At 31.8% G+C, this 142,584-nt stretch overlaps 1 protein-coding gene across 1 annotated transcript; it reads left to right on the top strand.

Moving 5' to 3' along the window:
- The first annotated feature begins 35,100 nt into the window (after positions 1-35,100).
- Positions 35,101-90,681, top strand: LOC143912068 (paired box protein Pax-6-like). Its single transcript, XM_077431237.1, has 6 exons — positions 35,101-35,369; positions 53,167-53,394; positions 71,218-71,358; positions 85,062-85,331; positions 85,409-85,593; positions 90,268-90,681. The coding sequence occupies exons 1-6, from the start codon at positions 35,243-35,245 to the stop codon at positions 90,679-90,681; spliced, it is 1,365 nt and encodes a 454-aa protein (XP_077287363.1). The 5' UTR covers positions 35,101-35,242.
- The last annotated feature ends 51,903 nt before the right edge of the window (positions 90,682-142,584 follow it).

Genomic DNA, 142,584 nt, shown 5'->3' with positions numbered 1-142,584 from the left:
GTGGTGACATAGTAGGTAGGAAGGATTTTTAGCCAATTTTTTTTTTCCGGGAACCGTTTCAACAATGAAATCAGAGAAAATTGGCAAACTCTGATAGGAAACGATCAACCTGGAGTCACAAATCCAGGTCTGACCAACAGCATACTCTGAAAAATTCATTTTCATTCAGGGATAGAACCCGGCACCTTCTTGACGGTAAGCAGAAGCTTAACGTCCGAGCTATGCTGCTGGCTATATACATGTAATCTAATAAGTGTTCCATATAAGATTATTTCAATGTTTTTCATAATATAACTAATTAAATGGTCAGAATTTAATTTAAATTTTGGTGAGAATAATAATCGAATCTTGGTCAGAATTTTATTATTCAGGGTCAGAATAAGAAACATAAAGAAATAATAAATGGTCGGAATGGTCGAAATAAACGGCTAGAATGGTTATAAGTTATAACTAGAGTACGGTGCCTCAGTGCGCTAAATGGGTTCCCTATTATTCATTTCTATTGCTAACCTTTTTTTTAGCTCTCTAGAGAGCAAAAAAAAGGTTCTCTAACAGTAGTTTGCCCTCTTTGCTGGAAAATAGCCCCAAAACTCCCATTTTTTGTTCCAAAAGCACGCTCCACCACCGAAGACTAGTTATAACTAAAGCCCGGACCCAGAAGGTGCCGCGTATTGTTCAAATGTTGTAAATGCATTGTTAAAGGTTTGCCGAACCTTTTTTACAAAGGATTTACAACAATGGAACAATGAGCGGGCCCTTGGCTGTCCTACCTCTAGTTATAACAAATAGTCAGAATGGTAAAAAATAATGAGATGTCGGTATTAAATCATTTTTTTCATAGACTGAATAATAATTTACAACGAAGCATCCGAAACTGCCAAATCTTGACAGTTACGTTTGAAAATATATTCTCGGTGACGTCTATTTGCTGTATTTATCCACGTTGCCGGATTTATCCACACTGTTCCGACAGTTTTTTCCCTTTTCGCCATTCTCTCGCTATGTCAGATTTTAATTGTTTGAGCGCCTATAACTTTTTCTTTTTTCATAATGATGAATATATGTATGTACATATGTAGTCCAGAAGCATAAAATACATCTGTCTATAATACTATACCTATGGAAATCTTATGCATCGACTCTGAGTTTGTGTCAATGCGAACTAGTCTCAGTCAAACATGATAAATTGCAATAAAAAGCCTTTGGTATGTAGTTTTATTTAAAAAATTCAAACTATTCCGTGCATTGTCATGAAAATAAAAAAAAAGTTCGCTGAATAGACTGCGCCACTGATGGACTAACTGAGCGCTCTTTTGAAAATCAAGCTCGCGTACGAAAAAATAAAAGAGTGGATTCCGCTGACGGATGAGTGAAGATCGGTGCTTAAATATTGATAGTAATAAATTAAATAGGCTTTTGCTTCGTCGGTCAAAGGAGATGCTGGGCTGGTCAGCTCGTGCGATCTTTGTTCGGGCTGATTGTGCCGCCTTGTGCAAGCCAGGGTGAAGCGTGCGCTCAATTTGAGCGTGCACAACAAGAGGTGTTAAATTTTGATTAATTCCCACTGCCAGAGGTGCCACATTTGTATCCGACGAAGCCAAAGCCTCCTCGAGAACATGCTTCATAATCCACGGCATCGACGATAAGACACGGTGATTAGTATGGATCGACTCAAATTCGTCAATGATGTTGCTATTCAGACACTCGTAGCTCCAACGAGATGCATCTGCTTATGATCTGTATCAGTTGAAACTTCTGTTGAATTAAGCAGGGTAACATCTAATATGATGATTAACTAGGTGAAAGTTCTTTGTAAGATTATGTATTGTATTTTTGGTTGGGAAGTTCGTAAATAATACAAAATTTCTAAGAAGAGAATTCAATCGGTTGAATATTACATTTTTTTCGACTCAAATAAATTTAATAAAAAAACAAATGAATATTTACAAATGAAGATTCGCCAAGTTTACGCTGTTTATATTATAAATACTGAGTGAAGCCGGGTAAAACAACTAGTGCACTAAATTTGAAAGTCCAATTTTCAGTTCCAAAAACATTATTTATGTTTGAATTTATTCACAAATTTTTATTACTCCTTTTAATTCGATATATCCAGAATCTCATAAAAGCAGAATAGACGTATTACATGCCACCGATATTTTTAAATATCTATTGTCGAACGCAAATCATTATATTCCATGTTTTGCGAGACATTTCTTGAAATGAATAAAAGTGGACTTGCCGCTTATGCCACAATATAACCGCTCATATGTATACTTTTTAATATACAAAAATGTGTTATTTACATAATTAATTATAAACATATAATTTGGATAAAGTAAAATACACAATTCACACTTTTTTTGTTTTATTTAGACCTCTCAATAAATGAGTTTTTAGTTATTTATTTTGTTTCTGAGTTTGATTAAAAGATTGTTTACTAAATTAGGTATAATTAATTCGAGTAACTGTTTTCCGTACAGATTTATAAATTTAAGGATGACTTATTTGCAATTAGAGACACTTCGCGTTATTTTGTTGATAACTATTATATACATATGTACATAGATTAGTATTTTGAATGACTTTATTAATTAATTGTTCTATTGGCTATTGGAATTTATTTATCGTGGATTATCAGAAGGTTGTAAAAGGAGAATAATTCATTGAGATTTTTTTTTAATTTTAGGTGGTACTATGATTTATAGTATTCTTAAATGTATTTAGTAATGTATGCTAGATTAAAAATCTTATGGTAGATTCAGCTTGATTTAGATTTCTGATTATTTATCTCGATGATTCAGCAGATAAATCTGAAATTGCACGCATTTCGGAGTTTGAAAAATTTGATAATAATAAAAGAAACGTTACCGATCTTGCTAGAAAAGTCAATACTACTAAATGATCATGGATTATTGTTCTCAAGCTATCAGATAATTGTACAATGTCGAATAGCACAATGCTATAATCTGTTAATTTTTCATTAGCTTAATTGATTGTTTGCCTTTATTGATTTTTAAAGCAATTTTGTTTTTGTCCAGGAGTGCGGTTTGATGATGGTTGATTTTGTACAATTCCTGGCTAATATAAGGCGAGGGGTCCTATGATTTATTGGATTCCATGGATCAAATCAGCGGTTGGCCATTGTGAGTCCGGTCCAAGATTGATTACTGAACCGCTCTTGGTCCCATTCACAATACAGAGTTGAGCACTTCTCGCACACAAAAGCGTGGTCGTTCAAGTACACGCGATTCGTCATACGATGCGGGTAAAGAGGAGTGACGATGACGGTTTCGACAGCTCGATGACGCCTGATTGTGCAAATCGACTGAACGATGTTGTTTACTGCTAATTCTGCTGAGCCAATTGTGCGAAACGACAGACGATTTGATTTGGGTGCAATTCTTATCCAGTTAATTTTTGATATGTATACATATGTCTAAAGAGCTCACTCAATCTTTTTCAAGAAGGTATAGATGGATTTTAATGATTTTCGAAATTTAATAAGATGGCCAAGCCAAATATAAGCAATAGAGATCAGTTGGTTAGGGCACATTCTACGTATAACTGGAAAAAAAATCAGCCAGCTATATCAAAAAGGTAAAGAAAACATAACTGATTTAAAGACATGATTGTGAATACCACTGATGATTTTTCTCCAGTAGCTCAACCTCTCTATAAGATAATTCTTATAATATTTGAGTTTTATAATAAGAATATATATATCTTTATATTCGGCTCCTCTGAAGCATATCCTTTTGTTTGAAAGACTTGATTGTGATATATCTTATAATCTTCATTCTCATTTCTTCATCGTCATAATTTTCAAATAATCGCTGGACTATCAGAATGTTTAAACTTGACCTTATGTTATTTCATATATGCCATATACCATTAAAAATCTTTAATTAATGCTTTGCTCTCTTTCCCGGCATATTACAAAGAATATTTTCTTTCCTCTTCAATAATTCTCAAAAAACACCGAAAATTAATCTTAACCCAAAAAATTAATCTTAACCCAAAAAATTAATCTTTACTAAATTTGATTCACTTAATTCGAATATGATAATGATTTTTGTTTATGAGCGTTTAAAAACACACGCAATTATTACAGATTTTTGGTTTTGCAGTATTTATCTCAAAATCTAGTATTGCTGTGCCAAAAGTGAGAATTTGGATCAATATTCGGGTGTAATTTATATTAATTGCGATTTTTTTATTTCTATGAAATACGTATAATTAATTATCTAGCGAATTTATTTTTACAATTTTTTTATGTATTATTTTTCGAATTGAATCGGTTAAATTTAGTAATGATTGAATAGTCTCCGCTCCATTTATTTTATTTTTGTTCCTCAGTATAATTATAATCTAAGTATATCGTCTATATACCGTAGTAGTCAATGAAAGGTTTTCAGCGTGAAAATATCAATATTTCCTTGTTTTAAGATGTTATATATGTTTTTTATATATTTTTTTGTTTATTTAAATGAAGTTTATAATGTTTAACATAATATCAAGTAGCAATATAATGAAATTTATATGAAACTACCATGTTTTTCAAATTATTAGGAATCAGTAATATATGAGAAGATTTGGAAGTGTGATGAAAAATCAATCAATTCTAATGGAAACCTTTCATTGACCACTACTGTATATATTTTTTTCTGGGCAGTATCCACTAGATTATAAGCTAAAATCCTATTAAGTTTATATTCTAATCATGCTGAAATATCTATTACTAATACCGCAGAGGTAATTTTCATGATTTATCTACTACTCTGATTCTATATGCTTACGCTGACTGAAACCAACACAACCACAAGGCAACCAATAAGACAAAGCAGTCACAAATTAAAATAAAATAGGGGAAAATCTACCAATGAATGAGCATTACGGAAAGCCCCTCAGAATTGACCAATGGCAAGTTTAAACACTACGAGTGGGGTCAGTCTCATGTTAAATATGCATGAGCTTTATAATTGCACCGCACGTACGCAACTGGCTTGCATTACAGCGTATCGAGTTTTATAAATTGAAATCGAAGCACTATCTGGTTTCATCTGCAAAATATACCGAGATATATTATACTTATGTAGATCGAAGAACGGGGAGTGTTTCGCTAATTTGTTAATTGCATCGACCGAGACGAGATGCTATTGCGTAACGTTGATTAATGGTGGCGTAACCGGTCGAGGACATTAATAATTCATAAGTAAGACTTGACGATGACGCCAGGATGATTTGACGACCCCTGCAGTAAAGGGTTCGTCACACCTGAAGACTTTTCTTAACGATTTTTTAATTGTCCCTCGTCGCAGTAAAATGATTATGAATTCTATCATAAAACGATCACAACATTGCTGACACCATACACTGTACATACTATTAAAGATAAATTCATTTTTAGCACATAAAATTAAACAGTATTAAGTATACAAAAATGACTAAAACGATATTTCCGATATGGAAAATCAATTTATACCGACTGGAAATAATTTCAGAATATAGAAATTACGATATTAATAAGCATACAAAGTTGAATGCGGCTATTAAACGACAATTAGAGTTAACGGTATCGCAATCGCTAATTTGTTCCAATTTTGCTATTAGAATTATACTCACATGAAGATTATACATAATAAGTGAAGGGGGAATATAATCGAATATGCCCCCCTCCTTTCTTTCATCCAAAGAACAGATTATATATGTATAATTTAACGGCTGGCACTCGCTAATTAGAACATTTTATTGTTTTGTGTTGAGGAATCAGTTTGTTTTTTTTTTATACTCAAAGCGTTTATTATTATTGTCTCGCTACAAAACGGCTCAGTTTGTATGTAATGCATGCAAATGAATTCAGTTGGTTTTTTTCTGTTAAATATCTATATATATAAATTATTTCGGTGAGCGTGGGTGAATGTGTTAAGACGGGAACATATTAAGCTCCGTTAGAGACAATTGGAGCGTTTGCTCGCTTGGGAAAATTGACGAAAATTTTTGAATCAATTTGCACACAAAGAGATGTGATGAATCATTACAGGTGTGAAAATTTTTCGTCAGAGGTTTGCCAATCACAATTAAATTGTTTAATTATAAAGTGCATTTATTTTACGATGGTAAATATAAGGAGTTGTAAATTGATAATATGTATCAGAAAGATAACAGCATTTGAAATATTCAATATGACTTTTAATGATTAAGTTTATTTTCTATTATATAATAAATAATTTTATAGTATTTATATAATAATCATAAATACATATTTCGGAATGAAACGTGCTATAAAGCCATTATTTCAAGATGTAAATTTAATATAAAAAAACCACAAAAATAAAATTAAAATTGAGTCATGAAAAAGAACAAGTTAAACAATGGTACAATTGATACTCAATTACATATTTTTTTTTATAAAGAGTTTGATTAAAACTGATCGTGATAGCTGAAAGTTGATTACTAAAAAAAAAAAATATGAAGTTTATGCATTTTGCCTGAATTTCTTAAATATAAAAAAATGAGTTCACTTATTTTACAACGCTCTTTTTATGAAACTAAAATAAAATCTACCGATCTTTCAATTACGACATTTAACGAATTCAATTTTAATATACAGAAGAATCACACATTTTCCATATAAGAGAATAAACTTTGACAATCACCCTACTTGTTGAAATGACGCTTAAATAAATTCACACCGCACAATAAATATTTATAACACAAAATACGTGAAAAAAAAGCAAAGATATAAACACATAACCGACCACCTTGACGGCTTGCAACTAATGAACGTGCGGCAAGAACTGACAATGGCAAAAAAATAAGTCATCAAAACGGGGGGATGTATTTGTATAAATAAATTTGCCACTCAATTCACTCCTTCCCCATTTTCTTTCGAGTTGTCTTATCAAGTGGAGGATCGCGGTCTTCCCCTATCGGACATATCAAGTCTGTTACGGGTCTTGCAACCCCTCGAAATACCTTCCCTTCCCTCGAATCGAACTAATTACGTGGCGTAAGATACGACATTTTAAACTTGAGGGTCTTTATCATGAAAGACGCATCTCTTACGGCACCGACGTCGCTCTGCCATCTGGCCGATAAATAATTTAATGCCATACAATCATTTTTAACGTGTATTACACAACAGACTGTGTTGGGGAAAAAATCAAAATTTAAGGCAACAACACTCGAGTGGAACAGCCCTGGCCATGCGAGACGCGTTTTATTTAAATTTTTTGCGTAACGGATCTTTTTATCAGAAATGATATTTTTTATTGTATTGATGTGTGAATTTATGAATACATATATGAAGAACTACAGTTTTTAATGGGGTATAAATAGGTTTGATATTTGCTCGTGGGTGGATGATTCATTTAGTTACAATTTGTATCATTTGGTCAATAAAAGTTGGTTATTTAATCATGGGTTAGCTTATCAAAGATAATCATCAAAAATGATGAGAAATATATGTTTGTAAATACATACATACATATATGTATTATATACTATGTGGATAAATTTATTACTTTATCAGCTGAATGCTTATCAAGCTGAAAATTGATATTTGTATTTATATATGTTTTAACTTAGAGTTCATAAGGTTCTGGCCAGAAAATAATAAACCAGAAGTAGTAATTTTGTTAAAAACAATATTTCATCATTTTATTTTGACCTTTTATATTAATTCTATCTATTTGATATTTTATATTTATAATATTTATGTCAATTTTAAGTAAAAAAAAAATTTGAACAAAATCATACAACCGGAAGTGGAACTTTTCTTTTGTGTAAGTTTCCCTACATTTGAGCTCAATTTGTATCGAAAATGCTCTCAAAGTACATACATATGTCTTAACGTGTATGTGTAATTATCGAATTTTCTTAATTTCTCCTTCTTATATTCCTCAAATACATAGATAAAGTCGTGGGTTGATCACATCCGAGTTTTTTATTTATTTTATTATACAAAATTAATATTTGCATGTATATGAATATGTATGTTTCACTTAAATATTATTAATTAAAAATACGTATTCAAAAGCTATTACGTACTTACCTTTAAATATTTAAATATATATACATACAACATTCATGTTAATTAAAATATCAAATTTAATTGAAAAAGAGAGATTTTGTCATGGAGTTCTTTACGCTAGTTATATTTTTTACTGACCCAATCATTGAATTTAAATCTCATCTCATTTCTCAATGTGATTGTTATCTTCATAACACTGCTATAAAAATCTCAGCTATGTATATACATACATTATGTGTAATAGGCATATCATAAAATATATATTTGTGGAAAAAATCAAAAAACAATTTACCTTCAAATGTAATTATTGTATTGATTAAAAAGAAAAAGTGTCCTACATATATGTATACAGGACCATTGACTTATATGTGAATAAGGTGAGCCACATGATATCAGGATGTTTTAATTAAATCTCTTCCAATCATTAATCTTTTAATAGATTTTAAGCGTTCAAATGAAATGCTATAAACATATGTATGTATATGTATCTATCTCAGCTTCAATAAATGTTGACATACGAAAGACCATCAGTCTCAGGTACAGATATTATACCTCGATTTTTCTAAAGTGAGGCTTTTAAAGTCACATATATTATTTATTAATTTTTTCTTTAGTACAATTGAATGAAATCGACGATAATGAAAGGCCTCCAAACGCCGAACATCTTTAGAAAATCTCTATAAGGGTCGACACACACGCAAGTCGGTAGCCGTTTAATTTTTTATCAAACGTGTAATCGTACAGGTGCGTGGAATACGTGTCTGACATTTTCAATTCGAGCGTGAATTTCGCAATCTAATTTAATTTGCCGATTACTTGTGACACAAAAAATCACCGGCAGGGGATGAGTTCGAAACTGGAAGCGACATTGGCCAAAAAAAAGCCTTTTGTTGTTGAAAAACGACACGGAAAAACAACACGCTCGCTATCATTATCGACGTTTAAGTTAACAAACATGAACAAGTCACGATATGGCCAAGTTCACGTCGTCGTTACACCGCGTATGTTTAGTTTTGTCATAAGTACTTACGAATCCACAATAGAGCGATATGTAAACGAGGTAAAATTACCGTCAGGTCAAAATTTGACGTAATGACAACTCTCAGACCGGAAACCCGACGACGAAAAAAAAGTGTGTCGTTCATTTCTTTCTTTTTTCCGAACAATTTCGACATTTGGTGTCTGTAATTTGTCCGCACTACTTCCCATAGGTTGCTGAGGTGAAATATACCGCTTTTCGCGTAGATAAGCTTAATTTGAGGCAATCGAGCGCACTAGATCTCTGTAGAAAAGTCTTTCTTAATTTTCGCCGTTTTGAATTGCACGATACCCTTTTCGTTGCATGATTGGGACTCGTAAAGTAGCGTGAATTGGAGCTGATTCAAATCTTCGCACATTCAATGCTGTTCGAAATATCTCTAAAGGTTTGCTTGGATTCAAATATAGCTAGGTTGCTAGGCATATAGCCCAATCATGGAAATTATCTGCTTATTATTTATATACACTAGGATTTATTTTCCATTTAATTTTAGATATCATTTGAAACTCTTTGATTAAATGAACATGTACCAATACTTGGTCGATTTCCTCACAAAATTGTGGTAATTTATCTAGTTAGTCCAAATAGTGACACCACATCTTTCTGTCATTCTTAAGATATCTATACATATCTCAAGAATTTGATTTTGATTTTTAAATGCTTTTTATTATTACGAAATTATGTTCACAATACATCTTATATCTATTTTAATAGCTACTGATCTACTGATCATTTTCTATTTTACAATTTTAATTTAATTTGGTTAGTAATCACAGTATTATATTATTCTAATGTTAATCTAAAGCATAATAGGAAAAAGAGCTCAAAAACCTATTTACAATCCTTACAAATGTTCATAATACATCTAATACATAATATTAATTAAAGATTATCTAAAGTCGATGACCTAAAGCAGATTGTGTTTAGGTAATCTGTGTTTATACCTGAAGGGTATAGACATTTTGTTGTAATCACCGAGACTTCACAAGTGTGTTAGTATGGTTATTAGTGATTCTTTCATAGAATCTACTGGTTAGTTTGTTAGTAATGTCTGTAACAAACGGAATATTATATATAGCATGCAGTTTTTTCAGGTTAGTATATATGGGTGTATTATAAATTATTTTAAGGGATTTATTTTGTATTACTTGGAGCTTGGAAAGGTTAGTATTCGAGGCGTTATTCCATACAGGTGAAGCATAGGTTAATAATGGTAATATGAGCGCGCGATATAATTTTATTTTATTTAGCGTTGATAAAGAACTATGGCGATTAAATATTGGATATATTGAGGATATACCCCGCATCGCCTTGCATTTCGCTGCCTCAATGTGAGGTGCCCATCTCATTCTTTTATCAAACGTTACTCCTAAATATTTTATTACTGACTGCCATTTCAGACTTTCTCCAGAGGGGATTTTCAGATCTGAACTATATCTCAAGAATGACATAAATCGTTTGAAGGCAAATATAATCAAATGCTTAAAGGTTTATTGCTATTTAAAAACCTTGCTATTTTAAATTGATAGGACTTTATTATAAAGATGTATCTTTCTATAAATTCAAATTTCGTCTAATAAATGCGACTTTATAGACGCAATAAGAAAAAGTTATTACGATTATAGATTGTCTTATACATATATATGATTGAGAAAAAAATATGCTTAATAGTTACATTATATTAAAAATTTTACTAAAATTTACACTGATACCTTTGGAGTCATAAGTAAATTAAGTAAAAAGTCAACCTAATAAAAAGCTTGTAAAAATCAATAATTTGGATGAATTTTTCATGCCGATTCACAATAACGACGTTCATAAAAGTGCATGCAAACCTCACCCTATGTCAACGGCTGAGTATATCCATCGGTAATGCATTTTAATAAGTATCATAGTATAAAATGGAATCCATTTCCATTGAAAATTTATATAAACGTATAGGTGTGTTTATGCATTGCATTTCCAGTGCAATTTACGTAACGATAAACTTCACAACAACCACCTATACAATTGCACACCATTCTCTGTGACTACATTTAATCTATATTGTACATATGTACATTGAATGCAAATAATGTTTTATTAAAACGAAAGTCAATTTAACAACGAGTATATAGAAAGTTCATGATTAAAACACACCAATTTGTACGTATTTATGTTAATATGTATGTACATAGTTCTTACGTCTCTGTGCAGTGTCATTATCTTTGGTCTAATAGATTATGTTATTATCTCGGCTTCTGTACATATGTATATGTAAGCATAACTAAAAACAAACGCCTACGTGATCGATGATAAAATGCATCCGTTGGCTCGCTCTGCACTACCATTTCAAATGCAACCTGTAATTTTCGTGTGTTTGCTTTGTGCAACCGTACAACAATTCGTTTGCGTGGTGCACTTTTATAGTTGCACTTTCTTCATTCATTTTTTAAAACTCAAACATGGCTGACCGTACAGTTGAACGAGTCTTTGTTCGAAAATTAATGCAACTCGTACGTGTTCGTGCCAATCGATTTAATTTATTATTCTTTCGCTTTCAAAATTTTTGATGCATTAAAATTTGATTATTTTATTTATTTTTATTTTTTTACATACATATATACCAGGGAGGCCTTACAGGTAAACCCTAATGCGCCTTCCTGGCCAATTACAAATTACAATTACAATTACAATGCAGCATTTTTATTACAATTCGTTGAATTACGAGACACTGAAAAACTTGCAAGTTAACGAGACATCTATGAATTGTACATAAATTTGTAGGTAGGAAGGATTTTTAGCCAATTTTCCCGGGAACCTTTCAACAATGAAATCAAAGATAATTGGCAAACTCTGATAGGACACGATCAACCTGGAGTCACAAATCCAGGTCTGACCAACAGCATACTCTGAAAAATTTATTTTCACTCGAGGCCCAGCCCTGCGATCGAACCCGGCGCCTCTTTTAGAAGCTTAACGACCGAGCTACGCTGCTGGCTATGTGATCCATTGTAATTATTATTAGGAACATACTTATGAATATGCCATTTAGAACATTTAACAGTTAAAACTGATTATTTTATGAGCATATTGTATGTATAATCTGAATAAGCTTAAGAATCGATGCTAACTAGCAATTCGTATTTGAAGACTGGTTCTTTATCAAAAAAAAAAATGAATTCCTTAGTTTATTTTTTTCAAGCAAAGTTAAGACTGCTGAATACGCACTAAATCAATAAAAAAATGTATATAATAATTGGAAATATCCCTATCAATAATTTTAATCAATGTCTGTCTCATGTAGCATAATTTGAAATACTTCTTTCAAAATGGATGGAATTCTATGTTACTATATTCTCAAGGGACTTATCAGATCTATATACATTTATATACTGATATTTCCGACAAATAATTTTCGATATGAGGTATTTTAATTGGCGCATTTGATGAGCCGCAATCGAACATCACTAACTACACTATATCTATTCACGGAATCCGATCAAATCGGTCCGCTAACGACTCTATAACCCATGAATAAAACAATAGACTCGTGCCGATCGATGAAAGAACCCTTCACATAAGTATAAGGTTGATTTTTTCGTTTTGAAATATTCAAATTTGATACAATGCGACGTGGTTTCACCTGCCTTGTCGCGAGCGCGCGGCCCCTGTGATTATTTTCGAATCAACGTTGACGGAACAATTCGTATGAGATTTTTACGCATTTCACATTTTTCGAAATGCAATTCAAATCGTGACATTACCAGCGTGTATTCCAAGTTTAAAATTTATGGTAAAATTATTTTTTTTGCCGGTAAAATGAATTGATTTTAATTGATTCGGAGCATTGTATTGTTTCACCTGTCGCTAGACGGTTCGCCATTGTTAAGATTACACCTGAACGCTCTAAAAATGTTTCGAATTCCCAATGCTACCGGATATCGAATAAATTTATAGGTTGGGAAAAAATTGAATCGACTTCCGCAATGATCTCACATTAAAATTTCAACACTTGCAAAAAATATGGACACGAGTTTCACATTTTGTATCGCTTTGATTAAATTAAAGTTCATCGCTGTTATTAAAAAAATACAATAGCTTTAATGGCCTTACATATATTCTGTTAATTAAAATAGACATTTTGTATTTGAATTTTAGAAACTAGCAGTACAATAGCGTATTAAAACTATTTTCTTTTTTATTACTTATTAATTTAATAAGTATAACGAATTTGTATAAAAATGAAATATTAAACATATATAACGTTTTATATATAAACTTTCGGACTAAAGCTTGGGAGCTTATTAATATATGTTTAATATTTGTTATAAATTATAATACATCGACTTACAATTCATTTTCAATACAAAGAGTCGTTTAATTAATTAAAAAACTTGTGATTTCATCCCATTTGAAAAGTGAGATAAAAAGATTCCAAGTGAACTAACTACAAAGTCATCAAAAAGACTTTGATTCATTATCATTCATTACTATACATATATTCATATGAATTATAACCCATAAAATTGTAATAAAAATCTTTTGTAATGCAATACAAAAGCGTTTCTATTAAATTTGGTAAGTGAAACTATTGGTTTTTGAAATTGAACGTATCGTATGTATATAGTACTTCCAAGAATTTGACCGGCAGTATATATCTTATTGGTTTATTAAATTCGTTTTATTTACCTATAATTAACTTGGCCATTGAGGTTATTTGACTTGAAATTACTTATTGTATTACAGTGTTCAATTCATCTAATTTTTTTTCAAAAAGATTGAATCACAACCTGTTTAACAGAAAAATAAATTCATTATCAATAACATAACTGTTCGTGTGTGTAAAATTTTCATTTAACCGTTACTTCTTTATTACCTCTTAAGCAAAGCAGTTCCTTTTGACTCACATTTTCAAATATTATATAACAGAACCGTTTCTCAAAGAACTCAATTACAATAAATATATAATACCCTTATATTGATATAATGAACCAGTGTTTTCATTTTTTTGTGTAAAATTATCGAACAGGTTGTTTTTTAAACCTTTTCACTCCGAATACCGTTTACCGATGCGTTTTGCGGTTTGGCCGTTTTACAAGAAATGCGATATATTATATGAACAAGCGTTGAATTGCACAATGGAGACGAGGGTTAGATCTTTTGGAACCCATTTCACAAATTGAGGTGATGCCGCCTATAAATCATAGGGTCGCGAGTTGAGTCCTTTTGACAGTGGGTGTCCTTTTGTTTATTGGGGGTTTCTCGCCTCGGGGTCGAGGACTGTTGTGATAGGTGGCGGCAACTGTCACATCATCATCATCACAAAGACCACACCAACATCTCGGTAAGATGGTTTTCATACGCGCCATATGGGGCGACATTGTTAATTGTAAGCGGTGTGTTTGCACCCGGCATTCCACGGGATAGAAAAGCGTCGAGAAACAATGTATGCATGTACCTATGTACAGGTAGGTTCGGTTTTATAGACTATATATGTATCTACGAAGGTCAGAGGTGGTCAAACTTTTAGGCTGAAATGATGAACAATCACTTACATATATTGTTCGTCCTATTGATGCTATGTAGGTATGGTGGAGTAGAAAATTGGTGATTTGAGTTGTTGGGCTGATGGGGGTGTGTTGTATATTTTGACAGCTTTTGAATCGATCTCAAAAAAATCAAAACAGTTTTGGTATTAAAGAAATATTTTATACTGATTTCAAGTAACGGGTTGCCCGTTTCAGACAATAGCTATTCTTGTATACAAATCATCACGCGAATATCCGTTATCGGCCTTAGGGTTCAAGTCGACAGGACACGCACGAAAGAGTTAATTCTCCTGCGAGGTAAAAAGCTTCGAATATTTGACTTAGTATCAAAAAGCACCGACACATTGAAATTAAGATCGTTATTATCCTTTCAAACACGCGTTCAGAATTGATGCGAACTATTGAATCGAATCTGTTTCAGGGAACAATGGCGAATTTTCACAGTTGGCCCTTTTCATAAAGTTGTGATGATAAGTGCTCGTGTCAGCTGCAACACGTAAGTGCAATTTTCACGTCTAGTAACGTTCGATTTGATCGCTTGATCAATATTTTCAATTTGACTCAAATTTAGAACATTTCAATTATTTGATTGAATATTGTTTTGTCATAAAATTATAATGAAGGGATGTGCGTTTATTTGTTTAAAAAGGGGAGAAATTCTATTGCTGGTTCCAATGACCGTATCTTTTCCGTTCAAATAAAAGGGGTAAAAATTGCACCACATTAGTAAATATTCCTATTATGCATACAATTATTTTTACAATAAATGTAGAAAATAATATGGTTTTTTGTTTGCAAAATTGAGCTGCTATTTACCTGTCCAATCGAACTATTTAAAGCCGAATGGACTAACAAGGCGTCATTGTTCGCAATACAAAGCCTATTGTTTGATTGATTTTTATTTGTAGCATATAGAAGTGGTTTATTTGAAGCAGTTTAAAAATCCACGGTGAATACTCTATGTAAAATGAAAACAAAGAATTGTTATCATATTTTGTAGGTGAGTTTTTCTCTAATGAATTTTAATATTGAGTATTTGTTTTCCAAACAAAGATACGCTCAAAATCAAAAGGTCAATTTCGACAATGATCCACTATTGTTCAATTCGGCATGAGCTGTTTAATTTTGCATATAATGTACCCATACTAGAAAAAGCTTTTAACATTCAGACTGCGCACGCATACTTTGCCGAATCGTCACATTTCATATTTTAATTACGGTTATTACGCCCAATGCGGATTTTTCGGCATAAGTACGTGGAAAAATAGAAAGTCGTGGAATCGACAAGTGCGGATACGAAACGCTATAATAATGACAGGTCCACGGATTCGATTATCCGTAGAAAGCATAACAAAGGAGACGGCGTTTAAATGGAGCTATCCAGTGGAACTAATGCGTCTCGGACACATGTGTGGTGCCAGTGGAAGACCTTAATAGTTTTGAGAACCGACGATTCAAAACGAAAACGGAGATGCGTGAGAAGATTTCGACTCGAAGGCATTTGATTGCCTTGCAAGCGTGTCGTAGGAAAAAATTAGATCTAACAAACAATACACGCGTGTTGATATTTAGTATTGTTTTCGAATCAATTCCACCACACGTAGGTGGAATTCGAACGATTTGTACATTCAGAAACCATTATACGAATATGAATATTTGATGTGTGAGGAAATTTGCAAAGCATGCCAATTAAAGGGTTAACGTGTATCGTATTATATATGTATGTAAAATGGCGGCGCGTGTCCTCTCTTACGGTTTTGGGGCGATACGGCCAGATTAATTTCACATAATAGCACAAATTTAGGGGCATGCAGAAGGAGGGGAGGGGGGCAGGGGCAATTTCGCTGAATTTGCATTTAAAGTATCGTTTGGCTCCGAGTGGAGCGTGGTGCCATATCGCCGTGTGAAAATTATTGCCGCCATTTATCCTGTGGGCGACGTACGTTTTACAATGGAGAGTAACAGATTTTCTTTGCCGGTTGGAAAAAAATATAATTTTATGTGGTAATTTATGGCCGTCCATTGTAAATTTTACGGCAGGTATGAGAAAAAGCATCGCTTTTTACCGAAAAGCAATTATAAAATATTTTTACGCGAAACTGTGGCGGCTGCGTGTGCTTTAATTTATAACCTCAGGTTGAGTATTGTAAGGTCATCTATAAAATATTTGAATTTATTAAATGATAGTAATTTACTAAGCCGTTCGACATTCACTTCTGGACGAAGACCTTTCCAATACACTTCTGTGTATTATCTGAGTACATTCAAATGATTCTCTCTTTGAACTTTCATTCATTTTTTATAGTGCATTGTCACCAGGATCTTCACTCGCTTAATGTAAGCTACTCTAATAATAAGTACTCTATCATTCATCTTAATAAGTTCATTTTGCTTTCTACATCTTCCCCGTATACCAAGCATACAACTTTCAAAAATTTTCTAAAAATAATAGAGTTTATGCAAAATTTTGGCGTTCAATTCCTAAATTTTATACGTCATTGTTGTCATGAAAAATTGATCAACATTTCTCCATCAGACAAAGTAGCATTTTTGATTTGAAAAAAGAATTAATATGTATGTATGTATATGATTTCGTAAATATTAAATGAAATCTAATGTAACATAATCTCGGGTACGTCAAAAATACAGAAATATTACTCTGAAAGCTATAAAATGGTTAATTAATATAACCAGAAATATTACACAGCTTAGTAACATATAATGCTATCAACTGAAGCGTCATGGGCTCAATTCCAAGCCCGCTGTTGTTGGCCAGACCTTGAATATAACATATGTATGTGATTCCAAGTTGAACGTTTCTTATTATAGTTTGCCAATTTATTTGATTTCATTGTTGAAACTTTCCAAACAAATTGGTTCATTTTTCACCATTATTTGAATATAATTTAAAATTAATAATAATAATGTTATAAAGTACTTATATATGTATAAAAATTTGGCAATAGGTGTCGACTTGGGGCAAAACCAATAATGGCACAATGTTAAATATAAATATTTTTAAATATTTCTATAATATTAATTGAATTATATAGCTCTAAAATGATATATTTATTCTAAAATTTTACTTTCAAACAGCTTAGTATGAATAGAACAGAGCATGTACATAGACTTTTATTGAAAATACAGAGTAATTTGAAATCCAAATTTAAGTCTTAATTGAATATACGGAAAACTACATATAAGATCAATATATGGTTATGCTTATGATGTAATTGCTTATTTTAAAATATATAATACGAAACACAAAATGTATTTAAAATATCAAGCAAAGTAAGTACCGGCTCACATTAAAATATAATTTCGGAATGGAATAAGTTTTTTTGACGTATCGATACAATTTCTTTCGCTATGTATAATTTAAGTAATTTTCCTTTTTATCAGAAATAACGATAAAAAAATCCGTGGGTTGGTAATGCGACCCTTCCCCCACCCTCCACCCCTCCCCCCACCTTACCAAAAGAGGGAAAATCGAGGCGTTGTAAAGGAAAAGCGTGGCGGGCGGGTGGGTCGAAAACGACCCGTTCCGGCCGAATTAGCATAACTGCCCACCCGCCTCCCACCCACCGCAACCACCCGTCGAGATAAGGGCGAAACGTAGTGGTCGAGTTACCTGCGGCCACAATAAGAAAATTTGCATAATAATATAAATCGGGGTTAATGTCGTATGCGTGGTCATGCCAGCGGGTCGGGCGCCCACCGGAAAACCCCCAAGAAAATGGCCACAGCGTTTAACAGTTTTCTTGTATATTAAACACGTACACTCACGCACACGATCACAATGCACGAGTACAAGCTTAATGACGATTTATTATTCGAAATAAAATAAATATATATCATATGTATACTACGTATAAAATCTTAATTTATGCTATAGTGGTTACCAAATGCTTTCATACAATTCATAGATATACATACATACATATAAAATGTTTAAATTTTTAGATACAAACTACAGTTACTTCTCAAACATATTGTAATAAAACTTCAGAAATATTTGAAAAATACTGATTGAAATAATCGAATAAGAAAGTATGACATAACAGGTACGATTTCACATGGATGAAATAATCAAATAAGAAAGTAATTATTATGATTTTGTACATATATATAATGTGATGCATAGAAATATATTGAAAAATATTTAATAATTGAAAAAATCTTGATTTTATTTCTCAGACGACAAACTTTTTGTGTTGTCAAAATCTTTAAATATATCTAATTGCTTGCCAGATATGTTTCTTTAAAAGTTAATTAATACATCGAGTCAATAAATGCATTTCGACGAATAAAATTTTAAACTGAAGAAGTTTTACTATATTCGATCGAAATTTATAAGGGTTTTGCGACAAAAGAAATTTGAATTCAATGTTTCTTTCTTCATTTTTTCCATGATTTTTATTTTAAATTATAGACATTAGGAAGCACACAGTATCTTTTTACTCTATTCTTTAAAATAAATAATTTAGAAATGAATAGTATTTTAGCACATAAAAGAGGAAAATTTCTGACCAAATAGAGATGGACTCTCCAAATTAAAAGATCTTGAAATAATCTCAATGTCTAAATCATACAATATCCTAATACAATCAAGTACACTTTTATTTTATAAAATTGATGAACTTTAACAAAGTGCTTCTAATTTTTATTGGAAGAGGTTGCTCAAAAGTCTAGGAGCTCCCGTGGAAATGTATTCGAGGGGGAAAATAGCGTAGGCGAACACTGATCCGCAATTTCGATTAATCACGAAGTAGTTTCGGAGACTAGGTTTCTCCATCGGGGTGAGCTCCACAAATTACCCCCGAACAATTATGAAACGTACCCCCGCGAACTTGATCCATAAATATTCATGGATTTTCATGGAAAGTACTAAGTTAATCATGGCCGAGTGCGTACGCCCACGCATACGTAACACAAAAGTACGTGCGGGCATTAAAAAATCATACAAAGTTATCAAGTAGACCACAGACCGTAATTATAGCCCGGACAAAGCAATGTAACTCAAGACTATATGTACTCATGTATCTACTTACGTATAATGCATATATTGTACTAGTCGTCTCAATATTCATCCACCCATTTCAATGAGCTTGTTAATATTTAAATTTAGCTGAAATCTTAATGAAATTTATTTTTTACATACACACAGCACTTTGAGATATTAGTTGCTTTGTAACTAAGTATAGTTAAGTTCAAATAGTGCATTGCCCATAGTTTTGGATATTTATATATATTTGTGTCAATCAAACCAGTCATCCGTAAACATTAAATTTATATTTTATTTATTTATATAATTTTAGCTATTTAGCTAATTTCAAAAAACATCCTTAACTACTTAACTCTACATTTATATGCACTGCCCTTCACAGAGGTGTCTCCTTGCACCTCGCAAGAATGCATCCACGGTCTTAGAAGACCTGACTCAGGGAGGGTATTGTACATGAGCACATCCCTGTGAAAGACATCACCAGCTGTTTTCTTTTTCCTTACTCTACCTACAACTAAATTGTTCTTATTTCTAGTATAATAACTATGGATATTACTATTTCTTATTGTATAATCCATAAAATACTTAGGTAATAACTTATGATCTAACTTATAAACAAAAGACAACGTACATACTAAGATTTAAACTATTTCTAATACTCATCCATCCCAATTCAACTAACATATTTCTAATAATTTTTAATCTACCAACATTCAAAATACCTCTCTTAACTTTATTTTGTAATTTTTGTATTTTTGTATATCTAATATATAATAATAAATTCCATTTTTTATTTAATTTGGCTTGGTAGTTCTTACTTGCATCGAAAATTTAATAAGAAGACTAAACTTGTCGGGTAATTGAATAAGTTGTTAAACTTTTATAAAAATGTTTATTAGTTACACATAAAGGGATCAATTACTATCTTTCTACTACTACTTCAACAACTTCCATCTTCTACTACCGTTCGGTATTCTTTGTCAATTTCTAGAGGTGTAAAAAAGATAAAGGAAGAAGAAGAATAAAGGAGTGGCTATGATATTGATGAAGAAATCTTAAATGTTTAAATTATGCTTTTTATTTTGGACTTACATTTCTCTATGATTTATAGGAATAGTTCTAGCTCTCTTCTAGAAGATGCAGAGTCCAGATGGGAAATGGATAATGCATTTGCATATTGCTTTTATTGTAAATACATACACGTATTACTCGATAGTACCCCAAGGTTCTCATTTAGGTCCTCTTTATATATTTTTTATATTCATTAATGATATCTAGTCCTGGTTTTTGGATTCATAACTTTTACTATTTGACGACGACAAAAAATAAAAAAAATCTCTTTCATTGAAGATTGTCTAAGCTTACAAAAATACTATTGTCTTAACAGGTTGCCCCTCAATGTTAAGTGTTTCCACATTACATTCCCTATAATGTTTAATTTTCTTATCAATACTAATCAATTACTTAGGGTTGATCGTTTGAGAGACTTTGGCGTTTTATTTGATAGTATGTTATCTGGATTTCATTTGAAGACTCTCCAAGCCCTTTTGGTCCCATAGTCGTCTGAATCAAATTATTTTAAAATTAATTCCAAAATACAAGAGAATCTCACTTTGGGTGCTTTCGGAGCATATTCCCTACATGATATCTAGTCTCTCCCAGATTTGGTTCATCACCACTTTGGTAATTTGGAGAGACATTCTGAGATTGTGTCTTAGCTAGTTTAACAGCCCTTTATACTAAACAATACGAAGAATTTCAAAAATCGCATAATAAATATACTGTCTATTATATATGTACATGTGTATACAAAATAATAATTTTGACAGAAAGGAAGACCTAATATGGGCAAAATTGATATGAATAAATTTTCGTGTAGGCACTCGCATGAGACTCGAGCGACTTGAACAATAAAATCAAGGAAGCGGTAATGGCAATTTATTCTGAAACACCATATCTTTGAAATGGTAGACCGACGCCGAGTGGCCGCACATGGCGGACAAAGTAATATATTTTTAATTAATCTGTATATGAAATAAAACGTAGTCGTGATAAATAATAGTGGGACAAGAGCTTAACTTGCAACGAGTGTCAATTAATAATTTAACTACTCATACATATGTAGACATAATAGTTTATACTAATACAATAAATTCTATATATATATATATATATATATATATATATATATATAATATGAATGTATGTACAATAGATAGCATCGAAAAACCGCGAATATGAGTCAACTTATATAAAGGTTATATATGTAGGTATAAGTTTTCCAAATCAGTAAATATTTACGTGAAAATAAGTATATATTTTATAAGGTAATTATTACAAAAAGTCCATAATTATTACTTATAAGTACAACCAGTTTGAATTGATTAATTGCTCTTAGAAATTTTGAATTATGACATACATATTTATTAATTGTAGCATGATTATACGTTTTTAAATTAAATATATGTATACTCACGTGCGTATATTTTATTAGTGCGTATGTGATTTTTCGTTTCGATATCAAAATATACGATCGCCTCGCTTATTTTGTTGGTCATGACGAGCCGCCGTTTATTTTCACGTATTTAAAATTCAAATTATTATTCCGAAACTCATTGTTGTGTTTTACAAGAGTCTCAGTAACTAAGGTAAAAAAAAAGTAGCGTATATGTGAAGCCAGTGGCGGCACACGAGTCTTCATATAAATTCACGGTGCACCGCATCATGTGTAGGGGTTTTAAATTACCCATATCAAATTTTATAATTTAATTCGATAAATATATTTTCAAGCATATTTCAATATTAATAAATCGTTTTGGTATCGTAAATTTTTAGTGAGTCATTTAGCAGATTTTTCTTCGATTTTTCGTAGGCCAACTGGACTCTAAATTTCATCTAAAATCAAATATATTATCAGATTGTCCTCGAAACTTTAATTTAATTAATAATTTAGACAAATTCATACAAGTTGATTTCCAACGAGAGGATGTGATGTCTAAAAAAATATAGGAAATGAAAATGTTTGCTTTTTATAATAAATACAAATGACATTCGTTTTTAAAGGTGTCACGACAAATCACTGACGGATTTTACACTCAACAGTTTATAGTTTTTGATCGATGCAATGACACATGTATCAATTCATATAGAGTTTAATTAACGTGTAAATTATGATCACTGCAATCGTTTGTAAAAGTCAAATCAATTATTTTGATAAATCTGCGGATTTTCAAAAGCTTTTATTTAGTTTATAGCACCGGTAGTACCAAAAACTTGTTTTCGGTCAAATACCGATACCACCGGTATCGGTACTTTCGGTATTGTAATCCCTAGTGACGACAACAGAGTGTATTACCCATATTCGTTTTTTTGACAATGCTTTATATTGAACATTTTTGACAATGCTTTATATTGAGTGTAAAGTCCGTGAGTGATTTGTCGTGACACCGTTTAATATTATAATGCATATGTATGTATGTACGTAAATACAAGTATATCTAAAGACATGCATATTAGGCCGGATCGAAAAACGTGTAGTACTATAAATATATTCAAAGATTTTAAACAATTTCCTTTGCCCCTAATCAGTCAATTTATCTCGACAAAATTTTCGAAAAAGTGCGTTTTTCTTTCATATATGTATCTTTCTTACTTTAATTTTGGAGGGGTTTAAATTTTTTTGTTATTAAATAAAAACAAATGCTTAATATTCAACAATTGCAGTTTAATTGGGTCAATTATGATCAGTTGTGACTATGCTTGAGAATTCAGTCACTATTTTTCCAGAAACTTCCCTACAACAGCGCATCAGGTTCACAAGCAGTGCTTTCAGAAAATCTTCATTTTATTTGTTATTTGAAAATGAAGATTTGTTATTTAGAGCTTCCTTGGGTATTTATTTAAGTTTATTTCAAAAATTAAAAATAAAATCCAAAATCCGCTTACTTATGTACATATGTACTGCACATATGTAAGTAAGAGTAAGTGGAATGTAATTAGTTCTAGAACTTCATATTCAAATTAGACTTCTGAATTTTTAATGTAATAAAAACCATAGACACGGTTCATCTTATCTATAATATAAACTTTGTAAAGTATACGTCAAGTATACATACATACATATATGAATATAATTGCACCCTCGAATGAAACTTAGTTGGAAATAATTCAAATAAAAACTAGAGCCCATCGATTGGCGATCCCATGCGAGTGGTTGTATAAGTAAAGTAGGTACCAACGTCGGTTGGTAAATAAAATGGTGTGGGTACGTCCGTTGTAGACGGCGTAGCATGAAATAATTCCACATGAATATTTATTAAGGAATAGGGGATTGCCCTTTCTAATCGAAAGAGCAAGGAATTAAGCAAATCACTAGTCTGCTTGAAGCCGGGGAAACAGGAAATCGTAGAGCCACCGTGTGCGAGTAGCTACGCCGTAGACTCGCCGGACGTCCATACCTACTACATACTAAATATAGGTCTACGTATACCCACTTGTGATAATATTCAGACTGCCCCGATCGTGAATAAATGATGAGACTTTCGTAAATCAAAATTACAGTGTCGGTGGATTTATACGACATTTAGTTGAAGTCGACCTTTCCAGAAGCGCGTCCTTTGCTAACTGATGGAATATTGATAAGTGGTCCTGGAACCACTGAGTCTGCTAGGTGCTGATTCGATGAATGATTTAATATCTGTCCAATCGCGTGAAAGGGTTATTAAATTTTGATTAGTAAATTTGCACACTTATTGGTGATATTTTGCATGAAATATCGGCTTGGTTTGGCTATTTGATTAGACTCAATATAAACTATGATTTTAAGGTTAGTCATAGTATTTTCCTCGGTATTAAGAGGGCTGTACATCCGAAACCTTAATTTTGTTGCCGTTCCTTTCTTCGATATATATATATATATTGAGTGAATGCGACAATATATCTATATCAATATATAAATAAGCACGCTGGACTCTTTTCGTGGGTGTAAAAAAGAGGCAATTTTATTGATGTTTGGCGGCTCCTAGCTCCTATAAAAAATAACTAATCAAAAAAATAAAACGATAGATGCAACCCAATGGTGGATATCCATAGCATATTAAAAAATAATTTCTCTAGTGCCATAATTGAGGAAGGGAGAAGTCTAATACGTTTGTATGGACAAGACGCTGGTGTTCAGCCCTTTAAGGCTTTATAAAAATGTTTTACAATTATTGTTATTTTTATAATTGGAATTTTTGCATATTGATTAAAAAAAAGTCCGCATATCCAGATAGTGATCTGGTTATATAGCTGGGCGATTGTATAGGCAAACGGTTGAATCAAATTGATTGTGGTAATTTCCTTGCAATAACCGAGATTTTGCTACAGTTGTGTTCGTATTAAGCAACTTCAGCTGTACGGAAATAATTTTTATTTTCATAAATATTACTCTTATTGGGTTGATTGCAATCTTATACTAATTTACCAGCAATAAACAGTTTTATAAATTGAATCCAACTTCCAGATCAACAGATTCTAATCTGAAAGATTTCAAATTTGATTTAATACTGCTGGAAAATGTGTGATCAAATATTTATGAAATATAAGTCAAGTGTGTTCGTTTGGTTTTCGCTCTTTTAAAGTTCTTAACACAATTTGGTATAATTAGGTGTACGTAATGTGTATTGTAGATGGATTATAATTTAAGTTTGAAATGAAAATTGCCGCGGAAATTCAGCCAACGTGGTTCGTGTGTATAGTTTGTGTGGAAAAAGTGAAGTTTCGGCACCAAATATATGATTATTGCTCTATAACCGACATTGCGGGACTCATTAGTATTCTCAGTGTATTATGAAGCTATTAAAAATGAAATACGAAACATTCTTTTGAAATGGCATGAAAGGATTTTATTTAAATAATTGATTTTCTTCAGGCCGTAGCGTCGCGTGGGCGTGGTCAAGGCGTCTCGTGATTGGTCGATTGGCGTGACGCCGTGCGCGCATTGACCAATCACGTCACCGCAAAATCTCACACAAAGCCCACACAAATCACTCATTAATCGACCCTTTATGCAATACATTAAATATCGCACATGATTCCGACATAATGAGCGCCGTTGATTATCATCACGATTTTATGTTGTAATCGATAAAAAACATTTATATGTATGTACATGCATAGGTATTTAAATAGCATTTTTATTATGAAAAATTTTCAGATATTATTTATTAATGGGTTTTCACACCTTAACACGTTTTGAATAATTAAAATTGATATATGTATGTATTGTTACGTACCTCTCTTATCAATGACAGGAGTGCCGGACTTTGCCCAACCCAGTGTTATGTATGGTGACCGGAAAAATGCACTATATAGTTGCGAGTGCATTTTTCAAAATGCATTTTTCAAAAATGCACTCGCGATAGTTGCGAGTCGCGATAATGCACTCTCGATAAATCCAAACTTTCAAAGATGCTCAAGGCGAACTAACGCAATAGAATTCCGCAAAGAGCGTCAAGGGGTAGTTGTATGTATGTTATCCGAGGGTGCTAACATTTATTTTGTGAAATTCTATTGCCTAAGTTATTTTTGAGCGCTTTTGAAAATTAGGACTTCTCAAAAATGCGCTACTATTCATTGCAATTTAGTGCATCTTTCCGGGAAGCGTTATGTACATACCTCGCTTATCAATGTAGTTGACTAGCCAGTAGCGATAAGACGTACCATTTATTTTGTGACACACCTAAATTAATAAGTAGCACCATTGATAGCTCAAATTCAGTGGCGTAGCGTGAATTCCAGGCGCCCCCCCCGCAAAATATTTTAAGGCACCCCCCCCCCCCCATTAATTCATATTATTTCCTTATAGCAAAATAACTTTCCAAATTAATAATTCATACCTTTTTTACGTAGAAAAACTTTTTTCTGGACTCATTGGCAAACACGACTACTTTGTTAAAATTTAATACGAATCATTGCTAATATTTTAAGACGATGTTGTAACATAGTCGACCTTAAGTAATTTTTAATAAGTTTCAACTAGTGAACGAGCGCTCCGTAGTGGCTACAGTTACCGGAAGCGTGAGGAACAAGATGATTTAAATGACGAATTTAAATTATAAAAATTACAAATGAAGAGCTTTGCCAAAATATGAACACGTTGGTCTTCTTTATTTTTATTTATTTATAAAGGTTTATTTTCTTTTAAGCACGAACGGAAATCAAGTATCTGATCAGGCAATGATTTATCATAATCATTGACATATTAGTTGGATAGAGACATAGCTTCATGATATACATATGTACATAAATGTAAATCGTCATCTGATAATTGTTTTGCAGGAAAGCGAATTTTGAAACAATGTTTAAATAACGTGATAGGAACCTTCATTTGCACTTACATAGGTTACGCTTAGTGCCGCATGAAAAATTGTTCAAAATTTCTTTTAATGGATCCTGGAATCGTATATCATGACTAATTTCATCGAAATGCTTTTAGATTCAATTTTGGCTTCAACCCTAATATTGTTGAAATTGTTACGAATCCTTCAAATTTATTTCCAAAATTACTGATCTCGCAATATGCATCAATGCTCAGTCTAATCATAGACTGAGCACTGATATCATCAGCGTTTTTTGATTGAAGGAACTTTGAAACAAAGTTGAGCAACCGAAGAATTTTTCAAGCACGAGTAGGAGAATAAATTCGAAACATTCCATTTTCTTTTTTAGTCACTTTTCTTTTGATTGTTCATCATTTCTTTTACTTTTAAAATTTATTTCTGTAAGAAATTTTAAAACATCTGTACATATATGTACCTACATATATATCGAAGTGCATTAATAGAGTCTAATCTGGACGACCAACAAGCAGTGCATAATCTGTTTAAAGTAACTGATGATGAATTTTCCTTAAAAACTTCCCACCTGTTAATTTTGACAGCTAAAAATTTATAAATTTATAAATTTTTACGTTTTTACGCCTCATATAATTTTATTTTATTGTTTTAACACGTTGTTTTAATAAAAATATATACAAGAATAAGAGAGAATTGTCAGCTATATTTAAATACAATAAAACGAGATGCAAATAGGTTAAAAAATAACAGAGGTTTTTAAAAAAATGATTGCAAAGAAATTACAGAACAAATTAAAAAATCTGCAAAAAAAGCACGCCGCTTCGCGGCGCCCCCCAAGCCTCAGCGCCCCCCCGCATTGCGGGGTCTGCGGGCGCGGTAGTTACGCCACTGCTCAAATTGGATTTATAAAGTGGAAGGTGCATAGTTCGATTCATGAGCTATGTACCGATGCTTGGAAGATTTATCTGCCATCTGTATGTTATATATGTATATTATATTTTAAATACATATTGTTTTTATATTTTTGCATAAATGGACATATAAGTTCAATTCCTATTCATAAATTCGTGCTATTAAACCAAGTAAGCGGTTGTGTATATTTTAGTCCAAAATGGTATATGTATTATATGTATGTACCGTTATGTACCAATGTAGTTGACTAACCAGTAGGGGTAAGACACACCATTGATTTGTAGGGGTAAGACACACCAATTTAATAAGTAGCACCATTGATTTTTGACACACCTAATTTAATAAGTAGCATCATTGATTTGTGGCACACCTAATTTAATAAGTAAAACCATTGATTTGTGGCACACCTGATTTACTGACTAACCAAAATTGTACGACATGTGTCTTCAACACTTCATTGTTTTAAAGAAGAGTATACATACTCATAATTGTTAGAATTAGTCAGTCATTACCATCGATTATGTATAGTTAGTCAATTATTAAGTATAGTTAGTAAAGTTAAAGTGAAATAGTTCTACGTATTTCATTTACATAAATTCTCCGTTCCATAATTAAATCATTCGTTTTTCGAATTTGGCTAACAATAAGATAAATGTAACGTAATAATAATAATCTTGGTGAGTTAACCAAGTAGTTTTAAAATGTATTAATCTTTCATTGGAACTTGACAGTCCATAGTCTGAAAACAATTTATTTTTAGCACACAACCAACATTTGTATACCCATTCTATGTATTCTCTACATGCCTATTTTCATAAAAACCATATTTGATTTATATTAAGTGACCTGATAGAGTATATTTAATTATTATTTCTTCATTAAATGGTATCAATTTGTTTTTAGTTTAGCCTCCGTAAAATTTTATTACCAAAGGTGATCAATTTTATTACCAAAGGTGTGGGGAAATATCTGCAAGCCGTACCTACTTCATTGAGTGAATTGGATTTGGTGTAGCAACTTGTCGTTCAAGTATCACATCCATACCTCATCACTGGCAAAACACATTGATCAAAGATCTTTTTCTCCAGAAAAACTGGTATTTTTGATTTAAAAACCGCACTCATTTGTCCAAATGCACTCCATCCTAATTTTATACGTCTCTTTATTTCCTCTTCATTACTACCGGACGTGTCAATTATTTGTTCTAAATATAAATAGCTATTGACTACTTCCACTATTTTATCATCTACTGAAATACAATTTAATTTTTAATTCTACTTTCTTACTATATCTGTCCAGCCGTGTTAGTCTATTAAGTAAGTCAGCTAGATCGCGATCTATTAAAAATATATCGTTTGCGAACCGAAGATGACTCAAGAAGCGATCGTTGATTTTTTTACTCCTGTTGTGACCCATTACAAGTTCCTGAAAACTCCTTCAAGTGGCGCTTTGAATAACTTGGACGAGATGGTATCTCCTAGCTTTACTCCTTTCCCTTTGCTAAACTAAATGTATATAAAGCTGAGAAAATCAATTAACTCGATAAAATTCGCTGCAGGTGAATGTTTTTGTTTTAAGTAAGTTCTCTTTTTTATACACAAGGTGGCAAAATACGCAATAAGCAATATGAACTGGAAAAATACGCAGTATGCGATATAACATTTAGATTTGAATTGGAAAAATACGCAATATGAAATATAATATTAAGATTTGAACTAACAAAACATTTTTTATATGTAAATATCATAAGAAAGTAGAGCACTGTTTTTCTTTTAAATTATTATTCATATTGCAATAGTACATATAAATTTTCACGGAAAAGCTGCCATAAGCTGATTAAAACATACACAATATAGACAAATAATTTTTTTTAAATATTACACATGATCGTTGGAAAAATTTGTGATCTAATTTAAGTTAACTTTCTATAATATCCATATTAAATATATCAGGCTCCAACGCATCTTAAAATGAATTTAACTTAATGAGGATCAAGATGTTTATGGACTAGAAGTAAAAATTCCCGATCGATGGTTGATAAAAAAAGACAAATTGTAAAATCTTCACTGAGATATTTCCAGAGGCTAGAGGATATTTATGTAATTCTTTTTTAGTATTTTTAAATAAATTATAAATAAAATTAGAAATAAATTAAACCTACATATTTATAATAGAGATTTCCTCAGTGTGTACTTACATATGTACATATGTACCTACATCAGTGTTCACCAAGTGAGTTATATTCGGGGGTAGTTTATATTTTGGGCGTGAACCTTTTTTTCGACTAATAGAGGACGAATATAAGTCAAGAAACTGTATTTGTTCTCGCATATTTTGAAAATAAATAACTGCAATGAATAATTATAGAATTTTAGTACCTGCTATAACCATTCATTGGGACTATTTTTGAATGCTATAACTATTAAAAAAATACTTTTTTCTCTAAGCAAGACATTATTAAGCTGACAGCAGGGATGTTCATTTTGTTTAAAAATAATACTCTCAAAGGAGCTGAATAGTGAAAAACAAGACATAATGTTTTTTACGGACGGAGAGTGCAAGCCTAAATACAAAAGTATAAACGTCCCCCGATTTATTTTATTAGAATACATATTACATTTTTATACTGAAAACCCCCGTCAACTGCATCAATAGAAAAAAAATGGCCAATAGATAAGACTGGAAAAATGAACTACGCCCAAAAAAAGCTCGCTTGGCGACCAGTGACCTTCATGGCTATGTACTAAATATAGGATCTGTAAAACAGAAGATCATCCCCGTTATTCTAATTAATTTACTTTAAGTGTTATAATTAATTAATGAATAATTGAAAACTTTACCGTTTTATATACAATAGATATAAAGTCGATGGAAGTAAGTGCCTACTTGTGGAAAATGCTTTAATGTTGTCCGCAATCAAGAAACTGGCTACTCGTGTTATTTCGGCTTTCGTGAAACGTATTCAAAGCGTGTAAAGTGTCCATTTGCATAAGCTTAGTTTTCGATGAAAACGAGGTGCTATCCGGTGGCTCCGAAATACATAGTGCGGCTTTGAATTTGAATAGTTTTTCATATGGAAATTCGATTTGAGCGCTTGTGGCCGTTTCCCTTTTGACTCCAACGCCGTGGGTGGCCGTAACTGATGACCAAGGCTTTGGTCTTTCATTGGAAGCCATTCGTTTTTTCTAAACTTGCATTTGAATTATGCAACTTTCATTGTTTACTCACAAGAATTGAACCTTCTACAAGAGCCACCGGTTTTTTTTATATTCATCTTCCTTCACCATATAGAACATACGAAACTACTGTACTACGTTTGACAACACTCATTCAATTGAAAAAAATACCCACCTACATATAAGAAATAATATTTAAAACCTTTTATGAACTATATCTATTTAATAACTGGAACAACAAAAAAAAATTTCTCTCTTCATTTTTTGACTAGCTATTTACTTAAAAGTACATAAATCGAACCAAATACTATTTTAAACAGTATATACTTGTATCAAATATCTGTAAATTTTCTCGTTTATATTATATGTATGTGCAGGCTTATCGTGTTAGCGTTCCAATGCACATATATTAACAAGAGGTCCATATATTTTCGATAACAGAAGCAAGAAGTGGTCGTGACTTGTACTCGGCGAGTGCGAGAAGCTAGTTAGGTTAGTTTTAAAGGACCTAGATAAAGCAAAAAAGGGACCAGTTTAATAGTTAAAGGGATCAATAAGCCAGTGTAGATTCAGAACGCGATAGTCGATTTTCAATAATGGACTATTCGATACGCTACATACATATCTAAGCGAACGGCTGTATGGTTAAATTAAAATACAATATCCGCGTCTATGTATTTGAACTATGTAGCAAATTAACGAAATATTATATAATAGTATCCATATAAGAATGTATAAAAAAATATTTGATTGAAACTTTCGCGTGAGAAAACTCATCATTCGGAAGCATCTCATATTACGAAGAACACCATCAACAAAAGATGCAAATAAAAACTATTGAATGCTCCGTTCAAATATCCCAACGAATTGCATTCATAATGATAATATTCGTTTAGCAAAACTTGATAGGCGTATAATATCATGCTAACCGATATGATCATCTATGCATATCAATTTTTTGTAATCATTTTTGTTACAATGCGATCCTCTCAATATGTATGATTAGAATGCAATACGTATGTATGTATGTATATCTTAAAGTCAATTTCAATGTATGAAAATTTGTAAATATAAATTGAAATACTGAGAAAATATATTAGTAGTAGCTGTAGTATGTAATTAGGCAAATGTGCAAATATTTTTTTGAAATATGACAGTGATCTTAATCGATATAGTAATTAAATTAATTAGTACAATACGCTCAAAGCTATTTGGCGGCGTATCACTCGCGTTGAGTTATTATACGTTGTATGACGACAGGACGTGGCTTTAGGTCCTTAATTATTTTTATACGTTACAAAAATATATCATTTGAAGATGTAGAGGGCAACGAAGCCCCCGCAACAACTGGGCCCTGGGCGAACGCTATCTTGTCACCTGCCACAGGATGATAAATGCTAAAACGCTACCAATTGCATACGAGTGCGAGAAAGGACTGCTTCGCTTTCGACCGGGTCCTGCGATGGAGTATTCACGTTCGTTTTAGTGCTTGGAAGGAGGATCGATCCAGGTATTAAATCAATCGTATTAAATTCCATTTACAATTATGGAAGAGGTGTTTTTGTTGACTTGATGTCAGCGCGACTTAAAAAAACCGGAAATTCCTAACGCTTCGAAAGGTCATTGATACGATAAGTGAATTTTAGATCCAATGAAATTCATAATATATAAAATAAAATATTGCACAAAGAGAGTATCTTCTTATTAAGACTCGAAATAAAAAATAAATTTTTACTTCAGTTGCCAAGCTATGAATTTCAGTTTGAGATTGTAACTATTAATGACATTGAATTTTTAAGCTTGAAAGTAAAATACTATTGAATAATACTTAAAAACGGTGTTGATAGTAAATTTAAAATACCTTTTCTTATATTTACATACAAGCAATATGTGTTTAATAATTTAACTTTTCAGTAAATGGATTAAACTATAATATTAAATTAAGCAAAAGAAAATTTTCAATTCAGATATGTACCTATTATATTATATTAGGTTTGTCAAGTAAAGATTTTTATGCATGAATGTAAGATATTCAATCAAATATCTTTAATTTACAATATTTTGAATTGGATACCTATGTGATTAAAAATTAAAAATATATCCTGTGTAAGTAAAAGTAAGTTGGTAATATTTTCATATGTATTTATGTATTAAAAAGTAGATACACATGTAGGTAATACAATTTTTTATTTGAACACAAAAATAGAAAATTTATAAAGAATTGGTAATTGGTAGAATTGCTAATAAATAAGTATTTAAGATATAACCTTCAGAATATATATTTAATATTATGTACATTGGGTATGTATGTATGTAGATATATAAAATTAAATAATTGACAGATTTATGAAATATTACAATTTTTTAAGTCAGATTTTATGTAAATCTGAAATATTTTGATATGAAAATCATATTTGATCCTAAAAATGATTTACTATCAAATCTCACAGATTACCTAAACACAATCTGCTTTAGATCATCGTCTTTTTTTAATATTATGTATTAGATGTATTATAAGAGAGTTTTTAATTAATATTATGTATTAGATGTATTATAAGAATTGTAAATAGGTTTTTGAGCTCTTTTTCCTATTATGCTGTACATTAACATTAGAATAATATAATACTATGATTACTAACAAAATTAAATTAAAATTGTAAAATAAAATGATCAGTAGCTATTAAAAAGCGGTCTCCGTGATGAGCCAGAATGTTAAATTACAGAAAACGAAAAATATCGAAAGGCAAAGATCGAAAATCGAAAGATCTTAAGTCGAAAGATCAAAATAAGAGAGTGCATGGTAAACGGTACATACTCATTTAATTTGCGCGAGCAGGATACAACAGGAACAAGAGGAACAGGATTTTCCTCCCGTATTAATGTGCGCGCGTAGAATACTTGAGGAAAAGCCTGTTCCTCTCGTTCCTGTTGTATCCTGCTCGCGCAAATTAAGTGAGTGTGTACGAGAGTATGTACCGTTTACCATGCACCCTTTTTTTATCTTTCGACTTAAGATCTTTCGATTTTCGATCTTTGCCTTTCAATATTTGCGTTTTCTGTAATTAACATTCGTGCCTTATACAAAGCTCAGCACTAAATAAAAGATTATAACAAATCAAATTGAATAAAAATTTCCTCACGAAAACGTACATACATACAAAGTATGAAAAGTGCCAATAAGAAATTTTCCACAAATCTAGTAAGAACTTTTCTTATATTCCACTACAAAAAAAGCTTGTAGAAACACTTCCATTAACTTCTCAATTACACCAAGCTTCTTTTAATCGTTGACAGATATATATACGTTCGATTTGGCTCTTATCCTAAGGCAATAAATAGTGTTGGCCGGCTGTATACAATTCTCGGCAAGTCGAGAACTGTAACCACTGGATCGATTCTTATATCAAAACGGCTTCTACAATAGACAAGTTAGGCAGCAAGTAGCCGAGACGGGAGCCAACCAAACTCGCGCTAACTACACCCACCTAACGCGATAAACAATACAGCGGCACTTTTCACACTTGCGCTAAATCATCGCGCAAGACAGAGACGCACATATACATTCATAATGCGATGAATGAGCGACCGTGCTCACTACCGTGACGCCACTACCGTCTATCGCGCGTCTCTCTCTCGCGTATTACATCGTAATGCGTACGAGCGTGAAGCAAGAAAGCTATGGTGTATACGTGTCTCTGTCTGACGCGTTGGATGTGGATCGTGTAAAAGAGTGCGGTGATGTTTTGTCAGCGGGTATTTTTTAAATCGAGTTAAGGCAATCTTTTGTATGGAAGCTACCTGCCTGTGTGCAAACGAAGTCGAGCTTTCATATGAGTTTGTCTCTGTCTGTCGCGTGGTGGTTTGGGCGGCTGGGTACGAGACGGAAGATCAAGATCAGTGATGGGCAGGTCCTCGGAAGCTGGCTGCGATGACCGGCGTGGCCGATGATCACTCGCGCACACACCGCCACCAGGAAGTGGACGTTGTTGCTCGCGAGCGCGCGCGCAGTTATCAATTAATATATTTATATATACATACATATAAATAAAATTAAAAATAAACAAACATCTGTGGTATATTCGAAGTCAGTGTTGAGCGCGATGCGCGGTCGGAGAGTGCGCTGTTGCTGCTGTGTGATTGACTGTTGAAGTTTTTGCGAGGAAGGGAAAAATCGCGGACGACTTTTTGTCGAATTTTGCACGCACGTATGATGTTGATATCGTCGAACTCGAGCGCGGTTAGCGAGTTCTCCCCCGCTTCGTGCTGCGCCCCCTGGAAAATGGAACCCTCAGCACCCCCGGCGCAGCCTACCGCCCTGCCCATCTCGCCCACAGGTAACTCTATTCGGATAATTAATCAATCAAAATTACAGTCTAAATGTGAGCATGATCTTCCAACAAAGTTTCGATTTTCCTCCCTTAAGTTCCGGGCATCGCACAAGTTTGTCTCTTTTGTTTAGCTACTATGTAGATACAACTTTGTTGACAAGTCATCGACATATATCGTATATATATAAAAATTATGCCACTAATTATAACAAAAATTCAACGTATACTTCATAAACTAGGAAACGAATTTAGCCAATTTGATTTTTTTTAATATTAGTAAACAAAATTTAAAAAATATATTTTTCCAGTTTATACAAATTTTAAATGCATTTTATTTTATTGTTTTTATTTCATTTATTTTTTCACTTCGTGTAACTTCATTGTTTATTGTTGTTAAAACTCCTATTTTTTTTTCTCGTATATTAATATTGTTTTTTTTAAATGTTCTATTGTATTATGGTTCAATGATTCTTACGGCCGTATATGTAAAATAAAATAAATTAAATAAATATTCAAAATCAATAATATTAATTTTATGCAATTATTTTTTTATTTTATTTATTGAAAAATCAACAGACAACAGGATGTAGATATGTATAAAAAACAAATAGTAAATATATAATATATGTAACATCCGAGTCCAATAACAGATTTTTACAAAGATTATAAAAAAAATGAAAATTATAAATATAAGGAAAACAAATGAAAAAGAAAAGAATAAAGGCTATAACATGACAAAATAGAACATTGCATAATTAAACTATAGTATTAAAATACTGGAAAAAGGTTATAAAATAGAATGTAAGAAGAAATTGAAATTTACAAATATAAACAAATGAAAAGGAAAAGAATGAAAGCTTTAACATGATTAAATAGCACATTACATAACTAAACTAAAGTATAAAAATATTGGAAATGTTGGAAAAAGGTTATAAAATAGAATGGGAGAATAAATTAATCAATCGGTCAAGATATGAGATATAAGATATCAATTATGTCTTAAATGCTATGCAGTATAGGAATCTAAACAATAATTTATGGGTTATACCCAGTGGTGTCACCCTAATGGTTTCCATGGGTTTCTGGAAACCTTTGATTTTTAACACTTTTAATTTAAACCGTTATTTAATCTAAAAATTCATATAATTTTTGTCAATTATTATACAAATTTAATGAACTTTCATTTAATGGTGCCTTGGACAAAAACAACGTATATATATGTATGTATATAATTCTGTTTCAATAAAAATTTGGAAACCCGTCGTTCCAAAATTGGGGTGACACCACTGGTTATATCCAGTGGTGTAGTGCTAAATAAAAAATAACCAGGGTGGTGTATAATTTTTATGACCCCCCCCCCTATTTTTTCATCACTTAAAAAGTATGTATCCTAATATTAGTAGTTCAAATATTTATAAAAAAAATCAAATGGAAATTAACCAATATTATGATTTTTTTTTTATATTTTCCAAAAACTTCATAATAATAAGTAACATAATAACTAAAATAAAACAAAAATATAGAAAAGTTATTGGAAAAGTAGAATTACAAAAATCTTCGAGTTCAAGAAAGCTCGTTTTTAAAAATATTATGGATTTCAGAATTTACTACATTGTTGGGAAGATTATTTCAAACTTTAACCACTCTGTTTGAAAAGAAGGAATCTCTGATTAATTTATTCGATTTTTCTTTTTGGAGTCTGAGAGTGTGACCTCTAAGATGAGTGTTTTCATTGAACGTAATGAGTTTGGACATAAGACAATTATGATGATTATTTATTATTTTAAAGACTTCGATTAAGTCGCCTCTTATTCTTATCGTCTCAAGACCTGGTCCGACTACATCACTTGTTATACCTAAATGATTGTTTAGATGATTCGAGATCTTGGTGTACTTTTTGACAGTAATTTTACATTTAAAATCATATTTTAAATGTTGTCAATAAGTCTAACCAATCATTAGCATTTGTAATCAGACAATCTTATTTGTTGTCTAATTCCAATTCTATGATTTGCCTCTACAATTCTTTTGTCAGGTCTATTTTGGAGTTTAACTGCATAATTTGGTCACCTAACAAAAAATTGTATCTTAATTTATTAGAAAAAGTTCACAAAAAATTCTGTCGGTTTCTCTATTATAAAATGTATGGATACTACTCTTGGTTATATCCAAGAAAATTTATTTTGGAAATGACGGACTTAGTCAGTCTTGAATCTCGTCATTGTATTTTATTATTACGACACATGTTCCTTGTTCTTCGTGGAAATATTTATAATCCACCAATTCATAGCGAATTCACTTTATATGCACCAGAAAATTATTTTAGAATACGCAAACGTGTTCTGTTTTCGCCAATTATAGCGAAAAATTAACATTCTATATGCATAGCAATATGGCTTTTTAAAAATTTAGCTGATCAGACGGACATTGACATATTTAGTGTTACTTTTGGGCGGTTTATCCATTCTGAATATTGTGTTTCCTTAATTTTTACTATCTTTTCTTTTTTCTTTTATTGTTAATTTTATATTATATGTAAGATTTAATTATATGTTTTTATTATGTAATTTACTTAAATGGGTTTTTACCTGTATAAATAAATAAATAAATAATCAGGGACAGTTAATTTCCTTCTATTTTAATTCAAACTCCTGAACTTTTCAAATTCAATGAAATTTTTCATGCTTTATTTGAATAGTTTTATTTAATTTAAATTTATTTGAATAATCATTTGTTCGATGACGTCACAGATTTTACGAACCAAACAAACATACAAAGTCTCTTTCGAGATTATACATATACATACATATTAAGATATATTGTAAATAAAATGCTTTATGGTAGATAATAAAAAAAATTTACGTGTTATTTCAAATATAACACACTGTTTTTTTACAGTCAAAAATTTTGACCACAAAACAAATAATTAATTGTTTATTATTAAATGTATATACAATACATATGTATGTATGTAGGTATGTCGGCGATTTTTATTTCACTGTGGAATTTGAATTATGATATAATATTTTAAAATAATAATGTAGGTTTGATATCTATCTATGTACATATATCTGAGGCGTAGTGTACAATAAAACATATATTTATATACATATGTACATATGTACATATCGGAATTGATTTATTACTGTATTTTTTATGTCTGTGTAGTATTAGAAATTATTGAATTTAATTATTTTGAGTGGTTGATTTTACATTTACATATGTAGATTCAATATTTTTACGTGTCCGTGAATTATTATTGATTTGTAACAAACACACTTATATGACTTGTCAAAATCATTATGGGCACTCTTAAAATTGATATACCTGCCTAAATATGTATTAGAACGTCTCAATGTTTTTTTACGATATAAATTATTTATATATCTTATGTACTTAGTATAGATAATGAATATGTAAGGTGGGTGTAGACCTACAGACATGATTTAATTTCAGAATAATTTATATTATTTTTTTTTTGTTGTTTGACAAACGGCAGATATTATATTTTAAATCGTTTCAATTATTTTTAAACATAATCCGTCATATATATGTAAAATTATCGTATTTAAGTTATATCTATGGACGATAAAAACATTTTAATGACATTTCGATTAAACAACATTCGAATTTTTCATGTCATTCAAGCTTTTGTAGTAGGCGTTGAAAAAAGTTGTAACGATTTATTTTGCACAATCATGTCATCTTACTTCTTCTTTTATTGACTATTAAGGCGATTTGCGATTCGCACGAAAAGTTTCCTATGAAATTTCCATTGTGATAAAAAAACTTAGGCAGGAAAAACTATTATTTTAACGCAAGAGCGAAATAAATTTCATAGCGAGCATATTTTTTTAAAATATTGTATAATAAATGAAATATTTGCATTAAGGTCATATCAGCGGGGGGGTTAAATTTATATTCAATATTGTAAGTTGAGTTGCCAGTTGACGGACTGACAAAGATATCTGTCAGTTGAGTTAGCAGCGACGTCGACTTGGGTCAGTGATCCGTCAATTTCTACAATTCAAGCTTTTTGCTACAAAAAATAAACCAAAGCTGTTCAATTCAGATTTCTATTCATTTTATTATTTAATTAGTTTGGCGCCAAGCGTTTAAGACATCAATCAAGAATTAGAAATAAAATACTTAATGTAATATTAGTAAATTTGATAGATGACTTGAAATTGAACAACGATTTTAATTGATAATATTATTTACACGTACATATCCATTGCTAAAAATACACAATAGTTGGTAGATCACTGGACAAGCTAAGTCGAGGTTCATGGTTGAAAACACATTGTAATATATATTTTTATTGGATAAGTTTTTATCACACCAAGTTGATACTTACAATCAGACAAGAATTTGCTTGATCTAAATACGATACTCAGTATTAAAAATGTGTCAATTTAATAACGTAATCCGATACTCACTATGTTTATTCACACCACAGCAATATGTATTACAGTTTATCGTAAAAAAACTTACAATTTTTCTGTTATAGCTGTCTCTTAGCGACACAATGCAATCAGTCGGGTGATTTCATTTGTAATGTTTGAATGTGTTTCATTGATTTAAAATATTATTTTACAATCAATACAATTTTGGACCCTCATCCAAAAATTCTCCTCCCTTTACGTGATTTTTAATAATGTGAGATCAAAAAGTTATAGTTATTTGTTGATAAATATGTACATTGGAAATATATACTTATGTAGGTACATACGATAAATTTATAAGAAAATAAATTTAGTTTCTCTCACCCGTTTTAAATAAAATTCGAACTCTATTTAAGGTTTTCAAAATCATTAGTTTTTTCAGCTTTGTTTTCAATTCTTGTTTGTGGAATTTTGGCGAATGGGCTAGCAATGAGAGGTCTGAATTGTACAATTGAGTTTTTCATAATTTTTAAAGATCCTCCACACATTCACTACAGTTATTAGAAGGTTAAAAAAATAAAATAAACACGATATATATATACATACATATACATCTGAATATTCACTTTCAAAGCAATCGTATTTTGTAATAAGTAATTCTGAAAATTTTACAATGGACATATTTTTAGTAAAGTCTTTTTTTAAAAATGACGTTACGAGAATGAACTGATCATCAAATTGTTGACCAGTGGTGTATCCAAAAAAAATTTTGTTTACGACTCGAGTAATTTTTATTTCTTTCGATAGATATTTGCTAAAAGGTAGGTATGCTATTGTTTGGAATAGATCGAACATTTTAATCGCTATAATGTTTCTGGTATTTTTACCCGGCGTCGCTCGGTATTTGTAATATAAACCGTTTAAACATGGCCAATCTAATTTTATTAAATATATTTGAATAGTTTTTAATTTTGTTCGACAAAAGCTTCTCAAAAACGAAGTGGAGACATTCATTTATCTAAGTGTCTCGCGGGGTCTATTACCGTCTTTAGCTATAAATAGTGTTGCCATAATTGTCAAGCATTGATACGGGACATTTAAGTGCTACATAAATAAAATATGGAAAAGTAGGAAGGTAATAGTTTATTTTAAAAAATTAGTCTTTTTTAGACCAATCGTATTTTAACGATGATTTAACTTTTTTAATTAAATCGTTTTCCTCTTTTACATGATGATAAAATTGGGCGCAAGTCATTTTAAAATTATACTGGCAAACCAAAATTGCCTCAACTGTCTCAACTGCCAACTTATTTCTTTCGTCCGACCATTGTGTTGACATCAGGGAAAATATTCTCTCCACATTGGCATTGTGGGCTGAAATGACAAATATATACTCACATAGTTTTATTAAACATGACTTCTGTTCAATATGCTTGGTATCTCTAAAAAACTTCAGCCATTTCTCTTCCATACTCAATTTCAGCGTTGTCTCCCACTTTTCGTTGGTATTATTTTTATTTAAATAATCTTTAAAATATACGAACTGGTTGAAAAGAAGCTCATTGTTTCCAACATCGATGTTCCTTACTTGCAAATATTCAACGGTTCGTTCTATTTCCCCCCATTCAGGAACTTGCTTGAGAGTTATCCAATCGAAAGCATAAAATTTTTTGAATGATTGGGACCATTTATCAATGCAGTGTTAAAGAAATCGACAGTCTGTTTTTGGAGAAAAGTTTAGGGAGAAAATGGGACAAATTGTAATATGGGACTGAGTAGTGAAATACGGGACATGTCCCGTATATACGGGACATATGGCAACCCTAGCTATAAATGTTGTGGTCAGACATCATACGGAAGCTATGTATGTATGTATCTGTCAAAAAATCTCTCCATGAATGTCTATAGAAATATACGAAATCGCGATACATACTCCAAAAATCAATATATCTGAGAAAATCTTGAAAAAATTTAATTTCAGTATGACAGTTTGAGATCCACTGGCACACATCGGTCGTTAATCTGCTGCCGGCATCTGAAACGTCCCGCTGTCAAACAATTGGTCATTTTTGCACCCCATGTGGTCGACATTATCTCGCTACCGTGGTTGAGAGACACGACCACGAAAAGCCTCATGCGACACGATCCCCTCCAATATAAACAATCGCAAACCGAAACACATCAAATACCTCTCCTAATTATAATACGGTAACTTCCTATAAGCGGAATAGCTTAGATGTAATCATTTCTTTATACTTTGATCATGACGAATCCATACCTGGAGAAATGAGTCCAAAGCGACTGAACGTATACACGTGTATTTACATCGTTCGATTTTCTTTGTTGGAAATTATGTGCAGGAAAATATCTGATAGAAGTCTGGTAAAATCTTACGCCATGCAACGTTTGTTGAATTAATTGTTTGATGGAAGATAAACTTATATTAGGTATAGTTTCATTACGTACGTAATTAATTAGAATTAACTAGAGCGCTTTTGTTCCGCTGCATACAGGTACTACAAACTTACGCGGATATATTATATTATTAAATGGCACGAGATCTTTAAAAACAGTTTTTAATATATTTTGTTTATTAGCTGTATATTATAGAAACATATTTTTTTCAGAAAGTGTAATCAAATTGACAGAAGTTTAATATTTTCCAATCTTATAACTATATAAGATACATACATTTAATAATTATATTTATATCTCAAGCATTTTTCTCAATTATGTTAGAATAAATTAATATATAAATAGTAGACAGTTATATACATATGTATATATACAGATAACTGTCTATAAATAAGTTTGTACATACATATGTACATATTACTAGACTAGTACATAGTACTAGACATATGTACATATGTTCATATGTATATGTTTCTAAAAAATATTTAATAGAATATCAGCAGTTCTGTTTAATGAACCGTTAATTTGTTATGTACAGAGTTTAAATTTATCTTAAATGGACCTATACTTAGGAACGATTATGTAGATGTTAAATTAAACGAGTTTTCATTTAAAATATTTCAAATTGCATTTTGATTAAGCCTTGTGATCAAAAGGTCAGTAAAAATGCAATAAAAGTTAATCTTGAATATTACACCTGTCTACATATACATAGATGCATAGATACATATGTAAGTGATTAAAAAATAATTATATCAACTGTTCTGTGCCAACAGGAGATAGATGAATAATTTGTACCTACTTTTTCGGAGAATAAAATTAGTGCCAAATAAAAAAAATGTTATTTTTACCAGAACTTAGCCCTAAATTTGCCTTCTGGAAATGTACAAGCTATATACTAAGCCCATTTTTTAAGCAAGAAGCTGTCATGTAAAATATATATTATATTTAACTAAATTTAATTAAAAGATGGAACAATAATTTCTTACATAAAGAAAACCTTCAAGTTTTCAGCTCGAATTTGAAACTTTATTAAACATAAGCGAACGACAGTACACCACACGTTTAATCATCATTGAATTTAAGCCAATTAAACTATTTCAATTGGGGTATTTCATCCAATTTAATCAAAGTCTAAATGGGATTGTACACTTAGATCTTATTCATATGCAGTCCCGGTTTTAGGGGGGGGGGGGCACAAAATAAGTTAAGGCGCCGCTTGATGCATCAAAAGCGCTATAGAGCGCCAAAAGCGCCTCTTCTTTCTAAACTCAAACATTTGTACTCGGCAAATTCTATTCATTGGATGAAGGCGCATTTCCTTTTGTATTATAATTAATGTTTCCCTGTGGCAGCCACAATTTAAATCTTGTGCTGTCGGACGCTGTAAAATCTTCTGTAACATCGCAAACTTTTTAGATATTCTCCAAAGATTGTTTACACTATTTTCATATTCAATATATCGCTGGAAGATTCTAACTGATTGCGTGCAATTATATTCCTAAAGAGACGATCTTCAAATTAAGCTCACCGCGAATTCAAAATCTGATATTATTAGCTATGATATGAACTTATCAATTTAAAAGTCTTTCTTTCAAATAAAGTTCATAGTAAAAATTAATCCACTCAATTGTATTAAATGTTAAAAAAACAGCATAATTTACAAGAATTATATCCAAAAATTTGGCTTGCTATGCTTTTGCTGACACTGCCTGAAACTGTAGCAAGGTCCCAAGTCCGGAAAAAGGGTAATTTATTTATTTATTTAAATTGGCACACATACAGAATAATATATAAACAAAAAAGCAATATAGTGAGACAAAAAAAATAATAAATACAAATAAAAATATAATATTTCATGTACAGGAAGCACAACATGGTAATATAAGAAAACAAAAAAGAAAAATTACAAAAATATATCAAAATTGAAAAAAACAATAAATGGCAATGAAGGCGAAGAAGGGAATCATCCACAGATTAACTTCTTCACCTTAGCCCTAAAAATACTGAAAGAGTCAGCAAAAAGGTCGGGAAAATCATCTAAACCATCGTAAAGATGGCATACATAAGTATATTTACGTGCGATTGCACAATTAAAAGAAGTGTTGTTACGACAAATTGGTGGATAAAAAAGATTTTTACATCTGGTGAATCGGGCATTAACTTTAAAATTAATTTCGTTCAACACAGATATGTCAAGGATACCATTAGCAATGTTGTATAAACTTAACAAATAAGGAACCCTTCTGCGCTGAGTGAAAACTTGCGATCTTGAAAAAAGAGAGTCTCTCATTATAAGATGGTAAAAATTTAACAAGACCAGTCTTATGAGTAGAGGTAGGATAGTCACAGTGCTATCCATTGTTCCATTGTTGTAAATCCTTTGTAAAAAAGGTTCGGCAAACCTTTAACAATGCATTTACAACCTTTGAACAATACGCGGCACCTTCTGGGTCCGGTGACTACTTATGAAATAAATGGCGCAGAAGACGCTTCTGAATTATCTCTAAATGATCTATGTGAGTTTGGTAATAAGGAGACCATATAACTGAAGCATACTCCATATTACTGCGAACCAAACTGTTATAGAGCAATTTTAGAGTATACGGATTCCTATAGGGCTTCGCAATTCGGCAGATAAATCCCAATAGTTTATATGAATCAGTGACTATACATATGGTTAAAACGCTCATTAAATGACAGTTTGCAATGCATTTTTGGTAATGCATTTTTCATGCTGGTGTTTAGAAAAAATTGCCCGAGGGTGCCATTGGGTGTTAGGCCGGCACTGTTCATATGTTCATACATATGTACGTTTTCAAGACGGAAGCACTCTAGCGGAAATCACCATTAGATAGATAACGCAATCGTTTCATTTCAAGACCACTAACCTGTCGTTACAGCTTCACCATTTCATCTCCATACTTCTCGTATGTCGAACGATCACAGCACGACGACATCCGATACTCGATAGAGCATCTCGTGTGACCGACTATAGGCAATATAACATCTCTGCACGGGCAAAAAGCGGCGTAATCGCGACCGAGCTGTCGCGTCAGAAGCGCACGCAAAAACGCGTGCAATTCGCGTGCGCCGGGAAAAAACATATCAATTATTAGAGCGTTATGGCCGGTGCATTAGTAGGCTTTTAATATTATTGAAATTAGCGATAGTGAATTGAGCGATTACGATCGTAAATCGTCCGCCGTGTGTAGTGCTGACGCGGGTGCGTGTGCGAAAAGTATAATAAAACGTTGCCGATTGCCAATCGCGTATATGGAATTGATACGTGTGATGCATTATTGCCGAGGCACTGCCCTATCGTCTCATGTCATCGTTTCTTCTGATGTCGAATGTATAAATATTAAATTTATGGCATATACTGTTGTTTGTGCGGAAGGACTGCCTGCGTGAAATTGCATGAAGTTTCAAATTAAATTTAGGTATCTTACATATGTATATTTTGGACGAAGTTGAATGATCTAGTCTGGATACGAATTGTATTTGTGAAGCGTTGACTTTTTGGTAGTCAATTTATAAGGTAGTGTTATCTAATTTGGTCAAAATTTGAAAAACAATAGTTTTTTGCATATAAGTAGATATTGTCTACTGATGATGAATATTGTAGGAAATAAAAGGATTGTCAAATTGAAAAACAAATCATTACCGTTAAGAGCATGTAGACGGCTATCTGTTGGTCGTAAACAAAGCTATTTTAGCTATTTGTATCTGGTCATTTTATATATGAAACCACTCAATTTTGCATGGTTAGTTTTAGATAATTTTGTCAAATATGTTTTCAGATCATATTAAAAAATAATAGTATGCATAGATTAACATTCAGAATAGATTAACATTTTATCGTAAGGCTGAAGCACCTAGGCTCATTGTTTAATAATATTTTGAGTTTTAAAAAGTCTTGTTACTACTTAATTAATCCCTCGCTATTGTGGTTGCTGTAAATTGCCTAATTGGTTGAACGATTTAACGTTTATTAAGTAAATTATAAGATTAAGTTATCGAATTTGCTTTATGCGACAATTTAAAATAAAAAAATAGAGGTATTTTTACAAGCAGTTGGTGTTTATTTTTTATTATTATTAATGGTAAATACGCTACAAATAAAAAGGGGTCGCTATTTGAGAAATAAATCATTTGGTAGAAAATTATTAATGAAATTAAAACTGGATTTCATTGCAGCTAAATTTTTCAATGTTTTCAATCAATATATGTATGTATGTACATATGTATATATACCTTTTATATTGCATTTTTTTGTTTGAAATATCTCAGTTTTTATTTATTTTCGTTATATTTATTTAAAAAACTAGTTAATTTTTTTATGTCAAATAAAGGTCATATAATTTTTTTTATTTATTTTTTTATTTGAAAACAAAAACAACCAAATTAGCATTCTTAATGAAAATTGTCTGAAAATAATGAAAAAATTAAATTTTTGTACTCTAGTGTTTGACGAAGTTACTCAAATACTTATCTGTGAAGATAAGGTAAGCAAAAAATTAATCACCACTCATTCAATGAAAACCTGGACTTGGATTAGATTTTGTTTTATACGTTTTTGGATAGAAATATTTTATTTTGTGCCATGACAGGTCACCCTAAATACATACAAACTATGGCCTGTGTGCATATGTATATACATATCCAAATACATTATACATATGTACATGTACATATTTATTACTTGCAATAATCAACAAATTCAGACTGACTAAATTTGCGAGAGACGAGCGGGGGGTAAGCCGACTTTATTGAAACCGTCACATCAATTAAGTTGGATAAATTGCCAAATTCTAAAAGGACACGGTTGATTTGGAATTTAATAACCACCCAGATCTTGTCAGCAATAGATGTGCTCGTACTTATCGAGAAAATCGAATACATTTTTCAAATTCCATCCGGAATTTGAACCAAAGACCTCTCTAGTGGTAAACAATCGCTACGCTAAGCTAGTGAGCGACGTTTTTTGATTTTGTACTGTTGGCTCTTAAGCTTGAGCACCTCTGGCAGTGCATCCGAGCGGGTAAAAAGTGCATCGTTCTCGACGCAGTGCAGTTTCCATGCAGGGGCAGTGGCAAGTGACAGCGATTACATTCTCGGTGTGCGCGCGCGCAACGCGCAAAAACCCAACGACGATTTGTCAAAACGCGCTGGTGGCTTTTTGCAGCCATCGCGAAAATGACAACGCGACATGCATAATGCAGTCGGGAGACAACCGAGAGATGCACCCAGGCGTGTCATAGAATTTCATTTCGGTCGTATACGACCATCTACAGATATTTCATACTTATTCCTTTTGAACGTCATCGAATTCACTTCACATAAATTTACGGCCGACAACACTTTTTGCTTCTATCGAATTTATGATTTTATCTTTCTGGATATGATTTTTAAATTCGGCGCTTTTCATTGACCAAGCCGTACAAATATTTTCATTGCAAATTTCATTCAGGCGTGCATGGATAAATAATCGAATTTTTCATTTGAACAATTTGTACCACAAAAGGTATGTATGTATAATTTACTATTTAAAATTGAATTCATGTATTAATTGATTATTTAAAATTGAATTCATTACAGATTTTCATTGATCATCATCGTCTTTAAAAATTGTTATTATTTATTTCACCTAAATTGCTATAATTAATTTAAAATATAATCGATTTGAACTACGTTGTATAATATTTAGAAAACGATTTCCCTTTTATGTAGTTATCATATGAGTATCAATTTTCAGTTCCAAATACTATTTCGGTTTGACTTAATTCACAAATTGCTATCACTTATTTTAATTCGATATGTCTAGAATTTTGGAAAAGCAGAATAAACGTTTGAATATTGAATAATTGAATATGCCACTAAATCTTTTATATATTGTTAAAAGCAAAATATTATATTTAATGTTTTGCGAAATATTTCTTAAAATGAAGAAAAGTGGACTGTTGCCACTTACATATATATCAAATATAACGGCTTATATATTAAAGAAATGTATGTTTTTTTAAATGAAAATTAATAAAATGTTTCAAATATGTACCTACCTATACATATTATATTAACTATAAATTAAATAATTTAATTGCTAATGCATAAAAGTAATTTGAAGCGTACCATTTTTGAATACATTAAAATAAGTTATATTCATGGAAAACTGTTAAATGATTTAGTTTCTTAAAACCTTCAATTATTTCAGTATGAATTTCAAATTAATATTATATCATACACAATAATAGTAAACGCTTCACTTCAACATGATGTGATTTTGATACAGTGTTTACAAAAAACTTACATATACATATGTACTTTTAAATAAAGATATACACAAACACTAGGGACAATAATAAAATTATATACCTCATAAATAATAATTTCAACGGGGCGTATATGTGGATTTTGCGTCCTAAAATTCCGACAATTGTGATCGAAGTCGTAAATTTTAATTTTAATACACCTATGTAAAGGGAATTTTTTACGATGGCGTTGCATGAGGTTTTTCATGCGCTTATGAATTATATATTTATCGATCTCGAAGCGTTATGATATCGTGCATCGTAAATGTTAAGAAAAAAGGGACGCGCGTAAATGTCAACGAAGTGAACGAGTGTTAAAAGAACCGAAACTGAAAAAATAAATAAAATTCACACAAAATTATATGGCCGAAGGATATTCTCAGTTAAATTTTGATGATTTTATTGTATAACATCGAGCGGTTGCAGATAACGGTTGCATAATAATTTGGGTTACGTGTGGGGATTGCCCTCTTTCAATAATGCATTATTCATAATTCGCTCGATGCATTTTCATATTTTTTTTACATCAGACCGCTCGATGTTTTGATCATTCGCTAAAACGTCAACCGATGTCAAACCACTTGATTCGCAAAAAATACAGGTGTATTTTAAGCGTCGGAAAAAAGGTGAAAATCCATCGGTCTTCCTTAGTTATTTTTCATAATAGACTCAATATATACATTCATATACACGTAGACTTCACAATTTAAAAAAAATAGGTAACACACCACATGTGTATAAATGGAATGATTCATATGAATAGGAAAAAGTGATATAATAATTTGTGTAACGAACAGATTTTGAATTGAACGATACTTACTAATATTGTAATATGATATGTAATACTTATTAATTAATTAATAATATGTGATAGTAATACAGAATTTTTTTCTGAATTTGTATATTGAATGATATTCTTCATAATGAATAAAAAAATGTTCTTAATATGAGTGTTGAGAAACAAATGTTTCAGTTTAAATTCCTATTAACTGATACAATCTTACCCATTTTTTTAAAATGATCGTTTTGTCCGTCAAGTTTCTAAAAATTTCAATTGAAATGTGGGACAAAGTTTAACCGGGATCTTCTTTATACAGTAGCCAGTTTATTTGCATTCGATACAGTGAGTTGCAAGGTGCAAGCAGCTGTATCCGAGAGTAAAAAAAAATTCTTTTTAACATCCCGATGCTTAGCGTTGTCTCTCAATCATCCTACTTTTTATACGAAAAAAAAATTAGACATCCGTCTGGGAATCGAAACGCCATCACCCTTTACAACGAATCAATTGTTAAATGTAATATCTCATATCAATTACACATGCTATTTACATGCGATATCATCGCACGAATTACCCAATGCAAGATACCATCGTTATTAAAAGACAAATGCGGTATAAAAACCTTATCGTCTTCATTAGCGGAAATAAACAGCTCAGATAAACATCACCCAGGGGCCCCTACGATCGTCTTACAGTGTAACCGCAGTTAGCACTTAATCAATTAGCGGCCAACACGGTTTTAAAACATTTTTTTATTGTTTATTTTTATTATTATTCAAACCCCTCGACGCTATTAAAGCTCATCGAGTGAGTGACCCCCCTTCTTTGCCCCATCATCGGCGATTATCTTTCGCGTGGGGTGGCTGATTTACCGCTTTTTAAACGCACACTTTAAAAATGCAAATCGCACGGTTTGTTTGAGCATCGTTAACCTTTAATTTGTACAAGACGAAAAAAATATACCGACAGAAAAAATGTGCTTCTTGTGTTTATTCGGCGAAACGCCAGGTGCTTCGAAAGGCGCTCGATTAAACTTATATCACAGACTTTTGAATTCGAATTTAATTAAATCAACCCTGGGAGTATATTGAATTATAAATTAGACAAAAAACTCACAAATTCGTATGTGTAATACTTCAATATCTTCGAAAGGCAATATCAGAATCGCTTAATACGTCTAGAATTTTTTTAAGTAACAACTAGTACCTTATTATTCTGTGTGACTATCTTTTATAAATATGGGCAGCTGACAAAATTTTCTTCGAAAACCTTTTTTACTTATCTGTGTAATGCAACCCACTTAGTCTGATTCAACCAATGTATTTTTGTCTCATTAACTTCTTTGATAAATCACACATGTACATACACATATATATATATATATATATATATATATATATATATATATATATATATATATATATATATATATATATATATATATATATATATATTTACATTCCTGACATTATTTAATAGTTGAGTGTTTAGTTGATTCTTTAATATAACAGTAAAGACTGATCAAGTCTTTCAAAACATTGTTAAAATAAAATTTTACGTACGAAAATGTATAGCTAGAATTAAAAATATTTGTTTAAATTACTCAAAGAATTTTACCACTCTCTAATTATCCATTTTAATTTATAGTGTTAGTGTAAGTTGATTTTTATCACTGATATTAGTTATTCAATGAGTGCTTAAATAATATGAAATGATTTTTTTTAATAATATCAATAATACATTAAATGTACCCAAAAAAGCTAAAATGTTTATATAAAACATTACAAAGTTAATATGTTTATTGCAGTGATAATATCTTAGAGCTACAAATTCTTGACGATAAAAAATCTATAGCGCAATATGCATATTATATATATTCAGAATATTAAATTTGTATTCAAAATTAAGCAGACGCTTCAATTAAATCAGAAGGAGAAAGTTTTGCATACAGGTATGTTTGAATAATCTTCTTCTTTCGACATCTTGTGCAGAAACTACGTCAGTGACAGTCAGAATCGTCAATAACGACAGGCATTCGAAACATTCCCTTTTTTATTTCCCCATCCACATTCTACAAAGTAACGAGTAAATAAGTATCAGTTATGCCTTTATCATTTGCGTGATTGCCAACCGGAGCAATTTTCCACATACACATGTGTGTTCATATCTTTCGTCTTTGGGTTAATTTCGCTATGAAAAATTGCATGCGGAATCGTCGCATATTAAAGCAGACAACCTGATGAAAAAGCAGACAAATCAAGAATCGTAATGATAGTGTCGATAAACAGCACAAAAGCAAAAGGGCCCCCCGCACTAAAGAAATGCTAAGTCGTACTCTATCATTATTGCTATTGCTTACTGGTAATTTCCAACAGTTTTATGTAAAAACTTCATTTAAAATTTAAAATATAAATCTAGCTTTCATTGGGTCATCCAATTTGACTTGCTTATCGATTTTTCTGGACTTATTTATTGGCAGGTTTTATTTGAGGTGCATTTAAATTAATCGTTCTGAATGTCACTGAGCCTTTACGAGCTTTTAATGACAGTCTACGACCGAAAGGACATAATTCTGGTTGAACCAGGCGAACGTTTCGTTTGGCGCCAGCGTTGATGCGCATTTGAATACAAGTTGGAGACCAAGATGACGCGAAATGAGGGTAATTTAAAATGTAATGAATTATACGACCGGGGTGGGTGCATTGCCCATTGGTTCCGAGAATGTAGCTCATTATTATTATCCTTATTACGAGATGAAGCTAATGTTCTGAGAAGCATTGATAAGAAATTTCTTCACTTGCAAATTTGCTTTATATGCGTAAATTTGGCAGACTTTCTATAACATGTTTTAGTAAATAAAAACACCTCAAACGATTTTTCGCCTTTCATTAGTTGTTATTTTTTTTAGTCGAATGAATTATATTCTCGATTAGTGTGTTATATTCTCGATCATTCGTAGGCCTTATGAATAGCTTAAGAATTTAATTTTTAAAAAGCAGTATTATTGAAGAGAGCCTGTACAATCGACTGAACTGAAGTTTTGGAAATTAAAATAAAATAACTGTGAGTTAATTGAAGGAAATTGTAAGACAAAAGTATGTGCTTAAGTTAGTCATCGTCTTTTTATAAAAACATATAGAATTTTCAACATACTTAAATCGGTTGTTTAAAATTTGTATTATATCAAATTTAAAGTCCCTTGTAGTAACCCATTGAATCTCACTGATGTACATATGTTTGTATTATATATATTTTCGTCATTAAAGATGATGTATATTATATAAAATATTCGCTTATACATATACATAGGTACATACCTACATATGCACTTCTTAAAGTGATCCTCATTTTGCTGAAAAAGTTAGACTGTTTTGGTTTTTCAATAAGTAGGAGATTCATCTCTTAGAGATGAATACCTTGAATGTAGAATGACATAACAAATTTAAAAAATATTTTTCGTCTTTATTTATTTACCCATTTGTTCACCCATTTTTATTTTACACGACATCTTTGGTCAAACATTATACATATGTAAGTATTCAAGGCCAATACAAACATCGATTCAACAACCATAGAGACATCTATGAACAAAATTTTGCAGCATTTTAAATATGAACAAATTTTGTAATGTTGTAAAATAAAATTCTGCAAGAAGTAGGATAGGATTGCCAATTTTTTCAAACATCAATTTAAGTTAAAACTCCAAGCCCATAAAGAAAAACGGGGAAGAATCGCAAAGTGTATCTATTGATACTTCATATATTCATACATAGATGAAGTACAAAAGACTATGACTTTCATTAAGTATTTTTTCGACAAAGCAAAGTCTGATCTATTATACATACATACATATGTGTATACATTTATTTAAAATATATTTTTAATTAATTAATGAATTAATGTTTTTGTTATAGTGGGTGCATCTCCGGGGTCGGTGGCTGCGCCCCCTGGCTCAGGGCTCCGAGAGGGCTTTCCAACAGCAGGTGTGGCTGGGCCCCATGGGGTGGGACCCTCCCCAGGCCTTCCACTAGCAGGGCTTCTTTCCCAGCATCGCCTTTTGGAATTGTCCAGATTTGGATTAAGGCATTACGATCTGGCACAACACATGCTGACGCAGCAGGGTGCTGTCACTAAACTTCTGGGTGAGTACATTTGATTAAGCTTTATTTATTTATTTTTTGATATATAGGTATTGAAAAAAACACTCTGCTACTCATATACAGTAGATCAATGGCTGTTTTCCAAAAATCGCCAGCTTAATTTTGCCTTTTCTCTTAAGCTCACCCTAAAGAACCACAATGATCCAAACTTAAATGAATTTAATTTAATGATGTTTACAGATAATAGGATTCGTATTACAATTATTGCGTTACTTATTGAGACAATTATCCTTCGTAAGCAAATTATATAGAAGATAATAGATATTTTGATAGTAATTATTCGATCAAGTCTTTTGTTAGCTGCAGTTAACTCATTTTGTCTATCTGATTTCAAACTTACATTTCACATAATATTTGATTGTACTGCAACAGATAGTTTGTATCGAGTTAAAACAAATTGAGTAATTTGTCATTTGGTTTGGCGCAGTAATATCTTAACCAAATATATAATAATTTAACCAAATTAGATCATCATATTTGAAATATAATATTGGCTCTATAAAATACGCAATCAATTTGGAATTTGGCCCAATGCTTCTTTAGCTTCATATAATTAACCTAGTTGTTGTTTTCTTTAATAAATCTATTTGCAAATCATTTACTCAATAGAAAATATTGAAAGTCAAGATTTACAATGGTCAAGAGATGGATGGATGAATGAATGATCATTTTTGTGAAGCGTTAACTTTATCATTGAGAATTTCATATACACTGCAGCTGTCTCTCGTAGGTATTGCTATATAAGATATGTTTTTTCTATCGAGTAAAAGATTTGCAAATGGATTTATTAAAGAAAACAACAACTAGGTTAATTATATGAAGCTAAAGAAGCATTGGGCCAAATTCCAAATTGATTGCGTATTTTATAGAGCCAATATTATATTTCAAATATGGTGATCTAATTTGGTTAAAAATATGTACGTTTGCTGCATTTACCTCGATATATCAAAAATTGCTTGCATCATATTATAATGGGTTTGAATATAGTTTTTGGGTATATATTTTTGAATATAGTTTGAATATAGTCAATGGGTTTGAATATAGTTTTTGTCACAGATTGTTACGTTACGTGAGTTTATTAAGCTTATTCTGTAATTTCCTCAACACGTATGTATATTATATTGGACACGTTTGATTTATAATAAATAATTGTCGATTTTTATAAAATCGAAATTAAATATTGTAGAACACGCACCTATATAATTTTATAAAACGTATATTAATCATTGAAATATGCAAAAAAAAACTGGTTTTGATATATGACATATTCTATGACTAATCATTATTATGCCGTATTTGCTCTGCGTTATCGTCTAATCGAAACATTTAAAAGGCAACGCCGTGCAATTTGTCGATTTGTTTTGCAACAAGCACACACGATCTGTGATCGGAAAAAAATCTTTATAATAAATATCACTCGAAAGCGGACCACTGTACGAATCGTCTCACGGGAAAAATGGAACTCTAGAAAACACCCCGAGGCAACCGAGACGAAGTTTATCCGAATGGTTTAATAAATAGCGTAATCGAATTATGGGGGGCTAGAGATGGTGCGATACGCTACCAAAAGCTTCGCTTACGAGGACTTTCCGATGGGTTTTAGTTAGGCTGCTGGGCACGGCAATTATGGAATTATCATTTTAACGTTTCCGTTTATCAGAGGTGTTCATCTGTTGGTCGGTAAATCACGCACGGTGGCCCCGAGGACACATATTGGGCCGGCATTTTCACCTGGTGGGAAACTGCCGCCAAACCGGCAATTAATATTGTTTTCAAGTAGCCACCGACGATTAGCATCGGGAGACTCGTCGCCTTGTTTGCCGCCGAAAAATTATTCGAATTCGACCGTTGCCGGGGGCGCCGCCGATGAAAAAGTTCGACGAGCGCTGCGAATGAAAGAAAACGGTTGCCGGATTTATGTTATTCTGGCGAGATCAAATTTCGATCAAATTTTATTTTTACATAGATATGTATATACCAGGAAAGCCTAACAGGTAAACCCCAATGCGGCTTCCTAGACAATTAATTACAAACATTGCAGAATTTTTATTAAATAAATCGCTGTTTTTCGTGAGGCTGAAGAACACGAAATTAACAATTAATTAATTAATTAATGAATCCGTATATGTACACAATTAAAATAAATCGTTTTGAATTCTGCCGATTCCCACGCCTTATTTATTCTTATCGGAGAGGTTTCTATAATCACCAAAGCAAAGATAACACCGCCGGCTGGGTAGAATAATAGAAATAAATAGTAATAGAAAAAAAGTCAGGTCAAAAATTACGGTAAATGCATTCAGAGGATAATTGAGGTTAGTCAGAAGATATTGTTTGCGTATTTCTAAAGATTGACGCGTTTGCAATGTCCAGGTCAAAATGAGATTAATATCAATTCAGAAAGTAGTTAAAATATACTGTATTTAAAATATAAAATATATATAATAAACAAATTAACTATTAATCAATTAATGAATTAATCCATAGATACATCTATTGATTTAGACTTGTACATACATTTTTACATATTGTACATAAATCAAATTCAGATATTGGTGACATAGCGGGTAGGATAGGATGGTGTTTGCCAATTTGATGGAGGAACCGTTTCAACAATTAGCAAACTATGATAGGAAACGATCGACTCGGAGTCACAAATATCCAATATGTGCAGTATTTCTAACGAAATGTAAGTTCTGTCTATCGGTCAAAATGATTAAGACAGATCTGTATGGGTAAATTTGATACTTTTTTTATTTCGATGTAAATTTTAAAATTACGACAGGGATTAGATATTTTAAGAATTTGATTGATTAATTATGATTGGTCTTAAAAGAGCCTACTAAATATACATAATATTATATATAATAGTTTTAATGAAAGTTTCGTAGTTTAAGCATTCTACGTAACTTATTTTTGATACATATATTTTTTGCATACATATGAACATACATACGACAATAGATATTAAAGTACGGCGTATTTACAAAATTAAAAAAAAATGTACTTATATAATATCTACTGGCCCTTTCAGAAACGAAACATTTACTCTTTCAAAGTAACAACTACCATCGATGATATCAATTTATGAACTGCATAGAAATTAGAATTGAATCCGATCCACTTAAATATTAATCTACGATATGAATTTCGTCAGATCGTAATTAATTTATACGGTAGTCATATTTGAAATACGGCCGTCCGGTATTGAATTCGATAACGATTATAATTGAAAAGTAATTTGCGCTTAGTATTTATATTATGTAAGGCGAATCGATAAATTTATTACACGTCGTTTACGACGTTTGATAATTCGATTGTAAGTGCTATTGAATCCGGAATCGTAACCGTAAAGTCGAACCTTGTTATTATGAGCGGTCGAATTGTTTCCTACTACCAAAAAAAAAAAGAAAAAAGTTGGAACCAAAGAGCATACATATGATTAAATACAATAGACGATATTTCTCCATAGACGGTTCACGTGATATATTTCAAATACCGTCTATCATTAGCTGACCATTCACCATTTTCGACGATCGGAACATAATACGTAATAAGGGATTCAACCAGTGAAATATTCAACAGAAGAAGACAAACGGTTTCGATATGCTTAATATAATTATTCGCTTGCATATGCGTTTTCTGGTACATGCGTTTCCGCGCCGTTAACCGCACGAATTAATTCATACAAAAGTTTGTGTTTCGAATCAGAGGTTGTAAAACGGCAATCGTATATACATACATTCATGTGTGTATATGTATGTCAAAAACATTAAAAAATGTAATACATTTTTATTGGATCATTGATTTGAACCGCATGGAAATACTTTTGATTCGATTGACACATTTTCAGTGTTTGGATGCTTTGACTTTGACTACCCCTGTCGTCGGTAGTCGATTTACAGTCCCATTGTTTCGAATCGAGTGCCCGCCTGTGAGAGCTACCCATGTGGATTGAGACGTCTCGAGATCGAAAAGTCTCTTACGAAATGTAACAGCAAGAAGAAGAGGAACGTCCGCACACTTTTGTTCTTCCTCGGCACATCTGCATAATGAGCGTTTTGCATACGTTATCCGGTTACAAATACACGCGCGCGTTTAAAATACGTAGGTGCGTATTTTTTTTGCACTGGGTAGGCTAATAACGAAACCAGATTGAGAAACGGTCATATAATAGGTTCGATTGTTATATAATTGAATTTGAGCAATGATATGTCGGATGTCTTCACGTATAAGTATATACATACATACATATACGTAAACTGTGCGAAAATCTTAACTTACAGAATGATGAAAGTTTAATCAAATTAATTTTATATTACTTATTATAATATGTAGATGGGGCTTTTAATCTTCACGCGTTTAAAATGAAAATTTAATTCAGTTAAAAATTGACTTTAGTGTGGGTCTGGGTCTTTTAAGTAAAGATATTCAATTATCAAAAATAAAATATTATACACATGTGTCGTTATATGTATAGATATTTGAAAGTGGCGGAAGTCCAATTTCCAGTTCCAAAAATACTATTTCTGTTTGACTTATTCACAAATTGTTATCACTTTTTTTAATTTGATGTCCAGAATATCGAAAAGGCAAAAAAAAAACGTATAGGCGACCAGTATTTTTAAATATTTTTAAACGCAAAACATTATATTTAATGTTTTGCGAGATATCTCTCCAAATAAAGAAAAGAGGATTTATGCCACTTTCAATTATAATAGCTCATATAATAAATATATCAAAAATAGTATAATATCTTATAGTCGGCATATTAGTTGGCTATTAATCATTTGAAACAATATTTTGTATTAATTTAAATCATTGATCAACATTATTTACATAATTAATATATTATAAAATGCTAATTGGCTAATAACTCTTTCTGCATAATTGAAAGTATTTGATTTATTTTGCAGTATTTTTTTAATATTATAAAACGATTCAAGGTGGTTATCAATATGCCATACTATTGTCAATTATAGGTTTCGAAATATATATAATTTGCATTAAATACCACTATGTTTTGACTATTTTTTTATAAAATTCCAAAGCTTTCAATCTTGTCTCGGATATGTTTCCGATTCAAAATTGCAAAGGATATCAAGTTCCTACGATAGTATTTTAATGGCTATAGTTTTACACACTAGTATGTACATTAGATAGTGGATCTAGAATTGTATGAAAGTACTGGGGTTTGAACCGTTTCGCCAACGTACCACTTTACGGTGCGCGTGCCATACAAAAGTATGGCAAATTGATTTCTCTCCGCGATCGAAATCTCGATGCAAATGAGGTTTGTGCGGCAAACAATGAAAACGTATCGATTTAATTATGAAATATTCACATGGCTTTATATGACTCGATTTCCGACGGTAACGGTAACCTCCCGGGTCATTGTTTTTCCGCGGGTCGGATCGCGATTACCCTTCCAACGGGCTCCAGATCCACAATCTTTGATTTCACCAATTAAATCCATCCATCCATCCATCCATTGTTCGGTGGCCGCATACGGGCCGGAACACGTCCGCCGTCTAATTAATATGGTTTTACAGAACCCGACGAACCGTTTTAGAACCACCGAATACCTTACTTGAGATACAACGCCTTGTTCAAAAATATGTATACGCATTTTGTATTTTTTTTTAATTTTTTCACAGTTTTGTATGGTAATTTTTACATTTCAATTAGATATTTTGTTATTTTTCAATTCAATTGAAGTATAAAAACATAAATACAAAAGGTCCCAAAGTCAAAAAATATATGATATTACTTTATAAGTAATACAGATCGTATTATATCACTCTATAAACGTCAAAAGTAATAAATGTACCGTTCCTGTGTATATTTTATGCATAGTCTTGCACTATTGTAGTAAAATGTAGACTATGTAGACGCGGATGAGCGTTTCGTTTAATTAGATCAAACCGGCAATTTGTCATTTTATGTTTTGCCATGAATAGCTTCCAACGACCCTTCTGTTGACTCTTGGATCTTGCCGGTGTTAAAAGGGGCCATCTGAGTCCTACTAGCATTGTCATTCAAATTGAAGACTTCCGACCACTAGCGGCACTAACGGGGTGTAGAGCGACCCCGCGATACTTAACAAGAAAAGGAAAAAAAATTGTGTGTACGATCATTACGCCAAAGGTAATTTGCTTGCGGTCTCGTTTGCTCCAAATTGCTCATACCACCATTCTTGGGGGTGATAGGGTGGGGTTTGCGGGTCGAAAGTCAGTCGCATTCTAGTCGATAAAAATAAACTGTCCAGGAAGCGTATCAAATTCAAAACCTATTCAATTCCGAAGAAAATTTCACAGTTGCGAATAATAAAAACGTGCGTGAGCCGCCTGGGGCAGTTGCCTACGTATGTAAGCGATTATTATTATTGTGTCCCCTACTCACGACGTCTAATTAAATAATTATTAAGTTCGTAATGTATTACATTACGAACATTTTATACATCGAAATTCACAATTCTGAGAAACTGACACGCATCTGAACTTCATAGATACAGGATCATAAGATAATGTTATCAATTATTAACACATCGCATCGTGTAGGTACACTAATTGACGTTGAAATTAATTAGCGAATAAAAAATTAGCATACACTGTCATAATGGTAACCGCCCACAATTTGACAAATATTTTATATATGTATATTCTTTCCATTAATAATTTGTCGAAGGACTTGATCTGATGTAATAGATATATTATTTTTTTGCGTCTTTCATAGTTGCATTAAGAATTTATATCCTTATTGAATCCGATTTAGCATTGATTTGTATTCATAGTTTGACGGCACCTTAAAAATAAAAGAAAAAATAAACCTAACTGATTGGATATGTAGGTTGTTTTGTCGGCTGTTTAATGGGGCTCACCTATAATATTTATTTATTTAAAGTTTGGAAAATTGTAGCATTACAGGAATTCCTAATGCGCCACAATGGTCAAAAATATGTATAACAGAAAAGAAACAAAATAATAACTAAAGAAATTAGATATAACAAAAACAAACCATATAGTATACACAAACAACACATTTAACACAATCATAAAAATAATAAGCTATATAATATCGGATAATAATAATAATATTAAAATCAGCTATGTAATTCACTAGGAATCATTCAATTTAATATATTATACATACGTTGACGAAATCTCAATGCTTATAAAATATTAAGTAGAAAAAAATGAATGAACTCTACTTTCTTCAAATCAAATACTATTAATATAATCGATCGTGTTATAATTCGTAGGTATGGCGTGTAAATATGCGTGTGTGAAAAATAAAATAAAAAAATATATACAATTCGAGGAATGGCCGTTATTGATCGTTCATCTAGATAAAACGGCAGACCGTGCCGCCGCACACATCCATTATTATTACTTTTTTATTTTATTATTTCTATGGATATATGCATATATATTTTTGTTTCGACTTTTGGTGGTGAGCGTGCCGCTGTTGTAGGTGTTTGATCGTTTCTACCGGTCGGACGCACAGTTCTAGGAAATCGGCAAAGTGATTTCGGCATTTGACTCTTTATACGGACCGTATCTCATTTACGAGACAAAAATCAGTGATTGGACAGCCGGTGGACACATCTCTGATAGATGGTAGCTGTGCACGTGAATTTTCAGTCGTGACGAACAGCGTGAGAAGCGCGTGAACAAAAAAGTTTTCATCAGTCGAAAAATACACAGGATTCGAAGCGCAAAAATGTGCATTGAAATAAATTTCAGAATTTTTCTACTTTTTATGATGTTTTAAACTGATGTAATTTGCGGTCAACGCAAACGCATCGGATGACACGAATAGCATTCCTAATATTTTTATGACGATTCCAACACTCAATATGTCGCTAAAAAAAGCTTTTTCATTGAAACATTATAGTTTTTTTAACGCTCGATCTCCAGAGACTTTAACGAGCAGGTAGAACTGGATATTACATTTATATTATATTTTATATTATAATACGACGATGTTTATGTAATAATTGGATATTCGATCGCCCACTTATTATTATCAAATTTACGAATAGTAAATGATAATAATAATGCAATATTTTAAGTGGTATATTATCAAAATTTCGACTGAATTTTTTATCAGTAGTTAAACTAAGGATATCAGATGAAAACGTGTCGTCAATTATCAGAAATTTACATACATACATACATACATATATCAGAATATGTCGACTTCATTCGCAATTTTTTTTCACTTGGTTACAAAGAGGTTTAAGGAAAAAATAACACTATTTTTCAGAAATTAGTTGAATTTACTTATAATTTTAGGTAACATATCCATATTTAATTTATTAACTCGTTTAAACACTAAATTTTTTAATAATAAACAAAGTATGTATATAAATTAATTGAAAACACAATATATCTATTATTATTTTAATAAGAATATTTGAAAAATTTTCACACTATGTTCTTACTCTAGAATAATTTCGATTTATTCGCGAGTCCAGGAACTTCTGATACTACATACTAGACATGTTTCTGTTATAATTGATTTTATTTAAAATAATTTAAATGGAAATCGAATGACTTTAATAGATCTGTAGGTAATGACTTACATATGTATATATCTACATAAAGTAATGACTAAACTTCAGTTACTGGAAACGAGCTGAAATGTATATATGTATGTACATATACAAAAATATTTTTGATAATACAATAGTGTATTGAATCGAATCTATTTTGGATATTTCCTTGTAATATTTTAAACCATGTATGTTTTTGCCAAATATAAATATAAAAATCATGAAAGAAGTGATCGTTCGAAAATTAGAAAAAATCAACAATTAAGATAGAAGCTTGCAATTAAATCGAACGTAGACATAAATTTATATGATTATATTTACTCGAAACTGTTAAGCATCTCCGGCCAATTATGCAAGGTGAGAATTTAGCAATAAACATATTTCAGGCATAATTGGATATCGGGCCTAAAAAATCACCTATCCTCTGGCCGCGATTTAAATAAATTAACATTCGATTAGCTTTATAATGGTGGCGGCACTCAAAACGTTGTTTATATTTGTACAACGGCCTACCGTTGTGCGGTAAATTTAACACTCCACCGACCGGTAAATTCGGAGCTAATTAATAAAATCACACATTCGAAAATGTATAAAAAGTGAAATAAAACACGAAACGCATGTTATTCTGGAAAGCGAAGCTAATAACGGGGTGTCTCGGCCGTATTCAGATTGGGCTTGCGCATTCTTTTAACGTCTGACGGTTTCGGAGAAATTTGTTCATTTTATTTTTATTTTTAGTTATGTTTTTACGTGTGCGCTTGCGTACGCGCTCAGTCTCGTGTGAATGCTCGTGAAAATTGGCTAAAATTGTCGGTGTAATCGGTAACATACGTATGAAAGCCTGTGCACATTTGCACACAGCATTTAACTGCATGAAATACTAATTATAATAAGTTATTCCCCGTTTTGCTCTGAGGCCTCATTTGTGCATGCTGAGTGCCCGACACTCTCAAACATATGCATTTTTATTTTAATATTGACGAAAAAACTCACGAAACTGTTCTTTGACATTAAAAATTTGGCGGCTTTTCCTTTTTCAAGTGGTGTGAGGAAAATATATATCAATCAGTCACAGTAGATATAAAAAGAATTGTATTCTATGAGTATAATATACGAATCTTAAATAATATTCCTTGGTCTATAATTAATTGATGGACGAAGTTTTTACTTTTTAAATTGACTTTTATATGAATGTATTATATCTATTATTTTAAGGTAAGTAAATTCTTTATAAACAAGTCGATTCAATATAAAACATTATATGCAGAGTATTAAATTACTAACGAAATGATAATTATTGTGAATTAAATAATTCTAGTGACTTTTGTAATGAATTCTACATATGTTTATTCGAAGTTACGTCATTGATACTTAAATAGATAGATTTTTGATTGATAATGATTTTCAATAAAACTGCTAAATAGTATTGATACTAAAATATATATTTAAGAGTTTGATAATCATTATATCTATATCGATCCTGATTAATCAAAAATTAAAATTTTAATTAAATATGGAAGAAATTAAGCATTTTAAAACATCAATAAACGACTGTAGAATTTTTTTACTATTTAATTAAGTATATAAATATTTCTTAAAATAGTGGAATCTTAAATACACAATTTTTATTTATTATATTTATTTATCTAATAAAAACAGAATCATACAGTATTGCAATAAAATTGCAGTATTGGCATACATTACCTGTCGGCGACTGGTTAAGGGTAGATTTCACGGGAGAAATCTACTTTTAGTACAACTTCTATTCTTCAGAAAGCTTTCAAGCTATCAATACATGCAATTACATCAAAAAAACATCTGGCTATCAAATTACTTAATTAAAAATTTTATGTCTTAGTTGCCAGTATATCATTTCTTTTTTTATATCACAACACACATCTTATAATATGGTATTAAAATCGACCTTATCAACAGAAATTGAGTAGGCAACGAACCTTATAAGCATACGTACGTATCCAATGCTCCATCGATTTGAGTCAACTACATATATTACATACAAATTGTATGGTCATTGTCAATTGCGTATAAATAGCAATGGATAATAATTGTCGTTCCGCGGCGGAGATTTGCGTGGCAATCTAGATAAGCTTCATTGGACGTTTTAACGCGCACTTAAGTGATTGCATTCAAGGTGCATCGCAATGTATACATTATTTATATGCGTATCCATTGAGTTAATGTTAACAATTGCTCAACCGTCATTAACTGCTGCAGTTTCCCTAGCTGCAATTGCGACATACTGATGATAATGATGAATCTCGACGATTTCATTCGATCAATGAGACCAATTTTTATTGTTTTCAAAATGTACACTTGAACAAATACCCGGTGAACGGTCGCACCGAGTATCGTCGGTGCACGCATTTGTTCAAATATTCAAAGCCGAACGGAATTCCTTTTTGGAATTGTAAACGTTTGAACAGCGGTTTTGGCTAAAGGTTAAAAATGTTAAAGTTATTCAAAGGCGATTGGATTTCCGCATATCTTAACACGTGTTTACATTTGCACAGAGAAGCTGAAATGTTATTGATTCAACGGAAAAAAAATCCAGCGTATTCATTCATCATATCTGTACTGTTATTATTCTAACCATACATAGGTGGGTTTACCATAGAAGATTGTTGCCGCCTCATTGTTTGAAGCAGGGGCTTTAAACATTTTTCAGATAGCCATACTTGCTTCATATTTATAATTTACGTAGCTCATTTCGTAGCTGAAAGCCCCGATTTTTAAAAATCTTATCATTTTAATCCCTGAATTGATACATTGACCTTCCTTAATCCAAATTTTTATTTTATTTTTGTAATGAGATTAAGTTTTTTTTGGGAAAATTGGTGATGTTTATCTCATTAACTGTTTGATAAAGATCAAATAATTCTTTGGGAGGGTTATGATTTTGGATGTGTTTAAAATGCAAGAACAAATACAATATATATTGCCACTCTGGGCTATGGACTTCTCTATATTTTTTATTATATCTTTAAATATATGCTACTGATTCTTTAGTAGTATATTGAAGTTATAATAAGAGTGATTTTCCCATCAAGTCTATGGAATAACTGGACTTGAATTCAAAGCGTTAAGTTTAGTTTCCAAATAACTACGATATTAATTTATTCATCTGAAAATGTAGGTAGCCTTGATTGAATGAATTTACTATCCGATAAATTGACAACTTCATGCCCGATATTGAAGAAAACTGATGAGGAAGGAACCTTTGCCTAGGGAGAACGGTCGATGGTAATTGGCTACTGGCATGCGATTATTTTTATGTCCGATTTAATTATTGGCGGATGATTGCCAAGAGCAATTTAACTATCAATCATGTGCGCGAGTGTTTACAACGAAAAAGCTGAAAAAAAAATACGGCACGATATGCGATGATCCGTTTTGTGATGGGATTCCGCTTTGTTGCTATTATTATTATGTATGTACCTATATAAGCATTTTTTTCAGTCGGCGGCAGTAAGACGAGATTGAAGAGTTGAAAATTCATGTAGAGTGCGTGCGTCAATAATAATACATATAAAATATATGTATAAAAAGAAATAAAAAATAAAGTTTTTCGACGCGTTTGCATATCAGGTTTGTCCGATCGCGAGATCCGAACTGATGATACATTTGTCTCTGCTTGGCTACAAATAACGTGGGCAGTTTATCGAATATTATTGGCCCAGGCTCCTGTTGCCGTATGTTAACCCTAATATGTCCAAAAAATATGCTGTATATAATTCACGTAAATTATTCCATATACTTAATATTATTCCGTAAATTATTCCAATATATGTATACGTTACAGTTCAAGTGTATCTTCCAGTTGTAATAAATTTTTACTAGTTGGAATATACTCCATCTAACCTGGTACCAACTACCGTTATAGTTGAAGTGAATTTTCAGTTGTATTATATTTTGACTAGTTGGTATATATTCCGTATAACCAACGTAAGCTGATTCATATGGCGAATTACATTCCAACTGGTCAAAATATATTACAACTGAAACTATTATATAAGTTGGTACCAAGTTAGATGGAAAGGTGTGTAAAGGTTTCGTGTAAACGTCACTCGACTGGTACAAAATTGAGTTAGATCACATTTTTGTTTTGAACGTTGTTAGAGTTATCGTAATACGATACTTATTTCCTCTTTTCGCAATACCTAGAAAATATTAACGCGTTATTGAATTCTAAAGCATTCGTAAAATTATCGGAGTTGTCAAAACTCAACTGTGATAATACAACTGGCACACATTGTTGAAAGTGTATTTGCGATTGTAGAAATATAATTTACCAGTTGAATTGTATATATTCGAACATTAATGGCCTAAAACACTAGTTGGAATATTTATATCTATTACAATTGAAAATATATTTCGACTGTAACATATACACGAATGTCTGTTTGCAACTTATGCAGATCTATTTACTATGCAGTACTTTATATACATATGTAGAATATAATACAGTACAAAATTATCTGAAAAAAATATATGATTCAATACAAATTTGAGAAATACATTGTTTAAGCTTTTATCCAGCAGAGAAATGTCGGGCAACTCGGCTAGTTATTCAATAAAAAGATTATTAAAATAAAAATTGAAGATAGATATGTATTTTTCACATTTTATAGATCAAAACTACATAAATATTTACATTATATTATGATAATAATACTGAAAACTACTGTTAATAAAATAAGCGCAACATAGTTGTATGTATATTCAGCATACATATAAATTTTATGTTTCAATACCGCATTTACGTTCCTGTTACACCTTCAATGATGCTAAAATCTCGTATAATATAAAATTATGCATTGAGATAGTCAGGTGCTTAGATTAAATTTATAATCTATACAATATGGGTTGGATTCTTTATGAAGCTTTTGTATGAAATATAATATCGAGGAAAATTTGACATTTACATACGCATCAGGGTTAACAATGGACTGTGTCGGCCGACACGAGCGATAAATAAACAATAAATTAAACAATCAGATGCGATGGGGGCCCCCGGCAATCGAGGGGCCCCAGCCTACGTGTCGAGGGGCGCAGCCCCCGCTGCAGGGGCGGCTCTGTGGGCGTGGAGCCTCATCACCTGATTTATCTGAATTTCAGTATAATGAGAATGCTCACTGCCCTGTCATCGCAACACAAGATATATACGGACCATCGCTTAAAACTGGTATTAAAAACACGCTGAATTTAAATATGTATATTTCATTAATTAAATATTGTATGTTAATATCGTAAAAGTCGGCATTACTTCACAAAACATTTTCTTTTTACATATATATATGTATGTATGACTATTTTTTCAATTTTTATTTAAAATATAGCCAGAGCGTTGTTCAAACGATTGCTAAGCAGTTGAGGGGTCGCGGGTTCAAATTTCGGCTGAAATCGAATAAATTTTTCTTGATCGTTGCTGTCAAAATCTGAATGGTTAAATTCGTTTGTTGACGGAATTCGCCGGTTTTTTCGACAAAAATTGTTGAGACGGTTCAACATACATATTTATGTATATAAAATTGGCACCATCAAAAATCCAACCAACTTGCCAAAATCAAAATCAATTCTCACTCTTAAGTTGTCTATTTTAAAAGGCTAACGGAAACCACCGAGCTAAAAATCTTTTCCAAGATGGAAAAGATTTTGACTTCACCAAATGCTAAATAGTAGGTAGATATGTAGAAATGTTTGATATAATAAAGCTCACTAAGTTTGAAATCGAGTACTTATTAAAACAAAATTATATATTCAAATATGAAACGGCTATAATGATTATTATTGTAATATGAATTGATTTTTTTTATGTACCGAAACTATCCCAATTTTCCGGCGTCGCACGGGTGGATAAAAAGAGAAAAAAATACAAATTGAACCTTTTCAGGATGTTTAGTAGTATATGGTCCCTTTGATGGTTCTGAATTGAAAACTGTAGATTTGCGTAGTAGAAATGTAAACGTGCCTGGCGTATCTCGGACATTTTTGCATGAGAGTTATTTAACCTCAGGCTTACTAAATCCTTCCAAAAACAGTCTTTGGTTGAAGTTGAAGTACTATAAATATACTTTGATGGTTTAAAATTGCATTTTTGCATAGTGGAAAAGCAAGCATATTAACAAAAAATATGAATTTTTATGTATAAATAATATGAAACGGGTTCTTACGTTGACATGTCGAAGTCTGACAATGGACGCGTTAGGTTTTCCTGATGAGTGTGTAATATCGAGTTGCCTTGTTGAATTTCAAAGGGTCAAACTTCATGTGATAACACATGTTGTTAGGTTATTTAGTGCGAAGGGTGTAGTAAGACCGGGGGCAGGGGCGTCCAACCGCGAGATGTTGACGCTCCCGCAGACGCTTCTGTTATGGGATAAGGGGCGGTCGCCATAAAAAATTATTTATGGTTTTTTGTTTATTTTCTTAATGAATATTAATGCAAGCGCGTGCACCGTAATTATCGACTGACGCTCCAGTAAATCTCCGAGAGGGATGGGCGTGATATCGACCATTTAAAAAAATGATAAAAAAATACTACGCTGTGTACGAATCGTTTGAATTATACTGTGATCTACATACATGTAATGTTAAAAATGTTTTAAAGGCTTTAAATTTGCAAAAGTGAAGGGAGAGCGGTGGAAATTTCAGCTGGTGGAAAATTATGAAAGGTTATTAAGTGCATCGAAGGTTGTCGGTATAATGCGTATGTACGAAATTATTTTGATATACACGAAATATATATGTTTGAATGTTGTATTTGATATATTGATTTTAAGTTTTGGTTAAAACATGTCGGGGAAATATTCTTGGTGTATTTTAATGTAGTTGTTTTTAAACATTATTTTATACTATTTTAATTTAATTTTTTATGCGTATTTACATATCATACAGTTGTTTTTATTTTTCAAAAATTTAAAACTCGATATTAAATCTATTTTTTTTTATATTTATGTTTTGTATGCAGGCAAAATGACAACCACTTTAATCTATATATCATATGTACAATTTTAAAACTATTTAAGAAACCTTACGCAATTCTAAATTACCAGTCCATATTAAACACTTTGACGATATACATAAATATGTACATATGTATATGCTTAGAAAGGGTCTAACGAAGAATAACAAAGATGCCTTTCGAACTTAAATCCCTTTCATATGATATGTGATTGAAAATAATGAATCTTTACACTTTGGAGACGCGAAGAATGAGAGGCGATCTAATTGAAGTCTATAAAATTATAAATAACCATTACAATTGTCCTATGATAAACCTCCTTACGTTTAACAAAAACACTTATCTGAGAGGTCATACTCTCAGACTCGAAAAAAATATTTATTACAAAATAATTAGAGAAGCCTTCTTTTCAAATAAGAGTGGTTAGAGTTTGGAATAGTCTATCCAATGAATTAATAACTTCGACATAGTAACATAAACCTTTTTAGAAATTAACTTGAAATAATATTCCTTTTTTTTTCTATTATGTTAAGTTTATCTTATGTTTTTCCCTTTTTTCTGTTGTATTTTCATCCATTTTGAGTGGTTTATATATATTTTTTTTGTTTTCTTTGTTGATTTTATTTTATTTTTTTTCATTATCTTATTTAATATTTGTATTCCTGTACTACTGTATACTTTAGATCCCTTGGGTCCGTCGGTTTTCTAACTTTTTCCAATTATTCTTAAAAAAATAAATACATATACATACATACATATTGTCTTGTAAAAAATATTGGAATCACTTATTTGTATGTGGAAGCAAAAACATAAATTAAATTTGTTTATACTGTGAGCATATCTATGTTACACACATATATAATATGTACTATACATAATAGTTGATAAAATGAAAGAAAACTGTAGTTTATAATATATCAGAGAAAAGTAAATTATTCAGTTGAGGGGTGACTCATTATCGGTTTGATCGAATTAGGAAACCTTTCAAAAATTTGGTAATACTACACGTTGATCGAAACAGCAGTTATACATATCTATATATTTTTATGAAACAATCAAAATTTGACTATTGGGAATTGATGCATATGCGTTTATCTTCAGGTTATAATTTAACTATAAAACACATTTATTTATATAATATTATATAGCTAAATATATTTATATTTAGCACTAGTACTTATGAAAATTATAAATATACTCACATATCATATACTTGGATATTAAGTACCGTACATTGATTCAAGTACACGTTATAATACCAAAATTTTTATATATTCGGTTCATTGATTTAATTTAAATTTTCAACACGCGATAGGCACAAGTGCAAGTACATAGATGCGCATGTCAATATGATGATAGCGTATAATATTTTCAGTCATTGTTTCTGTGGCATATTTGACGTCAAGCGTCATTTCGGCACCGCGAATTGATCGGTAGACTTGCGGTTGAGTGTCGTTCGACCACAATCGATAATAATGACTGGTCAGTAATGGCGTCTGTTGCCCATCAGTGTTAAATTCAACGAGCAAATTATTCGCGGTATTCCGCTCATTGTCTTTTGAAGAATCGATTTTTTGGGCATCTACTGTCCGAACACGCAAAAAATAAAACAAAAATGCAGAAAAAAGCGTACACTTCAACGATCCGATTGGTTCGAGATTGCTTTTTATCTATTTCGCCACGATCGATGTTCGCCAATCGAATTGTTTAAGTTTTTTCTAATCGATAATGCGAACGTCTAAAGCTGCGAAACCTTGTTACCGTTGATATGAATTTTTTATCACACTTCTTTATCAGGGGTTGTTAGCTTTTAAAACACCACATATTCATAAATTAGGTTTATGTATCCTTATACCTACCAATTCTTTTCATATCCAAATTTCGGAAAATCCCTCTTATTTCCCTATTTTTCTTCATTGTTTGATTATATTTGGTCTAAGAATCACTTCAATGATTATTTTTTCATATTACACATATTCTTAAGAACTGTTTCTCTTTTCTTATGTTATTTAAAATTGACTGTATGCAATAAATAATACTCATATTTCATCTATTTCTAAGGACTTAATTTCGTGCTAAAAATGCTTCATACTTCATGATGTGCTTTGTCAAACTATTATACTGAATATCAATTCCACAAGTCTGTATCTTAATAATAAATATGTTAGCTGAGTATGTATGCTGAGTTTTGATAGGTCCAAAATGAGTCAGTTCAGGTACTAAATAATTGAAAATCTTATTTAATTTCACGATATTTTGATTTCAGGTACTCTCAGACCGCCTGGTTTGATTGGTGGCAGTAAACCGAAAGTCGCAACCCCCGCAGTAGTATCCAAAATAGAACAATACAAAAGAGAAAATCCGACCATTTTTGCGTGGGAAATTCGCGAGAGACTTATATCCGAAGGTAAGAATCTTTTAATATAAAAATGATTGCGTAAATAACGGATTACCGAGCACGAAATTCGAAAAGTATCCACTGAACATTTACACATAAGCAGATTCCGTGGTTAAGTAGGTCATTAAACACCTTCGTGTGTAAAAAAGGTAACGAGATTAAGTTTTTCGGCTATGTCTAGAGTGCGTATGGAAATTTTTTAAGTTTTCGACGACCTAATCCGCTTATCGTAAAAGAAGTTTACTACTTTATAGTCTCACTCAACAAACCATAGAAAATAATTTGTATCCGATTTCATATTCGTATAATAAAACTACAGTGAAAACTCATACTTATAATACAAAACCTGAATGGGAATACGTGAATATGAAATTAATATATAATAGATACTACACGCCAGACTTGATTCTTAAATAGATGTGATCATAAATGTGAATAATCTAAGCGTTCTAATAAATCCTAACGTAATCAATACTTCAGTTTAATACAATAATATGAATATTAGTAAATCTATAAATTTCATTATATAGTTGGAAACCAAATTAGATCTATGAGACATATTACACTTCATTGTAAGTTTAACACATATATAGAAGCATCAAATGTTTCTATAATATTGTATAAAAAAACATTTATTATTTAAATTTGTCATTCAGTTTTTGGATTCGAGATGTTATAAAGAAAAAATATAACGAGAACATGATAATATTAAATATGTGAATTTTTTACATTATACAATTTATTAAAAAATAAACAATTGATTGATCCTTGTCAAAACTTAAAGATGAATTTTCTTCATAATTAAACAGTTTTTTATTCTTATTTATACCTTTCTCTCTATGAACGTACGCATGTACCTACATATGTAACTTCAACGTATCATAGATTAATTGGAAATTTTACAAGATTGCTTCGACTATACACATCGTCTTTAGTATACACATAATATTGTGTATACACGTATTTGTGGACATGTAGCATATGCGTGTCGCTTTGGGTTCGTGTTGGGGTTCGAGTGCGTGAGCCAGTGGCGGAGTTCGCGCTAATTGCCTCACGAAGCGCACTTTTGTGTTCGAACCCACCTTATAATGAGATGGTAACCGGTGAGAAAATTAAAACATAATTAACCACCGCTCCTCTCGACGACTCTCTCATAGCCATATAAATAATCGCATTAGAAAATTTTCAACCACTCGGAATCGCAATTGAAAACGTCGCCCGGCGATTTCGCACCGACCCGCCTTCAGACGTTTGGAAATTGCAATTCAACTAATATTTTCTTTTTTTTGACGATTGTATGTGAATGTGGATGTAATGTAGTATTCGTGAGGTGTATCTTTATCACGATCGTGAGGTCAATAATTACAGGAGCGACAGTTTACGTGCGCAGACTCGACCAATTTTCATACACACGCTCACTCGTTACCATTAACTCCGTTTATTATTGAGTGCGACGTACGGACACGACACAAAATGGACGCGCTTCGTGCGAAAATACCCAGAGTGACCAACACGCTACTTTCCCGTTCGAAATTCGTGACCTATCAGAGTTTAATTAATTTTTAATAACAGCCTCTTTTAAATCATTGCCCCCGCGCTTTTTCTCCTCGGGTTTCTCTCTCTCTCTCTCTTTCGAGCTGACGAACGGCCCCCGTCAGTTTATCAGGTGCTACTTACGGTAACGGTAAATACGTGCATGATTTAACACGCTGGATCACGTTTGCCAGACACGTCTCGCGGCAGCTTTATCTAGCCGTGATTTATGCGCGAAAACCCAGGGCGATTTTCGCCCGAGAGAGACACTGCAGTGATAAATAATAATGTGTCAAGAATGATGAAAAAATGCACGTGTGAGAGCTACCAACGTGATTGCCGGTGGTTGTTTCGTTATCGGGATCGAATTATTGAGCTTAGTTTTTAAGCTCTCATGTGAGTCGAGCTTTGGTGGAAAATCGTAAAGCTCGTTTGACAGCGGTGTGTTGAAATTTTCAATATGGATGTTATGGAGAATGCACACATTACATCGAGGCTATAAGAGTATACGCACATACATATTTATGTTTATGTAATTTAATAAATGCAAACTGTATATTCACACACGTGTAGGTATTATATGTAGATTGTGTAGAAAAAATATGTATGTAGAAATTCATTATTAAAATAAGTGGTATTTAATTTAATTTCACATATCCCATTCAAGAATTTGGACTTTTTTTAATAGACATAGATATGTATATACAAGATAGACTTCACAGGTAGACGCCAATGCGCCTTCCTAGACAATTAATTACAAACATTGCAGCATTTTTATTACGTAAATCGCTATATTTCAAGAGGTTGAAGAAAACGAATTTAACAATTAATTAATTAATTAATTAATCCCAGAGAAATGTTATAATAATAGAAGTGGCTTTAGGCGTTATATTGTTGTCAAGTGAGGAATGTCGACAGACCTTTTCAAATAATTTTGGCATCAGTCGTATTTGATGCTGGGTGCTCGACGTATGTATGTCCGATAAAAACTTCTCTGTTTGTTTATATTACTCGCAAGATGGGCAATTGCATCGTTAAAAATTGCGCGATGCATTCAAAAACACACAATAAACAACATGGAATACTTTTAAACATATTATATTATTCAATTAACATCGTAGTTTGACAGTTTTTAAAAGTGTCATGGCGATCACCCGCATTCTACATAAAATTTCAGGGGTGGCACCAGAGAAATGTAAAAAATATTTTTAAATAAATGTAAAAACATTTTTCTTGGTGGCGCTGAATACTCAATCATATTAATAACCAATAAAAAAAATTATTTAAGTTTAATAAATATAAAAATCGTTCATTTTATATTATACATATATTAATATAAGAGTTCCCAAGGATAGACGAATACAAAAAAAGTGGATAAAAACAATTCGCCAACCGAGAAAAGAAACGGATTGGCTACCAACGCCCATCACCACCATATAATCAAATAGTAAATAAATCTTTATCAAAATAAAACTTTAATTTCTGTAGTGAATATGTGACCCTGATTATATTCCGTGCATTGTAGCGTAGTTATGGAGACGTACTGAGTACTATTGACACAAGCAAAGCATTGGTAGAGGCACTTCTATTATTATAACATTTCTCTGATATATCCATAGATAAACCTATCGTTTTAGACTTGTACATAAACTTTCTAGAAGTTTGAAGCTTTCCATTTTGTGACTCGACTTCAAAAAAATTCAAAACATCCAATTTTTGACTCAAAGTTTTCTGCCAGTATACATACATATGTGCCGTTATAATTTAAAGTGGCATAAGTCCATTTTTCTTCATTTCGAGAAATATCTCGCTAAACACTAAATATAATGTTTTGTGCTTAACAATATTTAAAAATACTATTGGCCTGTTATACGTTTATTCCGCTTTTCCGAGATTCTGGACACGTTATAAATAAACTTAAATCAGCATCAAAACTATAAGGAAATCTTTTACATAAATGACTTATGAATATAATCATTTAAGTATAATTTTTCATTATATTCAAGTATTTATATTACAGATAAAGCCCATTTTCTTTTATTTAAGTTTTATCAAAAAATATGTTACATGCTTCAATCAAAAAGTGATTCACACAATGAATTGATTTTATATGTACGCTGATGTTGTATGAACTTTTACCGAATTATAATTTAAATCAACTAGATGTAATATTATTATATATGAAATCAATTAAGCAGTTAGACATCCCTGATATATGAAATGAATTGAAATTTAATTATGTAAATTCATGACTTAATGATTTGCTCATACTTAATTATACACAGGTTATAAATCTCTCATTGTTTTGAAGTCACGCCTATGATTTTCCCCCGCTCTTTTATTATGTTTTGCCCATCGTCAATTATTGCGACACGATCAACGAAACAGCTTCGCCTGAGTCTATTTTATTATTTCTATTTTTTTTTCATCATCATAGTATACCTGCTTAGTTTGAAAATAAGTAGACAGTGATGGTATTGGGTACATTGGAAAAAATTAGAATAATCAAACCACAACCAGGAACGACTTAATTTAGTATGCGGGTGTGGCCACGGAATAATGAACGATGCGCGATTGGAGAAAACGTTTTCAAAGGTGCCGATGGAAACCACATCCGCCGCAATTAGTGACGCCATTTTGGTCTATCATTACCATGGCTAAAGTCAAAGCGACTTTTGACCAACTATCCGTCACATCTTTGACAATGGCGACGAACATTTCGCTAATTTACGCGTTCCGTTGGCTGCGATTTGCAACTATAGATATTGCTGCAGTCCTTGGTTGCGTTTTGCCTTGAGTTTTATAATCCGAAATATAGCACGATAATATGCTACTTGTTGGAAAAATGTGTGCCAGAAGTAAGCGGGTTATTGATTGATGGGCTTATAATTAGAAAGGGAAACTACATACATATGTATTATATGTATGTATATTCGGAGATTGTTACTTAAGTCTACGTGTATGTTTGTATGTATGTACGTTTCAAAGGACATTCCCTCGTAACAAGTTGATAATGGTAACGTTTTAACGTTCATTTTTTAATTTGAGTATTAAAACAACGGAAATTTGGATGGGTCTTATGAAATGGAAATAAACACAAAAAATGTATGTATATAAAAAAACAATGAAACATAATGTGAAATTTAAGGCAAAAATGTTGTAAATAAAAGCGAAAAATAATAAAAATATAGTAACAGATTCATTGCGAGTTCAAAATCTTCGATAATAAAAGGAAATTTTACTTGGAAGTATGATAACTATTTAATTATGAGAAATAAATCGACAAAAATATTTATTGAAAAAGTAACTTATTAATTGGGTTTTATTTTATTCTATTGATCTACCCTTTAACGGTCAAGTTTGAGATAACGCGAGAATAAAAACCAAGTATTATTAAATTATTTTTAATTTTTTTCAGTTATAGTTTCCAATGTAACAATTTATCGTATTTTTTTCTTCATGATTGTTATAAGTTTTTCTTGTGACAATAACTACTTATTTATTATTTTGAAACGGAAATAGTTTTAATTATTGAATAATTAATTGAGCCTATTTTATTTTTAAATTATACCAGGAAGACTCCTTCCCGGCTAATTTTATAAGGCCTGGCCTATTATTTTATTTAGAAAGTGATAAATGCTAAAACATATCATTTTTCTTCTCCTGTTATTGAACAACATCTAACGGTAGACTTAAATACTTTTTCCACAAACATCATCAAAAGTTAATGTACATAATTTATTTATTTTTATTTTAAGTTTAAGTTTGGACCATTGTGACATTACAGGAGTCACATTTGTCGAAAAAATAGAAAATATAAAAATATATAAATATATACACAGACAAAAAAAATATTTATACATAATTATAAAACACAATCGAATTATAATACTAACAGATAAAGTAAAAATTTTAAATAATAAAATACAAAGAAGGGAATTTCTTGGACCTTTTAGCCAGCACCAATATATGTACATATGTACATATAAGAACCTTCCGCAAATTCGAAACATCCCTGCGAGACCCAAATGGAAGAGAGAAGATCAAAATTCCACTCATACATCACATTCAATTATGAGCGCAGACTACAAAAACAAATAGGTTAAAATAATATCCTAGAACCTACGCCCACTGAGGTGGAAAATATTACATTCAGGCTCAGCAGCAACAATTTCATTGAGAAGTCTGATTATTTATTTATTTATTTTAAACAGACCATTGTGGCATAACAGGAATTCCTAAAGCGCCACAATGGTCAAAAAATATAACACAAAAAAGAAAAAAAACAAAATAACAATTAAACATAAACATAAATACATCCATACATACATAAAAAATAGCATTTAATAATAACAGATAAAGTAAAAATATCAAATAAAATATAGCATAAGGAATGCCTTGCACCTACAGCCAGTTTCAATAAATATGTAAGAAACAACTACAAATACAAAACATCCCTGTAGGCCCAAATGGAAGAGAGTTAATCAAAATTTCACTCATAAATCACAATCAATCATGAAAACAATGATGAGCGCAGACTACCAGATAAATGGGTTAGAGTAATTTCCGACAATTTACGCTCACTAACGTGGAAAATATCACATTCAGTCTCGGCAGCAACGATTTCATTAAGAAGTCGGATAGCTCTTGGAATAGGAGCCATTCGAAAAAGGACTGTGCGGGCAGGAGGTACAGCCAACAAATGATGATGTCTACCAATAAATAGCCAATAAATGATTATGTGTCAATACATAGCATAAGGTGTGATGCACTTAAAAATGTGAGTGCCTTCTATTACCACGAATCATCTACATATTTAAACTGTAAAATTTTCCGCAGGAAGAATCGCAGGAAGGCGATCGTTAGAATATTATATTTTAAAATGTACGAAATCCACCAGTAATATATAGCCGTAGCTCGGGGCTGAAGATGAGCCACGTATGAGATGCATATGAATATATACCATATAATACGAGAAGGGTCGTAGCGATTTGCTATGCGACAGGTGTAACGCGCCATAATAAAATTATCCGTAATAATAAACGCTAAATCGAACGTTTACAGGGCCGTCGCCCCGGGAGACATCTTTATGGATCGCAGCAGCATCAGCCGCTCTCTTTAAAAACGCATAAATCATCGTCGGAGTGTTGTTCGGTAAAGTCAAAAAACGTTTGACGCATCGTCAAAGCGCATCCCCATTTGGCAAAATGGCGGGGGAATTGCTATTAAATATAATCGCTCGGGATGATTGATCGGTTCAAAGCGTGCGCTTTTATTTTTTATATAAATTAAAAATTAAGTTGATTGCTTCATTTTTATAGTGATGAGATTCGAAACGTGCACGAAATGTGTAAGATTATTATTTGGTTAGGATTTTATCTTTTGAACTTTTGACGATTGATATAACTAAAAATATAATACATACATATATTCCTGGAAAACTATTTGGAAACGCTTAAAACGAAATATTTTTAATTGTACTTTTTATTTATTTATAATGTAGTTTTTCCACACTTTTCACAACATTTTTAATCTGTGAAATTAATGAAAATTCCGTAGATTGTTTCTTTATATTGTATGTACATATGTACATAGTAGCAATAGATGAATTTTTGATATCTTGTTTTTTTTCTTTTAAGGATGTTGAATAAATATAGAAAACTACATATATCAAATCTAATTTATTAAATTTACGATCGTAAAAATTTTTTCAATAAAGTGAAAACCACTTAATCTGAATATATGTAGATACATACATATATAGAATGCATTAATAATATTACACAAAACGTACACATATCTATCTATTCATATCAAGATACACAAAACAAGTAAAAAAAACAAAAACAAATCAATCAAATTTAGTCTACAACTGGTTGTATCCAGAAAATTGGAAATCCGTCATCGGAGATGATCTCTAGTAATAAAGAATACAATTAAATTTAATTTCAGTACACTTTATAGTAGATAAACTCTGAATTTCAATTCTTACCGGTCAAAAAGCTTTGCAATGCAGTAATCGGTATAATCCGGTATTAAATCATTGAAAATTTTGAGAAATTTAGTTTATATGATACAACTGAACAATATGAAACAATTGAAAATGGAATTATTAATAACTTTTTTGCTGATATTATCTTTTGAACTTTTGAGGGTTAATATACCTAAAAATTAATTAATATATATTCTAACATATATTCTTGGAAAACTATTTGGAAATCCTTAAAACGCAATATTTTTAAATCTAATTTTTATTTATTTATAATGTAATTTTTCCACACTTTTCACAACATCCTTAATTCCTTAAAAAAATTCCTTAGCTTATTTCTTTGTCTATATTGTACATATGTAGTAGCAATAGATGTATTTTTGGGATCTATCTTTTTTCTTTTAAGAATGTTGAATAAATATAGAAAACTACATACATCAAACATAATTTATTAAATTTACGATCGTAAACAATTTTTCAATAAAGTGAAGACCACTTAATCTAAATATACATAAATTTATAGAATGCATTAATAATATTAAACATACATATATCTATCTATTCATATACATATGTACATATGTATATTTATAAAAATGTCTTCAATATGAAATATAAATTATTATATATCATACAAAGCAATTTAATTTAGAAAGTTAGGCGACTTCTAAAATAAAAATAGAATAAAATTATAATTTATTTTATATACCTAAGATGCTTATGTAGTATTAAATAATATTAAATTTTATATACCGATAATATTACATCTAACAGAACTACTGAATTATACAGGTTGCAAATAATATATAATATACATATGCATGTAGGTATACTTAATAATATTTAACATTCATAAAAATATCTAAATAAAATGAAAATCGTTTCATAACATCCTACTATATTATTTAAATACAAATTAAAAATCATCATAATATATTACAACACTTTTACGATTCAATAATAAAATTAATATTAATATTTTTCTATATATATGTAAATAACGCGTTTTTTTCACCATCAATATCATCTTAACATATTTAAAAATAATTCCGTATGGGCACTTAAATAAATATTTCATATTATATCAGATATTTCAACCGCTCACATATTAAAACACAAAAAAGTATGCCGAATCTCATTCAACCAAGATTGATGATATCAATGATTCATTACATATCGTTATTATCCATGTTTGTACAGTGAGTTGTAGTAATTTCTACTTAATTTGTTTGGCGCATGCTCGCTTCTAGGCGCCCTTTTAGCGCCCGAGAACCAATCAAATCAGACGTGGGCACCCGCTGCGAGAAACCGATACCTTGATGATGATGACGATAACATTCATCATCCCAACCCGAGGTGTTGGACTCCTCAGTCATCCTCGGACTATTGAATATCGTCCCTAAACAGATTCCTTCCAGGAACCATTAATAATTGATTGGCATATTTAAGTAGCCATTGTCTAAAATTGACCGAGCTCTAACACACACATACACTGGTTCAAAATCATATGGTTCAGTTGGAAAATATGGTTCAGTATCATATATTATAATATAATATGTATTATAGATTTTTTTTGGAATCATTCGGATATTATCTACAAGTCGACATCGTATTAACACAATATCGCCTGGTCGTATTATCTCGATAAAATATCTTGTTACCGCTCGTAATGTTATACACATTTACAGCTACCTGTTCCACTGCGTCTATTGTGTCCCATAGTTTTTACAATATGGTTTATACAGTGAGATATCGACATCGTCGACACATGTCGACAGAAATCGTCCCATGATATACCATTACAATGTCCCTGTTATACAATATTTAGAGGCACACACAATAGGAAAGGTATTTAATCCTTTTACCGATGTAAACCGTATGGGTTGAATTAACCGTGGCTTGTTGAACAGGTGTTTTAAAAAAATCTATCGGCTTAAAATAGAATTCGTTGGAATTTGCGGGTGGGCGCGAAATTACTCAGTTTTGTACCTATTAAAGGTTTTAATAAAATATCATTTTATCTCTAATAAAGGATCTTCATTTTATTGCCCACGTGAATTTTGAAATGCAATCAATCACAAGTCATAGCCACCTGTCAAGATTTTACCTTATTGTTAAATACTTTCGTGTATAAAAAAAACGAGGATTTTATTTCTCGAAAGGTAAGCTCTCCACACGAATTCTTCAATCCCCAATTAAATAAAAAAAATAGGTATTCATTCTTCATAGATAATTTATAATGTCGTAACAAGCGCTAGTTTGAACAGCGAGTGTTGTTCGTTTTCGAGGACGTATTTGTCGTTGTCAAATTAGAGCCACCGATTAAATCGGCTGTCTCCACTTTTGTCGGTTGATCGGTCGCGTGTTTGACTCCAATTCTGTCAGTCGGTCCTGTCAAATGTCTACCTGGCGTTACACTCGAATAAAGGAGAGGAAAAACAGAAATTATCTCGATTTTGTGCCTCGTCGAAATCGAACGGACTCTCGGTCAAATTGCGCGGCCGTGACTAGGCACGAAACGTTCAAGACAAAAGATCGAAAAAAAATAGATATAAAGCGAAAAAAATAATAATAAGACAGACGAAGAAGAAAAGAATCGAAGACACCATGCAAACGCACAATGGACGAAGGATCCTTTGCACAACAGAAGTCTTTTATTTGGCGAAAGAAAGAGGCGAAAGCGTTTGCCAAATTCGAAACGCCGAAGATACTCAATATTTTCAAATTAATTGTGTCGGAGTACTCAATAGTGATTTGAGCATTGACCACTTAAAAGGTACTAAATACGACGTATAACGAGCCAAATTTATTTTAGAATGCTTCAATCAGTGATAGTCAATTTTTTAAATCTTTAATTCTTTAGTCTATTTATTATTTAATCTATACATTATATTAGTAAGATACTACTCATATTTCTTATATGAAAAATTAAGTTAAGGATCATTTGTATAAACCCACATTTTATCTTCAAGGTAAACTGTAATATTCTTTAGAGAAATTTTGCCAGTTATTAACGATTTGTAGAGGTGCTATATAGAGAGACCAAGAGTAACAAGAAGATACGCAAAACAAGTAAAAAAAAAAAACAACAACAAATCAATCAAATTTAATCAACAACTGGTTGTATCCAGAAAATTGGAAATCCGTCATCGTAGATGATCCTAGTAATAAAGAATACAACTAAATTTAATTTCAGTACACTTTATATTACACTTTACCATGATTTCTATTGTTCAGTACCTATCAATCGATTAATATGAATACCTTTCTAGGTCTTTAGAGTCTGGGAAGAATATTTTATACAAAGTCAACTATTTTATACAAAGTCAAAGATCAGGTATTAATCAATGAAAATTTTGAGCAATTTAGTATATGTGCTACAATTGAACAATATGTAACAATTGAAAATGGAAGTGGTTGTAAATATTGTTTCGAAAATCTTTCTTTCACCAGTCAAGGCTGTTATTATGATCGGGCATTGGGCAATCAATTCCGATGTCTCACAGTTTGACAATCCGTGGGTGAATTGTGTAACCATGGCGTCAATCGAGCTGTCAGTGACCGTATCGACGCCCGGCGTCCATCATTCAACAAACGAGCTCGTCATTTCCGTATTTTTACGCAATTTTCTCGCCGGACGCATTGTGTTTCGGGTGAAAACTCTATTCAAATTTGTCAGGCCGATTAGGACCGGGCACGCCCTTTGTTTCGACGAATCTCTCGAAAAATTTCTAAACAAGTCACTCGTCGAAATATGGCCGATCCTCGCTACGAATCCAGATTTCGAATGCTTTGAACTATGTAAAAGCTTACGCATTCCGTTCTTAAGCTTCTCTAGACCGAGATCTATCCCGACTTAAGTCCAATCTAATCTGGCGTATACTAATTCGTGATATAAAAGGCCTTGTCTTCTTATATGCTACCACACAATGTCTTCTGCGTACAATCTGAACACAAAAAGCAAATTAAATTAGAGATAAGTCTCTTAAACTGATTTTAAGCTCGCTACCGTATTCGTATCTTTTATATTGATAAAAAAAATACTTTGAAATATCCTCATAATGACTCTCAGCTCATAGAATAAAAAAAATACAAATGAAGCGTTGAAACTATCAAAAATTGAATACAAATTAGTGTCCTCATGCATGTTATATAATACATTAAAATTGGATTATATTTATATGAATCAATTGATATGTATTGAAATATTTTAAACATAAAAATTTCAATTTTAATTTCATAAATTAAGCCCATAAATATTTTATATATGCTTTTTAAAATTCGTAAATGTAATTTTCTTTATTACATACATACATATATAATACACGTACAATTATTATATAATCAGACGTATAATAAATATATGTACATATTTGTACACACATATACAATATGTAATACTTATGATAACATTAATTTCGATTAATATATGGTTGTTCAATTGGTAAAAACTACTTCACAATATAAGATTTTAATATCGGAATAATTTAATGTATGAAAAATAACCTTTCAAATTTTGAAATTATTTATTTAACAAATTTACAAATTTATACACAAACTATTTACTACATATTTTGATGTGGTTTTGTTTGTCTTCTAAAATATATAGTTTGGAAAATATTATTATTATTTTCGGATTAGTAGTATTCCATATATAATAAATAATTAAATGAAGAATCAAATTGTAATTTTAGTTTAATTGTTGTATGTTCAATATTTTAATGAGATCGACATTAAACTGTACTAAGTTGTACTATTGTTAGTAAATTAGTTATTGCACTATTATTTTCACCCGCAACTCGTAATTAATCCAGCTAAAAATAATCCAATTATTGCTTACATCATCGCCGTGATTAATTAATTAATTAAATAACCAGACCCGTATATAAAAAGCAATAATAATAAAAAAAACTGGGTGGATGACGACAAGGCGCCAGTTTGATGTCACTAACGAACACCTGAATGCTTAGCAATAAAGTAGATCAATAGACGTGTGGCAGTCTGAACACAATGGGCTACTGGAGCTCGTCAGGTGTGACCAAGGGCCCAAAGATAATTAATCCAGGTGACTGGTTAACGAGTCGGATGATTTCCAATTTGTTTCCGAACAACCCATATCCATTGTTCGAGTTGCGCGAAAAGCCAAGCCGTAAAAAAATCCATTAGACGACGTTAGCTTGCAAATCAGAATTAAACGTTTAGCGCGATCTATGCATTATATATTTAAATGGTCAAGATTTAATTGATTTTTAATCTAGATTCTGATTTATCGCGAGCGGAACGGACGATTCCCACGCAACCGTTTGCTCGCACCTACATGTAAGTTCATAACATTTAAAAAAATTTAAACTTTCAATGATGATTTTCACGATATTAAATTCGTCCGCAGTTGAGTTATAATTTTGATATATGACACGGTTAAAAATCCAAGCATAAATTTTATACACATTGATTGGTTTCGGGTTCAAGTCTCAAATGAACGTTAACACATTTAGCCGACGGCTAAACTTTGAAAAAGACAGATCAATGCTCGTAAAACTCGCTTCTAAATTCTATAGATACATAGGTACTTACGTAGAGCCTTCAGGCTATTTGTTCAACGAAAAAGCATCAACTCGGATACATATTCATTCGACAAATCGTAATTTATTTAATAATGAAATAAATTTTTCAAATGAATTTGTCCGTGCATTCGATCAAATCGATTTTACACTAATGAATTATTCAATACGTACGTATCGTTTTAAAAATAAAGAAAGAAAACGACACACAATTGATTCTAAACATCGAAGCACTCACTTTTCGATAGGATATTTACGGACGCGAGCATTATTCGATTCGATCGAAACGTCGACGTGTAGAAATTATCCTTCCTTTGAATGCTTCGATCAAAAACCGCCACTTCCACGAATACGCACCCATCTCGTTTAATTAAACGCCGGGTAATCGAATGTAGTTTTCACTAGTCTTGACACCACTTCACAGGGCCGCGCAGAAGAGATGAAGGTTTTCCTAGAAGGGCTCGTATGTATGTACATTCGTTTGATCCGAAATTGACAACGAGTGGCTCGGAGGCGAGCTTTCACACCCCCATGATTGACGTGTTGACTCCTAATCTCACCCACGAATCCTTCCAAGAGATGATTCGGTGTTCTTTCTGTTCTCATGCATGTGTGGTTTTGTTCCTCAGGCGTATGCACCAATGCAACTGCACCGAGTGTCTCATCTATCAATCGCATCTTGAGGAACAGGGCGGCTGAGAGAGCGGCTGCTGAATTCGCAAGGGCGGCTGGCTATGGACTATATGCACCCCCTCCCCCATATGCAGCTTTCCCATGGGCTGCACCTGCATGGGGACCTGCACTTCAACTGCCCAGAGCACCTCCAAGTCCACCCAATGCACATCACCTTCATCGAGATGCATCTAGCTTCCTCTCATCGCCTTCATCAGGACTCATAGGTAAAAAAAACTACTAATTTGCATTATTTTAAAAATATTTAAAGCATTTGATTAAAATTATATTCGTTTGTATTTAGATGTAGATGGTGATGACACTGGATCTTTAGATGGAGAACAGCCTAAATTTAGAAGAAATAGAACAACTTTCAGTCCTGACCAATTAGAAGAATTAGAAAAAGAATTCGAAAAATCCCATTATCCTTGCGTATCTACGAGAGAAAGACTAGCATCAAAAACCTCCCTATCGGAAGCCAGAGTTCAGGTGATTACAATTCAATTTTATTCAAATATAATATATTCAAATGCGTGTAGTCTCCATTCATTAAATTACAATTAAAAATTAATTTATGTGCTATATATGTTTAATTGACTAAATTGCCTCATATCACATACTTAAACGGTTGAAAGTCGTAAAGAAACAAAAATTGATTACAATTTAAGTTAAAATTTAAAGTGGTGGTCTGAAATTTAAAAGTGTTGATTTACATAACAACAAAGCTTAAAGAAAAATTTATACATCTTATAAAAAATTGAGAATTGCAAGATGGAGACGACATGTATATTATAATAAAAGTATATTAAAACGGAATTTTATAGAGAATGGAAACAGTTTTATTTGAATTAAAAATTCAATCTTAAAATTCCTACTCTATAACATTCCGTATTGATTTAATATTAAATGCTTTATATAATATATAAAAGTATTATGAAAGTAATATATTAAAAATTATCCTTATTGCCACTGTGAAATCATACATATATAATATTGATTTGTCATACGTAGCTATGAAGATTGTCAGATTCTAATTTAATTTATTGAAAAAAAAACATTCGAATGATTGACTCTATCTGGAGCTTAACTATTCGGACAAAAAATTACAATTTTCAATTTAGATAAGAACCTATTTATTGCATTCACAAACAAGTTCTTTTTGTTATAATGAAATTCAATTATCACCCGTGCATATCGAACATATCTATTATCTGTTACATTAATATGTACGTACATATGTATAATACTCAAAATTTGCACGCATTTACCCGATAATAACTTACATCTGTCAATAAGCAAAGCTCGATATTATCTAAATATGTGCATATAATAATATATTCATACTATGGTTTCACTCTGGCTACAAAATTATTTCCATACTTACATAAGAGTGAGTCAATAATTATCTCCTAATCCATTGATAATTTTAATTTATTTTCGATTGGCTGTACTAATTTTTTGCGAATGCATGCATACATACCTACGACTATGATGAATATTTAAGTTTACTTGATCAGTTTTTGAACCAAACCATACGCTTTGTTTTATAGATTTTGAAGTTTTTTATTTAAGAACTCAACAAAGCCGAGAATCATATTTATTTATTTATTTATTTTATATTTATTTTATTAATTGAAAAATCAACAGACAGTTAAAACAAATTAAAAAGTAAAGAATAAAGGCATGACAAAATATGTAGTACATTGCATAATTAAACTATAGTATTAAAATATTTGGAAAAGGTTATAAGATAGAATATAAGAAGAAATTGAAATTTACAAATATAAAAAACAAATGAAAAAGGTAAATACAAAATAAACAAATGAAAAGGAAAAGAATGAAAGCTATAATATGATTAAATAGCACATTACATAACTAAACTAAAGTATAAAAATAATGGAAATATTGGAAAAATAGAATAGAAGAAAAAATGAATCAATCGGTCAAGATTCTCTTGATGTTAGACCTGAATTGATGTAGGGAAATACCAAACAGATCAACCTCATTCAGCTCTCCGTTAAACATACGATAAACGCGCTGCAGATTGACTAGTTTCTCAACTTTTGCAACTTCCCAAATAATTGTACAATATTATATTAGGATTATAAAATGTAGAAATTATTTGCATATTTCTAAATTAAATAAATAAAACAGAATATTTCTTATCATCAAATTTTATGTTTTTTTTAATATTGTATAAAAAAAATCAATTATGGGATTCACCGTTATCGATCACTGTCAAGAAACGATAAATACAAGTATAAAATATTACCGTTAACACTCCAGGGGGTGAATTTTGGGACTGTGTACTATGAATATATGGGCTAGGGGTGCTACGTTTTTTGTTGCATGTTTAACCTTTTTAATGCTGACCAACGCCGATAGGCGTTTTGCCAATAAGTCCATTAGCTTGAAATACGCCGAAAGTTGTTGTATTTTGAGTATGTAAAAAATAAACAAGAATACTACCCGCCAAGCCTTTGCAGGTAGCATTGAAAGAAAAATGCATTGAACATAGGTCGTGTAATCCGTGTAAATGTTTATAAATACTGGTTTACACCGGAATTTCTGAATTTATAGCCATAGTAGAACTGCTGAGTATTTTAGATTGTGAGTTGGCATTTATATTGTGAGCATTACATTTTAGCAACAATGAAGAAGATGGAACTAGTTAATATACTTCTTTTGCTTATTTTATATTGTTGCAAGATATCATAGAGAATTTAAACACACCTTTACAAAACTAGAAATCCTCGGCGGTAGTTATCTAGGGTTTGTTTGGATTAGCTACAATTTTTATACCTGCTTTATATTGGATTTCTAGACGATTCTAGTTGGAAATATTTGCGAAATTTTCAGCGTGGCGGGCTTTCAACATAAAATACGTCAGCACTCAAGGGTTAACTTTCGTATTAATCTATGTTAGATTCATGAAAGTTTTGTATGGCCCGTTTCACGTGCCTAAATTAAACTTATGAATGGTCAATATTAGTTTAAACACGGGCCTCTTTTTTTATTTATTTTAACGGTGGTATTGTTTTAACCGTCTCAATATTATGGATAAAGTGAATATCCAGAATTTAACGAAGATCCTAATACATCCATAAAGTAAAGAGAAAAGACGTCAGCACTAAAAGGGTTAAAAGTATCAAAACAAAAAAAAAACACGTACTAAGTACCACTCAGTGGGTTTTCGCCCTTCGTCTTCGGAGCATTTATTGGATTGTGATAAATAATTCGGGTCAATATTATCAAAAATATACAAAACTTTTATCAGACCTAAACTAGAATACACTTTTAGCACATGGACTCATCATTTCAAAAAAATATGATTTATGTATCAAAAGGGTACAAAGGATAGTTACAAAGATTCCTTCTGAATTGAAGTCACTTTCTTATAACGAAAGATTGAAAAGAATGAATCTCACCAAACTGGAGACGAAAAGAATAAGAGGCGACTTTAAAATACTAAATAAAGTCTTTAAAATACAAAATAATCATTATAAATATCAAAGTCTTTAAAATACTAAATAATCACTATAAATGGTCACTCGCTTAGACTCCAAAAAGAAAAATCGAATAAATTGATCAGAGATTCCTTCTTTTCAAACAGAGTCGTTTCAGTTTAGAATAGTCGTCCAAATGAAGTTGTAATTTCTGATAACCTTAATATTTTTAAGAATAAGCTTGATGCATTTCTTAAACTTAAAGGATTTCTGTAATTCCTCTTTACCAATTTCTTATTTCTGTTTCTTTTTTACTTTTTGCCACCTCCCCCCAAGTATATTCAATGGGTCTACGTGACGAGACAGAATGTTAAATTACAGAAAACGCAAATATCGGAAGGCAAAGATCGAAAATCGAAAGATCTTAAGTCAAAAGATCAAAAAAAAAAAATGGTGCATGGTAAACGGTACATACTCACGTACATACTCATTTAATTTGCGCGAGCAGGATACAACAGGAACAAGAGGAACAGGCTTTTCCTCCCGTATTAATGTGCGCGCGCAGAATACGGGAGGAAAAGCATGTTCCTCTTGTTCCTGTTGTACCCTGCTCGCGTAAATTAAGTGAGTATGAACCGTTTACCATGCACCCTTTTTTTGATCTTTTGACTTAAGATCTTTCGATTTTCGATCTTTGCCTTCCGATATTTGCGTTTTCTGTAATTTAACATTCTGTCCCGTCACGTAGACCGGTATTATATATAGAGCGTCAAAATTAGTAGGGAAATTATTTATTTATTTATTTAATAGTTTTGGACCATTGTGGCATTACAGGAAGAACCTAATGCGCCACAATGGCCTACATTTGAAAAAGATATAAAAACAAGTAAACTGTAAATAAAGGAAAAAAGCAAAAGCAGAAAACATGGTAAAATAAAATAATAAAAAAAAAGTAAAAAGGAAAATAATACATCATTCAGAAAGAAAAAAAAAATAACAAAAGTGTAAAAATTAAAAATAAAATCCATAAATCCCATTCTTTGTTTACACTGAGCAAAATTAAAATAGTATATAAAAATGTACAAAGGAGAAAGAAAAAGTAAAATAAAATAAAACAAAATATGAATAAAAAATAAAATCACAGCGAGGCCCAAATGGAAGAGAGTAGATCTAGATTCCACTCATTCATCACATTCAAATTAAGAAAGTAATGATGAGCGCAGGTTACCAGATAAATATGCTAAGATAATATCCGACAATCTACGCTCCCCAAGGTGGAAAATATCACATTCAGGGACAGCAGCAACGATTTCATTGAGAAGTCGAATAGCTCTTGGAATAGGAGCCATTCGAAAAAGAACTGTGCGAGCAGCAGGTACAACCATCAAATGATGATGTCTACCACGCACATAATTCTTAGGGACATAAAGTCCCAACTGTTCCAGCAACAACGGGCATGACGTATTACCACGCAATAGCTGGAGAACGAAACGAATTAACGAGAAGTTTCTCCGAAGTTCAAGGGAATTATACCCAAGCATGCCCAAGCATTATCTATGCGTGTATGTATTATATGTATATAGAGCGTCAAAATTAGTACAAACGGTCGAAAATTTGGTATTTTTTTTTTAATGTGGAAAATTATTGAATCATTTTCGTGTTTATTTATGTTAGGTTGGCAATTGACAAATGAACTAATTCACATATTGACTGACAGGTTTGGTTTTCCAACAGACGCGCCAAGTGGCGGCGACACCAGCGAATGAGCCTCCTGAAGAGGGGCTCCCCGGGCCACGGCAGGGCCGCATCCCCGGCCGCGGCCCCACACGTTTCCGCCCCTGGCTGCCAGCAGCCGCCCGCCGCAATGTTGCAGATGGGCGGGGAGAATAGTGCCTTCAAGGCTCTCATACCCCACGCGGCCGCCCACCTCTTCAGCGCCGCCCATAGGCCACCTGGCTACGGCTCCCAACACTCCCATTCCGACTCTGACGAAGAAATCAACGTCAACGACGAATCAGACTGCGAGGACAGACCCATCAGGACCAGATCTCCAAGTCCTGACCCATCTTCGGCAGACGGATCCTCTCACCACCATTGCCAGCCCCTCCAGCTCACCAAACATGACCGTTGACCTCATCCTCGGACAGTCTTCTAAACCGAGTGTTTGGGTGACTCCAATATACGCTTACTTTGAAGAAAAAAAGACACTGTGAATGATTCGTGTTGAACTTTCAGACATGGACTGTTGAATATGTTGGACGGTGTAGTTAAATCAATTGACGTGTACATATATATGCATATACTATATTATAAATAGATGATTTGAAAAGATTTTTTTTTCTATCGATTAATACTTTGTATGTAAATGCACGTAAGATGTACGAATAGTGTATATAGATATATATTAATATAATGAATATAATTTAAATTTGAACCAAAAGATAACATATGTATGAATCTGAATGTCACTTTTTAATATTCACACCCAAAAAAAAGAACGAAATTGAACAAAATAAAAATGTATGTCACAAATGAAGTTTATATAAAATTTCGCAGCTTTTACAAATTTTAATTTTTTAATTTAAATTTATAAAGTTTTTGTTTGATTGAAAATTGTTTTGTATTAAATGAAATCAATGTTTTTTTTTTTTTTTTGAAAATACTATACAACGAATAAACATTGTAAAAATGCAATTGAATTGTAATGGCTTTAAGAGCGAAAATTGTAAGAAATTTAAACGAGTATACGATTTTTGTAATTCATCGAAAAATATACCTATTATAAAAATAAAATGCGTATATACATATTATATTTCATGTACAGATTTGATACTTTGTGTATATAAAAATACAAATTGTGTAAAGAGAAGTTTTTGTCAATGTGCGCGCACACAGCATTCGTTATAAATAACGTACGAATTTAATTGTAACTTTTTAAAAAGCGAAAAATCATGTTGAATTCAATTGGAAATAAATTATTATGGTATAAGCTTATTGATTGGTGGCAACAAATTTATTTTTTCTGTTATACTTATTAGTAATTTATTGAAGAATGTTTATTTACTGCATTGTAAATAATGAAAATACACGGAAAACATTCGCGAAATGTTAACTGGCTTCATTAAGAATAAAAACATGTGTTGAAAAAAAAACTTTATTTTATTTAAAAACCCCTCAAATAACCTAATGATTTCTCGTCGAAAAAAATTACATCAAACATTGCAGATATGGACTGTTATTTTCAGTAATATATACGACCACGACTATCGGAACAATCAATGCCTGTATTTCAACTATGTTCGATTCGATTTGAGAACCAGTTTTGAGGGGCGCATTTAAGTTCGGCAAACCCTCAACAATGTCATATCATAAAATTAGAGCAAAAATAACATATTTGGCGATGTGGCAGCGAGCGGTCGCATATTTTAGTGTCGAAACAGTATTAAAACAGGGGCATCCTGTTGCCGTCGACTTTTTTGCACACTCTGTGTAATGGCCGATATCCTCGTGTCAATACTCGAGGGAAAGCCCTGCGCTGAATACTAATTTACCATTCGTTCATTCCGAGCCGAACCGACGGTAATTACCGGTAAAATTCACACTTTTTTGATTGTCTGAAACGGTGGCGGACGTAATTCTGTGGCGATGATTTCTCGCCCACCTGCCACGGTAAATACTGCCTTCAAACGACGGCACCTTTGCATAAAAATACGTCGAAAATCGTGAATAATATATTTAATGACCTTATATTTATTTATTTAGACGAAATAAACGCATTTATTTGTGTTGGAATTTGTAGAGGCGATCTTTAATAGTTCATGTATAAACTCCTACATAAATATGTACACATGTATATTTATAAGGTGGGGTAAAAAAATACAGCGAATGCATACATTAAGCTTTTCTTAATCCTTTTTACATCCTTTTATCAATCTAAAAACATATAAATTATAAGTTTAGAATGTAGTGTATTATTGCAGCGGTTCCCAACTTGTAATACACGTATTACTTGGTGGTACGAGGTTGATGGTTGATGGTACGTGAAAAAAAAATACAATAATTGCGGAAATTCAGGAATGAATGATTTACAATCATAATAAAATTATATTATAAAAAAAAATTTTTTTATAAACATACCTCTTCTATAATTTGTATATAAAATTATAATTTTGAATAAAAATACCAATAATTTTATTTTACTACCGCTATCTATGTTTAAAACTAAAAACTGGATAGACGTCAGGCACTTTTCAGAAATTAAAATTTCAAACGCGTCTTACACGATATTTTTGCACCATCGTAATTGCGGAGGATCCATTTACTTATATTGATGACCAAAATGAGCAATATGGAAAAGTATGAAAACGATCGGATAAGAGGAAAATTTTTTCCGAAAATTACAATTTCATTTTTGAATTGTAATTGTAAGTGAAACGTAAAGGAGGTATGTAAAAATAGAAATATTTTTTATATAATTATTTAAACATTATCTTAATTAATCATAGTCGACGTCAATATGTACAGTCGTCAATCTAAAATCCAGCATATAGTATTTGCATGGTAAGGAATTTGAAGACAGGGTAGATGCAATGGATCTGTTGCATAGTCACAATTGTAAAATGCTCAAAATTTAAAATATTTATCAACCATTTCATCATACTTCTATTACTGATGAATGGTTTAAGTAAAAACACAAAATTTCAAAGCAGGTATAATATATTTTCTTTTCTTAATTAAATCTCTTTACAAAATAAATTTAATGAGATCCTTGTACTTGTTTTGAGGAACATAGTTTTTACTTCATCCATGTTTTAAAATTCGATTCAAATGATGCGAGATATACCCTTATGTCCGCAATTAATAATGTTGACTCCGCAAATAACTTTTCCTTCACAAAATTTCTTAACAAAACAGATCCATTGCGTCTACCCTATCTTCAAATCCCTTACAACGCAAATATACAAATTTAATTAAACTTGCAATAAAAAATTTCATGAAATACAATAATTTGTATATGGTGGTACAATTTAGCGTAATGTACTACCAAGTGTTATGCGAATCAAAATAGGTTGGGAACCGTTGTATTATTGCATAGATTTTTACAAGACACTAGCTGAATCCGGCATGCATTGCAATGCCAAAATAATGCATGCAATTCCCGTTCCCGTTTCTCGATGTGTTTCTATAAGTAAATGTTTCAGTTTCAAATCAATACTTCATAATCAAATTAAATTACAGTAATTATAATACTTAATAATCAAATTAAATTACAGTAATTATAATACTTAATAATCAAATTAAATTAAATTACAGTAATGATAATTTGCCGGAAAAACGCAGGCGGCGAACACATTTCAAATTATTCAATTATTTGTTTATTTTACCATAACGACGCAGGTAGCGAACACATTTCAAATTATTGCGTTGCAATGCCACACTTAACAGTTTTTCCGTTCCCGTTTCCGTTTTTGGGCAATTTTTTTTAACAGAAACCATCTCGGGTATACACATAATAACTCATGTAAGTTTCATCGCAATCAGTTGAATGGTATAGGAATGCATACGTGATATACATACAGATAAATTGATTTTTATATATGTACATACATACATACATATATAGATTTTTCACTTTTTGTGAAAATGGTTGAACCAACTATAAAAACAGCTTAATATCTTATGTATGCGCAAATACATTATTACAAATACTTGGATTATTTCAAATACATATATAGAAAATCAAGAAATATCATAGAATACAATAATAAACATACAACTATATAATACGAGTAGATATGTATGTAAGTGACTAATTTTATATTTGTTTTTATTACTCAATTAACAGATAATTTGAGATGTACATGTTTATATTACATATATTCTAATGAAAAAAAATATTATTGTCAAAATTTCGAGGTCGTAATTTCCCTCGAATACAATGCTGTATTTATTTCTTATAATCTATTTATTTTATCTACTCACACACGTATCGATACAAATAAATTTAAGAATCGTTAAAAGATCGAATGGAACGTAAAGTAAATGTCTTAATTTAATTGATATGTTTCTGTCAGTTTTAAGCTAGCAAAAAATACGATGTATTTTCAATTTGATATTTTGTTACCTTCAGTTTGTCTTTAAAATTTAAATAGTACATTCAATCATTTCCGAAGATAATAACAGTCACAATAGAGTGGCTAAAGATTTTATCAGATGATGAGTTTTAGAACAGCTTCCAACAGAAACAGGATCGTTAGAATAAGTGTGTGACGAACATAAAGCTCATCGATTGTGTATATACGTATATACAACATATGTATGTTACATAATATGTGCATATACATATTTTAATAAAATACAAATATCCATCGTATATTTTAACCATATCTTGGACAAAGTTTGACGTGTTAATATCTATGACACGAATAAAAATCTACCCACACATATGTATATCGAGATCGAAAGTTTTACAATCAGCGATGAAAATTTAAAAATCTCAAATCATTTTAATTGCTTCCATGCAGTTTATGATACAGTAGTTAGTGGCCGACGATACAATCGATGGCGGATATTTCCACTTAGTGAATATATTGTTAAAGAAAAAACTAGAGGAAACGATCATTTAACAGACCCGATCGACATTTCGGCAATGTATCATACTTAAGTGTATGTATGGCGGATAATACGAAACTCTTTTTGCAATGTAAATTAAGCGTCATAGGGAAGTGAAATTCGGCCAAAGTCGCAGTGCCGAATTTACCGCTTTATATATTAATATTAATTACGAACGCATGAGTCAAAATTGTCGTTTTTTTTTGCCTGCAGTTGTTTAATATAATTCGGCGGCAAATATGGTCGCACATTTGCATGAGAAAGGTTGCAAAACAAGAGTAGGTAACGCTTCAATGCACATTTGCGTACGTAAGACCGGAAAAATATTCTCAACCTATGGTAATTAGTAACGTTTCCCGATTTCGAGTGAAAACAGGTGAACAAACAAGCATTTTACGAAGACACTCGAATCGTCGACATCGACATTCGGCCACATTGGCGTCGATAAATCAGGAGGCACGCTTATTGTTTGCAAATCGAAGTATGCACGTGAAAAATGTCGCGCAATAAATAACGAGGCGTATATTAAATTGATACGTTCAAAGAATTAAACGACACTCTTATTTGTACGGCCAAATGAATCATTTAAACTCGTCGAATGGTATTTTTCATGCGAGACTGACTGTATCGCCTTCACATACATATACATATAGGTATTTATTATTCAATATTTATTCGATACCAATTTATTTATTTATTTTTTATCTCGGCATGATCTACACACAGTGAGTCGTTTAATTGTGAATTAGATATAGCTGTATTCTACAAAAAAATCTATAACTATTGGTCAATTTTATTTATTGTTTATTTATTATAGTTTTTATATTTAATATATTTATTATTATTTAATAAATTTATTGTTTATATATTATAGTTAGCCAAGATTATAGGCCCTATGACAAACTATAAAAAAGACCTTATATATATATATATATATATATATATATATATATATATATATATATATATATATATATATATATATATATATATATATATGTATACTATTATATATTTATAGACATATTTTGAATATATATATATATATATATATATATATATATATATATATATATATATATATATATATATATATACATATATATATATATATATATATATATATATATATATATATATATATATATATATATATATATATATATATGTATATATATATATATATATATATATATATATATATATATATATATATATATATATATATATATATATATATTTCGAATATGTGAAAAACCTCTTCTAGAAAAATACCTACATATATGTAGGTATTTTTCTAGAAGAGTAGGTTGTTATTTTTTTAAATAATTTTATAAGAAAGTATGATATAATATATACGCAATCACATGGACACAAAGAGTGCGTGGATCATTAAATAAAATAAAATAAATATGTGTATTATTATGAAAAATAATATAAAATATCAATATCGGTATGTCAAACGTTTCGACATGGGGCCCGTCGAGTAGTCCGGGCCCTGGAACTTTACCCCAGCTTTAAATAAAATATTTGTTCGTAGCTAACAATATCGACATAACCTTATATTAACAGCTTTGTATTTTCAATCTACATAATAATTCTACAGCCAGGCTAGCCCGAGAGTATACGGGGCCCCTATGTAGATTATTTTTCAGCACTCTCCCCCCCTTAATTTTTGTACGCACCATGAAAGTCTGGTTTGCTTTTAATATACATATGTATATGTTGAATTCAATTTATCGTTTAACATCACGCTCCAACAGTATTTTATTAAAATATAATTCCAAGTGAACTTTTGTATCAATGACATTTTATAGCTTGGCAAGCTTTCTTCGTGGGTCGTTGATATTTGATAGTTGACTTCCTGCGTTCCTCGCAAGTTATAATATTTTAGTCAGTATTGTTACTTCGACTAGAAAATATATTTTTTTAACCCATTTCAATTTATAATCAAAAAAAAAGAAAAATAAGGGCGCCTTGCAGAGCCCCTCAGCTATGGCGACCCTACGCACGTGCCTAGCCTGTTGCCCTTTTAGCCGGCCCTAGCTTGAAATAAAGAAAATTTAAGCTTAAAAATGAAAAGCTAATAAATAATAATATCATATTGTTATTATCTTATAAAAATTCAATCATAATATAATTTTAATTGAAAAAAATACTTTGCACGTTATTAAAAAATCATACTGTATCATTCTTTTCGCGTTTTTTGTTTAAAATATTTATTTGAAATTGAAGTATGAGTTTGTATAATGGAATAAAATTATTTTTAGTTGCTTGAAAAAATGTTGATTAAGCTTTATATAGCTAAAATGGTCAAGAAAAAGTCAAATTGGTTTATATATTTTTATAATATTGTAGGTACACTTTTAAGCCAATTTTTATATAATTAAAAATAACGAATATTGCTAAAATAATTTAAAAATATGTATAGATCCTAATATTTTGGTATTCAAAGCTATTTATTTAAAGTTTGTTAGAGAATTGATTTTTATAACCCATATATAAAATAAATTCCATGTATGTATTTATATATTTGTTTTCCATGTATGAATTTATAAATTAAATGCATTGTTTTTAACAATAGTTTGAAGTTGATTTTTATTCAATTTGTATTATTTTATAAAGTGGCCTATACAATTTTATTTTTATAGAATGATTATTTTTGCCTATTTACCATCAACTAAACTGCTGTTTAATCGTCGGACGATAAATAAGACCCGAGACGTTCTGAATTTACATACATACTTTTTAAGGAGCGAAGGACTTCCGGACCGGGTCTCAGAGCGCACAGGTTATCAATCAAAAATATTTCGTTACACTTAAAGGGATTTTCGTATATCGAATATGTATTTTCAGTTTTTCGTGCGAGTCATTGTGTTACAGACATCTGCGTGTCGCATTCCGCGACGGATACGAATCGCTCCGACCGATTGTTTTGAACTCATACATATTGCGATAATAAAACGAAAACGCCGCTCGAAAACTATGGAAATATAAACAGGAGGGTTTTCTAGATTCTAAGCGTCGAACATGTGGAAAAGGCGACTGCCCCGGGCGGCGTAAATTACGAGTCTGTGTAAATTCGCATACGTTGTTGTCCTGCGGTGGTTACATGGGTGTCGGCAAAGCGTAATAGTTTGGTCACGAGCTTGAATTACCGTTATAACGTTATGCATGGGAAAACCGAGGAAAACGTTTTCGACTTAATAAACTTCACAATTATAATAAAATCGAATAGATTGTATATACATGCTCTCGACTATTTGCATGTGCTTACTTAGATTGCATATCGCGATGCGAATTTTACATGAATTACCTATGAATAGTTTAAGACGGGAAAATTGAACATGTAGAACTCTAATTAGGATTGCTACATTTTAGATTCACATACATATATGTATATGTAGGTATTCTGCACTTGATGTACAAGATACTAAATCTACAAATGCTGTATCTTAAATTCTGCACACGTCCAATAGGATCTACATATGTACATATACTAGAATATCTAAATATAATAAATACTCACTGAAAACGTAACATTTTCATTTGTTGCATTTCAATTTGGTGTGTCAATTATTTCGGCATAATTTTATACAATTAGTATGAAAGTTGGGTTAAAACAGTCACGTCATTTCCAATTTAACCCTCTTCTAAAACGGAAACAGTCCCGCCGCTGGAAAGTCGTTTGTTAAATGACAAAACACATTTTTTTTCTCAATAAAAACATAAAAGTTTGCATGGAATGGTTAATTTTTCATTTGATATGATTTATTATCAGTCAAACATAACGGTCTCAATTAAAGCATGTTTAGAGTATTGACGTATTTTTTTTGTTATACCTGGTAGCAATGAATTTGTGGTGATCTTGTCTCACTATCTCGTCCTGGAAACATTTGATGAGGAGCAAGTCTGGTTGCAGTCGTGTTTCTCACAGGATGTACTAAAATATAGAACGACTAACAGATCGACCCCTAGTACGGATATGGAATGACATGTTTCTACAATTAATTGATTTCAATTATTCCGTATACCTATTCGAGAGAGATTTTACACAAATCATTGATTATATAAATCAACGGAATATTTAAATTTGAAATCTAATTAAAGCAACTTCATGATTATAAATTGAAAAAAATTTCAAGATGTATTTAATATTTGTATACATACCTATATGAAGATCAAATCATAAAGTTCTATTAGAATTATTAGTGATGATTCATATATCAAATTTCGAATCATCGTGTTGGTATTCCACTACCGATTCAATTGTGGATTTTAAGTTAGTATATGCACGAAATCGATGCGATGAAACAATGCGATAAATCGAAAACGGGTCGCCGGTTCGGGTACACGAACTTGAAACACTTAAGCACCTATCTGTCGTAAAAAGGTAGGCGGATATCATTAACAAATTGCTAGTATCCCTTGAGAGGGCTCGTCCCTCTCACGGACTTTCGATAAAGATGTCGGGACAATAACAATAAATTTGACTAGGAGCCGATGCAGTTTTCGATGCATCGAAACTTGCACCCCGTTTCCAAACGTCCCACGCTCCCGGGTTCAACATCTCACTTGAATCGACGACAAACCTTCGAGAATGTTTCGAATGTCATCATCACGCCATCTTATTTAAAAAAAAAACTAAATACCGCTTCAAGTAAATCTTGATAATTGCAGCTAAATCCCATATCGATTACTTGGCACTTTTTACGCTTTTGCTATAAGTACTACCGAATTGAATCCAAGAGCATTGGAAAAAAACCGTTTATGTGATGCTATTGATTCAAAAAAATTATATCCAAACATTTTTTTTCTTTATCTACATACGATATGTATTATCAAATTTATGAAGTTTTGTAATCATGTTTACATCCTTGTCGTTTATTTTTTTTATATTTGAGTTATGTCGATTTTTTATTATGAATTAACATGTTTATTTAAAGAAAATAAACAATAATCGTATCCAAATTAATGGTTGAAATTTATTTTTTAGCTTTAAATGATACACCTTGAAATACTATTTTTTTTTGCAAATAAAAACCACCGAAATAATATATGTATGTATTGCGCTATACTAAATCTGCATTATATTTCCGCATTTGCATTATTTCATAAATATTGAACAACATAATATTTTGTATTTGCGGCTGGTTCTTATATATTGGTGCTAACTGTAGATGCAAGACATTCCCTACTTTGTACATATTTTATTATTTGATATATTTATTTTATCTGCTATTATTATAATGCTATTGCTTTTTACAAACCTCCTTTTTATAATTATGTATAAATGTATTGTCTGTGTATATATGTAGGTATATAGTTTTTTTTTCTCATTTCTCTGTGTTTTTTCGACATTAGGGACTCCTGCAATACCACAAAGCCTTTAGATGATTTATGATAAAAGCTCATTTTATAAAGTTTCCTATTTAAATGTATATATAAATCAACAGAAATAACTAGGATATATCAAATTTTAATCCCGTGCTTTTAAATTTATAAAAATACTTTAAATTACTAACTTGTTTTTGTTAACATTAAATTTATATATATTTATAAACAACATCAAATAAAGGTGTACATTTTAATGGCGCTCATAAACATTATTTTGTGGTTTTATATACGATGATTTTTTTCATCACTAAGGCACTTATCACTCTATTATATTGCACAGATTAAGATAATTTGACAAATTTTCCAATAAAACAAACTTTGATTCGTATCGAAAATAATATATAACAATACATATGTACATACAGGTAAAGGATGATCGTGTGTGTGTGCGTCGTATAGTTCAATTATCATCCAGTTAGATCTATAAAGCGCATTATATTGTTGACCTTTTATTGGTCCGGTCGGATGGTATTCTCGGTCTAAATTGAGATGTCACATTAATAGTCGATTTGAATAAATTTCCGAGCGCGTCCCGATGCTCATTCGTGGATTAATTATAATGGCGCTGGGGGCCCCCGCTTCAAATTAGGCCATAAAAGTGGGGACCCGATAAAAAACGCATCGATAATATGGCCGTATCTCTCTCTCTGACTCTCGACAAAAGTTTTCTGTTTTCACTCGGGAGTGTCGTCGGGCTTGTACCTCACCGTGTTGAATGGGCCGATGTCCCATGGCAATATGTAGGACGGTATCGCATCCGAATGTCCTTGTCGGACAGAGGCGTCTCGTGGTTGAAGTTATATATATTTCGAATTAAAAAACGTGGAAATAAAATGTAGTGTATATATCCTAGTGTTTACCAGAGAGGTCGTGAGTTAAAATCTCAGCCGGAATCACAATATAACAATGTTCGACAAATGAAGACTTTTTTTTGGTTCAGAGACGAGATATGACTTTTCTTATAGATCTATGCCCAGTGAACACGAATCTGGTAATAAAAAATGTTAATTGACCTGAGATTCGGAGATATATGTGTTTTTTAAATCGCGCGATTTTTCTATTCTTATACTATTTTATATTCAATATAAAATAGTATTAACAGTGGAAAAAAATCCCAAATAAAAATACGTACTTTTGACTTTTGATTTGAACTGAACGATTACTTTCAATTTACCCTTTTAAACGAAAAAAACAATAGTGTGGCCAGAACACTATCCCAATAAACATATGTCAATAGAAAATTCTCAATATAAAACAGTATTAACAGTGGGAAAAAATCCCATGTGAAAATACGTACTTTTGACTTTTGATTTGAACTGGACGATTACTTAGAAAGATTTGAAAGCTGAAAAGTACTACAAATGAAAGATAAAATACCCGACTATAGAATCCAGTATTCATATTGAACAGGCAATTGACAGGTTTTGAGACATCGACCGAATAACACGAAGATATAGAAAAATCGTGCGATTTAAAAAACACATATATGTATCTCCGAATCTCGAGCCAATCAACATTTTTTATTACCAGATTTGTGTTTACTGGGCATAGATCTATAATAAAAGCTATATTTCGTCTCTATATTCGTCTATATAACTTTTTTTTAAACCATGATCAGTGATTGATTTTGAGTTCAAATCAGCTCAAATCTCGAGCTCAAAATTTCACGTGATCACAAAACTTCATCTATCGTTGGTTACTACGTACTGTCACGTTCCAATGAAAGAGTAAATAATTTTTCTTTTTTAAAACTACTTGGTTAACCAACCAAGATTTCTTTATTATTATTAAAGCGTTACATTTATCTTATTGGTAGAATTTAATTATGGAACGGAGAGTTTAAATGAGATACGTAGTACTGTTTCACTTTATATTTGCTTCACCATTTAACTTTGTTCTGCTGCTGTGTGTTGACTGCTACTCTCGGAATTTCAATGGTGATGACTAAATTAAATTCTAACATTAATGAGTTTATATACTCTTCTTTAAAACAATAAAGTGTTGAAGACACGAGTCGTACAATTTTGGTTAGCCAGTGTTTAAGGTGTGCTATAAATAAATGGTGTTACTTATGAAATTAGGTGTGCCACAAATCAATGGTGCTACTTATTAAATTAGGTGTGCCACAAATCAATGGTGTCTTATTAAATCAATAGTGTGTCTTATCCCTACTGGTTAGTCGACTACATTGATAAGCGAGGTACATAACAGTACGTAGACAGAGTAAACATTGCTCATAATTATGTAATTGATTTATTTAGATTAGATTTTTGATATTTTTAATTAATTTAATTAAGTTAGGAACTAGATATAAAAGCGTACCTTTAAATTGAAAAAAGTTTATTTAAAATTATTCAAAAAATGTTACCAAACTATAAAAGCCGTCCAAAATCATAAAACAAATGATCGAAATGAAATCTGAGTTTTAGTCAATTTAGACTTGAATATAATCATCCTGTCAACACGCACTGCCTCTTTTTAGTGTGGAGTGTCGGCCTTTATCTTAACTCGCTCAAAACAAGCAACAGGGCCGTCCCGTTGAGTCGCCGCTGATGCTGCCATAAATCTCCACCGTCCCATGGCCATAATTAGGGTCGGACTTCTCGCCTCTCCATGACAATTCAGATAATCACGCGCACCCTAATGTCCCGATAGGCGCCCTCCCCCTCCCCCTCTTACCTCTCCCGAAAACCTCATCACTAATCATCGCAGTTAAGCCCACTCAGATTCAATTTGAGGGGAATTCCGAGGTGATGGACAATTCCACTCTACTCATATGTGGATACATATGTATATGTATGTATACATACAAAATAATATTAATCTATGTATTCAGTTGAAGGGGATGAGGGGATGGAAATTGTGCTGTGATTGAATTGTTGAATATCGAGTTTTAATATTATTTTCATCTTGTACAATTTTCGGATAAGAAAAGTCGAAATTGTCACGTAGGGCAGAAGGCGACTCGGTGTGTACGGCCATAACCGAGCTGTTGGTGTCAGATAAAGAGCAAGAGATGTGGAAAACAAATAATTAACCTAAACAACTTTATTTGGTGGCTCGGGACACGCGAATGGCATCCAGAGGCGGCTCGTGGTCGCACACGATAGCGTCGTAATGTTTTAAATAATTTATTTTAGTGTCAAATACAATATGCTATTAAAAATAAAATAATTAGAATTTGTCAGTGTGTCAAAGGAAAGAAAAGTTTTCGGTGAGTTTTATTTTGTAATCTGCCAAATCGGCATCTAAATTTATTATAATTTTTTAATTTAATTAATTTATTATTTACATTTTAATGGGACTTAATAAATATTTGAGATTAACATTTTTCGTTTATATTCTTTTCCTCTATTTTTTTAATAAGAACTGCAGGACATTGACAATAACATTTAGCTGAAAAATATATTTTATAAATTTATAAATCTACACGCTTACAATCTACGTAGATGTTTGCATAAGCTCGAGCCTGCTAACCATATAATTCATATTGTACATTGTTTTTCATTAGATAAACCAGAAAACCTTTTTAAAAACATTATATTATATGAAAAAAATAAAGATAAATAAACCCAATATCCTAAAAGGATGCTAAAATAAATAAAATTAAAAAAAAAATCAGTATTTGTACGTTTCATTTCATGTACTTGAGGAATATGAGAAGTATATATATAAACCAAATTTGATAATTAAAAAACATACACGTTCTCACATACCGGCTATGAGAGCATTTTCGATACAAATGTAGAAATACTTACACAAGACAAAAGTTCTACTTCTGGATGTAGGATTTTTTTCAAAATTTTTTTATTACTTAACATAAAATATCAAGAAGACAGAAATAATTAACAGAATTTAATTAACACTATAACCAAAACCTTTTAAACTCTAAGTTAGTACATAAAGAATAAAAATGTAATTTTCCAGTTTGATATAATTTTTGACTTTTCTAAGAGGAAAAATCACACTTACGGTTTATTAATTTTTATGATTTTTTTTTATTTTCATCACATTGATAAAAGTATTATGCTTGATTTTTTTCGTGAAACGCATATACATACATATTTACATGTATTTAAAGGGTCGAAAAAAAAATTATTAAATTTCAGTTCAATAAACTGAAATGTTTCTGAGAAAAATATAAAAAAACATCGATTCTCCAGAGTAAAAGTATTACTTCTAGTTGAAGTAAAAACATTTAAAAAATTTTACTGTATAAAATTTATAACTTCTATTACTATAAAAAAATCTGATCCGTTGATCGGTTTGGGAGATTGAAGTTAAAAACTTAAAAAAAACGATACCTATGAGGGGAGGTACCATTTCCGATAAACTGAAAAAACCTACGTCGCGTCGTATAGATAAGAATTTCAGTAACCGATACTAAGTTTCGGTTCGATAGGACTAACGGTGTTAAAAAAATCTCCAAAATACACAGACAAACACACACACACATTTTTTCAAGATCATGAAAACGTGATCAGTGATCGATTCTGACTTCGAATCAGTTAAAATCTCGAGTTCGAATTTTAGCATGATCACAAAACTTTGTTACTACATGAATATATAAAGCAAAATCTGAATAGATTAGAGCTGCAGGCTTTTTAAATTTGGATTATTACCAACTAGCAAAATTTCAAGCATGAATATAAGTATGTATTACATTTTCACAATTTACGCAAGCATATGTATATACAAACATACATACATACAATCGTCGAACACATTTTTGTTAATTACCAGGAAGTAAGCTATTCGATAATTAATAGGCTTGCAAACTAATCTATCCCACAATAATCAAGTTATAAGAAACTGACCAGGGGGTGAATTACACTTGTAAATTCAGTGCATGTGCTGATGAATTAATTATATGGGGACAATTGGAACAATTAGAGTATGAACACATTGGTTTGCACTTCTGAGGAATATAAATAACTCTTGACATCAATTATTTCAATCATACATCCCCTCCCTTATTTTCGAATATACATATGTATACATACACCGAAAAAATCAGACGATTGGCACATAATTTTATTACTACACACACACGCAGTCTCACAATTTTTTCACCGTTAATAAATCGAGTGCGATCCTGCTTATGGTTACGGCAATCTCCACTAAGTGCCCCGCGACCGACGCAACAGCGGCCTTTTTCTGATTAGGCTCAGTTTAGTCCCAATAAAGTCCACTTTAATGAAACACTTGTGGTCACACCTCGGGATTTTATTGCCCAGTTGAAGATCATCCGAGTCTCATGCCCGCATACACACAAAACTCGTATGGGAAGTCGGTTGCGTGGCGCGAACCTGTTCTCCACGAAAAAGGCACCCACTTAAGTCGCTAACGCCACAAACGTACCAAAAAAAAGTTGTAAAAAACAGAAAACATAACAAACTAGTAAATTTATATGCGCTTATTTAAAATGCGTAATCGTTTCGGACAATATTTACCGTGCGAGCGCATTTGGAGCTTCGGTCGAAGCATGCACCGATAAATTAATCGGTGAAATGTCGGATTACACATGCTTGATTGCGTCAATCGTCTCAAATTACACGTGTCATCGAATCGGTAATTAAATATATATGTATATAGACCATCAGCTTAGCAATAGAAGCATGATTGTCTATAGAATTTTATTCGCGTTTGTAAAATCGTGCTACGTTTCAAATGACATATGTATGTATGTATATGTAGGAACATATTGAGGAAACAGCACTTCATTAAATATGTATACGTACTTTTATTGAAAAATAACTATAAAAAACAATTTTTGGTCGGTTAATTACATATATAAATATATCTATGTATATTAATCTCCATAATCAAGTTTGAGCAATTAATAATTTAAAATGAAGATTTTAATGTAAAATATAAAATACTATTTTTGCCTCTATCATGTATTTTTAGTGTATCGTAACTCGTTTCACATACATATATTATTATTAAGACAATTTATAAAATTATACGGATCACCTGAATAGCATAGCATATCTATTATATCCTATCTTGAAGTCTTTTCAATTGGTCTCCTTACCTTACTTTTACCTTATAAACATTATTAAAAATTTAGTTAACTTCGTCTCATATGCATGTACGTATTAAATTTATTAAATTATTAAATTTTAATTTCGTAATGAGACTTTCATATGTTTTCAATATGAAGAAGTTAAAAACTTAATTTAGTCATTTATTGTCAATGATATCATTTACTGTAATTGTATAAATTAATCATAAATGAACTGTTTCAATTTAAAAGTTTACCATTGATTAAAGTGATATACATATGTTCATATTGTATTAGAATCATTTAATCTGCATACTTAAGTATGATGCAACTATAAATAAATTGTTTTAATAAGAAGTTTAATTGAAAACGATGTAAATAATAATTAAATCGAGCGTTTAATATCAATGCCACAGATTAATTAAAAATATTACATAATAATAATAATAATAAAAAAATACGTTAATTAATAACAAGTGGGTCAAACAGAAATATCACAATAAAAAGAAAAAAAAAAGCACCACACACTCAATTTAATATAATAATAATACAACCTTTTATCGTATCTAATAGTGCCGAGAAAAAGTACACGTTTACGGCTCGAGTTACCGTATAACTACATACAAGAGATCATGACTTACGGTTATAATTTAATGACGATTGGTCCGAGAGTAAGACACGGACTAGCGTAGAAAAAAGAAAAAGAAAAATGAAATGGAAAAAAAAAAAACAAGAACCGATCCGACTTAAGTGTGGCTTTATGACTTAATTACTCGATGGCGTTTTGCGCAATAAAAGCTCCTCGGTTTCGGTCGAGACTTGTCGGTCTAATGAGGCTCGAGCTTCTGTCGATAGCGCGCGCTAATCAATTCAAATTAATGCTATTTAAATTCAGTTTGGCCGCTAATATCGGTACGGCGAGGGCGTATAACGAGGAATTTTGATGGCCGATAAAATCTGGTCGCGATTAGCCCGGTGAGCTTTTTATACGTGGAAAAATGGCGTGAACGTATCGCTTTTTGACGCTGTTGAAGGCGCGCGCACTCCCGACGTTGATGTGTTAATGTGGACCGCTATTAGGCTCATTCTAGGCTTTTTATTGAAGTTTCTTAGAGTTTGATGAACTCGGATATCAGTCTAAATTTTCCATTTTTCCAGTGTTTAACATCGTTTGAGATTTTTTAAGTTTTATGTCAACACAAGCCTATACTCATTTTAAATAATTGTATTTACGCATTGTAATTATGTTTGTATTATAAATAAGTATAAAAATAGCTAAGGGATATCCTGGATTTATAATGTCATCCGAAACATTCATTCATCTATTTTGAAAAATTTCTTTTTATGTCTCTTAGTTTGTATGATAATGTGCATGCATACATATATTTGGATATTGATATTCAAATAGCATATAATATGTCAATTAAAAATTGATGTAATTTTACTGTTGAAACATTTTGAAGATGAAATGAAATGTAGCCTGCCACAAAAAAACTTGAAATTTAAAAAAGACATTGAAATTAATTAAGAAAATTGACTGTAATAAATTTCATATATGAAAATGTGTTATTGTTTCCCAGTATTATTTATGCCTTTAATTTGCCTTCTAAAGACTATAAAATAGATTAGGAATATGTACGTGTTTTAGTATTTTTAAAATATCATAATTTATCTAAATAAAATTGTAATTTAAATTGTTATTGTAATTGAAAATTGTAAAATTATATATATATATATATATATATATATATATATATAAATTAATTAAGAAAATTGACAATTGAAAATTTCATATACGAAAATGTATAATGCATATCATTGATTTCCAGCGTTATTTATGACGTTTTTGGTTTTAGTGTGCATTCTAAAGACTAAAAATAAGATTAGGAATACGTACGTATTTTAGGAGTTTTAAAATATCATAATTTATCCTATATAAGGTATGTAGGAGCATGTTGCAAATATTATCGATTTTATAAAATAAGTCACACAACTCGTAAATTCGTAGATAGATCGAACTTTCATTCGAAATGACTTAATAATGTAATCTTATAAAAAAAAACTACTTTAAAATATTTGTAGATACGTTTGAGGAAAGATAAAAAATCAAAACGAAATTTTATTGAGACCATTATCTGAATGCACTCCGTTCATTCGAATCAAATGAAACATGATAGGCAATAAAAATTGGGCAATTTATAGCTTTTTTTTTTAAGAACACTACATATAATTTGCAAATTGGATATTCGAGAATGAAAAAAAAAGCCTCACAATCAGAGAAATATATTTGTATATATTTTGACATCAATAATTCGGCCGCGGTGAGTCGCGCGCTTATCTCTCCCTCTTGAAATTTATTATTATTTCATCGGAAATAATACGCGGTAAAGAAATTTCGTGGGCTTTAAAAACGAAAAAGGCGTTTTTTTATTGACACACTCGCCCGTGGGGGGAATAAGAGTAAATTATCACATCAAAGATTGAGAGGGCTGGCCTTAATTGGGAATTGTCCGGGGCGAATGAGCAGCCATTATTTAATTTATTGACGTCATAAAACTGGTAACAAGCAAGGGTCAAACACTCAATGTGTAACGGATAAACACAGATAACATCTCACGCACACTCTTTATTTCATTCTCTATTTTTTTTACATCTATTTTATCCTCGTACCTTTCGGCACTTTCAAAACAATAAAAGTAAACCTCAGTCGGGGCGAACGCGCCGCGAAATTTTCATAATATTTTTTAATTGATTCGAACGAAAATTTTCAATCCTCGTATTGAAAGATTAAAATAAAAGCGTTCCTCTGGTTTATTACCATATAAAGAGTTCGATGTGCGACCCGCAGATAACCTTTCGGCTGCCAGAGCATTAAACGGCAGTAAAATTCACTTTTACGCGCGTGAAAACCTATCATTTGGCAGATTTTTTTAATGAAGTGGTCACAAGATTTACGAGATATTTTATTTCCGTGTTGTTTCGAAATTTTATACTATATGTATATGCGTTTGTTTCGGATAACGAGTTCTAATACGCGGTTAATCTTGAGCATGTAAATACGAAGTCGTTATAAAATAATATACTACTCGGATAAAATACGAATAAAAACTACGAATGAATTGAATATTTATGACTGACGTCATTCGCAAATTTAGGTATCAAATAATACAGTTGCGTATTATATTTTATAGTGTAAGAAAATTTATACACCGCTATACGAAGGGCAACATTTGCAATTTATGTATCAATTTGTTTTTTTTTCTATATCTAAACATTTGAATATGAAAAAGAAATACCAATTTTAGTTACAGGCTTATACGGGGCATGGATACAATTATAATTTTACATATTATGAAAAACTTTCTCATTATGTTTTTAATTTAAAAATTAACAGGAGGGCTACTATTTTTCAATTTTTTGTCAACACATAAATGGGCTATTTACATTAATATGAAGGAGTTAATTTAGGTAATTTGTAATATTTGGTAAAATACAATTTAAATATAAATAAAAAAGACATTCAATTTATTTAATATCAATATGTGTAAGACTTACAATATTTATTTCGACGATCTACATAATTTCTGCATCTAATACCTACAATTTAAATTATATAGTTTAAATTTCATCTCATTTACCTCAATCAAAAAGTATATTTGAGCCATTATATTTGAAAGGGGAAAAGTATACTTTTCTTAATTTCCAGAAATATGTCGCAAATCATTAAATATAATTATGCTTTTATCAAAATTTAAAAATACTGGTGGCCTGTAATATTTTATCTATGCTTTTTACGAGATACTGGAAATATCGAATGAAAAAAAATGATAACAATTTGTGAAATATGTCAAACAGAAAATATAACGGCTAAATAAAAAAACAACTTTAAGCCTTAAACTGAAACAATGTCAGTATTGATTGAATCATCCTAATGTCTTTAAATCAACCGAGGACCATTTAGATTTCACAAAAAGTTTTTATATAATAGCATAATTCAAAGTTTATTCCCAAGGGTTTGGTGCATCCGCTCTAAAATCGCCAGATTAACAGAACGGCAGCTTTAAACGTAATTCTCGTTTTCTCGAATGATAGATTGCGCATCAGATGACGAGTAACCTTTCGATGTGCACAGATGCAATTATTAAAATTGAGTTGGATCTTTCTGGCGAGTTTAATAAGGCAAGATTCGGAACTTATCGAATCTTGCCTTATTAAACTCGCCAGAAAGATCCAACTCAATTTTAATAATTACCATTTTAATAATTGCATCTGTGCACATCGAAAGGTTACCCGTCATCTGATGTGCAATCTATCATTCGAGAAGATGAGAATTGCATTTAAAGCAACCGTCCGTTAATCTGTCGTTCAATTTGTCTGGCGATTTTAGAGCGGATGCACCGCATCCATTCCTAACTATCGACTTCATTCAGATTCAGATAATCATATTTGCGATTGTGTGGAATCCCCATGAAGCAAATAACTCTCTAATGATTTAAAAAGTGCCAAAAACATTTCTTCGATTCCTATATGTATAGGAAATCGTATGGGTATTACACATATATCCACCCTACTCCTTTCCTTTTGGGCATGCTTGTGTATAATTCCCTTGAACTTCGGTAAAATAAGATTATTATATAGAATATCAAAATGACAAACAAAGTATGATACTAGAATACATTGCAGCACGCATCGAAGTCCAATCGACCGACAAAGCTCGCAACGAAGCTCGCCGATAGGCAACAATTTAAATCGTTAAATCGATATGCGATAATTGCAGCGACTCATCGCTAAAAACCTCGATCTGACCGACACATGCAGACGTTCGTTCGGATCGAGAATGGGTTGACATTCCAGCGCGTCTACGTGTAATTCAATTATTTCGCATCCCAATAAATACACACGTCGGGGACGGTTATTGCGCAAACCCGAAAGAAGGGAGAGGGGGCGGCGTCCAGGGGCGTGCGCACCCCGCCCTCGGGCCAGATTGCAAACAAAAACTTATTGGCGTCGAATTAGCATAACCGGCCGAGGTGTCCAATAAATAAACAGTGGCCGGCGCGAGCCGCCCTGCGCCGCTAATTATTTCGGATCTCGCAGTTAATCATAACGCGAGCCGCCGCTGCACACGGGCTAACGAACCTGAAGGCGAAGGTCGCAAACCTATGCACATTAATTTCGATTACAATTCTACATTAGTTTAATTGTAATACTACAGTATTTGAGATAAGTAAACGTAGAGGTGGCATAATCTATTAAGACCCACCCCCACTCCTCGGAAAAGCTGCGCAAAAACTACTGTCAATGGGTCTACGTGACGAGACAGAATGTTAAATGACAGAAAACGCAAATATCGGAAGGTAAAGATCGAAAATCGAAAGATCTTAAGTCGAAAGATAAAAAAAAAAATGGTGCATGGTAAACGGTACATACTCACTTAATTTTCGCGAGCAGGATACAACAGGAACAAGAGGAACATGCTTTTCCTCCCGTATTCTGCGCGCGCACATTAATACGGGAGGAAAAGCCTGTTCCTCTTGTTCCTGTTGTATCCTGCTCGCGCAAATTAAGTGAGTATGTACCGTTTACCATGCACCATTTTTTTTTGATCTTTCGACTTAACATCTTTCGATTTTCGATTTTTGCCTTCCGATATTTGCGTTTTCTGTCATTTAACATTCTGTCTCGTCACGGCGACCGACTGTCAATATATGATTCTAGAGCAGTGCTACTCAAACTATGGTCCGCGGCCCAGTACTGGTCCGTGTATCGGCGGGTTACCTGACGAGTACATCGTTCCTACGACCTACACATCGTTCACAGATTTTCCGTAAACCGAGGATGCGCTCCAGGCATTACGTATACGGCCATTCTCACCCCGTCTGTTCACCAAGATCTCGTTTACTATGCCATTACGTATGCAGCCATCTCTTTCACATACCGTCTGTTATCGGTTTGTTCGAGTCGTTATATTAGAAAGTGGCGGAAGTCCAATTTTCAGTTTCAAAAAAACTACATCTGTCAAATTGTTATCACTTCTTTTAATTCGATATGTCCAGAATCTCGGAAAGTAGAATAAACGTAGGTACATATTTCAGGCCAAAAGTATTTTTACTTAATAGTAACCCTGCATGTATTGCAATGCCATAATAACGCATGCAATTCCCGTTCTCGTTTTTGGGCGATTTTTTTCCCGTTCCCCTTCCCGTTCCCATTTGTTCCCATTTCAATTGTTTGTTTATTTTACCCTAACAACCCAGGTGGCGACGCGAAAACATTTGAAATTATTGCGTTGCAATGCCACTCATTCCCTTTTTTCCCTTTCCCGTTCCCGTTTTTGGGATATTTTTTTTTACAAAAACCATTGCATACATACAATAACTGCTGTAAGTTTCATCGTAATCCGTTACATGGTATAGCAACGCGTAGGTACGTGACAGACAAACGGACAAAAATTGATTTTTATATATACATATGCATATATATGAATTGAAAAGAGCAATATTGTTATTTACTAGTTAAAAAAACACGTACAAACTATAATTGTGCTATTGTAAATAATTGAGAAATAAACGTGGCATACATATTTCGCCAAACAATGTTTTCTTTTTTTTTAAATAAGACCTATAAATATTTATTTATTTATTTATTTATTTAAAGTTTGGACCGTTGTAGCATTACAGGAATTCCTAATGCGCCACAATGGTCAAAAATATAACAGAAAAGACAAGAAACAAAATAATAAATTAGACATAACAAAAACAAAACATATATATACACAAACAACTAAAAATAATAATAATTATTATTATCTATCGTTTATCGTCTTGAATTCATTCTATGTTTACAAGGTTTTTGTATTTCGTAATATTCTTTCTCGATTATGATTTTCAAGTTATGAATTCTATAAGTCCTCACCAGATAGAGTTTCAAAATTTGTCATCCGGACTGACCGAAACCAATCACGACAAGCAAATAATACACCACCACCACGTCGATCTACTCTATCGCGACGATGCAGCCTCCAGGAAGAATCAAAATGTTCAGCATCAAAAAATGATGAAGTCAACCATGTTTCCGTTAGTGCTACCATATCATCACAAATATGTAGTAGAAACGGCTGAATTAAACGCAGCCAGCTTTGTCCTGAGACCTCGTGCATTTTGGTAATAAATTACCAATTTTCGGTCTCCCAGTTTGGCGCGTGACTTTCTTTGAGACAAGAAATGGCAGTTTTGATTGAGCCAACGGAGGTTGAGCCAATGGAGACGAAACGGAAGAGGAAGCAGAAGAAGAAGCCAACACAGTCACAACAGAATCACGACTATCAGGACCATTTGAGCAGTAATATAACGGTTACTATAAGAATCAGACATGTCTTGAAAACAGACCTTAATAAAATGGTTTTTATATCGTATGGATTGATAAAAGTTGTTCAAAAGAATATTAAAAAGTCATATACAAAACTAATCACATTAAAACGAGCCTATGCAGTTTCTTTTAAATACACCAATTAAATTACATACATATGTATGTTATACAAACCGTCTGAAAATAACACAATATGACTAACTCCATTCCGAATCGTCGTATTAGAACTGGATCGAAAAAATAAAACGCGTCCTAAATTTTTTTCTCTTATTGTTATTAATTAAGACGTCCGATTGATCTCGAGAATGTGTGAATGTTATGAAGTGGCGATTCGACACGATTTACAAGTTCGAATTTTCATTAGACGGGGTGGGGTACCTATTTATATACATATGTATATATTGAAGCTGGCGATTTCGCACTCTCATCTAAATGCAAAGTGACCGACCGACCGACCGACCGACGGGTACTATTTGTATAAATAATAATGTGAACACGAGACGAACGAGTATACATATGTATACATATACATATATACATATATGTATGTATGTATGTATGTATGGATGTGTGAAGCACGCTGATTAAAATGTCGCAGGCGAATCTGCGAATTTAATCCGCCGTTAACAGTAAATAACGCGGATGCTGCGAGTTATGACCGGCGTGGGCAAACCCGACCCCGTACTCTTGTTCGACGTTTTCAATGTTGTAGAAGCGCAAGCTTTCGACCGTCTTGAATGATTTATCATTCGTATAAGTTTTAAAAAATGTTTCAACTTTGAATATATGTATGTACATACATACGTGGTTGCGAAATATGTATATACTAGGCCGGAGCGAAAAACGCGAATTTTGACTTTTTCTTACATGGACGTGGTGGAAAACTTACGTCGTAAATAAAAAAAAAAACAATTGATTTTAAAAAAAGTCCTGTGCCTCCAACCATTTTTCGCTCTGGCATAAATATAGTCTCACTGTGTATGTAAGATGATGCTATTGAAAATTGCTTAAACTTTACTTTAATAATCGTGATTGAATTATTACTAAGCTAAATATTTACTCGATAAGTATAGAAGCTTCGAAAGTATATACATATATTCAATTTTTGTGACATATTGATACATATTTATAAAAAAAAAACCTAGCTTGGTAGATTCAAAAATTATTCATAAATATTATTTCAAACTGTACTACATATGATAATACTGCGATATGACTATATATTCTTTAAAATCTTTTAGGGCTTGAAATTTGATCATATTCAGGTGGTTTGTATTCTATATACATAGGTACAGCAAAATAAGGTACGGTTTCAAGTGAAAATGTATCAAACAACGAATTTACAACGATTAACTAACAACCCAATCTTAAATGAATAGGGCCAACCCTTATTTAAACTAACCTATCCTTACCCTTAAATAATACCAACCCTAACAATCTAATTTTAAATGAATAAAACCAACCCTGAAAATTTTACTGGTTATGATTTCGCTGAAACGTCAGTGAAACAATATTTTCACTTGAAATATAATTTCACTGTGACATATACATACATATATATGTATTTTGAATCTTTTTGTATATATACATAAATTTAAAAAAAGGAGTGGAAAATATTGCTCCAGTGGAAACTGAAAGTACAATTTTCTACAAGATTTTTCACTATTTTCAACTGACAATAGTGGAAAATCTTAATAACACATTTTTTCGAAACGTGAAAGGAAAAGAGAGTTTTCACACTAAATGCAACATATATATATATGTATATATATATATATATACATATATATATATATATATATATATATATATATATATATATATATATATATATATATATATATATATATATATATAGTGCAAACAGGATCTTTTCTTAGGCAAAAACCAAATGATCGCAATCAGATCAGAGAGCGGAGTAATAATTAGGAATAGAGAAGAAATCATAGACAGAGTTTACACGTTCTATGCAAAACTATACGAGAACGACAACGGCCAATTCCCCGCTCTGGAATCTACACACGGCCAAAGGGTTCCTGCAGTATTGCCTAGCGAAGTAGAGGCCGCGCTAAAAACTGCAAAGAACGGTAAAACCCCAGGGGAAGATAATATTCCCATTGACTTACCAAAATGTGGCGGTCCCCCCCTAATTAATATCTTAGCTAGGCTTTTCAGCAAATGCATCCAGAACCAAGCTATACCAGAAGGATGGAATAACGCAACTATCATTTTAATACACAAAAAAGGCGACAAAAGCGATATCAAGAACTACCGACCCATTAGTCTACTTTCAGCGGTCTACAAGCTCTTCACGAAGGTTATTACAGAAAGGCTGAAGAATATCCTCGACGAGAACCAACCTATAGAGCAGGCAGGGTTTAGGGCAAATTTCAGCACAATGGACCACCTCCAAGTAGTTGGCGAACTAATCGAGCGCGCCAACGAATATCAACGGCCATTGTGCCTAGGTTTCGTCGATTATGAGAAAGCCTTCGATACAGTTAGTCATAATGCAGTACTTAACGCTCTAAAAACACAGGGAGTGCCGGAACCCTATGTGGGACTGTTAGCTGCAATATATAAGAATGCCACAGCTTCGGTTAAAATTTTTTCAGGTACAGATAGATTTAGCATAGGAAAAGGAGTAAGACAAGGAGATACAATCTCGCCCAAGTTATTCAATGCGGTGCTTGAGGGAGTTTTCAGGAAATTGGATTGGGATACAGCCGGAGTAAGCATCAATGGTCGCTTTTTGAGTCACCTTCGGTTCGCAGACGATATAGTTTTAGTAGCTCGTGATTCAGCTGACCTACTTATCAGACTAACACAGCTGGACAGGGAAAGTAGAAAAGTAGGATTAAAAATTAACGTAGATAAGACTAAACTAATGTTCAATAGTTATTGCATGCCTGATAGCATCCCCTTAGATGATAAACCAGTAGAAGTAGTAAATAATTATTTATATTTAGGTCAAATAATTGACATGTCTGGTAGTAAAAATGAAGAGATAAAGAGACGTATGAAATTAGGGTGGAGTGCATTTGGACGGATGAATGCTGTTTTTAAATCAAAAATGCCACTCTGCCTGAAGAAAAGGATCTTTGATCAATGCGTTTTGCCAGTGATGACGTATGGATGTGAAACTTGGACACTGAACGCCAAGATGCAAAATAAAATCCAATGCACTCAAAGAAGTATGGAACGCTGTATGCTTGGCATAACGAGGAAAGACAGGAAGCGGAACACGTGGGTGAGAAATATGACAAGGGTAGTGGACATAGTGGATAGAGTGAAGAGATTGAAATGGCAATGGGCGGGTCACGTAGCTAGGAGGATGGACGAAAGGTGGACAAAAGAAGTGCTTGAATGGTACCCGAGAGAAGGCAAAAGAGTAAAAGGAAGACCGCAAGGAAGATGGGTGAACGAAATTAGGAAAATGTGCGGAATGAGATGGATGAGTGTTGCGCAAAACAGAGACGAGTGGAAGCGTGTTGGAGAGGCCTTCATCCAGCAGTGGATGGCGAATGGCTGTAAATGATGATGATGATGATGATATATATATATATATATATATATATATATATATATATATATATATATATATACATATATATATATATATATATATATATATATATATATATATATATATATATATATATATATATATATATATATATATATATATATATATATATATATATATATATATATATATGTATGTAATTTAAGAAACTTTTTAAATAAATCAGGTTTCAAAAAAGAAATGTACTCGAAAGATGTAATAAGACTTTTTCGTATAATTTCAAAGCAAGCTTTAAATAATTGATATGCATATTCTATTACATATATATATATATATATATATATATATATATATATATATATATATATATATATATATATATATATATATTCCATTTGGGCCTCGCTGTGATTTTATTTTTTATTCATATTTTGTTTTATTTTATTTTATTTTTTCTTTCTCTTTTGTACATTTTTATATACTATTTTAATTTTGATCAGTGTAAACAAAGAATGGGATTTATGGATTTTATTTTTAATTTTTACACTTTTGTTATTTTTTTTTTCTCTCTGAATGATGTATTATTTTCCTTTTGTTACTTTTTTTTGTAATTTTATTTTACCATGTTTTCTGCTTTTGCTTTTTTCCTTTATTTACAGTTTACTTGTTTTTATATCATGTTTTTATATATTTTTCAAATGTAGGCCATTGTGGCGCATTAGGTTCTTCCTGTAATGCCACAATGGTCCAAAACTATTAAATAAATAAATAAATAAATATATATATATATATATATATATATATATATATATATATATATATATATATATATATATATATATATATATATATATATATATATATATATATATATATATATATATATATATATATAGTTATGATATGATATGATTTTATGTTGTCCGAATACATCAATGAATTCGGGTGTGACAAAAACTATTTATTTGTGTTGATTCCATTATGAAAAATACGTCCAATTATGAAAGCGGTTGATGTAATTTTTTTATTTTAAATATAATGGCACACACACAGAATAAATCTAAATATATCTAATATATAATTTCGAAAGAGACTTTGTATGTATGTATGTAAGGTTTGGTTGGGAGCATCGAAAACAAATCAAAGTTTCTATGACGATGATTTGGATATCGTTGAATACTATTTTTTTTTTCGATTAAAAACTGGTGATTTCGATTGAAAACTGAAAACAGATTTCAACATGTGTTGACCCGAGTATTGATATTAAAATTAATGTCTGCCAAAACAGATGTATCGACTGCACCATTACATATAACCTTATATAAGAGTAATAGATCAGAAACTATTCTGCGATGAGACAATCTTATGATCTTAAAATGAGACAATCTGTTTTTATAGGTTGGCAACAATCTAATAAAACCAGCCTTATGGGATAAATGACGCAGAAAACGCTTCTGAATAGTCTCTAAGCGATCTATGTATGTACATACATACATATATGACTTCGGTAATAAGGAGACCATATGACTGAAGAATACTCCATATTGCTGCGAACTAAACTTTTATTTTATTTTATTTAAGGAAAACCAACTTAATTTCAAAACAGAACAAATAATAAAATACATAACAAAAGACCAATTATAGGTTTCCGCTGGTAGTAATAAATTAAAACATACACGTAATCATACATAAAATACACGTAATCATACATAAAAAGAAAAAACAGAGAAATTAAATTAAAAGATTATTCAAAAAATGACTTAACTATTGCTCGCCTTGCTTGCTTATGCGTATTATCAAAAATATCAAGGTTATGATCTCTCGCTAATCGAATAAAGGTTTTAATAGAACAATATTAGAATAGAACAATATTAGAGTATATGGATTCTTAAGTAAGGGTTTCGCAACTCGGCAAATAAATCCCAAAAGTTTGAATGATTTAGTGACTAGTTACATTGTTATTAAATTATTTTAAATATATTTGTTCAAATTTATCTGAATATGCATATATCTACGTACATACATACATAGATACCTATTTTATTCGACACTACCACTTATCTCATCATTACAGCTTGCATTTTATGATAATTACAACAAAATGTATTTACATACCGAAAAACTTCAGCAGATCGACAGCTGTTTGAAATCGATGTTTGAAACACACACTTCACTTGTTTTAATTTAATTCACTTATTTATTTTTATTCGAATTTAGTCAACGATTTGTAACAGCCGGGAAAATACACGTATATTTAATTGCTTAAAAACATGTCCAAAACAGTGCATTCGAACTTATCGCGAACGAAGCAAGAGATTTTCATGAAAATTACGGCCATCTAATTTGAATCACGGGTGCTAGAGATTTTTTTGAATATAATTCGATTAATGAATTCGGTCTTAATATGTGACATATTTGCACTTTCGTTGGGATAAATCATCACAGTTGATTCTGAATAGTTCATTTTGTAACACACGGTGATATTAAGTGTTATCTATGCGCGTTTTACTAACGATTTTCTGTATGTATCGCGTCTCCATTTGCTTTTACGTATTACTGAATATTCATTTGTCTTTTTTTTATATTCGAACTTTAAACTTGATATTATTTTTTAAATTTTTTAACAATAACAGTGAGTGCTAAATTATGTGCAAGCTATCAAGAAAATGATTTGACTTCTTGCTGTTGAGACAACATATACATATTTGGTGAGTTTTTTTATAAAATTACTAAAAAATACGTCTCATTTATGATAACCATTTTTTATTCCAAATATTTTGTATTATATTGATGTTATATCTTGATGATTTTGATTTGTAATGGTGCTTAATATTCGAAATTTAAGACAACACGGCCGAATTGAAAGCTTTCTAGCTACTGTACGGCTGCTTAATTAATTTCGAGAGGCGAAAAATAGTTCGGCACGTATTAATAATTGTCGGTGGGCGTGAGCATGTTAAGTTATAGGATCTTCGGTCGGTGTATGAGGTGTCAATACAAATGAAGTTATAAATATGTTTGCTCGCCTACCGACCATCGTTGAATGCATTTAACACAGCCTCCGGGGTCCAAGAGAGCGTAGGACTTCCTCAGAGCTACACACCCAGCTTCCAACACATCGGCTGAAATTTATTGAAATTTATGTCAGCGAACCGCTTTCAGAAGTCTTCAATTATCCGGGCAAGGCTTCGTTTCGTATTGATTCGTTTCGAGTGTATGTATTAAAATACAAAAATAAAACGAAACGGTCAACCCGTATAAACAGTATCGGGGTTTTAATTGATTTTGAATTTGTTGAGATCGGTTGCTCAATTAGAAAACAATCTTCGTTCGTTCGTCGGATTGTACGACTTTTGGGACTTTATCTCGAGTAGAGGTCGTTAAGGGAGTCATTTGAATTTTTTTCGAAATAAATATGCACGCATTCCTCGAACGGGTTCACTGCCACGTTAACACACGCATATGTGTCAAAATTGCTCTACTATATGCCCGTGTTTGATCAGCATGAACGTTATGTATGTTATCTATATTGATATGCAATATGCATATATTATTTCTAATGTTTTCGTTTTTTATGGTTGTTGGATTAGTGTTGATGATTTGAATGAAAATCGTTTCGTTGATTTGAACATACATATGTACATATGTATATGTTGATTTGATAATGTCAGTTATAATTTATGTCGTATCATCTAGCATCATGTATATTCATATTTATGTAGTGCCAATATAATGTATTATGGTTATGTAATAAATTTTCGATACATGTCTCTTGCTATGGTTTTTATATATCAACAAGTAAATATGAGAAGAAGCACAATATATATTATAAACGTAGGTACGCATGTGCGGAAATGATATTGATTTTTGTTTTGATTATCTTTTGATTTTGATTTTCAAATGATTTTTATTATTACTAAATTATGTTCACAATACATCTTATATCTATTTTAATAGCTACTGATCTACTGATCATTTTATATTTTACAATTTTAATTTTATTTGATTAGTGATCATAGTTTATAGTATTTTAATGTTAATGTACAGCATAACCCTTTGAGGAGTACGACCGTACGGGTACGTGGAAAGTAAAATGGCCCCGCCAGAGAACGACCGTACTCGTACGGTTTGACACGTTCAATCACTCAAAATACTGTCTCATTGTTCGACATATTTGCATCTCGTTTTTTTTCAAGTGTTGCTGAGGTTTCTCTTTCACTCTTGTGTATATATATTTTTGTATTCGAATAAAGAAACCAAATTTAACGAAGCGTGAAAGCCAGTTAAATTTTTATGACTGAACATGATGACAATTTTTTTTCTAAAGTAATATTTTCCACATGTAAAAACTATAAAATATGTTCCGAACGAATAACATTGAAACCTCTGACTAAATTTTTTCATTTGACCCTCATAAAAATAATTTAGCGTGAAATTATAGATTTATTTTCGAGAGAATTTGGTTCGAGATGCAAGGCAAAACCGCCGCCGGGCAATAAATCAATCATATAATCGAGCGAAATATGTCAACTTTAAAACTTCCCACAAAATAAGAGTGTTCGCTCGGATTTTTCAAGTCAGTTGATTCCGAAAAAAAACTCACTCCTGAGACGTTTCTGGTGTTCAAATTAACTCACTACTCAAAAGGATAACAGGAAAAAGAGCTCAAAAACCTATTTAAAATTCTTATAAATGCTCATAATACATCTAATACATAATATTAATAAAATAATCTCTAAAGTCGACGATCTAAAGCAGATTGTGTTTAGATAATCTGTGTTTATACCTGAAGGGTAGATACATTTCGTTGTAATCACGAGACTCTTCACAAGTGTGTTAGTATGGTTATTAGTGATTCTGTTATAGAATATACTGGTTAGTTTGTTAGTAATGTATATGTTCTTTTAAAGGTTTTTGATAGAATGAATATTCGCAAATATTTATGTACAATAAATGGCTGTGGTTTATCTCAAGCCCTTTTTTTTTGCCCAATTCGGGTCAGAATTTTAATATCTTCAATCGTCGATTATTTCACCTATTTTTGTATATCAAATCTTCATATTAGCTGAGCAAAATTTCTTTGGAAGGTTCCTATCATTCATTCATAGAAAATACTTGAGCCAATTGTATTGATTAACTCAATATCGAGAGATGTTCTTAATACTGAGTTTTTTTAGCACTTTTGTACATAATGTACAAGAAACTTTCCCCGAAAATAATTGTTTCTGTTGTTTTTAATCAACGTTTTTATTTCGTATGGAATAATTCAAATCATACAGGTTTTGATGATGAATACATAAAATATGAAGAACCTGCTTTCATAATATTTGGAAAAATAAAATAAAATATAAGTCGTGGTCATTCGCTATCCATCACAGTACGGTAAGTGTTTATCTATACTTGCTTATTCCAAAAATACCTAAACAAATCTAATTTTATCTGCCTACACTTTCATATCATAAGGGGTGTTTCATCCATTGGATATTTTTTGACAGAATTAAAATGTTACATATTTGTTTTGTTGCAATTTATAAAATATATGGCTTAGTATCATTATAAATTTACAAAACATGTCCCACATCAGTTTTGCATTGAAAATAAACACAATCAAACAAAAAATGGATGATTATTTATTTAACCTTCATTCTATTTTATGTTCGACTTCAGTACTAAAAAAACAAGAATGTTTATTCACACGCTCGTTGATTCATTGACTCATATTGTCTAAATCGGACGTTTAAAATGTCATCCCGTCATCGCAGAATATCAAATATGGTAATGGTCACATTCGATATGAGCTGAGCCGTATAAAAATCAATATTTCCAAGCAGTAAGCGAGACATAAACAAATCCCAACAAGTCGATGTGTGTATACGTTTGACTTAATGAGCTCCGATAAGTTCACAGTGTCTATTGAAAAATAATTAAAGCGATAAATATAAGAGTGGCGGCGCGCTCCCGAAAGCTTGTGACCGCTTGACAGCTCCATTTTGTAAGTTTGTCGTATAAATATGACCAGATTTACGTTATCGTAGGTGAAAATCCTAATTAAGACACAAACTCGTAGGCCGGTCGCACCACCGAAAAACAGAAGACGACTCGGCTCGTAAAATTTATTGCCGCGGTCTGTCACGCCACGGATTACGAACGACCAGTCTCCAATATGCAGAGAGAGGAGAGTATGGGAACAAGTAGGAGAGGGTCTCACAATTAAACGTTCCGGCCACGTCCGGTTTATAAAATTCCGGGTTTTATTCGCTGATCGCGTGATGGCCGAGCTGACACACAATCCGTCTCGACGGATTCTGGAACGAGTGAACTTTCGTTCAGCTGTCAAAATGCTTAGGTACCCACTCTGGTTGCAATCGAGGCTGATAAAAAAGCTCTCGCACTTGAGCTAAGCGGACCGGTTTCCACGATGTGATTTTCACACTATGAAATATGCGCGTATAACGAGGACTTAACGACTTGTTTACAAAACGCGCGCTATCGCGGGCTCGAATCAATACGCGCGCGTGTAACCCTCCGACGACCGAAATATTAATTAAGTCGTCCGATTCCGTTTAAAAATACACGTCGGTGGTTAATTGGCGGTGTGATACGCCTTTCTTCGGAATCTGTCCGGGCTTCGACGCATCGGAGTCATCACTGGACATGCTATGTATGTCTTCAGGGATGGCATGTCCTGTGTTGATGGTTGATTGGATGCTGCGCATCCCTTAAATTTTACGTCAAAAATATTTTCATACCGTTTGTTTTCTGAATTTCTTAGTTTCATTTATTTTAGATTACGTCATTACGATATACATATACGATCTTTTGTCTGATCCACAACTGTCATAAACGAGCATCCCCGTTGGAAAGCTGTAGCCGTCTGCGCGGCCGGTGCTTGTTTCCCATCAAGTTCGTATCGCTATGGATGCTGAAGTTCTCTACAAATCTTTTGCGCATGCGCACAAGTGAGCTGTCACTCTTGCGTATGCGCATGAGTGAGACGACTGTACAGTTGTCTTGCTCCCGCGAAACTTGCTCTGCAAGAAAAATTGCTCCTTTTGCGTATGTATGGACTTGATTCGTTTTTTATGTATGGACTTTCGCTTGATTTGTTGATTGATATTTCGTACGTTACGTTATTTACTTTTATTATTTTATTGTAATTTATTACGTCCTAAATTATTATTTATTATGGCCCCAAATATAAATTGCCAAAGTAACAATGCAAGTGGATTTATCGCCGTTGTTGATAATAATTGCAATTGTTTAATTAAAAGTGTACTAAAAAGGACATTTTCTTCTCTACCATATGATGAAAAAAAGATTATTATTAAGATCCCAAAACCCACACTTTTTTTAAAACAACATTGAATATTCATTCAAAAACGAAAACATATCCAAGACATTTTAATAAATATAATTGGAAGAATAAAATAAAATTTAAAAAATAAACTGATCGTGTTTTGGACAGCATCCTCTGGTTGAAAAGTCGCCGCACGTCACTGGTCCGTACATATGTATAGGATCTTTAATAGATTTTCAATTGTTATCAAATAGTTAATTTGATGATTAAAAAATGTAGAAATATTTAAAACTCGTCCTTTCTATGTGTCTCAGCCAGTTTAACTGTGACCTCTGAATGAGAAGGGTTGCAGTTTATTGATAAATTGCTTTTGTATCATCACATAATGCAACATTTTCAATTCTGTATCTTTTCGTTATCCCCAAAAGCCATAAAGCTAGAACAGCATACCGTATATTATTTTTTTTTTTATTTACATATTAGCCATCGTGATATTACATAATACTCTAACACGTCACTGTGACCAGACATATAAGCAAATAATACAAATACTATATATACATTAGCGAGAAATTAGCGAGAAATCTACATATGTATGTTATATATGTAGGTATATGTAGATACTAAATTTTTGAAAACATATTCAAATAGTGGTGACATAGTGGGTAGGATAGTTTTTGGCAATTTGATGGAAGAAAAATGCTTCAACAGTGAAATCAGATAAATTAATCAATCGTTACTAAGTTTGACCCACTGAATTCGAATTTGAAAAATAAGTATAATCTTGACTTTTAAAATGCGCTAGATAATTAATTATTAGTATTTCGAAGCAATACAAAATCAAAATAAAAAGAAAGTGCATCTGAATATTGATTTCAATACTCAATTTTGGCACAGTAATAAAAACGGCAAAAATCTGTAAAAATTGCGCATATTTTAAATGAGAGTAAGCCAACAAAAATTATTGTCATATTCGAATTCAGTGGGTAAAACTTAGTAAACATTGATTAGTCTCCACTCCGGTAAGTGAGAAACGTGTTTGTTTGTTGCTCAGTGTAATCAAATGTATATATTTTGCCTTGAAATGATAATTTTTTATCAAACTTCGTTTGGATAAATATACATATATACATATGTAAAACATTTAGGTCTACTAGGGATGTTGATTATTTATATTTTGATTAATGTATTATAAAATGTCATGTGTTAATTTGTTTACTATAAATAAAACTTAAATAAGATCATTGTAGTTCCATTCATGTATATTGAAGGGTTGAAAACTATAGATGAATGAAAAGGAATTTTATATACATATGTACATATATCCAATTATGTATGTATGCATGGATACTAAAGGAAAAACCTTTTGGGTGTTGTATTGTTTGCAACTTTCTTTTGTAACTGGCTTTTCTTTTTTAAAGTAGAATAAAGTTTCAAAATCCGATTGCTTGTTAGCTTTAGATTGCGATTTCCGTGATCGACTGTCGAAATTAAATCGAAAAAAAAAAAACGGCACAATAAAAAGTCATAATAATGAAAAATTTAATTTACGAAACGAGCGCCGGTCAAACACTCAAACATAAAGCGGGCTTTTGTTCCATTTTCAGTTTTATTTTTTGTGTTCTTTCATTGTGTTTTAAAAATCATAGAATCATGTTCTTATCATTAAATTGAATTCTATTGAAAATAGACGGCGTGAGTTTAGACAGCGCTTTTGAAACACTTACGCCGATTCGCTTTGAGAACGCTTAAATAGTGCGTTATTATTTAAAAAAAAAAAACGTAAAAAGAAGAGTAGGTATTATTTCTCACACTTTAAAGTTCAAGAGTGGCAAAAAGACAGTTAAAATAACCACTCAAAATATACCACCTACATACGTATAATATTTTACATATGATGTTACATACTTGATGTTAATGACATTAAAATTTATTACTCAAGTATAATTTAGTGCATAAAGTTCACATGATTATATTTGAATACATTTAGAAATCGTTATTTTTAGAATATTCTTATATACATACCTACGTACATATGTACATATGTTCAAACATATAAATGAACTTTAGGCGGGAGCGACAAACGCGAATTTTAATCGATGGACCTAGTGGAAAACTTTCGTCGTATCATGGGAACGTTAAATAAAAAAAAATCCATGGAATTTAAACAATGTCTTGTGCCACCAACCAATAAATCAATCAATTTATCTCTACGAAAAATTCCAAAAAGTAGGTTTTTTTTCATATATTTCTTTGTCGAGAATAGTTTTTTTTTTTTGCTATTTTAAAAAATAATCAACACTCAATACTCACTTATTTAAGATAATTTGGGTCGATTTAACTGATAAGTTTTAACTGATTGATGAAATTCAAAGTCGCCGTGTCACTAGAAAGTCCTCATACAAAGCGTGCCTCGCTCGCAATGGGTGTTTGTATGGGGGAAACGCTTTTTTCAGAAAATCGTAATTTTTTCCATGTTTCTGTGATCATTTGGAAAATAAAATCATTGAAAGCTTCCTTTAGTATATACCTTTAATTTTAATACTAAATGATCCGAAAAAAGCTAAGGATTTTATTTTATTTTACATAAATATATACCAGGAAGGCTTGACAGGAAGACCCCAATGCGCCTTCCTGGACAATTAATTACAAACAATGCAGCATTTTATTATTACATAAATCATTGTATTTGAAGAAGCTGAAGAATACGAAATAACAATTAATTAATTACAGAATGAATCCATTGAGACTATCTATGGATTTAGATTTTTGTACATAATTTTTACAAATCATATACACAATAAACACAGAAAATTTGTGACAACAGGAAAGATGATATTTTGCCAATTTTGAGGAACCGTTTCAACAATGATCAGATAAAATTGGTAAGCTCTGATAAGAAACGGTCGATTTGGAGTCACGAATACCCCCAAATCTAACCAGCAGTATGGCGGATCGAAACCACTGATTACCTGGTGTTAAACATACACGCTACCATTAAGCCATACTTCTGGCTAAATGCTAAATTTTGACCGCATTATGAAATATAAGCAGGCCAAAATGACCTGTTTTGACGTAAAACCTGACATTTTTCGCCAAAATAAGTCATTTTGGCCTCCTTATATTGTTTTAAATTAATTATTTTTACTTTATCTATGTACGTAGTAACAATAGATGAAGTTTTGTGATCATGCAAAAATTCGAACTCGAGATTTTGACTGATTCGAACTCAGAATCGATCACTGATCACGTTTTCGTGATCAGGAAAAAATATGTGTGTGTGTGTGTGTGTCTGTGTGTGTGTGTATTTTGGGGATATTTTTAGCACCGTTAGTCCTATCAAACTGAAACTTAGTATCGGCTACTGAAATTCTTATCGACACGAGGTAAATTTTTTTCAAATTTTTAAGTTGACCGGAAATGGTACCTCCTCTTATAGGTGTCCTCTTTTTTTTAAGTTTTTGAATTCAATTATCTCCCAAACCACTAACTGAATCGGACTGAATTTTTTTTAAATATGTTAGAAATAATAATTTTTATAACCTTATATATTTTTTTTAATATTTCTATCTGAACCGGAAGTAGTACTTTTACTCTAGAGAATCGAGGTTTTTTATGTTTTTCTCATAAAATTTTTGGTTTATTGAACTGAAATTTCATATCTAGAAGTTTAAGCTTAATACCAAGTTATTTTTTTTATTTAACGTCTTAATACGACAAAAGTTTTCCAATAAGTCTATTGATGAAAATACAAGATTCTCGTTCTTCGCTCCAGCCTAATTTAAATATGTAGTACGTACATGTAGATATTAAAACTTTTCTATTTTATTTCATACATAATGTAACTATGTACATGTTTAAGAATTTTATTTTATGTAAAATTATTTATGAATATTTGTGAAAATAATGTTTTTATGATGACTAAAGTAATAATGAATGATTTCTTCAATCTTTATGTAGAATGCCGATGACAGTTGGTGACGATATTTATTTTAAATGACTTGTATGTTGTATATCCAAATGTTCGAAACAGGAAGTTTTTACATCACGTTAATTTTGGAGGTTTAACTTTAAGTAAAATAATAATGGAACTAAAGTCTACGTATCTAAGAATCAGGGCAGGCTTTTTCAACACTAATACGAATCGAACCACGTTCGGAACGTTTCGCCAAAGTCATTAATCAGTCAGGTGCGAAACTATTATTTGGGTTGACGCGGAGCGGAGGGGGAGGTGTCGGGAGGGTTTTCCTTCGATTACTGCCGAGTCATACGAGGCCTGTTAAAATATAATAATCGAGTTAATCGAAGGCATAAGGGTATCTCGATTAGGAATGTTAAACGGATTCCACACGCCCGTTTATAACGGCGAGCCGGCTCTGCCCGCTCAGCAAATAAACGGCAGCGGGTCTATGGATATCGATTTACGCCATTTCGGGCCGATTCGGCATTCACAAAAGCTCGTCAGTGGCGTACAATGGTTTTTATACGACCGTAAAATCACACGATAATAAAACACGACATGAGCCTCGATGACACTCATACACTCGCGCCGGCTAGCATTGTATGTTTGTATGTACATACATACATATGCAGCCCAACCGGCTCGATCCAATCAACTTATTTAGTGGTTGTAAAATTTACGATCAACCAATAACTAAAAAACTGTCAGAATAACTTCGTAAATTACGCGTTTGACTTTAATTACGCCAGTTTGTTGCCTTTGAGAACAAATTTGGAAGCGTGAAACTATCTTCGATTGCGCTCGTTATGATCCGACACCGGTGTCGCTCTATTATACATAAATGATTAGAAATTGTATATGATCTTCGAGATGTTGTATAAATAACGGTAGTGATAATTGCATACGTGATTAAATTTCATGAAAATAAATCATATTGGATTCGGAACTTATAGTGACATTTTTTGCATCATGATTTGAAGATTTTGACTAGGTACATATGTATGATGGGCTCAAAACCAGACTGGTACAAGTGACATTTAAAAAAAAAGCTGGTTAAAGTGCTAAAATAATAGCATTTCATATATGCTATTATTTAAAGCACTTCACCAGATTTTTTTTAAAATGTCACTTGTGCCAGTTTGGTTTTCAGCCCGTCATATGTAAATCTATATATATAAAATTGAATGTCTGTTTGTCTGTCTGTCTGTCTCGTATAGGCATATGATTTGTTGTATGCATGTCCGGGAAGCTTACTGTGAAAAAAAAAACGGGAAAAAACCTCTGAATAATATTCATAATAACGATTTTACCGACGTGAAAGTTTGAACCGCCATTGTATAGTCAAGGAAGGGTGTTCGTTGGTAAACACGTTACCAGTTGGTTTATGACGACACTGCGTTGAAGACACGTTAGTAGAGCTCCAACCAACCATTGAAACGGGAACGGGAACGGGAATTGTATGCCTTATTCTGGCATTGCAACGCATGCCGGTTTCAGCTGTTGTATTATAATTTTACATTTGTTTTATAAATATATACAGTTTCTAATATAAAAAATAATAATTTTATATTCCCAAGATATTTTATATAATACATAGCAATGTAAAATTATTATACCTTTTAAATTTGTCTAACTTTTCTCTCTTCAGAAACATTTTCATATTATATTCGAGATTATAAAAAAATAGTTCGCTCAAATTTTAACAATAATTGTCTATTAAATTTCAATAAACTGATTGCATTTTAATAGGAGGTCTAAACAAAATATGAAGAAGGATAACTGCCCTTATTTATTTATAATTTATCTGTAATTTTGGTTTTAGTGGGTATACATATGAGAAAAAGTCTTTAATTTGATGTAAGGAATAACAGTAGATTCCTGTATATTATATTATTATATTAGATATTATACTCATACATACATATATGTATATTATACATACATACATACATATACATATATTATAGTATGACTCAGTGGTTGCGTTTATGTTTAGCACCGATAGGTTACCGGGTTCGATCTCGTGCTTAATCTTTAATACTGCTGGTCAGACTTGGATATTTTTGACTCGAACAGTCGATCGTTTCTTATCAGATTTTGCCAATTTATCTGATTTCACTGTCGAAACGGTTCCTACATCAAATTGGCAAAAATCTTCCTACCCGCTGTGTCACAAATATTTGAATTTGATTTATGTAAAATATCTATTTAAAATTTTATGTACAACTCTAAATCCATAGATGTCTCTATGGATTAATTAATTGTTAATTTCATGTTCTTCAGTCTCTCAAAATATAGCAATTTATGTTATAAAAATGCTGCAATGTTTGTAATTAATTATCTAGGAACGTGCATCGGGGTCTACCTGTTAGGCTTTCCTGGTATATATCTATGTAAAATAAAATAAAATAAAATTTGATCTCGCCAAAATAGTAAATCCTAATTTACATATGTACTGATCTAAGATATAAAATTCATTTTTAATGTAAAAAAGTAATATGTATAAAGATGGAGAAAAATAACTCGTTAACTATGTATTGAATGGATTTACTTTAATTTGTTGTGTATATATGTATACATATGTACATATAATTTTATTTATTGTGTTAAATTTTAAAGTAAAAAAGTGCAAAAAGGTTTAGATTTTTTTTATTTTTATAATGAAATTGCTATCCTCGATACTCAGAAACGATTCACCTACATATATAAGCAAAAACTGACAGGATAACATTTAGAATTAAATAATTAATCAACATTTCGAGGCAAACTTACGACACACGTAATCTCAACGTGCCGACAGTATATTTCATTGAAAATAAATATACCCATGCAGTGTTTTAAAAAGTAATTTTTTTCGACTCTTTGGATTGTTGGCGATGTTCAATAACAGGTTACAAAGCACACACAATGGCGATAAATAATCAAACGTTTCAATATTCGAATTATAACACGGGTTATGGTCGCGAGGAATGTGGGCAACATGATTTCGGTAGTTAAATTTTTATTCGAGGCTCAAATTTACGAGCGTTCACAATGGGCACCAAATAGACACCGAGGAGTAAGTACCTTCGGGACCGGCGCTACCAACAACAATAACAAACGCATCGGCGTCCGCAAATAAAACGATTGAATATTTAATGGATGTTTAGAGTGTGCGGAGTGGATTCGGCGAGGCGGTGAAATTATCGAGTGATAACGAACAAGAAAAGGACGCGTTGGAAAATATGTCGCGCATGATTCATGACGGGTGGTTTCATACGCGAATAAATCAAGATGAATCGATAGTCGCGAGCCGCCACTGGGCCCCGGCTTAGGGTGACCATTAATCACCGAGGCGAGGAGAGCGGCCCACAATCGATTGGAAATTAATCAAATGTGTAACAAGACAGGTGACTGTGCTTTTGTGTGAACCATCGGTGGCGGCCGGGGTCTGCCCATTTGCCGCTTACCACTTTACCACTTTACCATTTAACATGTACTCGACTCACGCCCCACTAATGTCATCATCTGACCAAAAAGGCGAAGTGAATTCTCGACAGTTGAATTTTGCAGTTTTTCAATGCATATGTATATTCATAGATCTATTTGGTTCCTTTGATAGATTTTTGATCGTTCGTGATAGGTAAAATATTAATCTGTAAACTGTAGATGGCTAAACTTTTATGTTAAGCGGTCGAGATTATAAGTATATTTATCTGTTTATTTATTTTCTGGTTTTGGACCATTGTGGCATTACAGAAAGAACCCAATAATTATAAAATATAGAGCGAAAAAAGAAAATGTTATAGGCGTTTAAATAATTAAAATTTGCAGGGCGAAAAGTAATGAAACTACCGATGTGAATGTGTCTGATACGATATTTTTTCACCATCGTAATTGCGGATGATACCTTAACTGATATTGATGACCAAAATGAGCAATATGGCAAAGTATGAAAACGATCGGATAACAGATAAGGGATATAAAAAATGACCGCTTACACGAAATCCATGTGAAACGTATAAGAGGTTAGTAAAAAGCGCCACAATGGCCTACATAAGAAAACACAAAAATAAAATTTAAAAAGCAAAAGCAGAAACGTAATAAATAGAAAACAAAAGAAAAAATATATGTAATTACGATTATTTTTCACCATCGTAATGGCGGACGTCATTTTCACATATATTGATGACCAAACCGAGCAAAATGGCAAAGTTTGAAGACGATCGGATAAGAACCCAAATTTCTTCATACGACAAAATCGATTATGAACTAAGAAGAGGTTAGTAAAAATGAAAATAATGAAAAAAATACACAATAAAAAATATCAATACATATGTATGTAAATATATTGTGTTCACAAGTCTATTTAAATAGCTACTGTGGGTAACATCTTGAGTCTATTCTATGTATAATAATAGCTAATGATTCAATGATCATTGTCATTGTCGTTCAACGCAGGTCGCGACGCGAAAAAAATTGAAATTATTGCGTTGCAATGCCACTCATTCCCGTTTTTGGGCGATTTTTTTTACAGTAAGTTTACCGGACATGCATACAACAAATCCTGAAAGTTTCATCGTATTGGGTTGGGTGGTTTAGGAGCCTATACGAGACAGACAAACAAACGGACATGAATTTTTATATATGTAGATTATATTGCATTGAATTATTATCAATTTTTGAAGGATCGAAAAAATAATAAGTAGATCATATTTTTACCGGCCCATTTCCAATACAATCTACATACGTACAATACATTGAATACTGTACATTTTGGCAAGATATTTGCAGCCAAAAAAAAAATGGAAACAGTTCATTAATAACGAAAATGATCGAGTCTCGATAGTGTAATACGTATTCGGTTGCACACTCCAGCGCGTTTATTATATTCGTCTGTCAGATATCAAACGAGCATAATCACATTACACTCATCAAAATATTGGGCTATTTCGACCATCATTATTCATCGGCGTCATTGAAACTAAAGCGGTGAGCAGATGCGACCGACAGCAGCAGCCACTTTATTGTGCAAGTCAGTGAGTTCCTATTAATGTATGGTTGATTAGGACCCGGCAGGGAGTCCTGGTAGCCTGGGTGCCGAAACCTCAACCTCGACCTCAACCTAATATCGTTGGCACCTCCTTACCATCGACTATCCTAGGCATGATACTTACCTACTGGTTATAAAGAAAAAAAAAAAAAAATAAAAGCCGTGCGTGGAACTCGAGCGTCATCCATATACATGGGAACGGTGTAATTTAATAAATGAAAAAATAAACATAGGAGTAATTAATTTTTTCATTGACTGACTACTTTCTTCGTGTGAGATTTGTTTCTTTTCTTCTAGACGTGGATTGGTGGCAATTTGAGATGAGTTATAAATTAATTGGTACGAGCTTCTGGGGAAAATTGGATTTTCGTGCTATTCAAATGAGATGGTTTGTGATTTAATTTATTTTTAATTGATTGAGAAGAAGTAGTCCAGGATAAAAGTTTAATAGAATGAAATTTTTTTAATTATATTTTTCCATGATGCCATTACGGGATTTACCCTTGAGCAACACCTAAGGTATTAAATTTGTACATTGAAATTTATAGATTTCAAATCATTTATTTGATTTTTATATTTAAATTCTTTTTATTATTACTAAATTATGTTCACAATGTATCTTATATCTATTTTAATAGCTATTGATTTAATGATCATTTGCAATTTTATTACAATTTTTTAGTAATTATATAGTGTATAAAGAGGTCAAAAACCTATTTAGAAAAATCATTTATAGTGCTGACAAATAGTAGGTAGGATTTTTGGTTTTGACAATTTGACGAGGAACCGTTTCAACAATGAAATCAGATAAATTGCCAAACTCTGGTAGGAAACGATTGACTTGGAGTCACAAATATTCATGTCTGACCAGCAGCACTGCAGAAATACTCCGAATTGATTATCTTCAATCGATTTCATCCCAAGACTTGAACTCGGGAACCTTTTGGTGGTTGGCATTAACGCAATCACCGAGCTATTCTGCTCGCTAAGAAATAGTAGTTTATTTTTAGATGTTGAGTATATTATTATCACACTTGGTGATTTTTTTTAGCTTGTAGTTTTTTTACCATTGAAAAAGTTAAAATTTTTGTTAGCTTTATATCTAGGCCCTTCAAATATCTGTATCTGAAATTTTAAAGGCTTGAAGGTTAATAAATAAAATTTAATTGTAAATTTGGAGGTAAACAGTTATCTGATCAAATGTTAAAAAATATGATACAAAACCAGCAAAAAATTATAAAATTAAATTAAATTATTTTTTTAGCATAGGTTGGCATATAATGCTTTTAAACCATGCGGTCATGGATTCAATCTCACCGGTTTATACTAACCAAATCTTGAATTTGTGACTCCAGGTCGATCATTTACTATCAGACTTTGCCAATTTATCTGATTTTCATTGAAACGGTTCCAACGAATTGGCAACCTTTACCTATTTCGAGTTTTCAGCATCTTGAATTTCACCGGTTTGTATAAATGCTGCAAATATGTCCATATATGTCTCTGTTTATTAGATGTTTTTATTAGCTTTATCTAATAGTTCTGCACAATGTTTGACCATAGATATCGTGTTTAATGTAAATATATAAGCCGTTATATTTACCATAAAGTCCACTTTTCTTCATATCGAGAAATGTCTCGTAAACCATTAAATATAATGTTTTGCATTTTACAATATTTAAAAATACTGGTAGCCTGTAACACCTTTATTCTGCTTTTATGAGATTCTGGACACTGGGACACGAGGATACATTCTGGACACTGGGACACGAGGCTTAAAACCGGTGACAATCCCGATTAATCGGGACGCCTGGCAACCCTAGCTAAACATACACGCTACCATTGAGCCATACTGCTGGCTAAATAAAATAAAAATCAATTATTTATTTATTTTCATATATACCAGGAAGGCCTTACAGGTAAATCCCAATGCGCCTTCCTGGCCAATAACAAATACAAATGCAGCATTTTTATTACAACTCGTTGAATTGCGAGACACTGAAAAACTCGCAAATTAACGAGACATCTATGAATTGTACATAAATTTTATTGTACATCAATCAAACTTCAAATAGTGGTGACATAGTAGGTAGGAAGGATTTTTAGCCAATTTTTTTTCCGGGAAGCGTTTCAACAATGAAATCAGAGAAAATTGACAAACTCTGATAGGAAACGATCAACCTGGAGTTACAAATCCAGGTCTGACCAACAGCATACTCTGAAAAATTCATTTTCATTCAGGGATTGAACCCGGCACCTTCTTGACGCTAAGCAGAAGCTTAACGACCGAGCTATGCTGCTGGCAATTATAAAAGAAAAATCATTTGCATCTGATACGTCATTAGGCAAAATGTTACTTGATGTTTGCATATATGTACATATATACCTGTTAGATATATAGCATGCGAGTATGTAGATGGAATCACGAAGATACTCACAAGTGTTAATTTGATTCAATTTTCCCGTCAGCGAAAATTGCACCGTGCACGTGAACCGGTCGACAACCTTTGGACCGATTGCCCCACAATTCCGAAATTAACATGAAAATTAACAGCGCGATGAGCTTCAGCGATACCGTGCCAAAGTCCGAAATCGATTTTCAATTTATTGGTGCACCGGAATAAGCGAGCGTGTGCGTCCAATAAACTTTACAGCCGGACAGGCTCGTTATCCAGCCTGAAAACCGAGCCGAGAGATCACCGCGGGTTCTCCTCTAACTCACTGGACCCGTAATGACTAATCAGTATTTAATAACCGACCAGCGCGTTATACGACACCCAATAAAAGGTGCTCCGTCATAAACACAGCACGTTTCCATCGACGAAACCGCTCATTTTTAGATGTTAATAACCATTTGATACGTTGTATTCTTTGATATTAGATTTGTGCGCGAGATAATAGAGGCTGTGCATCGTGGACCGCGGGTTTGCGCGTCGTCGATCTCCAGGCATATGTGTATATAGGTATACATATACCCAGTGGTGTAGTCGGGCCAGGTCGGGGCAGGTCGCCACCGGGGCACTTAGATTGATATAAACATTGATTTTCGAGTACAATTAAAAAATATTTTGACTAAAATTTCACATAAACCAGCAGCGTAGTCTAGTGGTGAATGTTGAATTATTTCGTACTTGATGTTACGAGTTCGATTCCCGCTAAGTCTCGCTGTTGGCCAGACCTTGGTTTGTCGAGGTCGATCGTTTCTTATCAGAATTTGTCAATTTTTCTGATTTTCATTGAAACGATTCCTGTAAAATTGGCGTTTCCTTCCCAATTTTCTGTTGCAAACCTTTAGTTATTGTTATATCTTAGGTTTCGCCATATTGCTCACCATAGATGTGTCTGTGGTTGTTTATCGAATATAAAATTCGTATTGTTACATGGAAGTTATTCATCGTTATTTATAGTATTAATACGATGTTTGTAATATCTGACCATAGATGTCAGATATTGTTTAGATTTACATGTATCTATGTAATAATTATGTGGACCAGGAAGGCGCATTTGGGGTTTACCTGTTAAGCCTTCCTGGTATATTTGTATATATGTATGTATGTATATAAAATTTTGTATTCCAAATATTGTGAGCACATTCTCGTTCTAACACTCGATGACCACAATCGAATAGTAATCTGAGCACATTCAAAACTTAAAAGACGTTTAATGAAATTTATTGGCTTTTTATATATAACCACCCAGAACTTCGAAAGAAAACATTCTTTCAACTATTGACCATACATTCTTGAGGATACATAAAATGAAGGAACTCAGCTTAAATGAATAGTCATCTCTAAATTCACATGTTAAAATTTGATAGTTTTTTTGACATATGTATACACGTAGATACATATGTGCATGGTTTTAGCATTGCTAAAAGCAAATGTTGCTGTTGAAACACAAACACGGGTTTTGCAAAATCAAAGTGTTGAAGAGGATGCATTATGGAAGTTTTTATAAAATATAAGAATATTTGTTAATTATTATTTGATTTTTTTTTATAAATATTTGGACTACCAATATTAGGATACAACCTTTTTCTTTAGTAAGGCAAAAAGCGGGAATGGGGGGGGGGGTCGTAAAAATTAAACACCGACCTGGTTCTTATTTATTTAGCACTACACCACTGCATATACGCACACACGGTGTTGTGTAATGTTATAATTTGAAAACAATTTTCGGAATGAATATATTAATTGATACGAAAGTATCTGAATAATTACTTTACTAAGTATCTGAATAATTACTATACTAAGTATCTGAATAATTACTTTCTATTAAGTATGTAGATATTAGAAACCATTAGATTGCGTAGGTATTTAATTTCAGTGTATTTAAAATCCAGTTGTAATCTAAAATCTAAGAGTTGCTACATACGTATACACCTAGTATGTATGTACTTAGTCATCATTAAAAATCAATTGTCTGTTATCACACTTTTTGGATAAATATTAATATCTCATGGTATTTTTTTTAAATACTTAAATTTTAGTTGTATTTTTTAAAATGCAAATAAATTGGCGAATGTTTCCACGTTTACAGTAAACCCTCCGATTACTAAATACGATCTAAATATCTAAATTGCAATTTAGCAAAAGCGATTAGCTTGATTTTAGTATCTTTTTTAAAAACAACCAATCTTCATACAACTTTAAATTACTGAATAATCTTAACCCTTTGAGTGCTGACGTCTCTTCTGTTGAGAGCCCGCCACGCTGAAACTTTCGCCAACATTTCCAACTAGAATTATTAAAAAATCCAATAGAAAGCAGGTATAAAAATTGTAGCTAATCCAAACAAACCCTAGATAACTACCGCCGAGGATTTCGAGGTTTGTAAACGTGTGTTTAGACTCTCTAATATATCTTGCAACAATATAAAATCGATAAAAGAAGTCTATTAATGAGTTTATTTTTCCAAAACTAGTACCATCTACTTAATTGTTGTTAAAATGTAATGCACACAATCTAAATGCCAACCTACAATCTAAAATACTCGGCAGTTAGGGATTTCCATCGAAAAATTTTGCTATGGTTATAATTTCAGAAATTTCGGTGTAAAGCAGTCTTTATTAACATTGACACGGATTACCCATGTTCAATCCCTTTTTTTTCAATGTTACCTGGAAAGGCTTAGCGGGTAGTATTCTTGTTAATTTTTATATACTCAAAATACAACGGCTATCGGCGTTTTTCAGGCCCATGGACTAGTTGGCAAAACCCCAATAGGCGTTGGTCAGCATTAAAATGGTTAAATACTATAGAAGTATAGATTTTGCAAAATGGATTTTCATTGTTTTCCGATGGTACATATATGTACATATGTATGTATATCCTAAAAAATGACAAATGAAACGTCTCAACAGCTTTCTTAATTTTATTCCATTCAATTGTATGATATGGATGTTTTAAAATCCATGGCTTATTTATACAATCAGAACGTTCTAAAATTTAATTTTAATATAATTTTTTTTAATTCTGTCGAAAAAATTTGAAAAATGTAAAACAATATAAAGATAAATGAAGACTTCTTTGAAAAATGAATATATAAGATGAATTACATGTCTGTAAGCAAATAAATGAAGCAAACATAAGCTTTTTCTATCGTCTGGGTTGCATATTAGCGCGCTCGTTGATGTTTCCAGATTTAATCTTCATTTTTTTCAGAGCTATATTATTTTAGTGAAATTTATTTTTATATTAAAAATACATTAACATTATTAAATTAAAAATAAATTAATACTAATTTCTGTTACAAATATTGAATTCATTATTAATCTTACCAAGCAAAGTAAAAAAAAAGTAATATTTCAAACACCAAGTATAATATTGTATATAAGAACACGTCCGATCAAGAAATCAAGTAGCCAATGAGGGCCAGTGGGTATGATTGGTGTGGTGTAATTAAACCGGTGTATTGTTCTGCAATGTGATGATGGCAGTCGATCCGGTCATTCTAGCCTAGTTGTTGCTCTTGTTTCCTGACAAAAACCCCCCATCTGGGTCATCCCGACAACAAGATCGAATAAATTAATCGAACCGAGCCTCTCTGTCTATCATAAAACACATCTCCGTACGATTGTCTCTTCTCGCATTAGATATGGAAAAAAATGTATGTATGTATGTATATACAACGGCGGTCGTGCAGCCCATTTTCAACGTGTCGAACTGCAACAATCAATTTTCATTGTGGGATGGTGCATCGGGTGCATCTCGACTCATATATCGCGTCCGAATATCGAGAGATAAGCCTGATTTATCCGTCATCGCGTTGTTAATGGTCTTATCAATATTCATGAGATTGCGAACAGTTGTGCGGAATCATGTTGTGGCATTGTAGGCAGTAGCGTCATGTGACTGAGAGGCGATTTAATAAATTTATTTTAAATTGTATGACGTAGAAATATTTCTATTATATGTATATTCATTGGAATTTAAGTATTTTATGATTTTTCTACCATATAATGTTTGTTCTTTTCTTATATTGTTTGATATTTTTCTTATCTACCTTCAAAGTGTAAAATCTATTCATAGTGCATAAATTAGGTAATTTATGATTGACAATTTTAATTGGTAATTTATGATAGATTCAAAAAATTTTAGGTTGACTGGTTTAAGGGAATTTATATAATATAATTTTATAATAAATAAAAGCTGGATTAAAGGTGTTCTTTTATTGAAAATTCATTGGAATTTATATTGTTTTTTTTTTTAGTTATAAAATCTTCATAAAATGGTAATAAAAATCACGGCTTAAAATGTATGTAAGGATGATGCTTAAGTTGAAAGAGGAAACTTTGTGAATTTCTTGTTTTTTTTTTTTTTTGGCAAAGATGAATTTCGTAAACAATTTCAACATCATCATCATCATAATTTACCAACCACTGCTGGCTGAAGGCTTCTGTAACACGTTTCCATTCGTTTCTATTTTGAGCAACTCTCATTCATCTCAACAATTTTTCTAATTTCAATCGCTAATCTCTCTTGTGTCTTTCCTTGCACTCTTTTATATTCTTAAGTCTTTTCTAGCTGTAAATAATTAAAACGTCTCAATTTTCACTAGCCTCTTCGTACTTCGTTTTCGATTTTTACGTCTGATTTCGATTGACGAAATTTGTGTTCCTATCCGATCGTTTTCAAACTTTGCCATTTTGCTCGGTTTGCAAACCCTTGCATTACGTACCACTCATAAAAATATATATATATGCATATATGTATATATATATATATTTATATATATATATATATATATATATATATATATATATATATATATATATATATATATATATACATATATATATATATATATATATATATATATATATATATATATATATATATATATATATATATATATATATATATATATATATATAAATCAATGTTTGGCTGCATATCACGTATGCGTTCCTATACTTAACTATAATTTAATTTGATTATTAAGTATTAATTTAAGAAACGGGAACGGGAACGGGAATTGCATGCGTTATTGTACGATGGAACAATGGAACTTTCAGAACTTATTGTATGCATGTCCGGGAAGCTTACTGTGAAAAAAAAAATCAAATGTGTTCGCTGCCTTCGTTTTTCCAACAAATGGGAACGGGAACGAGAACGGGAATGGGAACGGGAACGGGAACGGGAACGGGTATTGTATGCGTTATTGTGGCATTGCAACGCATGCCGGGTTCAGCAAGTATTGTATAAAATTTGCTGTATAGGTTTTCATTATATCTCATATATAATATATATTTTTTGTTTTATTTGTCATATATATTGATGATTGGCGTATATAACCTCGTGGTGCGAAGTGCGACTAAATGTTGTCCTATGGCCAATTGTGTCAGATTTGACATTTGGCGGTTGACGTCTCTTCAAATGGGGGTGAGTTTCACGTCGTAAATAACTACTGTATGATCTGTACCGATCGATAAATGGTACTAAAACTATTTCAGATACATCTTATCTCACCGGTGGGTATAGTTTCTTCAGAGTAAAACTGATATATCTAACTGAAGTCTGAGGTCTAACCTAGAAAATGTTGTGGTCATTCATCATATTGATTAACTTTACTAAACTTTAACCAAACTTCAAAGATTTGTTTTAACCTTTATATTAATGTTGTGTTTCTTCCTCCAATATGTATATAATTCTAACCTACATATATACATATGTATATATGCTGAATATATGTACATATGAAGATCAAACAGTGATAGTTATGTACATCAATGTATACTTTCTTTAAGCTGTACTATACGAGGAGAATAATGAACCGACATAGCTATCGAAACAATTTATTTATTTATTTTTAATACATAAGTATACCACAGTGTCTTCACAGGTCACCCCAATATGACACTATGGCCAGAAAATACATAAAAGTCATTTGTATAATATATATACAAAATAATAATAATAAAAAAACCCAATAAAAATAAAACATTAAAAAAATTGTACATAAAAATAGAAAATTAAAAATTAAAAAATTGAAAAATTATAAATTGAAAAAAATATATAGTTTAAATTGAATTAAAAGTAAAAAACAATAAAAATACGGATAGATTATCTGGTGAAATATTGAAAATACTGACCAAATTCAAGCAACGTAAGACTCGAGCAATTGGTGAAAAAGCAAGAACATTAGTTCTTGCTTTTATTGTTTGGAACAATGGACGCAACCAATAATCAATGAAGCGAGATGGAACCCATAATTTAATTTCTTCCAATATAGTTGGATTGTAAATATCACCTCTTAATAATTTGAAGAAATGACACACAAGAAGCAAATCCCTCCGACAAGATAGGAAACTATAGCCAACAGATCCCTGTACA

The sequence above is a fragment of the Arctopsyche grandis genome, chromosome 5 (assembly GCF_051622035.1).
Source record: "Arctopsyche grandis isolate Sample6627 chromosome 5, ASM5162203v2, whole genome shotgun sequence".
Lineage (NCBI taxonomy): Eukaryota > Metazoa > Arthropoda > Insecta > Trichoptera > Hydropsychidae > Arctopsyche > Arctopsyche grandis.
This window is presented reverse-complemented; position numbering and strand designations above follow the sequence as displayed.

Bases quoted from the DNA above. Each gene is read 5' to 3' on its own strand.
- LOC143912068 (XM_077431237.1), top strand. From the start codon at position 35,243: ATGATGTTGATATCGTCGAACTCGAGCGCGGTTAGCGAGTTCTCCCCC. The intron at 35,370-53,166 runs GTAACTCTATTC...TTTTTGTTATAG, and splicing joins CCTGCCCATCTCGCCCACAG to TGGGTGCATCTCCGGGGTCG. The intron at 71,359-85,061 runs GTAAGAATCTTT...TTTGTTCCTCAG, and splicing joins CGAGAGACTTATATCCGAAG to GCGTATGCACCAATGCAACT.